Source organism: Populus nigra, chromosome 1 (assembly GCF_951802175.1).
Source record: "Populus nigra chromosome 1, ddPopNigr1.1, whole genome shotgun sequence".
Classification (NCBI taxonomy): Eukaryota; Viridiplantae; Streptophyta; class Magnoliopsida; order Malpighiales; family Salicaceae; genus Populus; species Populus nigra.
Window position 1 is genome coordinate 47,428,990 of NC_084852.1, and position 118,014 is coordinate 47,547,003.

General features: G+C 35.3%; 8 protein-coding genes and 1 pseudogene across 13 annotated transcripts; 5 read left to right on the forward strand and 4 right to left on the reverse strand.

Annotated features, from left to right (window-relative positions):
- Positions 1–3,961: 3,961 nt before the first annotated feature.
- Positions 3,962–4,668, reverse strand: LOC133682505 (uncharacterized). The gene has a single exon (XM_062105867.1). It carries the CDS (start codon positions 4,666–4,668, stop codon positions 4,090–4,092), a length of 579 nt encoding a protein of 192 aa, XP_061961851.1. The 3' UTR covers positions 3,962–4,089.
- A 793-nt stretch (positions 4,669–5,461) lies between these two features.
- On the forward strand, positions 5,462–61,435 carry LOC133704447 (wall-associated receptor kinase-like 8; annotated as a pseudogene).
- Positions 61,436–65,281: 3,846 nt separating this feature from the next.
- On the forward strand, positions 65,282–70,058 carry LOC133703724 (wall-associated receptor kinase-like 22). The gene is made up of 3 exons (XM_062128344.1): positions 65,282–66,414; positions 66,575–66,688; positions 68,710–70,058. Exons 1-3 carry the CDS (start codon positions 65,544–65,546, stop codon positions 69,924–69,926), a joined length of 2,202 nt encoding a protein of 733 aa, XP_061984328.1. The 5' UTR covers positions 65,282–65,543; the 3' UTR covers positions 69,927–70,058.
- A 7,788-nt stretch (positions 70,059–77,846) lies between these two features.
- LOC133703795 (wall-associated receptor kinase-like 8) lies at positions 77,847–78,710 on the forward strand. The gene has a single exon (XM_062128479.1). It carries the CDS (start codon positions 77,847–77,849, stop codon positions 78,708–78,710), a length of 864 nt encoding a protein of 287 aa, XP_061984463.1.
- Positions 78,711–79,596: 886 nt separating this feature from the next.
- LOC133682513 (probable CCR4-associated factor 1 homolog 10) lies at positions 79,597–80,472 on the reverse strand. The gene is made up of 3 exons (XM_062105878.1): positions 80,349–80,472; positions 79,894–80,188; positions 79,597–79,774 (listed from the first exon to the last, which is right to left on the reverse strand). Exons 1-3 carry the CDS (start codon positions 80,470–80,472, stop codon positions 79,597–79,599), a joined length of 597 nt encoding a protein of 198 aa, XP_061961862.1.
- A 1,458-nt stretch (positions 80,473–81,930) lies between these two features.
- Positions 81,931–84,630, reverse strand: LOC133690373 (uncharacterized). Of its 3 annotated transcripts, none has more exons than XM_062110669.1 (2): positions 84,229–84,630; positions 81,931–82,451 (listed from the first exon to the last, which is right to left on the reverse strand). In XM_062110669.1, exon 2 carries the CDS (start codon positions 82,414–82,416, stop codon positions 82,132–82,134), a length of 285 nt encoding a protein of 94 aa, XP_061966653.1. In that variant the 5' UTR covers positions 82,417–82,451; positions 84,229–84,630; the 3' UTR covers positions 81,931–82,131. The 3 variants fall into 3 exon arrangements, with proteins under 3 accessions (XP_061966653.1, XP_061966644.1, XP_061966636.1); XM_062110660.1 differs by having other exon boundaries at positions 81,931–82,456; positions 84,229–84,629; XM_062110652.1 differs by having other exon boundaries at positions 81,931–82,445; positions 84,229–84,618.
- A 1,032-nt stretch (positions 84,631–85,662) lies between these two features.
- LOC133681043 (uncharacterized) lies at positions 85,663–89,332 on the forward strand. Of its 2 annotated transcripts, XM_062104129.1 has the most exons (8): positions 85,663–85,822; positions 85,909–86,107; positions 86,196–86,435; positions 86,993–87,104; positions 87,195–87,369; positions 88,270–88,510; positions 88,812–89,123; positions 89,160–89,332. In XM_062104129.1, exons 2-7 carry the CDS (start codon positions 85,924–85,926, stop codon positions 89,102–89,104), a joined length of 1,245 nt encoding a protein of 414 aa, XP_061960113.1. In that variant the 5' UTR covers positions 85,663–85,822; positions 85,909–85,923; the 3' UTR covers positions 89,105–89,123; positions 89,160–89,332. The 2 variants fall into 2 exon arrangements, with proteins under 2 accessions (XP_061960113.1, XP_061960114.1); XM_062104130.1 differs by lacking the exon at positions 89,160–89,332 and having other exon boundaries at positions 85,664–85,822; positions 85,900–86,107; positions 88,812–89,153.
- A 2,572-nt stretch (positions 89,333–91,904) lies between these two features.
- On the reverse strand, positions 91,905–96,873 carry LOC133690185 (ubiquitin receptor RAD23b-like). Its single transcript, XM_062110407.1, has 12 exons — positions 96,688–96,873; positions 96,438–96,599; positions 95,553–95,588; positions 95,382–95,458; positions 95,249–95,290; positions 93,694–93,871; positions 93,479–93,619; positions 93,321–93,392; positions 92,773–92,820; positions 92,581–92,690; positions 92,275–92,353; positions 91,905–92,162 (listed from the first exon to the last, which is right to left on the reverse strand). Exons 1-12 carry the CDS (start codon positions 96,751–96,753, stop codon positions 92,046–92,048), a joined length of 1,128 nt encoding a protein of 375 aa, XP_061966391.1. The 5' UTR covers positions 96,754–96,873; the 3' UTR covers positions 91,905–92,045.
- A 9,952-nt stretch (positions 96,874–106,825) lies between these two features.
- Positions 106,826–114,861, forward strand: LOC133698539 (serine/threonine-protein kinase BLUS1-like). 3 transcript variants are annotated; one of them, XM_062121503.1, is made up of 21 exons: positions 106,826–107,298; positions 107,761–108,015; positions 108,354–108,478; positions 108,963–109,007; positions 109,095–109,176; positions 109,267–109,335; positions 109,455–109,625; positions 109,730–109,795; positions 110,440–110,508; positions 110,601–110,732; positions 110,840–110,907; positions 111,162–111,308; positions 111,555–111,667; positions 111,924–112,021; positions 112,091–112,147; positions 113,639–113,761; positions 113,849–113,897; positions 113,981–114,042; positions 114,162–114,223; positions 114,329–114,380; positions 114,456–114,861. In XM_062121503.1, the coding sequence occupies exons 1-21, from the start codon at positions 107,140–107,142 to the stop codon at positions 114,459–114,461; spliced, it is 2,010 nt and encodes a 669-aa protein (XP_061977487.1). In that variant the 5' UTR covers positions 106,826–107,139; the 3' UTR covers positions 114,462–114,861. The 3 variants fall into 3 exon arrangements, with proteins under 3 accessions (XP_061977487.1, XP_061977478.1, XP_061977495.1); XM_062121494.1 differs by having other exon boundaries at positions 114,329–114,861; XM_062121511.1 differs by having other exon boundaries at positions 112,091–112,132; positions 114,329–114,861.
- Positions 114,862–118,014: the final 3,153 nt, after the last annotated feature.

Sequence of the window (118,014 nt, forward strand, 5' to 3'; positions counted from 1 at the left end):
ATTAACTACAGAGCGGATATTCTATGAGATAGGGAAATTAAAAGAGGCCTATTGATCGGCTTTGTGCTATGTAACGAAGAAAATGAAATAAGAAGCTATTTTGTGAATTGGTTAGAAGAAAGCACAGGTGCTAAATTAACATGCAATTGGCAGCCCGGGATTGGGAAATTGATTGAGCAATCCAAAACCAGCAGAAAATGTAATAGTTCGACTGTATGACTCGATCAATGTTAAAAGATTCCAACATATCCTCTTTATTTGAGGGTAATTTTTTTTTTCTTCCAAAAATCGGCAGAGTTTCGTTTGCATTTAGGACATCCCAAGTTATCGACTACTATCAGTTTACTCAATCAACCCATCATCACAAGGTCCCTTTATTCCGAATCTTATATCAAACCTCATAATTCCACACCTCATACAATCCACACAATATATATATATATATATATATATATATCCTATGAGTAAGTTCAATATGAACATAGTCCAACACATTATATCATAAAATTTAAAGGAAAAGAAGTACTAACATGCAAAGAAAGTATTTACAAAATAAGAAGTGTTCTTAAATATTTCAAAAGGATTAATTACAAGATAACTAAGATACTACATGCTAAGCTGAACCTTTATAAATACATCAAGGTTTGCACAAAAGTATACTACCTAAACACGTTAATTCCCTTTTGTTTTAAGTTAAATATTTACATAAGTTTCACAAAGTAGAGTCCTATACTAATGATCTTCCTAGATGTTTGATGGACTTGTTACATAAATAAACATACCATTATGTTGATAAAGAATATATGTATGCTCATGTAATGAATACGAATGAAGTATTAGCTTTCTATCGACTCCATGAGAACTCTAACAAAAAACTTATATTTTGCTTGTAAATCTTTTAAACCCAATTAACACTCATTTGTATATTCTTAATTGAATAATCTTATTTACTTGCATAAACTGGGTGACATTGCAAGGTTTAATCCTATAAATCATATTCCGGCAATCCTATCACGGATGCCATTAGCCGAAGCTAATCATGTAAATCATAAATAAACATACCATTATGTTGATAAAGAATATATGTATGCTCATGTAATGAATACGAATGAAGTATTAGCTTTCTATCGACTCCATGAGAACTCTAACAAAAAACTTATATTTTGCTTGTAAATCTTTTAAACCCAATTAACACTCATTTGTATATTCTTAATTGAATAATCTTATTTACTTGCATAAACTGGGTGACATTGCAAGGTTTAATCCTATAAATCATATTCCGGCAATCCTATCACGGATGCCATTAGCCGAAGCTAATCATGTAAATCATAAATAAACATACCATTATGTTGATAAAGAATATATGTATGCTCATGTAATGAATACGAATGAAGTATTAGCTTTCTATCGACTCCATGAGAACTCTAACAAAAAACTTATATTTTGCTTGTAAATCTTTTAAACCCAATTAACACTCATTTGTATATTCTTAATTGAATAATCTTATTTACTTGCATAAACTGGGTGACATTGCAAGGTTTAATCCTATAAATCATATTCCGGCAATCCTATCACGGATGCCATTAGCCGAAGCTAATCATGTAAATCATTTCTCGGCAATCCTATCACAGATACCATTAGCCGAAGCTAATCGTTTAAATCATATCCCAGCAATCCTGTAAATCATATCCCAAAAATCCTATAAATCATATTCCCGGCAATCCTATCACGGATGCCATTAGCCGAAGCTAATCGTGTAAATCATTTCCCGGCAATCCTATCACGGATGCCATTAGCCGAAGCTAATCTTGTAAATCATTTCCCGGCAATCCCATCATGGATGCTATTAGCCGAAGCTAATCTTGTAAATACACTAGGCTTTATTTACATTGATCATGATATTTAATATAATTGCATTCACCAGAAGGATTCTAAATTGTATAAGTGCAAATAGGAGGAAAATCACGCACCTGCTTCGCCTGTCTCGCGACCTCCCCTAACAGAAGATCCAATCCTGGTTGCTCCTCCTGAATCACAAGGAAGTTTTTTTTTTGTTATGATTCTTTCAAGCCGATATTGTAGAGAATTCATATTCATCCATTACTCATATGTTACTTTCTATGCATGTTCATTTCCTCATAATAACATACATACATATATCATGTATATTTTCAGAGTTAATATCTCAATATACAAGTGTTCGTATGACTTAATTCTTTTATATTCTTATTTATAGTATTCACATGAAAGTCTACTGTTACTGTCTAACTTTGAACTGTTACTGTCCAATTTCCAACTGTTACTCTAATTTCCAACTGTTACTGTCTGACTTTAAACTGTTACTGTTTGACTTTTCCTATTGTTACTGTTTGACTTTTCCAACCGTTACTGTCTTGACTTTTCCAACCGTTACTGTCTGACTTTTCCAACCGTTACTGTCTGACTTTTCCAACCGTTACTGTCTGACTTTTCCAACTGTTACTGTGTGACTTTGAACTGTTACTGTTTGAACACTCATCAGATTTTTAACTATATCTAAAGTTCTAAAACTCCATTTTAATTGAGATTGATCTCGTTAGAAAGCTAAGACACGAGGCTACTAGTTCTCTGAGGGAGGAGAACCCAATTTTGCCTCCAGTATAGTCAAAATTGTTCATTTACTAATTAGTCCTACTACCCTATATAATCAGTCACGACTTAGTCTCAGTTGGTAACACATAACTGGAGTTCTACATTTCCAAATTGAGCAAGACCAGTTTCCTTGGTTAGCTAACATTCAAATCTACAATTTATATGGGGAACCCGATCCTAATCCCCTCATCCTCCTACCCGAAATCTCATTGAAAGTTAGGAGACAAGTTTGTCCAGATTCGTCTCCCCCTCCCCTTCACACAATACTTTCATAAACTACATACCACACACATGAATTAACTTAATCTCAACAATAAGTACTTTTTCCCCAATTTAAGTCTAAGAACCCTAACCTATGATTCAATATCAAGGCATCAATTCTTCATCGAATTTAAAAATGATTTTTTTTAAGATCATGTTTACAATACCTTACCCGGTACAAATTAAGATTTGTATCTTCAACCAGTTGAAGATTTTCAACTCCCTCCTTTCTTTTCTTCTTGTTCAATTTCCCTCCTGTCTTTCCTTCTTGTTCAATTTCTTGGTAATCCTTTGCTCTCAAGTTTTTATCCCATCTTTAAGCTCTTAATCTTGGATGGGTTCTTGAAATTTTAGTGTTTCTCTCTTGATTTCTCGAGAATGGGTATAAAACTCCCTATTTTCTCTCCTTATGGTTCCTACCGATTGTCTTGGTGAGGAGAGAGTATGTATACTCTATATTTTCTCTTATTTGCATTTAGACCCCCTTTTTCCTTTAAGTGCATTATTCTCTTCAATTAAATCTAACCATCAACAATACCGGGTTTATTATAATGTCTCGAATTATTTCGCCCGAAAATTTATATTCAAAAATTTCTGAATTTCTGTTTTTATTTAATCATATGCATGAATTCTTTCATTTTTATTTATTTATTATTTTTCCCGGGTTTTACAGAAAAAGGTCTTCCTCTTGGTGTTTCATGGCGTGCCTACCTATTCTTTATCTGTAAGCAAAGAAACTCTGGATGTCATAACTCTGAAATTCCCCTGTTAACAGCATTTCTCAAGCTATTCTTTTCACTGTCAAACACAGAAGGTGGAAAACTGCAATTTGTCAAGCAGCTATTTATCAAGAAAACAGACTTGTTTGCTATCTGTTATAACTGGGAACTAGTCTGAATAGGTGGCTTTCTTTTTGTATAGCTTTGTAGCAGGTCGATCCTGCTTCTCGTTCATTGAATAATGATTTCATTCATCAAATGACTTACAGCACAGATAAACTACATCTAGAAAATGGGAAAACATAATTTAGCCATAAAAGAAATCACCTGTGTAATTGTTATAAAAACAATGAAGAATTATCAGTGGATGTGATTAAAAATTTTAAAGACAAATTCTGGTACATCATCATGTATACAAAGTCACTAAGGAGCTCAAGCATGAGGCAGAGAAAACACTACCAAGAACCGATTGACTGTGTCATCCGTGCAAGAAAAAATTGAGTTTTCCATTGCCTACAAAATCCTTTGCCAACTCCAAACGACATAATGTCTTTTTGGCACCTGTCAGTCCAGAACATGATTCAGTGGCCCCTAGGGTAACAGCGAAGTAGAGATAGATTGTGCATAAGAAAGCCAAGAGAGCCAAGGCTGTTAAGAGGAAATGGTGCCGCTGAAGGAGTGCTGACCAGCTACCCAACTCATCCCGAGGGAATTTCTTCCGGAAAGACGGTGATCTCCGGTGAGGAGAAGTTATCATGCTATCAAGACTTGTCAATGGGATTAGATGATTGCATTTTAATATATGTATAATAAAAATAAAGTTTGCTGAATCGCTGTAAAACACACGTGAGTCTCTGTTTTTCCTTTCCCTTGTTACTATTTTGATGCGGATTAAACATATAAACATGTAATATGCTTTATCATGTCGTTCGATGTCAACTTCTGCTGTAATAAAGAAGGAGACAAAAATATGAGGATTAGGGTCCACACAGAAACACTCAGTCGAATAACTTAAGTTTGAGATTTCACGTTGGAAATTTCGGTTAAGTTTCTCCATGATATAGATTTTCTATAAAAAAATTGATTTAATCAACGTCGGACAAAACTTGAAATATATAAGCTTTAATTTAAGAGTTATAATGGATTATTATTTTTTGTTGAAAAGTAAAACACAAGAAAAAAATTGTAGCTTCCTCTTAGATTATTTAAAATTCTATGATAATAAAATAGTTAAATTATTAAGTAATTGTCCTGTACTTCTTCACTGCAAGTCAAGTCAATTACATCCTAGAATATTTTAAAACAAAACACAAACTTGCATTTGATGGTTCAAATTTTTCTCTCTACTCTCTGTTTTCTTTTTATGGATTTTTCTATCCCTTTTGTAAATGTTCATTACATCCTATAACATTAACTAAACACAATCTTGCAATCTCAATATAACTCCTTTTGAATTACGCTTGCAAGTTGATTGATGATTAATTTCTAAAGATATGTCCATTCTAAGTACTTATCTACTATTTCTAGATATTCCACATTATACTAAGATCTTGGCACTCATAGCATCGTCGTCTACACGCTACCTGTCTTTGAATTGGTTAGACGAAAGTCACCATCATCACTCAATTTGAGAGTCTTAATTTATAGTCTTGTGGAATTTATACATTATTAATTAAAGCTTGGAAGTTGGGAAGAAACATCCTAGCTCTAGATCCTACAGAAACTTGTGGAAATATTAGCATCCCTTTTCCATTTGGAATACTCGAATTAAAAATATGGAAGGCCACCATATTATATATATAGATAGATTGAGAGAGAACTTTTCAATGAATTTGCTTCAAATGATTTGGACAGTTCGTTTACTCTTTTAAGGCAGTCTTCTCTGTCTCAATTGGTATTTTTTCTCTCACAAATATAGGGAACAAAGAAAGATCTTTCCCCCCTCTCTCTCTATCCTTCCATTATTGATCTCCAGCAGCATCTAAATCTGCAATAGAAGGGAAGGCATGATTCCTCGTAGTGTCTCTCTAATTTTTTTCCTGCTATTTCTAGTCCCTGAAATAGCAACTGTATCAGCAATAATTATCGCGAGGACTAATTGTGAAGACACTTGTCGAAACATTAGCATCCCTTTTCCATTTGGAATAGGAACAGGTTGTTACATGAATGACTGGTTCTCAGTTCATTGCAACAAAACAACTGCGGATTCTCCCAGCAAGGCTTTCTTAAGCAGCATCAAAATGGAGGTCTTGGAGATTTCAATAGGGTACGATAATCCTATGGTTCGTGTAAACAGTCCAATAATTTCCTTCGGCTGTGCAGGTAGAGGTGCCAACTTAGCCATTAATATGACTGGAAGTCCTTTCGCCTTCTCTTCCTCAAATTTCTTCACCGCAATGGGCTGCAACAATCGTGCTTTATTGAACGGAATTGAGCCAGAAATTGTTGGGTGCACGTCAACTTGCGGTGCTAATAATTTGACTAGTTCTAGTACTGAAGGGAAAGAAAATAGCTACTGTTCTGGTAACAATTGCTGCCAGACCACAATTCCCTCGAGTCTCCAGGTGTTCAACGCGAGTTTGGGGACCGCAGAGGACCCTATTAATGATCAAGGCAGGAATGAATGCAAGGTAGCTTTTATAGTAGAGGAAGAATGGTTCCGGAACAATATATCAAGTCCCGAGGTGGTGCAAGATATGCAATATGTTCCAGTAATCCTGAGTTGGTTTATGTATTATGGTACTGACATCCCTGAAAGTGTGGAGAATTCTGATGCAATGTATTGCTGGCGCCCTATGAACTTAACTTCTGGTAGGTGGGGTTTGAGAACAGTAACATTGTATTCCAATGCAACTACTTGTAGTTGCAACCCGGGCTATGATGGCAATGCGTATCTTCCTGATGGATGCACTGGTATGATCCGAACACGCTTAATGTGATTTAATCTATTTTTTTTTTCAGAAAAAATAATGGAGTACTGAAGCTTTAGAATAGAGTTGAAGCATAAATTCACCATGCAATATCATTCTACTTTTGGGTGGCTCCAATCACAGGAACATACTCACTCATTGGATTTCCTGAATCAGATATCGATGAGTGCAAAAATCCCAATGGAAATTGGTGTTCGGGGATGACAAAATGTGTGAATGTACCGGGTGGATTTCCTGAATCAGATATCTGTACGATCTCGACAAAGCTAAGATCACTTTCTTGAGTAAGTTCCTGTCTCTTAATTCTTTTCTCCTTCGTAATTTATAGGAACCTGAAACATTGGTTTAGAGGATAAATTGTGTTTGGGAGACAGTAGAAATTATATATTTTCCCTTGTCTGAGAGAATTATACATTAAGAAAAAAAGAAAAAACCATACAAAAAATTTAAAATTTTCTCATATAAGTGGAAAAGCGTAATTATAGATAATTATACATTAAGAAAGAAAATTAATTCTCGTCCATGACTGCCTTTTTTATCTCCCCAAAATGGATAGAATAAGGCAATGACGTTATAGTACTTTCTTAATTATTAATTTACATCTTTACCCTTCTCAAAGTACCCTTGGCTCTCCTGTAAATCATAGCATACTATATAATTCTGTTCTTTTTAATTTCACCTTCTTTTTCTTTTTTTTTTTAATTAATTAAATTCTGTTCTTTTTTTAATTTCACCTTCTTTTTCTTTCTTAATGTATAATTATCTATAATTACGCTTTTCCACTTATATGAGAAAATTTTAAATTTTTTGTATGGTTTTTTCTTTTTTGCGTGTTTGAGGTGTTTGACATTGCTATTGTTGAACAGTGTTTTTATACTAATCGATTCGGTATGTTTGACTTGGAAAGTTCTCCATTTGCACTCAACAAGAAAAAAACTATTTGTAAAAAAAAAATATTGATTTTTTTGTGGGAATAAAAAGAAAAGTGGTATGTTAATTAAAAAAATTAGATTAATTGATTTATTTATCTTTATGTATTGGATTTATTCTTCCATGTTTTATTTTTTAAGAAAATTCATTTTAAGAAATTTTCAGTCTGCACGGATACTATTTTGCTACTGTCTGGATGAAAATGCCCCCAAGACCTCCAACATAAAAATTAAGTCTAAATTTTTTTGAAAACTTAACAAAACATGAAAAACCAATAAAATATATAAAAAATTAAAAACATATTTAAAAAAAAACTAGAATAAAAAAACCTGGAGATCTTTCTATGTTATTTTATTTTATTTTTGTAATTGTTTTAGGCTTTTTAAAATTAAATTTTCTTTGGGAGATGTTGTGGCTTTTTTGTTCAAAATAATGAAAAAAAAATATGAATATACAATAACATATAAGAATTGAAAAAAAATGTATATAAAAAAATATACGCCAGAAGGTTACCTCAACCCAAAAAAAGAGATTTAACCACCTTGTTGACACAGATAGTTGTTCAATAATAATACGTATTATTTTATTTTTCTCTTGCGAGCAATGGCAGTTCTAGGTGCGGCCACTGGATTGTTGTTGCTGCTTGTTGGTATTTGGCGGTTATATAAACTTGTAAAAAAAAGGAAGAACATTGAACTGAAGAAGAAGTTCTTCAAACGAAATGGTGGTTTATTGCTGCAGCAACAATTATCATCAAGCGTTGGAAGCATACAGAAAACAAAAATGTTTACTTCCAAGGAGTTGGAAAAGGCAACCGATCGTTTTAATGATAATAGAATACTTGGTCAAGGTGGCCAAGGAACTGTTTATAAAGGAATGCTAGCAGATGGAATGATCGTTGCTGTTAAAATATCCAAAATGATGGATGAAGAAAAGTTGGAAGAATTTATCAATGAGGTCGTCATCCTTTCACAACTCAATCATAGAAATGTGGTCAAGTTGCTAGGTTGTTGTTTAGAGACGGAGGTTCCTCTGCTAGTCTATGAATTCATTCCCAATGGAAATCTCTTTGAGTATATTCATGACCAGAAGGAGTTTGAGTTTTCATGGGAAATGCGGCTAAGGATTGCTACTGAATTTGCTAGGGCACTTTCTTATCTTCATTCCGTAGCCTCCATTCCGGTTTATCATCGTGATATTAAGTCTACAAATATAATGTTAGATGAGAAGTTCAGAGCAAAAGTATCAGATTTCGGAACTTCAAGATCAATCACCATTGATCAAACTCATCTAACCACTCATGTTCAAGGTGTTAAGCTATGTCAATTGATTAACATGATCTATAATTCTGCAGAAAAAAAGAAGAAACAGAGAGATACAAGCTCCAGAGAATACTTGATAATAGTTCTTATTTTGCATAATTCCATATACCACGAGATAGTTGTGTTTATATATCTGTTTTTAACAAACTAACAGACTTGGGCTAATTAACTAACTATCCACTATATTAAGATTGTGACAAGTGTCACAATCTAAAGCAATGTACTCTAATATACTCTAACATCCCCCCGCAAGATCAAGCGGTGATGAACCAAGCATGAGATTGCAACAATGAGTGTGGAACAGAGGAGCACTCAGCCCTTTTATAAGGATATCAGCAAACTACTCCTGGGAAGACACAAACTGTACTGAGAGTTGTTGACGTGAGACTCTTTCGCAGACAAAATGAACATCCACTTCGATATGCTTAGTCTTTTGATGCTGAACAGGATTGAAAGACAAAGCAATGGCAGACAGATTGTCACAAAATAGAACAGGCACGTCAGGCAACGAAATGTGCAGAAAGGCTAATAATTGTTTTATCCAATCCAACTCAGCTGAGGTGAAGGATAAGGCACGATACTCAGCTTCGGTGGAAGATCGAGAAACAGTTTGTTGCTTCTTAGAGGACCACGAAATGGGATTGTTACCCAAGAAGACCACCAATCCAGTAGTAGATCTCCTGTCATTAGGATCTCCTGCCCAATCAGCATCACTAAATGCCTTTAATTGTAAATCGCCTCGAGTATATGAGAGACCAAACTTAAGAGTGCCTTTTAGGTATCGTAGGATTCTCTTAACAGCAGTAAAGTGAGACATCATAGGGTGCTGCATAAACTGGCAGACCTGATGTACAGAGAAAGCAATATCCGACCTGGTGAAAGTGAGGTATTGCAGAGCTCCTACAAGACTTCTGTATAGCTGAGGATTTGGATAAGGCTCCCCATCGTCTTTGAGGAGTCGATGATAAGGTAGACAAGGAGTTTCACACGGTTTAGCCTCACTCATTTCAGATTTAGCTAACAAGTCCTCAACGTATTTGGTCTGGGACAGAAATAAACCAGCAGCAGTGTGAGTAATTTGGATGCCCAAGAAATAATGGAGGGAGCCTAAATCTGTGAGATCAAATTCAGAAGTAAGAGCACTAATGACTTGCTGAATCACACCAGACGCACTCCCGGTGATAATTGTTGTAACCCATTTTTGGGTCCCCCACAAAATATATATATAAAAATATATATATGGCTAAAGGAGGTTAAGAAAAATAACAGGAGGCAGAAGCGCTCAGAAAATGGTCGGAAAATTGGTCAATGAGGTTAAAAATACAAAGATTGGATTTTTGACAGTATATTCTTGAAGGAGGAGAGCCCTGTTGAGGAGGAAATTTGAAATTGGAGGAGAAAAGCCCAAATTTGGATGATTATGGATTTAATTGGATTTTTAAATGAATTTTATAGGGGATTTGATTGCAAGAAAAATTGATTTTTAAGTCAATTTGGGCTTTAATTAGAAGAAATTTAAGTTCTGGGGCCAAAATATATTTTTTAGGAATTTATTAGGGCAAATCAGGGGCTTAATTGCATAAATATTGAAGTTTAAGGGCCAATTAGGGACTTAATTGAAGAAATCCGAAACCAAGGACCAAATTGAAGAAGGCGCGTAAGTATAGGGGCTGGAATTAATTGATTAAGGGGCCTAATTGAAGAAATTGGAAGTTTATTGATCAATTAAGGGCTCAATTGCATAAATCAGAGACCAAGGACTAAAGTGAAAAACGCGGCCAACAAGAGGGACGGAGACCGAAATTGGCAGGGATGCAATTGAAAAACAAAAAATGATTGAGGATGCTGTTTTGAAACTTAAAAAAAAAAAAAAAAAAAAAAAAAGGGCAGGAATCAGGCGACGCGTCGCCCGGTACTGTTCATTTTCTTCCCCACCAAGCTGCCCGAGTGGCCGACTTCCAGACGTGTTTTCTGCCTCGTTTGGCCCCCAAATCCGACAAAGCATGCACCAACATGTCCACCTGGAACTCCTTTATCCCGGGGAGTGGTCCGGTCGGGTCGAAAAGGTTTGGAACGGCTCGGTTTATTGGGCCAAAACATGCACCTCGGGCAGTCTGCAAATTTGGCAGTTCGAGGTGCACACTTTGAACCGACGGTTTGGATTGCTCGAGTCGAATCAAGGGCTGAGACTTTTTTCCCATTGAAGACAAGATTACCCTCTTTCCAGCCCTATAAATAGAAAGAATTTTCATGGTCAGATGGTTAGAGAAACGGAGCTCAAAGTTGGCACAAAATAAGCTTTTCCTGCGTGTTTTTCCTGCAAACATTTTTCTTTTTCCAGCTTCTTCTCCCTCTGCTCCGCCAGCATCAGCGCCTCTATTTTTCCTTCCATCGACAGACCCTCAGCAGCCGAACAACCCTCACACACATCTCCCCTCCCTCTTCTTCATTTCTAGCCGCCAGCCTTAGAGCCACCCCCCTGTTTTTGATTTTTTTTCTTCTCCCTCAACCTGCCCCATCGTCTCCAGCAGCCCCCCCAAAACACTGTCCCCTCTCCTTCCCATCAACACAAAGCCAGTAGCAGCTCCTCCCTCAGCTGCTCCTTCACCGCAGCTTCAGCAGTCCTCCTTCCTCCAGCGACGCCCAGCAGCAACCGGAGTAGCAGCTCCTTCCTTAGCCACACCAAAGGTTCCAGCCGAGAGCTTTCCTTCTCCTCTGCAGGAATCCGCCCCTCCTTCTTCCAGCCGGGACCAGACTCCACCGCAGCACCACCGGCCTCCCAGCAACGCACCAACTCCTCCGCGCCAGGTAAACTTTCTTTCCTCCTCATTTTATTTGTGTAATCTGTGTTTCCTTCTGCATGCAGAACATTCGTTCTGCATGCAGAAGGATGGGGGGAAAATAATTCCCCCCCCCCGTTGGATTCTTGTGCTGGGCCAGACTTGTTCTGGCCCAGCTGGTTTTGTTGATGGGCCAGGCTAATCCTGGCCCAGCCCTGTCTTCTGGGCCGGGTCTGGCCCAGAAAAGAAATATCAGATTTTTGTTGGGCCGAGATTTCGGCCCGACATATTTTGGGGCTGAGTCCGGCCCAACGAATTGGGCCGGCCCAGCCCAGCCCAATTATATATTATGTACATTATATTGTGTTTTGTATTATTTATATCTAGATACATATAAAAAAAAAATTAATAATTTTCTTCGAAAAATTATTTCCAAAAATATGTGATTTTTCTGTAAGTTTATTACTGTATTTTGATCAATATCGGTTTGTATTTTTATACTGTAAAGATACAAATCCGGTATTAAAATACCCGGTTTTCATCAAAACGTCAAAGATTTTCAAAATAAAAAATGTCTTTTGTTTTCAAAAATTTTCCTAAATATCTTTAAAAATATTGTTGATTTTTCTGCATTTTTGTTAAAGTGGATTAATATTGGGTTGTATTTTTATACCGTAAGGATACCAACCCCGTATTAAAATACCCGATTTGCGTCGAAACATCAAAAAAAAAAATACATAATTAAAAAATGTTTTGTTTTAAAATACGGCCTAGTCTCTCCAATATATATATATAAATATTATAACATCATATTTTCATACAACAAAGAAAGTTTAAAAAAAAAAAAAAACCATATATGTACTAGCATGCATTTTGGCTTTTATAACCAGTTTATTCAAGCCATGAGAACTAGGCCAATATTTCAAAAATTCTAAAAAAATCTTTTTGTCTTCTTTTAGTATGTGGGATTACGAATTTATACGTAAAACGTATTCCTGATTAAATATGTTTTTTACATTGACGTTAGAACGGTTAGGCTTTACCCGATAAGATAAGGATCTCCTTATTGAGGAGGACTTTTCTTGAACCATAGACGGACCAACAACTAGGAAACACAACGAGACCTTGAATCTTATCAGACAGTTAAACAATGCAGCTTACCTTAGGTAGGGCGTATTTGGGGTGCTAATACCTTCCCTTTACGCAACCAGTCCCCGTACCCAATCTCTAAGACCAGTTAGGGTTCCTAGTGACCAAAATACTAGGTGGCGACTCCCATTCCATTTCCTACCAACAAATGACAATATTTTTTGTCTCCCCACATTTGTCAAATAGATACCATACACCTATCCTAGATTTTAAAAGTGGAATATTCGCCGCGACGTCGCGCACCCGCGACAGAATGGCGACTCCACTGGGGACCTTGTGGACTAAGCTTTGTTTTTTGTCTGATTGATTTGTGTTTTCATGTGTTTATTGTTAATTTGCTTTTTTATCTGCTTATATGCTTTAAATATTTTTACGCAATATTGTTCATGCATTTGTATAGAACTGTCACATGCATCACATGCTTTGATTTTGAGAAGCACACACAAGCTTTAAGTTAGGAGGGGGAGTAGCGATCTGCCCTATGACTATTGGTCAGGGTTCAGATGCGTGAAACACCCAACTCATATCTGAGTGTCTGCTTGGTGATGGTGGGTATACTTACCTTAACTGTCCCTTGCAACGCCCCCATACTGTCTTTACGAAGAACGTCACTGGGCAGATATGAGACCCTTCAAGACCAGATAGAAAACCTACCCGTTCTCACTTAACAAATAGAACTTGTCCTTAGGATATCTATCTTACGTTCATTTGCATCATGATTAATAATGTTAAATTCATCAATCCAGGTTTTCGAGCCGAAATCATGACTAAGTACCTATCTTTCCAAGAGTTTGGGCAAGAATCTGAGTGGACTCAAGTAGCTGAAGGAAAATGCCCAAGAATCGATGCTAGTAGGTTGCCTTACATTACCAAGATAAATCACATGGTAAATGACTTGGGGAAGTTAGTGTCTATTATGGAATATATTGATGAGACTATTTTTGAAAGGCAATATGGGAGAATTGCACAACTAATGAGGTTACCCGTACAAGCAACAGCAATCAAAGCCCTACTGAATTTTTGGGATCCTAGTTATCGGAGTTTTACCTTTGGGAACATTGATATGACACCGACTTTGGAGGAATATGATAGGATTTTAGATTTTCCAAACAACAGCCACAGGATCTACCTAAGGCGAAGATTTGAAGACACAGCTTCAGAGGTAGTCAGTTTATTAGGCTTGGGGAAGATTAGCCAATGTAGAGTCGCCGAGGGGGGTTTCAAATGGAAGGTCATTGAAGCTCGAATGAAGAAAAATGCTGAAGAAGGCAAGTTGGGAGAAAGATTGCAACAACAAGCTACCCAAGTTGGAAATGACGCTTCAAAGTACCGAGAATATATGGCGGCCATCACCTGTTTTATTGGGGACTTAGCTAATAGAGGAAATGCCTTTTAGGGGTAGCAATGTATAACGCCCTATTTTGTAATCATTGTATGAACGACTTCTATTTATAAGAAGGCCATGACCTATCTTTCTTTCTAATGTGTTTGGTAAGCTACTATGATAAGAACTTGGCAAACCCTCCTTTACAGTAATCGGGTCAACTCAGAAATCTTGCCTAAAGGATTACGAAAGTCATGAGTCGACTCTAAAATATACATTGCACGAGCATCATATTTTCATCAAGCATTCATTTTTAATACATCATATGCACGCCAGATCGTGAAACATAGGTCCCACATCCAAAATCCACAACACCCGGGCTAGATCGAGGATGGAGAACGAAGAAAGAGCTCACTTAGAGTCCCATTATCAAACCGAGTTGGAGTCCGTGAAAAATGAAGTTTCTCGGCTGACCGATTTACTTGAGCAGCTTCTGAGAGCTAAGAACGGGGAGGGAACATCAGCACAACAACCTGAAGGAGCGCCAGCAGCTCACATCCCTCAAGTATCTCAAAACCAGGGGGCAAACTCGGCCAATGAACAACATTTTGTGCCTATCACCCCTATCCAGCCAACTCATGCTCCAATCACTGTGGACTTAACAACGGAGGGAGTCCCGGATAATAGGTCTCCAAGTATGATGGACCAAGACAAGCTATTTGCTCTAGAAGAAAGATTAAGGGCAATTGAGGGCAATGACTGGTTTGACCCTATGCGAGCAGCCGAAGTATGTTTGGTACCAAACATCATGGTGCCAAAAGATTTTCGAATACCAGAGTTCATTAAGTATACCGGTTTGGAATGCCCAAACACTCACCTTCGATCCTACTGCAACAAAATGGCGGAAGTAATCCGTGATGATAAATTGCTAATCTATTTCTTTCAAGATAGCCTAGCAGGATCCGCTTTAAGCTGGTACATGAGGTTAGATAGTGTCAAGATCAGAAGTTGGAGAGACTTGGGGGAGGCTTTCCTCAAACAGTACAAGTTTAACATGGAAATCGCTCCTGATCGAACAAGTCTAATGGCAATGGAGAAAAAGAGCCAGGAGTCGGTAAGGGCTTATGCGCAAAGATGGAGGGATGAGGCAATGCATGTCCAACCCCCTTTGATAGAAACAGAAATGGTGAGCTTGTTTGCCAATACCTTCAAGGCACCTTATTATGAGCACCTAATGGGTAGCTCCTCTCAACATTTCTATGATGCGGTACGCATAGCTGAAAGAATAGAACAAGGGATCAAAGCTGGGCGAATAGCGATGCCAGTGGAAAAGAAGGGTTTTATTGGAAGAAAGAGAGAAGGCGATATTAACAATTTGGAAGGCGGGTATAAGGGCAAGAAAGTATATTCCCACAATCCACAAGTACCTACCTCTCAATTCTCACACATGAGCTTTAACCAACCTTTTTCCCCTAATCGAACAAATAACCAGTCAAACCACCAAAATCAAAGACCCTATATAAGATACCCTTCAGAACAACTACCGCCACTACCCATGCCTTTGAAGGACTTGTACGCCAAACTATTGAGCATTGGGCACATCGCTCCTATCCCTACACTACCATTACAACCACCATTCCCAGTTTGGTACAAGCCCGAGTTGACTTGTGAGTACCATGCGGGTAATCCCGGGCATGGGATTGAAACCTGTTACGCTTTCAAGAAAAGATTGTTGGAGCTTATTAAGATAGGATGGGTATCATTTGAAGACAAGCCCAACATTAATTCAAACCCGTTGCCTAAACATGCCTCAAGTAGTAGTGGAATAGGCATGATAGATGTTGGAAATCAATGCAAGATGTTGAAGGTGTCTATGGAAAGGATGTACAACATGTTAGTACGATCAGGATTTCTAGAGGCGAATGTGGGAAGCCATCCGGCGGGAGGTGATTATTGTGAGTTCCATGGAAGAGATGGACACCATATTGAAGATTGCATCGAGTTTGGGGAAATAATTGCAAAAATGTTAAAAATGGGGCAATTGAGAATTGAACCCATGGAGAGCAGGGTTGAGGTGAGCATGATGGAAGGTCAAGATGAGATGACAGGAGTATGCAGGATCCAACACACGGCTAATGGGCCCCCAAGGCTAATCTTGGTTAAACCATCCTACACGAAAGGGAATCACAATGCCATGCCTTATAATTACGGTTATACCTCCAACGTTCGAGCTCCTTTGTTCCAGACTGAGATAAGTGGCTTAACCAAGAGTGGTCGTTGCTTTACGCCCGAGGAGATGAGGAAGGCGAAGGGCAAAGAAGTGGTAGATCTGGACCAAGCATTAGAAGTTAATAAGCCGGTAACGGAAGAGGAGTCGAATGAATTCTTGAAGTTGATCAAGCATAGTGAATATTGCATAGTAGATCAACTAAAGAAGACTCCAGCTAGGATCTCCCTTATGTCCTTGATACTCAGCTCTGAGCCGCATCGAAACGCCTTGCAGAAGGTACTGAATGAGGCATACGTACCCCAAGACATTGAACACAAAACCATGGAGCATCTAGTGGGGAGGATCCATGCAACTAATTACCTATACTTCACGGCTGATGAACTTGATGCTGAAGGTACCGGACATAACAAGCCCTTATACATTACGGTTAGATGCAAGGACTGCCTCATAGGAAAAGTACTCATTGATAATGGCTCGGCCCTTAACGTGTTGCCAAAACACATGCTGGAAGAAATGCCGATCGATGAATCCCATATAAAGCCGAGTACTATGATGGCCAGAGCATATGATGGCTCACCTAGGCCAATAATTGGGACTTTGGAAGTGGAGTTGTATGTGGGACCACAAATGTTCCTAGTAACACTTCAGGTTATGGATATCCACCCTTCCTATAGTATGCTGTTAGGAAGACCTTGGATTCATGCAGCGGGGGCAGTAGCTTCGTCATTGCACCAATGCCTGAAGTATATCATGAATGGGATGTTGGTAACTGTCAAAGCCGAGGAGACAGTATCCATGATAAAGAATGTGGCTGTACCTTTTATCGAAGCAAAAGATTGCAAAGATAATAATATCCATGCCTTTGAGATTGTGAACACTGACTGGGTTCCGGAGAACACAGTGCTAAGAAGGCCAAGGATCTCAAAAGCAGCAAGGATGGCAAGTCTATGCTTTTTGGACCGCGGGATCCCATTTCAGTACAACCTTATTATCGGGATACCAGGAGGGTTTAATCCGGCAAGGATGAAAAGTGCTGCTCAAAGATTTGGGTTAGGATATCAACCTAATCAAGAGGATTATCGGTGGGCTGCTGGTCGAAGAAGGGCAAGAAGGATGGCTAGAATTAAAGGAAGAGAGCTTCAAGAAGAAAAGCTAGAAATCCCTCCTCTTAGCGTGTCATTCCCAAAAGCTGCATACATAATGCAACAGGATAAAGAAGCCGAAAGCCTTGGTCAAGAACTGTCAAACATGGGCATAAATACCTTGGGGGAAAACAAGATAGAAGAAGAAGACATGAAGACAGTAGCAAGAAAGGGAGATGAAGCACTCCCACAACTGTCGGTTTACACCATAGAAGACGTCTCCGCCAAGACCTTCGTGCGCAAGTTGGCTCAGGACGAGAAGTTCCAGAACTGGGTAACCCAAGAAGCTCCGGTGATTTTCAAAATGTAAACCAACTTTGTTTGCCTTAGCATGCTTTTGTCATTGCTTATGTTTGTTTTTATTTCCTCTAGTTGACAATCAAGGCTCATGATGTCAGCTAGATTTCATGTTTGTCATGGAGCCCACCTTTTCTTTAAATAAATTGTGAGATCATGCACTTTTCACAAATTGCTTTCTTTGTTATGCATTTACACCAAACACTTCCCGCTTTCAGGAATCCTGAAAGCGGATCTCCTACAACATTACATACATTCAGCATCAAGAATAAATGGCCAAACTTGAATGAACATGTGATAACTATGGAAGAAGAAGAGTGGGATGAAAGCAATATCAGTGAATTCACCAGGCTAGTAGAACGACAGGAACAGACTTGGAAACCTGCCGCAGAGGAACTCGAAACCATCAATGTAGGCAGTGATCAGTTCAAGAAGGAGTTGAAAATAGGTACCCTAATTACTTCGGAACAAAGGATAAAAATGATCACCCTATTACAAGAGTATTCAGATGTTTTTGCTTGGTCCTATGAAGATATGCCTGGTTTGGATACAAATATCGTAGTACACAAGATACCATTGGAGGAAGGTTGTAAGCCAGTCAAGCAGAAGCTGAGGAGGGCCCACCCGGATGTTTGGATGAAGGTCAAGACAGAACTCGAGAAGCAATGGGATGCTGGCTTTCTAGAAGTAGTTAGGTACCCACAATGGGTATCTAACATTGTTGTGGTACCTAAGAAAGAGGGGAAGATTAGAGTGTGCGTGGATTTTCGGAATTTGAATAAAGCTAGTCCCAAGGATGATTTTCCTCTACCACACATAGATGTTTTAGTGGACAACGCTGCCCGGAGTTCTACATATTCCTTTATGGATGGTTTTTCAGGATACAACCAGATAAAAATGGCTTCGGAGGATAAGGCGAAAACAACTTTTGTCACACCTTGGGGGACATTCTGCTACAAGGTCATGCCATTTGGATTGAAGAATGCAGGAGCAACCTATCAAAGAGCAATGGTGACTTTGTTCCACGACATGATGCACAAAGAAATTGAGGTGTATGTAGACGACATGATTGCCAAGTCTAAAAGGGGAGAAGATCATGTTGAAGTTTTGAGGAAGTTGTTTGAGAGGTTGAGGAAATATGAACTAAGGCTTAATCCTGCAAAATGTTCATTCGGAGTTAAATCGGGCAAGCTGTTAGGATTTGTGGTAAGTGATAGAGGTATAGAGGTGGATCCAGATAAAGTGAGGGCCATCCAAGCCATGCCATCCCCCAAGACGGAGAAAGAAGTAAGAGGATTCTTGGGAAGGTTGAACTACATTGCTCGGTTTATAGCTCAGCTAACAACAACATGCGAACCTTTATTCCGACTACTAAGGAAAAAGAATCCGGGAACCTGGAATGAGGAGTGTGAGGAGGCATTCAATAAAATCAAGCAGTACTTACAAAATCCACCTTTACTGGTTCCTCCAATATCGGGAAAACCCCTAGTATTGTATCTAACAGTAACTGAAGTAGCCATGGGATGTGTATTGGGTCAGCATGATGAAACTGGAAGGAAGGAAAGGGCTATCTATTATTTGAGTAAGAAATTCACGGAATGTGAGTCTAGATACACTAAGATAGAAAGGCTCTGTTGTGCGTTAGTATGGGCGGCAAAGAGGTTACGACATTATATGCTTTACTATACCACATGGTTGATTTCAAAGGTGGATCCTCTGAGGTATATTTGTAACAAGCCCTTTCTCTCAAGCCGAATTGCAAGGTGGCAAGTTTTATTAGCAGAATATGACATAGTGTATATGACAAGGAAAGCCGTAAAAGGGAGTGCAATTGCGGACCATCTAGCTGACAATGCTGTTGAAGATTACGAACCTTTGGATTTTGACTTCCCAGATGAAGATATATTGTCAATAGAGAAAGAAGAAGAGAAGACAGATTGGTGGACGATGTTTTTTGACGGGGCAGTGAATGTATATGGTAATGGGGCCGGTGCGGTAATAATCTCTCCTAACAAGAAACAATATCCAGTTTCGGTTAAACTGCATTTCGAGTGCACCAACAACACAGCTGAGTATGAAGCTTGTATCCTCGATTTAGAAGCGGCACTGGAGATGAGGATAAAGAAGATAGATGTATATGGGGATTCAATGTTGATTATCTGCCAGGTTAAAGGGGAATGGCAAACCAAGGAGGAAAAGTTGAGGCCGTATCAGGAATACCTATCCACCCTAGCAAGGGAATTTGAAGAAATTAGATTCACCCATCTAGGAAGGGAGGGGAACCATTTTGCAGATGCATTGGCCACGTTAGCTGCTATGACTACCATTGATCTCAAGTGCAAGGTACAACCGGTACACATTGACATTAGAAATGACCCAGCTCACTGTTGCTTAGTTGAAGGAGAGATAGACGGACAGCCTTGGTATTATGATATCAAGAACCTTGTGCAAAATCATGAATATCCGGTGGGAGCTTCCAAAACGGATAAGAAAACCTTGAGAAGGTTGGCTATAGACTTCTATTTAGATGGAGAGATTTTGTACAAAAGATCATTTGATGGAACCCTACTAAGGTGTTTAAACGAGGCAGATGCTAGAAAGGCGTTACGGGAGGTCCATGAGGGGATTTGCTCAAGCCATGCTAGCGGGCATATGATAGCGAGGAAAATCCAAAGGGCTGGTTATTTCTGGATGACACTAGAGAAAGACTGTATCGACTATGTCAGGAAATGTCATAAATGTCAAGTTTACAGTGACAGGGTCAATATGCCGCCAGCTCCGCTATTTAATCTGATATCGCCTTGGCCATTTGCAATGTGGGGAATTGACGTAATCGGTCCTGTTAACCCAAAAGCTAGCAATGGTCATAGATTCATCCTCGTAGCTATTGACTACTTCACAAAGTGGGTGGAGGCCAGTTCATATGCCCACGTAACACAGAACGTAGTGAAGAGGTTTATAGAGAAGGATTTGATTTGTCGATATGGTCCTCCGGAAAAGATAGTGACAGATAATGCACAGAATTTCAATGGCAAAATGATAGCAGAGTTGTGTATTAAATGGAAAATCAAGCATTCGAATTCTTCACCCTACCGACCAAAGATGAACGGCGCAGTAGAAGCCGCCAACAAGAACATCAAGAAGATTATTCAGAAAATGGTAGTCACATATAGAGATTGGCATGAGATGTTGTCATTCGCCCTTCATGCATACCGCACTACAGTCAGGACCTCGACAGGGACTACCCCATATTCTCTGGTGTACGGTATGGAAGCAGTGATGCCTTTGGAAGTAGAAATCCCATCGTTAAGAGTGTTGATGGATTCCGAATTAGAGGAGGCCGAGTGGGCCAAAGTGAGATATGAGCAACTGAACTTGATCAGCGAAAAGAGGATAGCTGCGATATGTCATCACCAACTCTACCAGAAACGAATGGCCAAGGCATATGATAAAAAGGTTAAACCGCGGTTGTTTCAAGAAGGGGATCTAGTATTGAAGAAAATATTGTCACTGCCTGGAGACGATCAAAGCAAATGGGCACCAAATTACGAGGGTCCTTACGTAGTAAAAAAGGCATTCTCAGGAGGAGCGCTGAAGTTGGCTAGAATGGATGGAGAAGACCTAGCTCGACCTGTGAATTCTGACTCTGTAAAAAGATATTATGCTTGATGTAGGCTCTTAAATCAATAAAGCAAAGTTTGGCCATTGACTTCTTTCTCTTTTGCATTGATCTCACAACAATCATTTTTGCATTAATCCCAACAGTGCATGTCTTGTTGTTATCGCACCTAAAAAGTTTAGCATCGGCTGAACGAATTTCTTCTCTAGACAAAAGCCTAGGCTAGAATCACACCCCTACACTGGGGGCAATAAGAGATGTTTTCATGAATGCGCGGAAGCCTATAGTTTTGAAAACCAAGCTAAAGCATTTGACAAAAGCATGACAAAGGGGCAATGACAAGTCATACATTTTGGGAAAAGGACTACTTGAAGAAAGTCAGAGACAACACGAGAGATGAATCCCGCATACGACGTCAAAAGCAAGCTCATGTTAAGAGGGAGTCCCATGAACTAGAAGAAGAGGATGGGGCCTATGTTTCAAAACCAGGTACGAATGCATGCATGGCATCTAATCATAAATCATTGCATATATGTTTTTTTGGATCATTACAGGAGGAGTTCTTAATACATTCCAACAAGATTGGAGACGAAGAAAGAATCATAGTGGATAGCAAAGAATCACGGTTTTGAACCATAGTTGGATTCTGGAACAACAAGAAGAACAAGGAAAAGAGAGAAAAATGAGAAGTTTTGAGCCCTACCATCAGGAAGAACGACATCGTATTTCAGCTTTGAATAAAAGGAATCGCCAGATGGGATTCCAAGATTAAAGGAGATCGCCAGAAGGGATCTCGTGTTTCGCTATTCGGAGGTCACCAGATGGGACCCCGTTTTACATGTTGAATAAAAGGAATCGCCAGATGGGATTCCAAGATTGAAGGAGATCGCCAGAAGGGATCTCGTGTTTCGCTATTCGGAGGTCGCCAGATGGGACCCCGTATTACATGTTGAATAAAAGGAATCGCCAGATGGGATTCCAAGTCGTTTAAAGGAGATCGCCAGAAGGGATCTCGTGTTTCGCTATTCGGAGGTCGCCAGATGGGACCCCGTATTACATGTTGAATAAAAGGAATCGCCAGATGGGATTCCAAGATTGAAGGAGATCGCCAGAAGGGATCTCGTGTTTCGCTATTCGGAGGTCGCCAGATGGGACCCCGTATTACATGTTGAATAAAAGGAATCGCCAGATGGGATTCCAAGATTGAAGGAGATCGCCAGAAGGGATCTCATGTTTCGCTATTCAGAGGTCGCCAGATGGGACCTTGTATTACATGTTGAATAAAAGAAGGAATCGCCAGATGGGATTCCAAGTTGAATAAAGGAGATCGCCAGAAGGGATCTCGCATTTTCGCTATTTGGAGGTCGCTAGATGGGACCTCGTAAAAAGAAAAAAAAAAGAAAAAAGAAAAAGAGGAATCGCCAGATGGGATTCCAAGTTGATTAAAGGAGATCGCCAGAAGGGATCTCGTATTTCGATATTGGTTAAAGGAGGTCGCCAGACGGGACCTCATATTTCATGTTGGTTAAATGGAATCAACGGATGGGATTCCAAGTTGAGATTGCTATAAAAGACAAGTTTCAGCAGATCAGTTCCGGGAGTTTCCGTTTTGGGTTTATCTTTATAAAACTTACTGTGCAAAAACCTTGCTCCGTAAGCATTATAAAGAGGGGGCATCTGTTGTAACCCATTTTTGGGTCCCCCACAAAATATATATATAAAAATATATATATGGCTAAAGGAGGTTAAGAAAAATAACAGGAGGCAGAAGCGCTCAGAAAATGGTCGGAAAATTGGTCAATGAGGTTAAAAATACAAAGATTGGATTTTTGACAGTATATTCTTGAAGGAGGAGAGCCCTGTTGAGGAGGAAATTTGAAATTGGAGGAGAAAAGCCCAAATTTGGATGATTATGGATTTAATTGGATTTTTAAATGAATTTTATAGGGGATTTGATTGCAAGAAAAATTGATTTTTAAGTCAATTTGGGCTTTAATTAGAAGAAATTTAAGTTCTGGGGCCAAAATATATTTTTTAGGAATTTATTAGGGCAAATCAGGGGCTTAATTGCATAAATATTGAAGTTTAAGGGCCAATTAGGGACTTAATTGAAGAAATCCGAAACCAAGGACCAAATTGAAGAAGGCGCGTAAGTATAGGGGCTGGAATTAATTGATTAAGGGGCCTAATTGAAGAAATTGGAAGTTTATTGATCAATTAAGGGCTCAATTGCATAAATCAGAGACCAAGGACTAAAGTGAAAAACGCGGCCAACAAGAGGGACGGAGACCGAAATTGGCAGGGATGCAATTGAAAAACAAAAAATGATTGAGGATGCTGTTTTGAAACTTAAAAAAAAAAAAAAAAAAAAAAAGGGCAGGAATCAGGCGACGCGTCGCCCGGTACTGTTCATTTTCTTCCCCACCAAGCTGCCCGAGTGGCCGACTTCCAGACGTGTTTTCTGCCTCGTTTGGCCCCCAAATCCGACAAAGCATGCACCAACATGTCCACCTGGAACTCCTTTATCCCGGGGAGTGGTCCGGTCGGGTCGAAAAGGTTTGGAACGGCTCGGTTTATTGGGCCAAAACATGCACCTCGGGCAGTCTGCAAATTTGGCAGTTCGAGGTGCACACTTTGAACCGACGGTTTGGATTGCTCGAGTCGAATCAAGGGCTGAGACTTTTTTCCCATTGAAGACAAGATTACCCTCTTTCCAGCCCTATAAATAGAAAGAATTTTCATGGTCAGATGGTTAGAGAAACGGAGCTCAAAGTTGGCACAAAATAAGCTTTTCCTGCGTGTTTTTCCTGCAAACATTTTTCTTTTTCCAGCTTCTTCTCCCTCTGCTCCGCCAGCATCAGCGCCTCTATTTTTCCTTCCATCGACAGACCCTCAGCAGCCGAACAACCCTCACACACATCTCCCCTCCCTCTTCTTCATTTCTAGCCGCCAGCCTTAGAGCCACCCCCCTGTTTTTGATTTTTTTTCTTCTCCCTCAACCTGCCCCATCGTCTCCAGCAGCCCCCCCAAAACACTGTCCCCTCTCCTTCCCATCAACACAAAGCCAGTAGCAGCTCCTCCCTCAGCTGCTCCTTCACCGCAGCTTCAGCAGTCCTCCTTCCTCCAGCGACGCCCAGCAGCAACCGGAGTAGCAGCTCCTTCCTTAGCCACACCAAAGGTTCCAGCCGAGAGCTTTCCTTCTCCTCTGCAGGAATCCGCCCCTCCTTCTTCCAGCCGGGACCAGACTCCACCGCAGCACCACCGGCCTCCCAGCAACGCACCAACTCCTCCGCGCCAGGTAAACTTTCTTTCCTCCTCATTTTATTTGTGTAATCTGTGTTTCCTTCTGCATGCAGAACATTCGTTCTGCATGCAGAAGGATGGGGGGAAAATAATTCCCCCCCCCGTTGGATTCTTGTGCTGGGCCAGACTTGTTCTGGCCCAGCTGGTTTTGTTGATGGGCCAGGCTAATCCTGGCCCAGCCCTGTCTTCTGGGCCGGGTCTGGCCCAGAAAAGAAATATCAGATTTTTGTTGGGCCGAGATTTCGGCCCGACATATTTTGGGGCTGAGTCCGGCCCAACGAATTGGGCCGGCCCAGCCCAGCCCAATTATATATTATGTACATTATATTGTGTTTTGTATTATTTATATCTAGATACATATAAAAAAAAAATTAATAATTTTCTTCGAAAAATTATTTCCAAAAATATGTGATTTTTCTGTAAGTTTATTACTGTATTTTGATCAATATCGGTTTGTATTTTTATACTGTAAAGATACAAATCCGGTATTAAAATACCCGGTTTTCATCAAAACGTCAAAGATTTTCAAAATAAAAAATGTCTTTTGTTTTCAAAAATTTTCCTAAATATCTTTAAAAATATTGTTGATTTTTCTGCATTTTTGTTAAAGTGGATTAATATTGGGTTGTATTTTTATACCGTAAGGATACCAACCCCGTATTAAAATACCCGATTTGCGTCGAAACATCAAAAAAAAAAATACATAATTAAAAAATGTTTTGTTTTAAAATACGGCCTAGTCTCTCCAATATATATATATAAATATTATAACATCATATTTTCATACAACAAAGAAAGTTTAAAAAAAAAAAAAAACCATATATGTACTAGCATGCATTTTGGCTTTTATAACCAGTTTATTCAAGCCATGAGAACTAGGCCAATATTTCAAAAATTCTAAAAAAATCTTTTTGTCTTCTTTTAGTATGTGGGATTACGAATTTATACGTAAAACGTATTCCTGATTAAATATGTTTTTTACATTGACGTTAGAACGGTTAGGCTTTACCCGATAAGATAAGGATCTCCTTATTGAGGAGGACTTTTCTTGAACCATAGACGGACCAACAACTAGGAAACACAACGAGACCTTGAATCTTATCAGACAGTTAAACAATGCAGCTTACCTTAGGTAGGGCGTATTTGGGGTGCTAATACCTTCCCTTTACGCAACCAGTCCCCGTACCCAATCTCTAAGACCAGTTAGGGTTCCTAGTGACCAAAATACTAGGTGGCGACTCCCATTCCATTTCCTACCAACAAATGACAATATTTTTTGTCTCCCCACATTTGTCAAATAGATACCATACACCTATCCTAGATTTTAAAAGTGGAATATTCGCCGCGACGTCGCGCACCCGCGACAATAATGATATCATCCACGTAGAGAAGCAGCACCACAATCTCATGATCAGCATGTTTGAGAAATAATGAAAAATCATAATAAGTGGTTTCAAAACCCAAAGAAGGATGGAACTGAGTAAACCTATCATTCCAAGCGCGAGGAGCCTGTTTGAGGCCATACAGGGATTTATGTAGTTTACAGACGAGTTGTGGATGATTGAGATCTTCAAAACCAGGAGGTTGAGACATGTAGACTTCCTCTTGGAGAATACCATGCAAAAATGCATTTTTGACATCTAACTATCGTAGAGACTAGTTAAAATGTGCAGCAAGAGCCAAAACTAACCGGACTGTGGTAGGTTTCACCATAGGACTAAACGTCTCTCCATAGTCCAATCCATGTTCCTGACTAAAGCCCTTAGCAACTAACCTTGCTTTGTGCCTGGCAAGAGAACCATCAGAATGTCTCTTGATCTTAAAAATCCACTTACAGCCAACAAGTTTTCTGTTTGCTGGCAATGAAACTAAACTCCAAGTGCATTGAGTATGTAAGGCATCAACTTCTTCTTTCATGGCCTGTAGCCATACAAGAATTTTAAAGGCAGCCTTGTAATTGGTTGGTTTAACCAACTGCATTTCAAGGGTCACAGGATCCTAGATAGTGGCTAAGAGAGCCTACCTTTTTATAATCCCACTCTTGCTTCGAGTCTGCATTGAATGAAGATTAAGTGGAGGAATGGACAACACCACTTGTAGATTATCAGGAATAAAGCCATAAGAATCTAAATCAGATTGCATACTGATAGCAGGTGCCACAGGGAGCAGAGGAGAGGCTGAAAGTGGAGCAGTAATGGATTGTGGACTAACAGAGTCTGTAGATGGGGTAGGTGTATGAGTGGTAGAGGGGTGAGAAGGAGATACTGAGCTGGTGGAGACAATGGAATTTGCTGTATTGACAATAGTCACAGGACAAGAAGACAGCGGACTGGATTGGAGTGTGTTTGAAGGTGTAGACACTAAATCTGAGTATGGGAACTGATGCTCATCAAAGATAACATGCCTAGACACAAACATTCTCATTGTTGGTACATGATAGCATAGATAACCTTTATATTTTGTGGCATATCCAAGAAACACATTTTGTAGTTTTGGCCTGCAATTTGGTGCTATTATAAGGCTTGAGAAGAGGAAAACAAGCACATCCAAAAATTTGAAGGTGTGTAATAGTTGGAAAGGATCCAAATAACATCTCAAATGGTGAGCTATTATGAACAACAACAGTAGGCATACGATTGATTAGATAAGTGGCTATTTGACAGGCATAAGACCAGAATGTGGATGGCAATTTAGCGGTTCGTAATAAGTTGATAGTGGTTTCAATTATGTGTCTATGTTTCCTCTCTGCAACCGCATTTTGTTCAGGAGTATATGGACAAGAAAGGTGATGGGAAATGCCCTTGTTAAGAAGAAAAAGTTTAAATCGATTGCTAGTATACTCACCCCCCCCCCCCCATCAGTTTGAAGTGTTTTAATGGTGGAGGCAAATTGAGTAGAAACAAAGGAATAAAAATCAACAAAGGTAGAAAACAAATCAGATTTATTGATTAAAGGGAAAATCCAGCAATATCTAGTACATTCATCAACAAAGATAGTGTAGTATCTATAACCGTCAATTGAAATAGATGGTGCAGGACCCCACAAATCAGTATGAATAGTATGAAATGGAATTACAGACTTATTGACATGCTGTGGAAAAGGTAGTTTACTAAACTTTCCTTCAAGACATGGATGACACATGAGAGGTGTAGGTGTTTTGGAGACATGCACGTGAGCTTTATTTAATATCAAGGAAACAACATTATTTGTAGGATGACCTAACCTATGATGCCACAAGGTGGACTGAACAACTTGACCAAGATAAGCTGTAGCTTGATAAGGCTGTTGGGAGGTTGCAGGCGAGAAAGAGTGGATAGGATACAATCCATTACTGCACAGCCCTTTGTAAAGGATCCTCCCTATGGCTTTGTCCTGAATCCAAAAATAGAGAGCATCAAATATGAGCCGACAGTTATTATCAAGACAAAGACGGTGTACTGATAGCAGATTCCGAGTAATTTGAGGAACACAAAGCACATAATGCAATTTGATTGGAGAAATGGATGAATGAAGAGTAAAATGACCAATGTGGGATACTGTCAAACCTTCACCATTGGTAGTATGAATGGTTTCAGTGGATGGATATGGGGAGGCCAGCGATAGATTCGCCAAATCAGTCGTCATGATTCGTGGCACCAGAATCGGTGAGCCATACTTGAGAAGATCCTGAGGAACAAGATGCTGGAGAGGCAGAGTGAATCACTGTATGCATAGCTTGCATAGGAAATTGTGGTACTTCCCGGTTCTGTTGCTGCATAGCTTGCATAGGAGATTGTGAGGATGACGCCTGATATGGAGTATATTTCTGCATAACTTGCATAGGAGATTGATGTACTTCCCTGTTCTGTGAAGAGGGAGCCGGATATGAAGGATACTGCAGAGACTGGGGCTACAGAGAAAAGGATGACTGTGGAGAATACGAAGCAATGTAATTTGGACCCTTATCATTATAGAAACAATACCAGGAGGTATGATTGCTTCTACCACAGATGTTGCATCTGGTTCTCTTAGGAGGAGAAACTCCACAGAAGGGAGCAATGTGTCCCTCAGAGTTGCATAGCTGACAGATTGGAACCATGAGTGCAGAAGGATGTCGAAATTGCTGAGTAGGGGATTGACCAAGGAGTCCATAATTTGAGTTGGGAAGCACAGGTGCCATGGAGGAAAAACCTGGTCTAGAAGCAAAGAATCGAGAGCCCTGAGTAAATCGACCTTTACCCCTGTTCTTGTTTCCATTATATGGCTGAAACTGTCTAGTAGGCACCTGAGACTGCCCATGATGTGGAGAGAAACTCCCTTGTGTGTTTGTATCACCTGTACTAGCAACCATAGCTGACAGGAATGGAGAATTAACTGAAGTGTTAATAACCACTTCCTCTGCAAGCAATTGTGAGCGAAAGTCCTGCAATGAGATCACACTTTCTCTTCCCCTTATCACACATCTAAAAGTATTATACTCAGCAGGTAAGCCATTCAAGGCAAGAATCACAATGTATTCATCTGCAAAATATACCCCAGCAGTAGACAAGTAGTCCCTAGCCTCTTTAATTCGATGAAGATACTGTGAAACTGAATCTGAACCCTTTTTAATGGTTTGCATATTGGATTTCATCTGAAAAATACTAGTCCTAGACACAGTGGAAAATTGTTCCTTTAATCTAATCCACAAATCTTTAGAGCTAGTGCTACCAATTGCACAGGACATAGCAATCGGTGATAATGTGGCAGTAATCAATTGCATAATCGCTCTATCATGCATTTTCCATACTATATATTCATCAGATTGAGAGGAAGAAGAGGTGATACCAGATTCAGCTGAGATTGAACAATGTTGAGGTGGACAGGGGAGTAAACCATCAACATACTATATATTTCTCCACTCATGATGATTGAGTGTTTTTAGAAAACAAGGATCAGTATTTGCTCTGATACCAAGTAGAAAACATGAAGCAGAAATTAAGAAGAACAAAATACTGAATTCTCATATGTTATTCTATTGCTAGCGGAAGAATATATACATCAGGAAGGTCTACAATTAAGGAGAAGAATCAGCAACATTAATTGACTCCTTTCATAACACAATTACTGCCTAATTTCTAGAGATTTACAGGTATTGATATGGCAACACAATATTTGAATGTATCTGCAAGATAAACATTATCTTGATAAATACTATCTTGAAGATCAACCATATCTTCAAGATCCCCCCTCAAGGTGGAGCATGAAGATTGTGAATGCCCAACTTGCGAAGAAGAAAATGAAATCGATCACGTCCCAACGCTTTAGTTAAGATATCTGCTAATTGAAAGTGCGTTGAAACATATTGTGTAGCAATGATGCCAAATTGTAAGTGCTCACGAATGAAGTGGCAGTCGATCTCGATGTGTTTAGTGCGCTCATGAAACACGGGATTAGCAGCAATGTGTAAAGCGGACTGATTATCGCAGTGCAAAAACATTGGTTGAGAATGAGGCACAGAAAGATCAGCAAGTAGACTATGTAACCATATTAGTTCACTAGTGGTGGCAGCCATAGAGCGATATTTTGATTCAGCAGAGGAACGGGACACTGTGGGCTGTTTCTTGGACTTCCACGATATAGGAGCATTACCAAGGAAAATGTAATAACCAGTAACTGATCGTCTAGTCACGGGACAACTTGCCCAGTCGGCATCACAATAAGCTTTGATCTGAAAATCACTGTTTGATGGAAAGAAAAGGCCTTGACCAGGAGAACTCTTCAAGTAACGAAGAACATAATAGGCAGCATCAAGATGTGGCTGACACGGTTTTTGCATGAATTGACTGAGAAGTTGAACTGCATAAGTGATAATTGGTCGAGAAATTGTAAGATAAATAAGACGTCCAATCAAGCGACGATATTGACTCGGATCTTGTAAAGGTTCTCCACAGTCTGAAGACAGTCGGTGCTGTTGAGGAATGGGAAAAGCAGCTGGCTTACTGCTAGCCATATCAGTTTCTTTTAATAAATCAAGAGTATATTTGTGTTGGCAGAGAGATATTCCTTGAGGAGAACGAGCCAACTCTAAGCCAAGAAAATACTTAAGTGTGCCGAGGTCCTTGATGGAGAAGCATGTACTGAGATAATGCTTGAGTTTCTGAATCTGTAAAAAATCATTTCCAGCAATAACCATGTCATCTACATAGACAAGGAGAGCAAGGAAAGATGTACCTTTAATCAGAGTAAAAAGTGAATGATCATTGGAGGATTGTGTGAATCCAAATTTTCTTAAGGACAAGGAGAACTTTTTGAACCATTGACGAGGAGCCTGCTTTAGTCCATATAATGATTTATGGAGCTTGCATACCCGATTGTCACCTGATGGCAGATAGCCTGGGGGAGGAATCATATAGACTTTTTCATGTAATTCTCCATGAAGGAATGCATTGTTTACATCTAGTTGATGTAATTCCCAATTCTTAGCAACAGCAACAGCTAACAAACATCTGATAGTGGTCAATTTTGCAACCAGTGCAAAAGTTTCAGTATAATCCAATCCTTCAATTTGTGTATATCCTTGAGCTACTAACCGAGCTTTGTAGCGTTCAATGGAACCATCTGACTTGTATTTCAGTTTGTATATCCAACGAGAACCAACTGGTTTCTTCTTTGAAGGTAATGATACTAAACTCCAAGTTGCATTCTGCTCTAGCACAGAAATTTCTTGTTTCATCGCTTCACACCATTGTCGGTCTGTTACAGCTTGGGAAAAGGTTTTAGGTTCACTCACAACAGAAATATTAGCTAGGAACATTTGATGAGATGGAGCAAAACGAGTATAAGACAAATGACATGCTATGGGATACAGAGTACCTGAAGAAACTGTATAAGATGTGGGCTGTGATGACTTATCTATTCGAGGAAGTTGCCACACATAATCATCAAGATGAGAAGGAACTCGTCGAGGTCTTTAAGATCGTGAAGTGTTCAAGGGAACAACCTGATGATCAAAATTAATGACAGTAGGCAGTGCAGCTTCAGCATCCAGATTATCTGGAGAAGTTTGAATTTGTGGACTATGATTTGGGAACATGGTGTCTAATGTCTCCAAGGAGTCAAAAATAGGCAGAGGAACAACTACATTTGATTCCTTTGAAGGATTATGAGACTGAAAAGGGAATCTGTTTTCATAGAAAACGACATCGCGGGATGTAAACATTTTATGCGATTCCATGTCACATACTTTGTATCCCTTTTTCCCCATAGGATAACCGATGAAAACACAAGTCTTAGATCGGGGAGCAAATTTATCATTAGATCGATTTTTATCATGCACATAACATAAACAGCCAAAAACACGTAAATGTGAGTAAGATGGGGGTTTTGAAAACAGTATCTCATAAGGACTTTTGCCAAACAATTTAGGAGTGGGAGTATAATTTATCAAGTAAGTTGCAGTCAGGACACATGCACCCCAAAATTTGATTGTAAATTGGCTTGGAATCGTAGAGCACGAGCAACCTCTAACAGGTGACGATGCTTCCGCTCTACTATTCCGTTTTGTTGTGGAGTATCAACACAAGATGTTTGGTGTGAAATACCATTTTGAGAGAAGAATTTGAACATATGACCAGCAGTAAATTCCAAACCGTTATCACTCCTAACTATTTTGATACTTCGATTAAATTGAGTATTAACCATAGCATGAAATTGAATAAAGTATTTTTGTGCTTCTGACTTGTGTTTGAGAAAATAAACCCAGGTGCATCTAGAACAATCATCTACAATGGTAAGAAAATAATGAGCACCTGACGTAGATGGTGTTTTATATGGTCCCCAAATGTCACAATGGATCATATCAAAAGGAAAATCAGATTTATTATTGCTTAAGGGAAAAACATTTCGAGTTTGTTTAGCTCGATGACACACATCACAACAATTGTTTGAATTTTTAAAAGACACACTAGATAATTCTAGAATTAAGGATAATCGATCAAATGAGATATGTCCTAACCGCTCATGCCACAAGTTGGAAGAAGAAGGAAGTGATGCTGCTGTGACAAAAGGTAAATGCAGCCCATGAAAGTAGTATAAGCCATCACGTAATTCACCCATTCCAATCAGTTTCTTTGATTTGAGGTCCTGTAAGACACAAAAAGATGGAAAAAATGTGACTAACATTGTAGTGCTTTTGTCAACCTGCTTATTGAAAGAAGATTACATTTGAAAGACGGTATATAAAGAACATGATTTAAAGTCATGTTTGACAATTGGATCTGACCAACAGAATGCACAGGAACTGATGTTCCATTCGGTAGTTTAACAGGCAAATAATGAGAAGGTGTTTTTGTATTAGAGACAACAAGTGCATCACATGTGAGGTGTTTAGAGGCACCACTATCTAGAATCCAATCTGTAGTATCAGATGAGTGAGTGACCTTACCGACAAAGTTTGCTATATTCTGATTAGTAGAGGGAAGTAAGGACATGAGCTGTTCATACTGTTCTTGAGTGAGATTAAAACCTTTACCCGTAGGCTGACTTGACCCTGCAATGGCATTGTTGGATGAAACATGTTCTGGTTCCCTTTTGAATTTTTTGTTCTGTCTCGTAATGAAGTCTTTGCTCTGTTTTGCCAACCTGAAGGATATCCAACAAGCTTAAAACATTTTTCTTTGGAATGCCCAGGTTTATCACAATATGAACATTTGAATTTGCTTGTCTCTCCTCTTTGTTGTTCTCCTGCAAAATCCCTTGCTGGAAATCTGAAAGGTTTGACAGTAAATGCTACTGCCTCTGTCGGCTGATCACGACCAATTGAGGCAATGGCCAGTTGCTTCTCTTCTTTGGTTACAAATGCATAAGCCTTGTTAATTGAAGGAAAGGGTTCTATGTTTAGTATTTGGGACCGAATGATTCCATATTGATCATTCAGTCCCATGAGAAACTGATGAACTTTTTTTGTTTCCCTCTCTGCCCAGATTTCTTTTCCAGCACCACATGAGCATAAAGGGATAGTTGAGTAGGGTGACAACTCATCCCAAAGACCTTTTAGTTTGGTGTAGTAGATTGCTACAGTAAGATCCTTTTGTTGTGCCAGACAAATCTCTCTTTTTAATTCATGAATACGTGGAACATTTCCTTGAGAGAAACGTTCCTGCAATTCTCCCCACATTTCATATGTTGAATCCACATAGGCAACACTGTCATGCAATTCTGAAGCTAAAGCATTAAAAATCCAAGAGATTACCATTGAGTTGCATTTTTCCCAAGCCTGAATTTCTTTGTTATCCTCCTCTGGTTTGAGTAAAGAGCCATCAACAAAGCTCAACTTGTTTTTGGCTCGTAGAGCATTCATCATAGCACGCCTCCATGTTGGATAATTGTCTCCTTTCAGAAGACAAGAAACAAGAACTGCTCCTGGATTATCAGAAGAATTCAAGAAATAAGGTGATGATGAGTTGTGTTCATACATTGTTTTTGATGTTGAACTTTTGAATATGCTGGAGAGAATTTCTCCACTCATGATGATTGAGTGTTTTTAGAAAACAAGGATCAGTATTTGCTCTGATACCATGTAGAAAACATGAAGCAGAAATTAAGAAGAACAAAATACTGAATTCTCATATGTTATTCTATTGCTAGCGGAAGAATATATACATCAGGAAGGTCTACAATTAAGGAGAAGAATCAGCAACATTAGCTGACTCCTTTCATAACACAATTACTGCCTAATTTCTAGAGATTTACAGGTATTGATATGGCAACACAATATTTGAATGTATATGCAAGATAAACATTATCTTGATAAATACTATCTTGAAGATCAACCATATCTTCAAGATCAACCGTATCTTCAAGAGAACTTGAATGGAAGGAAACGACCAACAATGAGAGAAGTCGCGATAGAGTTAGAGCAGATTCGGCTGTCAAAAGGAGCTCTTCATGCACAACAAAGTAGTAAAGAGATTGAAAACATCAGGGATGCAGTTCCCAGCGTATGGGAAATTGCTGGACCTACTACTTCAGTAACAATTGGCGATTTTAGAAATGGCACGGCTCCATCTTTGGATGTCCAGCCACTGATTTCTCACGAAACATGGTGATGAAGGACATCCACGACATTTATGTTCATTTGATTTGCATGAGTTTTAGACAATTTTAAGATTTTCTCGTTGTATTTCCCTTCATGATACGTCCCCTATTTCATGAAACAACTTTTGTGTTTTTATTTTCTTTACTTGTTCATCTGATGTAAGTTAAGTTATTATTTTTAGAGTTTTTTTTTAATAAATTTTGACTGTTAACAAAAAAAAAAGTGTTTCATGGGAAATTTTGAATAATTTTAAAGTTGGTTATAATAACGAAGACTTATTAAACAAATTTCGAGTTCATCTTAATAACAAAAACTTATTGAGTAAATTAAAGTTCATCGTTATGATGGAGACTTTTTATATAATTTTTAAGTGAGTTATAATGACGGAGACTTATTGGATAAATTTAAAGTTTGCTGTTATAATGGAGACTTTAATGATCATGATGATATATAAAGACTAACTGAATAGACTTAAAGTCGGCTACAGGACTTATATGTGATAAGGAAATGATGGAGTTATAGCTTAAAATAAATAATTAAAATGAAATGAAATTATGGTAATTGTGTTTGTACCTAAGTTTTAGTATAGATTGTAAGGGTAAATAATATTCACCTGCTCTTATTCATTAATTGTATTACTATGTATTGCAAGTTCATATTAATTACAGGCCACCACAACATTGATCTTGTTGTTGGGATTGCATAGCTTTTGTTATTAGGTAGAATTTTATAATTATTACTTTATGTCATGTAACTAAACTTGATGCATAGGTTAATAATTAATATTTTCAAGTTGTTACAAGTAAAATAATTAATTAGTAATTATTCTACCTTTTATTGGATAATTGTACGTTTGCACTATGCCGCAGATCGTATCAAATTTTTGTTGAACTTAAAAAAAATATTCAGCTGTTGTTAAAATGTTTTCTAAAAAAAACCATTATGTGGAGGTTAACCCGATGTGACATAGTCAACTTTACAGGTCCAAATACAACTCGAACAACCGGTAAAAAATATAGTATGACTAAAAAAAATCAAGACGATATCTTTTTTAATTTTTTTTTTTAGATGACAACATATTGGATCTACTTGGATTTACTTGAATCGACTTGGATTTACTTGGATCAACTCATATTAATTTGCCAAATCTTCAACCGAAATCATGAGACCTTGATAACCCTATAGAAAGCAAATAAATAAATAAATTATTAAGCTTTATTCTCAATTAATATAATATTGAAGGATGACATTGAAAAAACATCAATTAGAAAAATAAGTTGAGTCAGCCTAGGTTAACCTATTAAACCTGAGTCATGAGACTAAAATAACCACGCAGAAAGAAAATTGAAATAAATTATGAAACTGAATTCCCAATTAACTCGATGTTGAAGGATGAAATTGAAAAGAATCAATTAAAAAAAGGACACGAAAGAGTCAACCCAAACTAACCGACCAAACTCGTTATCCAGATCATGAGACTAAGATAACCTTATAGAAAGCAAACTGAAATAAATTATGCAGTCTAATTCTCAATTAACCTAATATTAAATGATAAAATTGGAAAAAAAAATTAAAAAAGGACAAAAAAAATAGAGGCAACTTGGCTATTGCGTGACCATGTTTATGAGATCATGATAACCCCATAAAAAAACAAAATGAAGTAAAATTCTCAATTAACCCAATGTTAAAGGATTAAATTGTAAAAAAAATGAATAAGAAAACAAACAAAAAAATTCCCGAGTCAACTCGAGTTAACTTGCCAAACTCGAATCATGAGTCCGAGATGAATGCATAGAAATAAAAAAAAAATATAAAGTCAAATTTTCAATCAACACAATGTTGAACGATCAAAATTGAAAAGAAATTCAATTAAAAAATGACAAAAAAACCCGAGCCAATTTGGCTAACCCATAAAACTTGCGACCTAGGTCATGAGGCCATCATACCCCCACAGAAAGTAAATAAAAGAAACATGAAGCTAAATTTTCAATCAACCAAATATTGAAGGATGAAGTTGAGAATCAAATCAATTAAAAAAAAGAATAAAAAAATTACTTGAGTCAACCTAGGTCAAACTTGGATCATAAGACCAGGATATCCTCATAAAATATACATCAAAACAAATTATAAAGTCTAATATCTATTAAACCTAATATTAAAGGATGGAATTGCAAAAAAAAAATCTTTGAGGACCATATTGTAAAAGGCCAAATCATTTCATTGTTAATTGCTACAATGAAATGTCAAGACCTTTTAATATATGTTAATTATGTAAAAACAAAGTAATGATATAAATCTCAAGCAATATTATGAATTCTACTTTACATGAATGTGGAGATTAATTGTGACTGAAGTTATTTTAGTAGTAAGACTAAATTTGCCTAAGCACTGGTTGTGTGCACCAAATGTGGTTTGAGTTGTCTTTATGCATACAAATACTAACATAGGATAAAATTTTAGATAGAGCTCCCGTGTAGGACAAGCTCTACTGGAATTTTGTTAAATTAAATAAATTATTTGTTTGAATGGAAAGTTCCTTGTGTGATTGACATGCATGTGAAATATATATATCTGTGTGTGTGCGTACGCGCGCGCGGACGTGTGTTATGCGAGAAGGAACCTTATAATGTGAAAATTGCGCTTATGTGTTGGGTGGAAGAGTCTCTGCACATAGAAGACTTTGTCCTAGGATATATAAAAAGAATTCCTTATTTTAAACGTACATGATTTATTCAATGTCGAATCATTACATTGAAGATGTTTTTGCTATTTTAATTATTTTTCCTAGTTTATTTAGAATTTTAAATATTTTTCATACTTATCTTTGGATTCTTTGATTTGGTCAGTTTTTGTCTTTATATAAACAATCATTGTGTTATTTTTTCCCATCAAATTATGGAATGTCAGATTTTTTAGAAAAATATCATATTCTTTCCTGCATGTTTCTCTGTAATATAGGGATCGTTGGGGATTCCGGCTCCCTTATACGCGAACCAGTAGTATTCTGATTATTGCCCATTGGAGGCTAATCACACTGAGACACAATATTTAACATGGTTTAGCAAAATTGCCTACATCCACGGGAGAGGTCCATATTATTAGAGATAGAGAAATGATACAAAACAATTACATGAAGGAGGAGGATTACTGCACTCAAACTCAACTCCCAGCTTTCATTGTTGTACTTGCAGCTATTGCCCTTGGCAGCCCCTCACTTTCTCTCTTGGTCTCTCACATTCTGCACTCTCTCTCTCTCGGTGCCTATTTATAGGCAAGAATGGTGCCACCAGCTCCAGCTCTTCTTCAACAATGGTGGTTGCCAAACTTTAACATTTGGGAAGGGCTGCTGCATTTGTCAATGGTTGTTGTCGTCCATTAATGGTTGCTACACATTAATGGCATCCAACCTAACAATCACCCCTTTTGCCATTCATGTAGGGCAACTGTCCGCTTGGTTCTTCAGCACAAGCTTACATCCTGCAGCTCTTCCAAGCTTACCAACCAAGTTTAGAGGTACTTGCCACACCTTTCAATCATTAGAGTCACCAAAGCACACCCTTGCTCACAAAAAAGGATCACTACAACTAGATGGTCTGCCACTTCACATCTGAAGAGTGTTAATGCTTATCTCTAGGACACAACATTCCCCTTCGAGTGTATCAACCATGCTCGATCCGGAATGATTTTTTCAAGCCTTACATCAAGGCTTACAACACCCCCTCAAACGGAAATTTCTATTTTCAAGTGCGACAGTCATTATCTGAGTATCTCAATATGATCACGAGCTCACCACTCTTCCAAGAGTCTACTCATCTAGGAGTTGTGTTTGCCCTCTGTTCCATCCTAGGAACCACGCCTTACTTCTCCGTGAGTTTCTCGCTCTTAGTCCTAAGAGTCCAGGTAGCTCTCCACCTTTAACCATGGGGCAACATATTAAAGGTTGATCCATATATGTCTTGATACTCTAAGTATAACAATGCCTTCACCAAGCTCACCACCTTGACAAGAGTCAACTTGTTCCCGGAACCTGAGCATGCCCTCTTCTCATTCCTAGCAGTCACATCTTAATGCTTCACAAATCATCCACTAATTGTCCAAGGAAAATGTCTTCTAGCTCATTGATCTTTAGCAAGGGGGCAATATCCATGAAAGTCAATCCTGCATTTGTCACCATATCATCATAACCACTTCATTGGTTATACACTTGTCCACTCATATCTAGCCATCACATTGGCTTTGGGGCGTTCTGAACAGGGGCTCCTATCATGGCCCTCACACCTTCTCTAAGGTGTCTTCACCCGTTGTCATGGGGCGGTTTGATCTTAGGCTCATATCATGGCCCTCACACCTTCTCTAAGGTGTCTTCGCCCGTTGTCATGGGGCAGTCTGAACTTGGGCTCATATCATGGCCCTCACACCTTCTCTAAGGTGTCTTCACCGTTCATAGGTGGTCGCATGCTCCTTCAGCAGAGATGCTTCAAAGTGGCTCTAAAATTCTCTACCACTATGTGGACTATAGGAGAGATTACTGTCACTGACTACATAGAAAGAGAAAGTTGCGGTTTACTCCTTGCAATCCTTCACCTCAATTTCTATGTTTAGAGCTTATGCGCCTTTCATCATCGCACTTGACAACTCCACCTACACCAACTCTCTTTGTCTTCGCCTTTCATCAGAGGCGGTCACCTTTTATCACAGGCTTTTGTACCCCCTCAATTAGGTGCCTCTACAACAGCTGTCTTTCCATCCTTGCATGTATTTGAAAGGTCTTCGCCTGTTGTCTTCATCAAGAGCATAAGAGACTTCCTATTGTACAACCTCTAACAGTCTCTGCTCTGAGCTTCATCTGGGAACTCTTCTTCTCCTTGCACATGTTGTCTTATAACAGTACCTTATTGGATCGTACGGGTACTCCTGCACAATCTCCATGTGCCCTCGTGAAATTTCTGTTCTCCAGATTCTCGCTATTCCTTGCTTATATTTGACAGCAGCTCATCTTGTCACAACATCTGTCCAAGTCAAAATAGGGTGCCAATCTTTATCCCCTTGTTGTATTTCTCTTTTATTATTAGGGTCTTCATCAATTCTCCCCTCCAAAAATCACAGTCATCAAATCTAACTTCTTTGGAGAAATCATCACTTTATCAGATCCTTGAACATGTGGAACCCAACTATTCCTTTATGCAGTCATATTGCTAGTCTTCAACCGTTTCATTACAAATTGCTATATATACAAAAATAGTACCGTATGGATAATCCTTCCACTAAGCAAGTTTCTAAGAAAGATTGGAGGGGTCACATCGGTCCCGCTTAAAACCCAATCTCCTAGACAGAACTTCTTAGGCCATATCAATCCATCGTACTGTCTTTCCGTATATACAACCATTTGCTAGCTTTGTTACAGCTTTTCTTTACAAGTAATTTGGAATATACTAGTTTAATACATGATTTCTCAACATCTAACGAGACTACTAGTGCTTAGATTCGTTAAGATTAGTCTTCGTTAATTTTCACTCTACACCTCTAATTGTCCATATGATCGAGTATCTAGAGTGTCCCAATTTTGCCTTCCCTCAAGGCAATTAACATTCCCCCATTAATCAATTCAGCACATATAATTGGGCAAATGTGTGCGACTTCTTTCTTCTTTATCTCCATCGACCACCATCATGACCTTTAAATGCCTCCTCATCGGGCAATCTCTTTCAACAATTCACCACCACCACTTTTGGTCTCAATCTTAATTATCGGACCGTACCATTACATCTGGAATGATCAAATTAGCTGGAAATAAGTCTGAAATCATCCAAATCGCATTTCAGACGGCTAAGATTTGATCAAAACATTTCTGGCTTGATGAACGGCCCAGATTCAATCTTAGATCCGGTTGCACATAGGATCAACTACACTGGATCCTATCCCTCAGCTCGCGGCTTGGCTCCAACTCGGCTCGGCTCAATTGTGCATGCTGACATCATCCTTGGCATGTCTACTGTGCATGCTGACGTCACAGTTACATCATGCTGATGCCATCCTTATCCGGGTCAGTCAAGTGGGTCGGGTCGTCTAGTATTCGGGTCGGGTCAGACCATCCAGATGAAGATGACGTGTGGCGCGCACCTGTGTGCGTGGCCAACCACCTCGCTAACGCTTGACGGCGCGTGCGGTGGTTTTTTACGTCCAATTTCGACACGGTTTTCACCAATGGCTTCATCTCTTCCTCCTCTATATAGTGGTATGGTCAAAACACAATTTTAACAACTTTCATTTTTGAGAAAAAAATCAAACACCACTTTAAACCATAGGCTCTGATACCAATTGTTGGGGATTCCGGATCCCCTATGCACGGACCAGTGGTGTTCTTATAGTTGCCCATTGGAGGCTAATCACACTGAGACACAATATTTAACGTGGTTAGGCAAAATTACCTACATCCAAGGGAGAGGTCCATATTATTAAAGATAGAGAAATGATACAAAACAATTACATGAAGGAGGAGGATCACTTCACTCAACTCAACTCCCAGCTCTCATTGCTGCACTTGCAACTGCTGCAATAACAGCAGGGCTGCTGCCCTTGGCAGCCCCTCACTTTCTCTCTTGGTCTCTCACATTCTGCACTCTCTCTCTCTCAAACTCTGCTCTCTCTCTCGATGCCTATTTATAGGCAAGAATGGTGCCACCAGCTCCAACTCTTCTTCAACAATGGTGGCTGCCAAACTTTGACATTTGGGAAGGGCTGTTGCATTTGTCAATAGTTGTTGCCGTCCATTAATGGTTGCTACACATTAATGGCAACCAACCCAACAGGGTTGTATAACCTAAAAGGGTTTAGTGTTGGATGCTAACAACGTCAGGAAATTGAACTGAATCTTGGTTGATGCTCCATTTAGAAAAATTAAATTAAATTAAATTGAATTAAAAAATATTAAAGCTATTGTGACTGGATTTGAACACTAGACAAGTGTTGAGCTTCTTTTCTTGCAAACATCAAGGACTAAATTGCATAATCATGGAAGAGATTTAGCTCTTTTTGTTTTTTTAGATCCCTTGATTTTTTTTCCTTTTATATGGGATCCCATAATGTTGAGGAAAAGTATTTGATACTCTGTTTTGCGAAAAAAAAAAAACAACAATTTCACTGATGTAAAATTAAAAATTAAGGCTCAAGAGATCATTTTTTTAAAAAAAAAAATCAGGGATCAAAAAAGATGGGCGGGGTAACTTGGCAGCGGTTGCAGGATGAGACCATGGCGCTATATCGATGCATGCGGCCTCTTTCGGCTGCGTTAGAAACGTCACAGCAGATCTTTCTATTTTGTGCAAGTTCTTAACAGAAAGTAGAAGTCTAGCCATGCATTTTATTATGTTGATCGAAGATAATAAACTCTTTGATATTCTTGATGTTAGAGTTAAGGGGTGCTATCAAAACGAAGAAGTTATCTTTGTTGCACATTTTGCAAAAAGATGCTTGAATTTGAATGGGAAAAGTCGACCTTGAATGAGAGAAGTCACATAGAATTGGAGAGGATAATTGGACTGTCTCAAAAAGAGCCAAATATTCAACAAAACTGTAAAATATGAAGGGAAAAAAAACGTCATGAATGATGCAAGCAATGACTGGGATACGGGTGATTTTGAAAGTGGCAGGACTCCATCATCTCATGGTGAACCACTGATAAATATTAAAACATGGTGATTTAAGAAGACATACCAATGGAGTAATGGGATTATTTTTCCTGCTGTTACTGTTATTGTATAATAAAAATAAAGTTTGCTGAATCGCTATAAATTAAACACATGTGTGTCTGTCTCTGTTTTTCCTTTCCCTTGTTACTATTTTGATGCGAATTAAACATATAAACATGTAATATGCTTTATCATGTGGGTGTAAATTATGCTGATTTTGCATGTCAATAGTTTTTAGATTAATTTTGTCAAAGAATAATGTCGTTCGATGTCAACTTCTGCTGTAATAAAGGAGGAGAGAAAAATAGGAGGATTGGAATTTCTATAAAAAAAATTGATTTAATCAACGGACAAAACTTGAAATATATAAGCTTTAATTTAAGAGTTATAATGGATTATTATTTTTTGTTGAAAAGTAAAACAGAAGAAAAAAATTGTAACTTCCTCTTAGATTATTTAAAATTCTATGATAATAAAATAGTTAAATTATTAAGTAATTGTCCTGTACTTCTTCACTGCGACTCGGACTAGAATTTTTTAAAACAAAACACATTCTAATATTATTAAAACAAAATCCTACAATATTCTTATTCGAAAACAAAGGAAAACATTAATAAGGAGAACTTTCATTTGGTGGTATTACTGTTTAGATATCGTTTGTTCAAATTTTTCTCTCTACTCTCTGTTTTTTTTTTTATGGATTTTTCTATCCCTTTTGTATATGTTCATTACATCCTATAACATTAACTAAACACAATCTTGCAATCTCTATATAACTCTTTTTGAATTAGGCTTGCAAGTTGATTGCTGATTAATTTCTAAAGATATGTTCATTCTAAATACTTATCTTCTGGATATTCCACATTATAATAATATCTTGGCACTCTCTAGATTTCAAAATTTTTATCCCTCCTCCTTGCGATTTACAAGTCGCAAACTCTGGAAATAGTAAAGGAAAAATGAGCTTTTGAAGCACATGAAATCTCCTTGGATTTCTATCTTAATCAATTTAGTTTGAATCAAACCTAGAAAAACAGGTGTGATTAAAAAAAAAACAATACCACCATAGCAATTATAAGGCAAACCAAACACCAAGCAGCTTATCTTAGGTAGGGCGTACTAGGGGTGCTAATACCTTCCCTTTATGCAACCAATCCCTTGCCTTAGAATATCTGAAAGACCAGTTAGGTTTCCTAGTAACCATAATACTAGGTGGCGACTCCCTTATTCACAATCAAAACAAAAGACCCCGAAATCAATCGAGGATCGCTGCGACGCCACGCTCCACCGCGAGGGTGCGACAGGATGGCGACTCCGCTGGGGACTTAGGACTAGGCTTGGTAATTTGTTTGTTTATGCTATGTGTTATTGGTTTTTGTTTTCTTATATGAATGATACTTTGTTTAAAAGCTTTAGCATGCATCTTTACATTCTGTCATATATGGTATAGTTATGCATCACTTTATTATTATTATCTTTTTGAGGGCACACACATTTAACTTTAAGTTAAGTGGGGAACTAGCAGCTTGCCTTATGACTTGAGTCAAGGTTTAAGTTTGTGTAAACCCCAACTCTTTGCTGAGTGTTTAGACTGATAGTGATTGGTACATGTGTCATCCCACTATCTGCTGAACCCCCATATTGCCTTCACGAGGGCTATCACTGGGACAACAAGAGACCCTTTTTTAGAGACCAAGTAGTAAACCTACCCTATGTCTCACGTAAAGGAACTAGAACATATCCTTAGGTTGTATGCTTCATAATATCTTTTGCATCAAAACAAGTCTAACCCTAAGGCATTTTGAATTGAAGAACTTGTGAATGAAATGGCTACCATTGCTAAATTTTCCATCATAGAATATGGGAAAAGTTCTAAACTGTCACAATTGACTGAAGGAGACTGCCTTAGAAGCGATGCTAAGAAGCTATCACCAATCAAGAACCTGAATTGCATTATTAATGAGGTGAACAAGTTAACGACTCACTTTCAGAATGTGGATAAGGATGCATTTTTTAGGAAATACGGACGTTTGGTGGAAATTGCAAGGGTAGAAGTTTTAAGCCCAGATATGCTAGCCTTAGTTCATTTTTGGGATCGAGATTACCAGTGTTTTTCTTTTGGAAGCATAGACCTATGTCCCACTATAGAGGAATATGGGATATTGACTGAGTTTCCAAACAATTTGTATCAGATTTATTTGCCTTTGAGATCTGACAAGATCATCCCCGAACTGTCAAAACTGCTCAGAATCTCAAACTTGGAAAAGTTTTTGGAAAAGAATGCTACCGGTCTAAAATGGAGGATGCTAGAAATTGAACTGGAAAAGAAGACAGGATTAGAAAAAAAGAGATTGATTGCCTTGGGCATATTTGGCCTTGTGTTGTTCCCAAGTCAGACGGGTGTAGTGAGTTTGGAGGCCGCTGCTGTTTATGTAGAGTATGAGAATACACAAATCAATTCAGTGGCTGCTATTTTAGCTGAAACCATCTTGACACTTAATCATTGTAGGAGGACTGGAAAAGGAGCAATGAGATGCTGCACATAGTTGTTGTATATCTGGATGGTTAACCATATCAAAACAAAAAAACCTGTCTTCAATAATTTTTGGTGGTTCACCCAAAGACCCTTGAAGTTGGTAAAAGAAGAAGAATGGGGAGATCTAGACAACCAAGGTTGGGTTGACAAATTAGAAGATTTGCCTAATAGTGATTTCAAGTGGAGAGCCTCATGGGTAATGATAGTGAAAGTCCTAATGAGTTTTGGATAGAGACGTTGGGTGCCATTGGTGGGGATTATAGGCTATGTGAGTTATGATGCTGTCCTGGTTGTAAGGTAACTTGGGGGCATGCAGTTTGTTCCAAGGACTATGGGAATTGCTCAATTCTTTGGTTTGTTCAAAGATCTCATTGCACAAGAAGTTTTGGAGATCATCAAAAAAGATTGGAAGCATCTGGTTTTGCTTGAGGTAGAAGGTTTAAAGGATCCAAGTGCAAGTGAAGGATATGCAAGATGGAGAGACTTAACAGCTTCAGCCATGCTTTATGTAGGAGTCAAATCTCCTTAAACTGTAGAAGAGCCTATTAAGAGAAAAAGGGTCAATAATGAAGAGGAGTTAACAAGACAAGTGGAAAAACTTCGGACAGGGTTAAGCAAAAGCAGAAATGACAAGGCAATGTTGGAAGAAATAGTGCTAAAAGAAGATAAAAGGAGAGCATTTCTAGATGAGCAAATACAATCTAGAGATGCGCGAATAACAAAGCTTGAGTTAAAGCTGGGTGAGGAGAAGATTATTAGGGAAAGAAGTGAGAAGGAGTTAAGAGGGATGAGTTTGGATTGGATGCAAAGTTGCTCTAAACTTGAAGCAATGGAGATTGACTTCAACGATTGCCAAGGAAGTGCAGAATATTACCAAGAAAAATTTGCACAAGTCCAGTTCGAACTGATGGATAGGATTTGAAAGTATGAGGATTTGAACAAGCAATATATGGAGTTGGAAAGTCGTTCGATGGAGATTGCAAAAGAAAAAAGTAAAAGGAAAGGTTTTGAGGCTGTTGAAATAGAATTAGCAGTTAAGAAGAATTAGATAAAAGTTATGAGGATAAAACTTGACAAGGAACGTGAAAAGGTGAAGTATTTGGACGAGAAGCTAGCAGCAATGGAAAAACACAAAGATCAAATCAACGCCAACAACGATGCTTTAAACAGAACCAATATGTTGCTCATAGAAAAGATGACCAAGACAGATGAACAAATGGACGAAGCTGCTGCACATGCTTGAATTATTAGAATAAATGCGCGAAATATGGGAGGGGACATCATTCGCTATTGCCGAAGCCTAGCTGAAACCGATGCCTTTCTAGGGAAGATTGAGAACCCTGGCTTTGCCTTTTTACCTTTGGCTAGAGAGTTTGTGAAGGAAAGGGATTAATATATTTTGTATTTCCTTTTTATTTATAAATGTAATAAACTTATCAAGCATTAATGAAAAGGGCGTTGACCCATCTTTTTATGCAAAATCTGTCTCTTGGTGAATATGATTCAAGCAAACGACTTGAAAGGCAGTACTTCTAGCAATGTGACAAGAGAACTTATGTTTATAAAGTGGTGGCTATTATCCGTTCACAAGAAGGTTGCATCCATACCCAATATATAAAGGATTCTCATCACAATCATGCATTTTCTCATACATCTATACACGGATCTGTAGACTAAGAAACATAGGTCCCCCTTTTAGAATCCATAACACTTGACTAAGGAAAATGATGAAAAATGATGAAAAATGAAGAAAGGTCACACCTAGTACCAAAAAGAGCTTGAAGGAATTTGGAATGATGTTGCGCACCTAATCGGTTTGCTCGAGCAAATGTTTTGAGACAAATTTTTCCCTTTAATGAGATTATGCATTTTCAAAAGTTCATCTTGATGTTTTTACACATCACTTTCCATTTTCAAAGTGGATCTTCCAAAACAAACACCTGCACTTTACACTGAGAATGAATGGCCAAACTTTAAAGAATACATAGTAGCTGTAGAAGAGGAAGAATGGGATAAAAATAGGACAACATGAACAAGCTTGGAAGCCCACTAAAGAGGAACTTGAAACCATAAATGTGGGTAATGAAGAAATCAAGAAAGAGCTGAAGATAGGGACTTTGATCACTCCTAAAGAAAGAGAAGAGTTGGTTACTTCGAGATTATATAGATATTTTTGCTTGGTCTTATGAGGATATGTCTGGCTTAGATACGGATATTGTAGTACAACGAGTACTTCTGGTAGAAGGATGCAAATCGGTTAAGGAAAAGTTAAGAAGAATCCATTCGGATGTCTTGATCAAAGTAAAGGTAGAAATTGAAAAGCAGTGAACACTGATTTTCTAGAAGTAGTCAAATATCCACAATGGGTGTCCAACATAGTGTTATTACCCAAAAATGAAGATAAATCAGAGTTTGTCTACCATACATAGATATGGTAGTTGACAATGCAGCACATAGCTCCACATATTCCTTTATGGATGGATTTTCGAGCTACAATCAGATAAAAATGGCGTAAGAGGATAAGAAGAAGACAACATTTGTAACACCATGGGGAACCTTTTGTTATAAGGTCATGTCATTTGGGTTGAAGAATGTCAGGGCCACCTACCAAAGGGCCATGATGACTTTATTTCATGACATGATGCACATACATAGATATGGTAGTTGACAATGCAGCACATAGCTTCACATATTCTTTTATGGATGGATTTTCGAGCTACAATCAGATAAAAATGGCGTAAGAGGATAAGAAGAAGACAACATTTGTAACACCATGGGGAACCTTTTGTTATAAGGTCATGCCATTTGGGTTGAAGAATGTCAGGGCCACCTACCAAAGGGCCATGATGACTTTATTTCATGACATGATGCATAAGAGATTGAGGTATACATGAATGATATGACTGCTAAATCTAAAGAGGAAGAGAGTCATGTCCAAATATTGAAGGAATTATTTGAAAGACTAAGGAAGTATAAGTTGAGGCTTAACCATGCAAAGTGTTCATTCGGTGAAATCTAGGAAGTTGTTGGGATTTATGATGAGTGACAAAAGGATAGAAGTGGACCTTGGTTAAGTAAAGGCTATTCAATCTATGTCAACTCCCAAGGCTGAGAAGGATGAAAGAAAGTTCTTAGAAAGGTTGAATTACATTACTCGATTTATATCCCAATTAACCATGACTTGTGACCCAATCTTCGATTGTTAAGGAAGAAGAATCTCGGAATTTGGAATAAGAGTGTGAAGAAGCTTTCGAGAAAATCAAGCAGTACCTTCTTATAAAGATGTGTTTTCAGTTGAGGAAGGAAAATTAGATTGGTGGACTATGTACTTTGATGGTGCTGTAAACGTATGTGGTAATAGAGTTGATGCAATGATAATCTCTCCTAATAAAAAATAGTATTCGATTTTAGTTAAGTTGCAATTTGGGTGCAATAACAACATAGGAGTATGAAGCTTGCATTCTCGTTTTAAAGGTGGCATTAGAGTTAAATATTAGAAAGATAGATTTGTATGGAGACTCGATTTTGATTATTTGCCAAGTGAAAGGAAAAGGGCAAACCAAGGACGAGAAGTTGAGACCTTACCAAAAATACCTGTCTAAATTGGCTTGAGAATTTGAGGAAATAAAGTTCACCCAGTTAGGAATGGAAGGAAACCACTTTGTTGATGCTTTTGTCATATTAGCTTCTATGGCTAGAATAGACTTTGGGCACAAGGTACAGTCGATACACATTGATATCAGAAATAACCCAGCTCATTGTTGCTCAGTTGAGAGAGAAATACATGGAAACCCTTGGTACTATAATATCAAGAATTTCATCCAAAAATATCTATCTTAATGGGGAAACTTTGTATAAGAAATTATGTGACGGAAGTTTGTTGAGATGTTTGGATGACATGGAGGTAAAAAAGTGGTGAAGAAATTTATGGAAAGAGATTTGATCAGTCTATATGGTCCACTAGAAAAGATTATGACTAATAATGCCCAGAACTTCAATGGCAAGATGATAATAGAACTCTGTCCTAAATGGAAAATCAAGCATTCCAATTCCTCGCCATATAGGCCAAAGATGAATGGTGTGGTAGAAGCTGCTAACGAAAATGTCAAGAACATTATTTAGAAGATGGTAGTCACCTACAAGGATTGGTATGAGATGTTGCCATTTGCCCTTCACACGTACCGCACCACAGTCCGAACCTCAATAGGAGCCACCCTGTATACGTTGGTATATGGAAGGAAGGCGGTGATGTCTTTAGAAGTGGAAATCCCCTTATTGAGAGTATTGATAGACTTTAAGCTAGAAGAGGTAGAATGGGCAAAGGTTAGATATGAACAACTGAATCTGATCAGTGAAAAGAGGATAAATGCAATCTGTCATCATCAACTCTGTCGCACCCGACATCGCGGCAGCCCACAAAATAATCCTTGATTGTGGAAAAAGAACAGATTTCTGGCATCTTGTTCTTTTAGGGGAAAATGTCTTGTTTGAGGAGTCACCACATAGTATTACGGTCACTAGGAACCCTAACTGGTCATCAGAGATTATATGGCTCGGGATTGGTTACGTAAAAGGGAAGATATTATCACCCCTTAAACGTTCTGCCTGAGGCAGACTGCATTGTTGGTTTTGTCTTAAATTGCTAAATGTTTATTACTTTATGCTATGATAATTTGCTTATAACATTCCTGACTCTGGCATTAGTGAATATTCAACTACGAATATCTCCAACTCTAGCGTTGGTAAATATTATTTTGCTAAAAAAAAAATTAGATCAATATTTTTTATTCCCTACTCGAGCGCCAGTGAAAAAATAAATTTATTTTTAAGCATGCACATATTTTTTTTATTTTTCTAGCTAAATAAAATAAAATACAACAAATAAAAATAATATAAATTTAAACCGGTATTTTTATTCCTGACTCTGGCGTCAGTGAATAAACCAATAAATTTATATTATATTTATTCATGCATACTCATTTTTTATTTTTTTATTTTTTCTACCTTTTTTATTTTTCTATTTTTTTATTTTTTCTATTTTTTTGGGGGTTGGGTCACTGGTCTAGACCAGTGACCCGGCTGGGTGGCAGGCGTGCGTTAATGAATTATAATTCACTTGCTACAGTAGCAAGTGAATTATAATTCACTGCCACTGTAGCAGTGAATTAAAATGCAAAAGGGTAGAGATGAGGGACGACTTACCTGGTGCAGCAAGGCGTAGCCGGAGACGATGGCGCACTGTGCTGGACGAACGACGCTGCCTCCTCTTGCTCTTCCTCTCTTCTTCCTTTTCTTCCTCCTTTTCTTCCCCGGTTCGTCCCTGTATTTCTTTCCTGGAGTGCCCTGTTTCTGGTGCAGTGGCTGCTGAAGATGGAGCTCTGGAGTTGCTGCTTCTGGAGGCGACGAAAACGGTTGTGAAGCTTGTGGTGACTCTTTTCTACTGCTTTCCTTGGTCTTCCTTATGTGCTTCCTCTGCTCAGGACATCAACGATGGTGATGAAGATGTTAGGTGCTGTCGGTTGAATGGAAGCTTGCTCCCCTGTTTCTGTTTTTCTGCATGCGTCTTCCCTAGTTTCCCTTTCCTAAGCTGTTGCTTGTGATATTATTAGAAAACGAAGACGCAGACGATGACGATGGTCGATGGTGATGGAGGTCTTCACCCAGGAGATGAGGGTTCTTCCCCTGCGTTTTTCTTATTGTTGTTCGTCTCTGTGTTTTTTTTCTGTTCTCTGTTTTCTTGCTCTCGTTCTCTCTATTTTCCTGCGTTTTTCTTTTCCTTGTCTGCCCATTTCCCCCAGTTTTTCTTCCTCCTGTTCGTGGCCTTTTTTCTTTAGCCTCCTCTGTTTCTTTGAGAAGAAACAGAGGAACGAAAGTCTTTTTTTTTCCTAGTCTCTCCCGGTTCTCTGTGGTTCCTCCCCCCTCGGTTCTGCCCTTTCTTTTTCTCCTTTTATAAGACCCAAAATCAGTGGTAACAGCCGGCCTCATAAATGCCCTGCAACCGATCCTTTAAGCACCTTCAATGATGAAACGTAAACGGTGGCTGCCAACGGGTGAAACGTCTCTGCCATCAATGGCGGAGCCGTTGCTGAGGGAAAAGACAGTGAACAGTCGCTGCGAAACGACTCCATTTTCCAGTTCTAAAGGTTGCTTTCAATTTAATCCTTGTAATTCTTGTAATTTTGCAATCAAGCCCCTGGTTAAAATGTAATCGGATCCTTACATTTCCGCGCATTTTCAAGCTGGTCCTTGGATTTTAATTGTTGCAATTTAGATCCCAATTAAACTCCAAACTTTGATATTTCTTTAATTAAGTCCCTGATTTCATTAATTTAATTAAATCCAAAGTCCAATTAAGTCTAAAACTTATCAATTCTCCAATTAAACCCCTGATTGGATTAATTAAATTAATTCCAAGCTTAATCAAGTCTCAAAACTTATCAATTCTCCAATTAAAACCTTGATTGGATTAATTAAATTAATTCCAAGCTTAATTAAGTCTCAAAACTTATCTATTCTTCAATTAAACCCTTGACTTGATTAATTAAATTAATTCCAAGCTTAATTAGATTAATTCCAAAGTTTAATTAAACCCCAAAACTTCCAATCATGTTGCCCTTAACCCAAATTTTAATTCATTCTTCATTTATTTCATTTTACTTGTTTTTTCATCATTATTATTTTTTTATCATCATTTTTTTATCCTTTTCAATAAATAAAATAATAATAATAATTAAAATAAAAATGGTCAAAAATTGGTTATGACAAACTCTATCAAAGAAGGATGGCCAAATCATATGACAAGAAGATTTGACCTTGAGGATTCCACGAAGGAGATCTTGTATTGAAGAAAATATTGTCTTTTACAAGGAGAAGATCAGAGTAAATGGGCGCCGAACTATGAGGGCGCTTACGTGGTGAAGAAAGCATTCTCGGGAGGAGCTTTGTTGTTATCTAGAATGGATGGAGAAGATCTAGTTAGGCCAGTGACTTCTGACTCTGTAAGGAAATATTACGCTTGATGTATTCCGTAATCTGCCAATCAATAAAATAAGTTTGGCCATGAATTTTCTCTATAAAGCACCTTTCTTCATAAAACGCATGATCTCATAGCATTTGAAATCTTTTACTTAAACAAACTCTTTTTTTACGCATGACTAAGGAGATGACTCCATTAATTGGAGAGAACCAAATCAAATCTAAACTTGACATATTTTTGCACACCACACTGGGGGCAAGAACTGTATGAAGTGCACATAGGGGTCCATAGTGAACCAAAGCCCAAAGCGGTATCATCATAAAAACTTCTAAAAAAGCATCTTTTATGAGAATTGCTAATTGCATTGAAAGTTTCAGTTTTCATGAACAAAACCAAATCTTTTGAGTTTTCCTTTTAAAATAATAATAAAAGACAATACTCAATGGAGCAAGAAAGGGCCTTATAAGGAACCAAAGATCTCTTCACCAAGAGGATAGGAAGTATAACGCGTGGAGCATATTCTGTTTCAAGAGGACGAGTCGGACAAACAAATGGAAACAAGAGCTCAATAAGTCTACAACAGAAAGGGGGACCTATGTTTCAAAAATAGGTAACAAAAAAAGCATGCATGCTATATTGTCATAACACTAACCTAGCAGGAGAAGGTGTGAAGAAGGCTAAAATAGTTCCAAGTTTTTGGGAAAACCGTTAAGGTCCAAAATATCAAGTCAACAAAACTACAGAAAATGATAGGAATTGTGAACCAGCACTGCTTCATCCCTCGAGGTAAGATGATTTCTTTTTAAGTTCAAAACGGGCAGGTCACCTGATATTGAGATCATTTTGTGAAAAAAGAATTGAATTTTTCTAAAAATAGGAAAGGCCATCCGATATTGAGACCATTCATTAGAAAAGCGTGGAGTTTTCTAAAAAAAATTTAAGATGGGCAGGTTACCCGATATTGAGATGATTTCTTAGAAAAGCGTGGAGTTTTCTAAGAATTTTAAAAGGGGCCGGTTGCCTAATATTAAAACCATTTCTTAGAAAAGCATAGAGTTTTCTAAGAATTTTAAGATGGGCCGATCACCTGATATTGAGACCATTCATTAGAAAAGCATGGAGTTTTCTAAAGAATTTTAAGAGGGGTTGGTCACCTGATATTGAAACCGTTTCTTAGAAAAGCGTGCAGTTTTCTAAGAATCTTAAGATGGGCAGGTCACCCAATATAGAGACCGTTTCTTAGAAAAGCGTGGAGTTTTCTAAAAAAATTTAAGAGGGACCGGTTACCTATTATTGAAACCGTTTCTTAGAAAAGCATGGAGTTTTCTAAGAATTTTTAAGATGGGTCGGTCACCTGATATTGAGACCGTTTCTTAGAAAAGCGTGGATTTTTCTAAGAATCTTAAGATGGGCAGGTCACCCGATATTGAGACCATTTCTTAGAAAAGCATGGAGTTTTCTAAAGAATTTTTAAGAGGGGCCGGTGACCTAATATTGAAACTGTTTTTTAGAAAAGCATGGAGTTTTCTAAGAATTTTAAGATGGGGTGGTCACCTGATATTGAGACCGTTTCTTAGAAAAGCGTGGTTTTCTAAGAATCTTAAGATGGGTAGGTCACCCGATATTGAGACCATCGTTTCTTAGAAAAACGTGGAGTTTTCTAAGAATTTTAAGATAGGCCGGTCATCTGATATTGAGACCGTTTCTTAGAAAAGCGTGGAGTTTTCTAAGAATCTTAAGATGGGCAGGTCACCCGATATTGAGACCATTTCTTAGAAAAGCATGGAGTTTTCTAAAGAATTTTAAGAGGGGCTAGTTACTTGATATTGAGACCGCTTCTTAGAAAAGCATGGAGTTTTCTAAGAATTTTAAAATAGGCCGGTCACCCGATATTGAGACCGTTTCTTAGAAAAGCATGGAGTTTTCTAAGAATCTTAAGATAGGCAGGTCACTCGATATTGAGACCGTTTCTTAGAAAAGCATGGAGTTTTCTAAGAATCTTAAGATGGGCAGGTCACCCGATATTGAGACCATTCCTTAGAAAAGCATGGAGTTTTCTAAAGAATTTTAAGAGGGGCCGGTTACTTGATATTGAAACCGTTTCTTAGAAAAGCGTGGAGTTTTCTAAGAATTTTAAGATGGGCCGGTCACCTGATATTGAGACCGTTTCTTAGAAAAGCGTGGAGTTTTCTAAGAATCTTAAGATGGGCAAGTCACCCAATATTGAGACCATTCCTTAGAAAAGCGTGCAGTTTTCTAAAGAATTTTAAGAGGGGCCGGTTACCTGATATTGAAACCGTTTCTTAGAAAAGCGTGGAGTTTTCTAAGAATTTTAAGATGGGTCGGTCACCTGATATTGAGACCATTTCTTAGAAAAGCATGGAGTTTTCTAAGAATCTTAAGATGAGCAAGTCACCCGATATTGAGACCATTCCTTAGAAAAGCGCGGAGTTTTCTAAAGAATTTTAAAAGGGGTCTGTCACCTGATATTGAAACCGTTTCTTAGAAAAGCGTGGATTTTTCTAAGAATATTAAGAGGGGCCCGTCACCCGATATTGAGACCATTTCTTAGTAAAGCGTGGAGTTTTCTAAGAATTTTAGGATGAGCAGGTCCCCCGACCATTTCTAAAAATAAAAAACATTTAGTTTTTCTAGATAAGCAGGTCACCTGATAGGGAAACCATTGTTTAGGAAAAGCACAAAGTTTTAGCATGATCAGACAATTTATCTTTACAACACTTACTACGCGAAGCACTTGACAAGTTTTGCTTCGTAAGCATTGTAAAGAGACGACATCTGTTGTTACTTAATTTTGGACCCCAAGTGCTGGAGATGGTGTATACCCGTTTTGAACCGAGTGTAGGAGTGTAGCTCATGTTTGCTAGAAAATTAACAAAAGCAGAGGAGAAAGAAATATATTTTTTTTTCGAACCCTGTTTGAGCTGTTTTCTGCTCTCTTTATCCTTCCCCTATGCTTCCAAAATGATCAGGTTTTCTTTTAGATTAATCAGGAGTCTTCATAATTCTAAATTTGTTCCATTTTTATCTGGTCTTTAAAGTTGGATAAATCCCTAAGAATTTGCACTAAAAAAAATGGTTCTGTTGCTGTTGCAATTTTTTTTGTTCCAAATTAGGCTCTGATTTTGACATGGTTTCGTACGATATCTGACCATCCTAGCTATGTTCTATCACTCATGACATGTTGAAAAATTAACCTACACCTTTATTGGGTCCTAGGGATCACTGATCTTAGGGCAAACTCTCAGTCAGATTTGGATGCTCGGCATTGTCAGATCAAGAACCTTTTTGACCAACTGGATTACTACCAGATTCTGTTCTTTAAAATGATTTTATCTCAATTTGAATCCTTCATCAAAGTTGTAGTCTGGGACACGTAGATGAATTTGGGCCTTTGAATTGCTTGATTTCGATATCAGAAGCTCAAGATATTCCTGTTTGAATATCTAGTGTGAAAGTAGGGATTCCTGTCGCGAGAAGGATATAACCCAAGTTCGCGGGACTGATTCGAAGGATTTTTTTTTGGACCAAGGACTGAATCGAAAAGTGTTAAAATAAGGGATTGAATTGAAGAAGGATATTGAAAGCTGGAGAGGGGGGCTGGATCATAAAAAATGACAGGATTTTTACCATATCAAATAAGGAAAATAAGACTTTGTCGTTGCACCCTCCATCTGATTTCTTTCTTTCTTTTTTCTCTGCAAATTCCTGTTGTTTTTCCTTTATCATCACGCCTGATTTTTGGAGCTGCAACCACGTTTTTATTGCTCATTTCAAAGGGAGCAGCTGGCCCTATGGAAGGAAAGAAAGAAGCCACACCATCCTCTAAAAAACTAGAAAGAAATCAGACATCAGAATCAAAATATTTAAGTTTCCTTTTTGCGTTTTTTTACTGCAAATCAGTAGGGATTTGCATCCTAGAATTTATGCATTGAATCTTTCCTAAATAGAGATATATTTAGACTATATATAAGCCCTTCTAATGACCTAACGGGGGAAGAAAGAAAGAGCATAAAAAGAAGAGAAAACCAGGGAGAAAAGAGCAAGAAAAAACAACTAAAGAAAGAAAAGAAAAATGTAAGAGAGGCAAGGAGTAAAAAACACAGATAGCAAGGGAACATAAAGGTTTTTTCTTTGATCCTTTGGTCACTGTGAAAGAAAAAAAAAGAGAGGAGAAAAGAGAGGCAGACGACAGTAAAACCAGAAAAGCCAAGAGAACAAAAGAGAAAGTCTTTCTTTGGTTTTTCAAAGGCAAAAGGCAGAAGTTTTTTCCATCAGTTTGTGTCTCATCTTCTGCATTTGAAACGTGCAGGATCTGCAGGTATGAGTCTCAACTTCCTTCATCTTTGACATATTTAAAGCTTTGCTTGGTTTTTGTTTATTTTTTTCAAAAAAATCTGTTTTTGCTTTTGTTTCAAGGACGTTCATTTTCCATCTTAGCAACAAAGTGGCCTGCTCATGTCTTTGAGTTTAGTTTATTATCACTGTTAGAGCTGCGTTTTTGTGTTTTACTCCCTGGTGATGAGAAACTGTGAGCTTTTAAAGTCTCCACCGTCCCTTTCTCTCGTCGCTCAAGCGTTCTCTTGCAATGGAACGCTATATAGAAACAAGTGTTTAGGTGCAGAAGAGAGAGTTTAAAAAACGTGAGGGAGGGTCCCTTTCTTCACTTAAGGATTTTTTTTTTCTGATTCTGGGTTCACACTTTCTTCTTTGTTTTTTTTTGTTTTTTTGAGTTTGCAGGGGGGGTCACGGTTCATGTTGAAATTTGTTTTTAGCTTCAGGACTCTGTTTTTTTATGTTTTGTGTACACTAACTTGTGTTTTAAATTGGGTGCCGAACCTTATTTATTTGAGATGAATTGTTTTAAGCTTCTTGCGAATTTTGGAATAGGTGAATATTTTTTGTGATGTTTGTGTAATCGTGTTATTCATGTTTTGAAAAAAAATGTTTTCTTGTGTGTTGCATACGGCCAATACCCTAACATGTTTTGAACGCTCTTTTTTTTTAAATACAAAAAATATTGGAAGTTTTAAAAATGTGTTTTCACATGGATTTCGTAAACAAAAAAAATTATTTTCTTGCATTTCTGGACTTTACAACATGTTTGTAAAACTCCAAAGGGTATTAGCCAATATTTCAAAAAATATAAAAATCTTATTTTGGGGGGAATTCATCTATTATTCACCGCTAATGTTTGGATAAAGAAATCTTTAAATGATGAATATCCAAAATATTATTGGGAATAATTTGTTATTATTCACTGTTAATATTTGGATAAAGAAACCCTGAGTGGTAAATATCCAAAATAATTTTCTAGGAATAATAAATCCGCACATATCCTTGAAAGAAGCCTTGATTATAATTGAGGACATTTCAATTTTTTACTCCATGATTTACGAGTCGTGAGATTATAAAACACTAAGGCAAAAATAGGCTTTTAAAGCAACCTAGATTTCTAAATTTTTGTCCCTCCTCCTTACGATTTACGAGTTACAAACTCTAAAAATAGTAAGGGAAAAATGAGCTTTTGAAGCACATGGAATCTCCTTGGATTTCTATCTTAATCAATTTAGTTTGAATCAAACCTAGGAAAACAAATGGGATTAAAAAAAAAACAACACACCATAGCAATTATAAGGCAAACCAAACACCAAGCAGCTTACCTTAGGTAGGACGTACTAGGGGTGTTAATACCTTCCCTTTACGCAATTAGTCCCTTGCCTTAAAATCTCTGAAAGACCAGTTAGGTTTCCTAGTAACCATAATACTAGGTGGCGACTCCATTATTCACAATGAAAACAAAAGACCTCGAAATCAATCGAGTATCGTCGCGCTCCGCCGCGAGGGTGCGACAAGGATCACTATCACTCCATCAACCGCATCATATGATTGGTGCCATGTCATGTGCTTAGCAGTCTTTGGTGACATAAATAACCTCTGCAGTGTAGGTGTGATTGGGAAGTATCTAAGTTTTTTATATGCCACGAGAGTCTTTCCCCTGCTAGTTCTGGGTTTGTAACGGGAATGCCCACATGTCGTGCACTCGATTAGCTCACCATTTTCAAGGTAGTATAACAAGCAGAAGTTAGGGCACATGTCAATTTTCTGGTATCCTAAACGGAGGGGTTTCATCATTCACTTTGCAGCATAGAAGTTCCTTTTCAACTTGTTCCCTTCAGGTAAAATGTTTCTCGCCCATTCGATAATTTTATCATAACCGGCTTTACTCAACCCATGATCTGACTTGATGGTGAACACTTGTGCCACGACCGATAATTTACTGTGATTCATGCAGCCATCCCATAATAGTTCGTCAGAATCTTTCAACAGATCAAAAAACCTAGTTGCATCTATATTAGTTTCTTCTTCTATGATTGGATATTGACTGACATTACCTTAATTCATTCTCATTACATCCATAACCATATTCATGTAAGGATTACTGTTGTAATTTGCAACTCCCTGCACGTTTCTAGCACTAGAAGTTGACCCAACCACCCTTTCTCCTATGCTCTTATTACAAACAAATACTTCTCTGTGTGCATACCAACATAGGTAATTCTTCATGAACCCTTTGTGTAGAAGATGCATCATTACAACATCTAGATACAGATACTTTTTATTTTCACACTTCCTGCATGAACACCTAATACCGCCTCCAGTAAAATTTATGGGAATAGATGTTGTGAAATTAATAAAACCCTAAACCCCGTTACAATAATCCATCCTCCGCAATCCTTGGAGCGAATCTCGATACATCCATGAACGATCATCCATGACTTCTATTGAACCTCTATAAAATTACAATGACAACATGTATTAATTAACTATGTTAGGTAAATAAATTTGCAAAAATATTGGTTTACTTCGAGATTATCCAACAAGCTAATTACAACTTCTCATAAATATTCATTATCAATTATCAACGTCCATACAAATTTATACATATAAATTTATGGAAATTACAACTTCGTAATAGCATTGATAAAAATTAAAACGGACCCATTAAACAAGCTATTAATTATTTCACCACAACACATGTAATTCAGTAATTCAACAAAGTTTCAACAATTTACAACCAAATACAATTTTACAAAATCTAAAACAAACCATAACAAGTACAAAATTATACATTCATACTACAAGTTTGTTCGAGAAATAACAATAAGCATGTACATACACTAACAAAATACATATATTAAAAAAACAATTAAATTGACATTTAAATGTTAAAATTAAAAAAAAATATTTACTTACAGAAAATGATAAAATCCACAATAAATCAGAATATGGATACTGTGACCACAAAACTTAAAGAAATATTACTTGTGTTGAGAAGAGGGGTTTTTTTTGGGGGGGTGGTTGTTTGCAGTTTGGGAGGGGAGGAGAGAGTTGGGATGAGGAAGAAGAAGAAAAGGGTCGGCAAAGTGGTGATATATTCACTTTTACCGAATGAATCACCGACGGACTCATTATATCGATGATTCCGTCGGCACTTTTGACGGTGAATTGGTCACGTCGTTGTACGGAGATCCGGGTTTGAATTGATTGAGAAAATGATTGGTATAAAAAATTGATTGAGAAAATGAGGGTTTGAGAGGTTGGGAGCATAGAAAAAAAAAATAGAGAGAGAGAGAGAGAGATTCTTGGGATGTCTTGCAAAGTGCTTAATAAATTGGGTTAATTGATTGTGGTAAGATGTTTTTATTATTCTAAATGCACTTTCTTTTGTTAATTTTTATGAAAATCCCCAAATTTAGAAATTTAGGGTTTTGGTGTGTTTGTGTTTAGTTATTGGTTATTTTTGGGTTAGATAACATAGTTAATGATTAAATTAAAGATATTAAAAACTAAATTTTTGAAATTTGGGACCCTAAGTGGCGGGCCATGGTAGGGATTCTAGGAGAATGTAAAAACTTGATTAAATTATGTGATTTTGATATTTTAAAATGATACTGGGAATGCTTGGGTCGATATGGAATGTTGTGATGGGGATTGCTAGGCAGTTAGTTATTGCTGCAATATATTGGAACGGTGTAAATGTGGAATTTTGGCTAAATTGTGTGTGGTTTTGAGGATATAACGATGATGTGATGCAATAGTATGATGATGAAATTATATTTAATCATGATTATGATTCTTGATTAATTAAATTTTCATGGAAGTAAGGAATTGGAAAAAGTAATTGTGTAAATATTGGTGTTTTAATGATGTAATTAAGTTTAGAAATTGATTGAGAGTTTGCAATTTAAAAGATTATGTATAATACAAGTTAGTAATGGAAAATATAAAATTGTAATTTGAGTTACGATTAGTACTACGAAAAAAATGATGTGATTGAATAAGTATAAATAATGAGTTAAAATAAGAGATGTTTCCTTGAAAATTCTAACAAACATTTGATACTCTGTTTTGCGAAAAAAAAAAATATTGGATTGGAAAAGATGAGCATGCATGATGAGGCCGTGACACTATCGGTGCATGCGGCCTCTTTCGGTTGCATTAGAAACATCACAGCAAGATCTTTCTATTTTCTGCAAATCTACCAGAAAGTAGAAGTTTAGCCATTCATTTTATTACGTTGATGAAAGATATTAATAAACTCTTTGATATTCTTGATGTTAGAGTTAAGGAGGGCTATCAAAACGAAGAAGTTATCTTTGTTGCAATATTACAAAAAGATGCTTGAATTTGAAAGGGAAAATTCGACCTTGAATGGGAGATTTCACATCAGAGTTGGAGAGGATAACTGGACTGTCTCAAAAAGAGCCAAATATTCAACAAAACTGGAAAATATGTAGAAAAAAAACCCTCATGGATGATGCAAGCAATGACTGGGATGCAGCTTCGACATCAATTACGGGTGATTTTGACCACTCTCGTGCAAGGTACCTGATTTATCACAGTGACATCAGTCTACAAACATACTGCTAGATGAGAAATATAGAGCAAAAGTATCTGATTTTGGATCTTCAAGATCAATATCCATCGATCAAATTCACTTGACCACTCTCGTGCAAGGTACCTTTGGCTACTTAGATCCCGAGTACTTCCAGTCTAGTCAATTTACAGAAAAGAGTGATGTTTATAGCTTTGGAGTGTTGAGCTCATAAGTGGACAAAAACGGATATTTTCTGTAAGCTAGACAGAAACTAGAAGTTTAGCCACACATTTTATTATGTTGATGGAAGATAATAGACTGTCTGATATTCTTGATGCTAGAGTTAAGGAGGGCTGTCAGAATTAAGAAGTTATCTTTGTTGCTAATCTTGCGAATAGAAGCTTGAATTTGAATGGGAAAAATCGACCTACAATGCGAGAAGTCACATCAGAGTTGGAGAGGATAATTGGATTGTCTCAAAAAGAGCTAAATATTCAGGAGAACTGTAAAATATCAAAAAACACCATGGATGATGCAAGCAATGACTGGGATGCAGCTTCGAAATCAATTACGGGTGATTTTAACAGTGGCAGGACTCCATCATCTCATGGTGTACCACTAATAAATATTAAAACATGGTGATTTAGATGATTGGGTTTTTCCCGTTGTTATTGTATAATAAAAATAATGTTTTCTGAATCGCTGTAAAACACGTGTGTCTCTGTTTTTCATGGGAGAATAGCATAAATAATATATTCTGAATACAAAATGGTTGAGCAATTACAAGTGCAGAAGGCTATATTTGAGCTGAGATTTATATCCACATGAAAGTTCTTGTTTGTTTGTTTTCTATACGAAAGTAGATCCAATGAAATTTATACAAAGATGCTGAACTACATGAACAAAGACTTGACCATAAATTTTAAAGATGCACTATTTCTTCTCAATCACTTTCCGATTGGACCCAATAAATGCAGGGTAAGCTATCAGCTTTTGGCCTTCATACTGATGCTTTAGCTTTTATTAATCTTTCTCTGCTCGACAATGCAAAAGATCGACATAATGGAAACAAAAGATGCTGAACTACATGAACAAAGACTTGACCATAAATTTTAAAGATGCATTATTTCTTCTCAATGTTCACTTTCTGATAGGACCCAAGAAATGTAGGGTAAGCTATCAGCTTTTGGCCTTCATACTGATGCCTTAGCTTTTATTAAATGCAAAAGATTAACAAAAGATGCTGAAACTACATGAACAAAGACTTGACCATAAATTTTAAAGATTCCATGGGTTCAATCATACACATTATTATTTTTCTGATAACGTTACAAAATCAATTCATTTCATGATGTATCAAATCTTTTTTTTTATTGAGAAGTTAGTAATGAAAAATATAAAATTGTAATTTGAGATACCATTAGTACTATGAGATACCATTAGTATAAACAATGAGTTAAAATGATTTGGGATACTAACTTGAAATTAAATCAAGAGAGATGTCCAACGTTGATCTAGCAGTTGAGGGGAGCTCACAATAATGGAATGCCGGGTAGGTGCCACCACTATACTTCTTTAACTGCAGTATTGTTATTTCAATGCATCAAGTTTAATTACATAAAATAAATCTAACATATTTTATGGGAAATTTTGAATAATTTTAAAGTCAGCCATAAGGGCAAAGACTTATATATTGAATAAATTTACAGTTCATCGTAATGACAGAAACTTATTAAGTAAATTAAAGTTGACTGTTATGATGAAGACTCTTTATATAATTCTTAAGTAGGTTGAAATGCCGAAGATTTGTTGGATATATTCAAAGTTGATTGTTATAACGGAGACTTAATGATTCAATTCATAGTCGACCATGATGATAAATACTAACTAAATAGACTTAAAGTCGGCTACAATGACGAGGACTTATACCTGATAGTGAAATGATGGAGTTATAGTTGAAAATAAATAATTAAAATGAAATGAAAGTATGGTAACTATGTTTGTACCTAAGTTTTAGGGTAAAGAATATTCAACTGCTCTTATTCATTGTTTGTATTACTATGGATTGCAAGTTCTTCTTACCCGCCACCATAACATTGATCTTGTTGTTGGGATTGCATAGCTTTCGTTATTAGATAGAATTTTGTAATTACTACTTTATGTCATGTAATTAAATTTGATGCATAGGTTAATCATTAATACTTTCAAGTTGTAACAACTAAAAGAATAAATTAGTAATTATTCTAGTGTTTTTGGATAATTGTCTGCGCTACGTTGCGGATCGTATCAAATTTTTATTGAACATAAAAAAATATTCAGGTGTTGTCAACATGTTTTCTAGAAAAAAAATGTTAGGTGAAGGTTGACCCAATGTGACATAGTCAACTTTACAGGTCCAAATACAACTCGAACAACCGGTAAAAAATATAGTTTGACTAAAAAAATCAAGACGATATCTTTTTTTAAATATTGAGACGACAACATATTGGATTTACCTGAATTTACTCGAATCGACTCTAATTTACTCAGATCAAATCATATTAATCTACCAAATCTTCAACCTAAATTATGAGACCTTAATGACCTTATAGAAAGCAAATAAAAAAATTATCAAACTCAATTCTCAACCAAACTCATATTGAAAGATGAAATTGAAAAAAAATCAATTGAAACAAATTATGATGTTCAATTCTCAATCAACTCAATATTGAAGGACAAAATTAAAAGAAAATCAATTAAAAAAGGACACGAAAAAACCACATGAGTCAACCCAACTTAACAAACCAAACTCGTGACCCAAGTCATGAGACCGAGATAACCTTATAAAAAACAAACCGAAATATATTATAAAGCATAATTCTCAATTAACCTAATATTGAAGGATGAAATTGAAGAAGAAAAAAATTAAAAAAGAACAAAAAAAATCAAGGCAATTCAGCTATTCCATGACTTGGGTCATGAGACTATGATAACCCCATAAAAAGAAAATTATGAAGTAAAATTCTCAATCAACCCAATATTGAATGATTAAATTAAAAAAAATCAATAAAAAAAACAAAAAAATATTTCTAGTCAACCTGTGCTAACTTGCCATACTCAAATAATAAGACTTGGATAAATTTATAAAAAAGGAAAAATCAAAGCTTAATCAACTCAATGTTAAAGGATTAAAATTAAAAAAATAAATTCGAAAAAAACCTGGACAAGGGGATGTTACCAATCTCATGCAATATTATGAATTCTGCTTTAAATTAAATTAAAATTAAAATACGGTTTGCGTTCTTGTCATTGTGTATACAGGTACTGGTGTAGAATAAAATTTTGGATAGAGATCCTGTACAGGCAGACTCTGCTAGAATTTTGTTAAATTAGATAAATTATTTGTTTGAATGGAAAGTCCTTGCGTGATTGATATGCATGCAAAATATACAAGTGTGCGTGTGTTATGCGTTGATTGAGAAGGAAACTTATAATGTGCAAATTGCACTTTTGTGTTGGTTGGAAGAGACTCCGTATAGAGAAGACTTCTTACAAAGATATATAGAAAGAATTCCTCATTTTACAAGTCCTTGCGTGATTGATGATGTTTTTGCTATTTTATTTATTTTTCCTAGTTTATTTAGAATTTTAATTACTTTTTCTACTTAGTTTGGATTCTTCGGTTTGGTCAGTTTTTGCCTTTATATAAACAATCATTGTGTTATTGTTTTCCATCAAATTATTGAATATCAGATTGTTTAGAAAAATATCATATTCTTCCCAACATGTTTCTCTATAATTTGATGGACCGTGAAAGAAAAGCAAGGACCGGGAAAGATGGGCCCGTGACGCTCTAGCGATGCATGTGGCCTCTTTCGGCCGCATTAGAAACGTCAGTACTTCAGCAAGTCCTTAACAGAAAGTAGAAGTCTAGCCATGCATTTGATTATGTTGATGGAAGATAATAAACGCTCTGATATTCTTGATGTTAGAGTTAAGGAGTGCTATCAAAACGAAGAAGTTATCTTTGTTGCTGATATTGCAAAAAGATGCTTGAATTTGAATGGGAAAAGTCGACCTTGAATGGGAGTAAATTATGCTGAATTAAACATATAAACATGTAATATGCTTTATCATGTGGGTGTAAATTATGCTGATTTTGCATGTCAATAGTTTTTAAATTAATTTGTCACAGAATAATGTCGTTCCAGGTCAACTTCTGCTGTAACAAAGGAGGAGAGAAAAATATGAGGATTAGGGTCTCCACACAGAAACACTCGGTCCCATAACTTTAGTTTGAGATTTCACGTTGGAAACACTCGGTCCCCTGTTTTATTCATATCATCGTCGTCTACACGCTATTTTCTTTAGTTTTAGACTACTCGTCTTTGAATTGGTTGGACGAAAGTCACCATCAGTCAATTTGAGAATCTTAATTTATAGTCTTGTGGAATTTATACATTATTAATCGAAGCTTGGAAGTTGGAAAGAAACATCCTCACTCCAAATCCTACGAATACTCGAATTAAAAATATGGAAGGCCACCATATTATATATATAGATAGATTGAGAGAGAACTTTTCATTCAATTTGCTTCAAATGATTTGAGAACTTTCCATTGTGTTTACTCTTTTAAGGCAGTCTTCTCTGTCTCAATTGGTATTTTTTTTCTCACAAATATAGGGAGCAACGAAAGATCTTTCCCCCCGCTCTCTCTCTCCTTCCATTATTGATCTCCAGCAGCATCTAAATCTGCAATAGAAGGGAAGGCATGATTCCTCGTAGTGTCTCTCTAAATTTTTTCCTGCTATTTCTAGTCCGTGAAATAGCAACTGTATCAGCACTAATTATGGCGAAGCCTAATTGTAAAGACACTTGTGGAAACATTATCATCCCTTTTCCATTTGGAATAGGAACAGGTTGTTACATGAATGACTGGTTCTCAGTTGATTGCAACGAAACAACTGCGGGTTCTCCCAGCAGGGCTTTCTTAAGCAGAATCAACATGGAGGTCTTGGGGATTTCATTAGAGGACCGTGTGGTTCGAGTAAACAGTCCAATAATTTCCTCCGGCTGTGCTGGTAGAGGTGCCAACGTAGCCATTAATATGACTGGAAGTCCTTTCGCCTTCTCTTCCTCAAACAGGTTCGCCGCAATGGGCTGCAACAATCATGCTTTATTGACCGAAATTCAGCCAGAAATTGTCGGGTGCACGACAACTTGCGGTGCTAATAATTTGACTAGTTTTAGTACAGAAGGTAATGAACATTGTTACTGTTCTGGTAACAATTGCTGCCAGACCTCAATTCCCTCGAATCTCCAGGTGTTCAACGCGAGTTTGGGGCCCACAGAGGACCATCAATGCAAGTTAGCTTTTATAGTAGACGGAGAATGGTCCCTGGACAACATAAAAAGTCCCAAGGCTGTGCAAGATATGCAGCATGTCCCAGTAATCCTGGATTGGTTTGTGTATGGTCATGACATCCCTGTGGAGAACTCTGATGCAAAGTATTGCAGCCCCCCTGTAAAATTAGTTTCTTGCAGGTGGGGTTTGAGGACAGTAACATTGTATTCCAATTCAATTACTTGTAGGTGCAACCAGGGCTATGATGGCAATCCGTATCTTCCTGATGGATGCACTGGTATGATTCGAACACGCTTAATGTGATTTTTAATAATAAAAAATAATAATAATGGAGTACTGAAGCTTAAACAGTAGTCAAAAGCTCGACTTTTGAATGGCTCCAATCACAAGGCAATCACATGAATATACTCACTAGCTCATTGGATTTCCTGAATCAGATATCGATGAGTGCAAAATTCCCAAGGGAAATTGGTGTTCGGGGATGACAAAATGTGTGAATGTACCGGGATGGCACAAGTGCGAGCTCGACAAAGCTAAGATCACTTTCTTGAGTAAGTTCCTGTCTCTGAATTCTTTTTTCCTTCGTAATTTATAGGAACCTGAAACATTGGTTTAGAGGATAAATTGTGTTTGGGAGAGTATAAATTATTTTCCCCTGTCTGGGAGAATGGAAAGGGAGCTAGGAGAAAATTCTCGTCCATGGCTGACTTGTTTTATCTCCCCAAAATGGATAGAACGAGGCAATGATGATATAGTGCTTTCTTAATTATTAATTTACATCGTTTCCCTTCTCTAACCCTTGGTTATCCTGTAAATCAAAGCATACGATATAATTTTGCTCTTTTTAATTTCACTCTCCTTTTCTTTTTCAATTAATTAAATATAGACAAGAACTGGATACTTAATGTATAATTATTTATAATTACGCTTTTCCACTTATATCATGGAAGAATGTTTTTGAAGTGTTTAACATCGCTATTGTTGAACGAGTGTTTTTTATACTAATCGATTCGGTATGTTTGACTTGGAAAGTTCTCCATTTGCACTTCAAGAAGAAAAAAACCATTTGTAAAAAAGAAATTGATTTTTTTGTGGGAATAAAAAGAAAAGTGGTAAGTTAATTAAAAAAATTAGGTTAATTGATTTATTTATCTTTATGTATTGGATTTATTCTTCCATGTGTTATTTTAAGAAATTTTCACTCTTCTTATGCACGGTATATATATATATATGTGTGTGTGTGTGTGTGTGTGTTCTCTTATATACTCTTTTTTGCTATTGTGTGGATAAAAATACCCCTAAGACCTCCAACATAAAAATTAAGTCTTAAAATATATCAAAGTTTTTTTTTTTTTTTTTGAAAACTTAACTAAACATGAAAAATCCATAAAATAGAAAAAAACTAAATTAAAAAAAATATTTTTTAAAAAATAAAACCTAAAAATGAAAAAACCTAGAGTATTATAGAATGTATCTATATAGAAAATATTATAGGTATACTATATAGGAAATATTATAGCCATACTTTTATGTTGTAACCTCTACCATTACTATTATATATTGCCCTACACATATATATAGAAAATGTTGGCTAACTGATAGATTAAGCCTCCAAATTATTTTCAACTTGATATCAGAGTCTTCTGTCGTCAGAACTTTTCTCTCCCTCTCCCCCCTGTAGCCAGCCTCCTCTCTCACTCTTCTAAATGGACTCTACTGCTACTACCGCCTTCTCTCCCCACCAAACCGGTGGTGTAGCCCAGCCGGCCAGCCACTCAGAAACTGTTGTCGCTGGTTCTTTTTTCCACCAGTAGCAGCCCCAACCTGCAGAGCCGAACCATGGTTCCTTCTCCCATGTTTCTGTCGCACCTCTTCACATCATGGGGACAACAACTCGCTCTATCGTTGTGTTGTCCAACACTCATCAAGTGATCTCTTTGAAGCTTACGACCAACCAACTATCTTTATTGGAAAATGCAGATGAAGTCATATCGTCTTGGTTAAAGTGTTTTTCACTTTGTCGATGACTCAATGTCGTGCTCCCTCTCATGTTTCAGACATTTTAAATAGATCATAGATATTTGAAAAGAAAAATCGGTAGCTAATAAAAAATTTGAAAAATCCATAACCTGTGAAACTTATTGTGTTGCCATAGATATAATATCTAGTTGTGAGGCTTTGTTGACATGAATTTTTTTATTTTTTTCTATTATTCAAGTAAGTTTTTTTTTGTTCACTTTTCAATTTTTTTTGAATGTTTGGTGGGTTTTTCCTACTTTTTTTTATATTTTTTTTGTAATTGTTTTAGTCTTTTCAAAATTAGATTTTCTTTTGGAGGTTGTTGTGGCTTTTTTGTTCAAAATAGTGAAAAGATATATAAGGAAAAAAAATGTGAATATACAATAACATATAAGAATTTTTTAAAAAAATTATATAAAAAAATATACGGCAGAAGGTTAACTCAACCCAAAAAAGATTTAGCCACCTTGTTGACATAGATTGTTGTTCAATAATAATACGTATGTATGTATCTAACAATTTTTATTTTTTTTTCTCTGGCGAGCAATGGCAGTTCTAGGTGCAGCCACTGGATTGTTGTTGCTGCTTGTTGGTATTTGGCAGTTATATAAACTTGTAAAAAAAAGGAAGAACATTGAACTGAAGAAGAAGTTCTTCAAACAAAATGGTGGTTTATTGCTGCAGCAACAATTATCCTCAAGTGATGGAAGCATTCAGAAAACAAAAATATTTACTTCCAAGGAGCTGGAAAAGGCAACCGATCGTTTTAATGATAATAGAATACTTGGTCAAGGTGGCCAAGGAACTGTTTATAAAGGAATGCTAGCAGATGGAATGATCGTTGCTGTTAAAAAATCCAAAATGGTGGATGAAGAAAAGTTGGAAGAATTTATCAATGAGGTCGTCATCCTTTCACAAGTCAATCATAGAAATGTGGTCAAGTTGCTAGGTTGCTGTTTAGAGACAGAGGTTCCTCTACTAGTCTATGAATTCATTCCCAATGGAAATCTCTTTGAGTATATTCATGACCAGAAGGAGGAGTTCCAGTTTTCATGGGAAATGCGACTAAGGATTGCTACTGAAGTTGCTAGGGCACTTTCTTACCTTCATTCCGCAGCATCCATTCCGATTTATCATCGTGATATTAAGTCTACAAATATACTGTTAGATGAGAAGTTCAAAGCAAAAGTATCAGATTTCGGAACTTCAAGATCGATCACCATTGATCAAACTCATCTAACCACTCATGTTCAAGGCACTTTTGGATACTTGGACCCAGAGTACTTCCAGTCTAGCCAATTTACCGGAAAAAGTGACGTCTACAGTTTTGGTGTTGTTCTTGCAGAGCTCTTGACTGGGCAAAAACCAATTTCTTATGAAAGGCCGGAAGAGAGGAGAGGTTTAGCCACTCATTTTATTCTTTTGATGGAAGAGAACAAGATATTTGATATTCTTGATGAACGACTTATGGAGCCGGACCGTGAAGAAGAAGTTATCGCAGTCGCTAATCTTGCAAGAAGATGCTTGAACTTGAATGGAAGGAAACGACCATCAATGAGAGAAGTCGCGATAGAGTTGGAGCAGATTCGGCTGTCAAAAGGAGCTCTTCATGCACAACAAAGTAGTAAAGAACTTGAAAACATCTGGGAGGAAGTTCCCAACATATGGGAAATTGCTGGGCCTCCTACTTCAGTAACGATTGGCGAATTTAGAAATGGCACGGCTCCATCTTTGGATGTCCAAACATTGATTTCTCACGAAACATGGTGAATAAGTACATCCATGACATTTATGTTCATTTGATTTGCATGAGTTTTAGACAATTTTAAGATTTTCTCATTGTATTTCCCTTCATCAGACGTTCCGAAACTAATAAAACAACATGTATAATAATTAGATTTTTGTGCCTTGTGGTAGTACTATTTATGATCTCTCCGTGTGATTTTATCACTCCTTTGATTTTCTCTATCTCACCCCACTCCCAACAAAAGATACTCTAAATCCGAAAGTTGAAAGATTATATTTTAGTTTCAATAATAGTTATTAAATTTAATTGGTCTAATTTGGCTCAGCTTTTAATTTAAATAAAAAAAATTAATCATGTCATAATTAATCTATCTCAGCAAGATGAACCAAGTATTTAAAAAAAAAAACAAAGAATGAAATCATATCATTTATAAAAAAAAATAATTCATCCAATGATCCAATAATATGCACCCTTTTTTAAATTAGATGATTTTGTTTTAGTCCCTCTTCTTTTCTTCTTTTTTTTATTGCACCTTTATAGGCTCAAATTGATGACCAATTATAGTACATTTATTAAGGTAGGCAAGATTAAAAAATAGAAGACTAAAATGAAAAACACAACAAAAAAATATGGTTTTGCTAGAATTGTGGCTAGACATATACTTTAGTCCCCTAACTTTTAAGATTATATATAAGCTTTTAGTCCTTAACAATTTATGAAATTCAATTTCGATTCTAAACTTCATTTTTCTTATTTTTTGATCCCTGGTTTGAGAAAGTGACTAAATTCTCATGGCAGATAGAGAAAGTTTCGGTTAAGACCAATTCTGACTGTGAAAATAGGTGATTTTGATTTTAATGGGTTCCTTTTGATGAGTAAAGTTTAGACAAAGTGTTGTTTTCCCTTTAAACTTGTATGAAATGGTGGATGTGAACCCGAAAAGAATCTTGGTTTCGGGTTGATTGTCAATTTTAAAGATAATTTTTGGGTTGTTGGAGGTTATAGATATGTTTTACAAGGTGTTTTATGGTTTTTTCTGGTTAAAAATAGGTTTTTCTTGGTCTGAAATAGACCGGATTGATTTTCCAGGGACCTTTGGTTCTTGAAATCTAGGTAGTAAAGCGACGTGTTATCTACCTCAACGACGCAAGCGATGCGTTACCTCTATTTTTCTCAAATCATTAAAGGGCATATGACCTGTTATGTGCACCTTAAGAAAATAAAATAAAAAAAGGCCCAAGGGCCTAGGCTGGCCCAGGCCCGCACGCCTAGGCCTTTTTGTGGAGGCCTTTGGTCGATTATTATTTGAGCAATACAATTTGTATCAATTTGATTTTCTTTCCAATGACTTTGATATTTTATTGATTCTTAATTTTATAGGTGTTTTATTTTAGATAAAAAAAAATTGTTGAGCTCAATTAAGTTCATGACTTTGGTTATGAGTTTGACCAGTTTACTTTAGTTGGGTAGGGATTGGGCTTGATAATATTTTTTGTATAAATATTTCTCAATTTATTAAACTAGATATATGCATGAACCTTTTGAATTCCACTTGGGATTCTTTTATGTACACAAACACGTCCTAAAAATTTGCATATACACTTTTAAAAACATATTCAACATACAACAAAACTAAGTCAAGTAGCTAGTAAAAAGTATTATTCGTCACTTAATTTGGTAACCTAATAGGCCACTTAGCAAAGCAGTCTGCACAGACAATAAGACCATGTTTGTTAGATGTATTTTTTAAAAAAAGTGGATTCCTGAAAAGTGAATTTTTTTTCCGATGTTTAGTAGTGTTATGAAAAATGATTGAAAGGTTATGAAATTGAAGAAAAAAAATCTAATTCATAAATTATTTCAAATAAGATAAATAACAAGTAAAATAATAGAGATTAAATCTGACAAATAAAAAAGTTGAAAGATGATGAAATTAGAAAAAAATCACAATTTCATAAATTATTTCAAATGAAATAAATAGCAATCAAAATAATAGGGACCAAATCTGATAGGTAAGAAATTTCAATTAAGAAAATGATAAGAGAAAAGCAAATAACAATCAAAAGAATATGGACCAAATTTGATAGATAAAAAATTCAATTAAAAAAAGAATAAGAGAAAAGCAAACAATCAAAAGAATGAGGATTATATAAGTTTGATATAAAAATCAAATTTTAAATGATAAAATTAAAAACAAATCTAAAATAAAATATATAGAAATCAAAAGATCGAGGGCTAAATTTGATATAATCAATAAATAATATGATATTTTAATTTTTTCGCAACTTCTGAAAAATGATTTTCGTTTAAAATAAAAGAAAAACACTTTCATGAAAAACTAAACTAAATTTTTTTTAATTAAAAAATATTTTTTATTAACTAATTTTTCTAATAATAAACAAACATGTATAAATTTAGATTTTTAGAAAACTACTTTGAATGAAACAATCTTCGCCTTAAGTCAGCCCTTGCTTTCTTTACTCTTCCTGTCATGTCGCCATAATATCATGAGTTTAACTGCTTAAGAGGACCTTTCAAAGCTACAAGGGACTGTTTAGAAACAGAAATTAACATCTACAAAGATCTTTCCTAGCATTAGCGTTATAGGAACCATATACAAAGGTAGCATGGCATACATAATTCCCCAAATACTCTACTTCACCAGAAATTAAAGTGCACAAGGAAGCTTAGAAGCAAGATTCACCTCCACACTACTCTTTCGCATATGACTAAGCCCCACGGCGTCTTTAACTCAACAGGAGCATCCCCACATCTTCACCCATCTTTCATCAGATTCCGATTTGTTTCAAATTAGGCTCCCATTGCCTAAGAAACAGTCGAACATTATGAATGTGCCCTAGAAGTATGGAGATACGTACCCCGCTTTGTCTGAAAGCAAGAAAGTCTTGGCATCTTGAGTCATTCGCTCAAATACAATATTTAAAAATCTTGAGGTTTGTCATCATTCACATTAGAATATTGCCAAGGCAATATTCATCAACCTTGGGTCACAAGTACGTAGATCATGAGTTTTTTCGTTGACTATATCAGCTTATTAAGATCACTTGGCACACTAGCATAGAAACTTTTTTTTCTTTTACTTGCTTAGAGTCGTTCGATATCATTTCTGTTTCTATTTTCATTTTTTATTTAGAAAATGTACTTGGAGTTATTGGAACTCATCCCTAAACTCCCTAGACTTCGGTGCCACTAACCTTGATCCAGCATCTTAAAGCTATATATGTATGCTGTCTTGACTCAATTTCTGAGGCTTTGAACTCGACATTTAGACTTGTGACTTTTGAAAACCACTTTTTTTTCAGAAGTTTTTAAGTAAAATTAAAAGATAAAAACAAAAAAACAAAAACAAAAACAATATCAAACAGGCTTTTGAAAGCTAATTTGCGATAACTTGCTGCTCTTTATATGTGAGCTATCACTTGCCTATACTTAATTACTTTTTTATTTTATTTTTTATTTCCAAAAGTCTAATGTATACGATTGCATTAATTGCCATTTCTTTCCGCTAGATTGACTTGGTAATTATATATATATATAATTACCAAGTCAATCTAGTGGAGTGTTTGATCCTTACTTTATTTGATATATAAGAACTTATTGCACTACAGAATTTTAGATTTATCGATAGAATTTTTTGTCGGTATGCATACTCATGGTCCATCAACGTCAATCTTGTTGACATGATCACAGACAAAAATAATTTATCAGAAAAATTGTCGTTAGTGATTTATAATATGTCGATGAGTCTGTCGGTAATAATTTTATAGATGGATGCCAAAAAAAAAGTCTCCCGCTTCATTTGGTACTTTCATATCGTTGAATAGAACATATCACTGACAAAAAAATTATATGTCATTCCATCAGTGATTTTGTTCGTCCGCTGATAAACTTGACATGTAACTGTCAAACAAATTGTCTATTATTTTGTTGGTGAGTAAATAGTGGTAGTGTCATTTGCAATAATTATTTTCTAGCTCCCTAGAATATGCTAACGAACATAGTCCATCGGTAACCCCATCAATAATAATTTAAAAATATATTTTTAAAAAAATCTATTAAACAGAAACACAAAATAATTAAAATAAATAAATTAATATAAAATTCAAATATTTATTACAAATTTAAACATTTATAAGTTAAAATCCAATTAATCTAGAATATAGGCACTAGAGGAGGAGGAGGAGGAGACGGGTCTTTGCCTAGCACGCGGGGCGAATAAGAGGAGCGAGCACATATACCACCCATATGTGATCTCATCTCCAATACCAATCGGCAAAGTTCAACCAACTCAGTACTAAATCTTTTATAATCAGCAGCAAGATGGGTCGTCCGATCTTTAATTTGCTAGTTTAAAATCACCTCAAACTCCAGAGTTTGAGTACTCATAACCGATTATGAGCATCCAATGGTTGAAACACTGCGGGTTGTCCATAAGAACTCGGTTATAATGTTAGAGATACCATACATCTGATGTTTATCGGGTCCACTAGACAATCCTGCCTCCAACCACAAATCCAGATTGAGATCTGGATGGGTCGAAAGATCATCATTGTATCTCTCCTTCAACCCGGTGTTATATGTATTCCGGATAAAAAAGTTAGCAAATTAAAAAAAATGATAACTTAAGAAAAAAATGGTTGAAAATAACATACCACAAAGTGTTGAGCTTGGCTATCCACAAGTTATAACACCCCTTTTTGGCGGTCATCAGTTCGCACATGTGTTTCCACAAAAAGCTCCATCAGGCTTGATTCGCATCCAAGAATCGTAGCATGCAAGAGAAAATTGTTGTTAGTTAAATATATTTATAAAAAAGACAACAAATAAAAAAATAGATATAATTAAAAAAGAATCTTACCATCTGTTTCACATGCGAAATGAACAGAATGAAGTCGCCAATATGCATGGTAATGAAAACGTGAACACGCTAGTTACGGTTCTCGGCACCGGAGAGTGATCGTCACACAAAATGATTAGGCGTCACGTGTTGGCCTCTGAGATGTACGGAGGTCTGAAATCCTTTCAAACCGCTACCATGAATGATTATCCATTACTTATGTCAAACCTATATAAAATATTGATGACAACATGTATTAATTAATTAATTACGCCAACTAAGTAAATAACATAACGTTGTTATAACTCAAACTTATTCAAACTATTTTAATAGTACAACTAGTTCATTATCAATTATCTATATAAATTCAATTTTCTATACATTTACTAAAAAATTCAATTCAACAATAAAATTGGTAAAATATAAAATAGACTCGTTAAATAAGTCATTATTTATTTCATCACAAAACATATAAGTTACAAATTCAAATTAAATTTCATCAATTTACAAACAAACATAATTTTATAAAATCACAAACAACCTCTAACATGTACAAATCATGCATTCGTACAACAAATTTTTATAGGAAAAAGCTATAAAACAAGTAAACACCCAAATAAAATGCATATACTACAAAAATATACAATAAAGATTAACATTTTAAAATTAAGTTCAAATAAAAAATGGATAGTTTTGCTTACTTAAAGTGGAGAATCCTCAACAAAATTTGAATCAGAACAAAGATGTTGACAAACTGAGTGTTGGGGGTGACTGGATTTGTAGTGGGAGGTTGATTTGTGATAAAATTTGGGGGGGTTGTGGTGTTTTTTTGGTACAAAAATGGAGGAGGGGAAGAATAAATTAATGGGAAAGGGAGAGAGAAGGGTCACTCATCAGGTCATAAATTAAATATTACTGATGAATTTAATCAACCGATTTAAATTCGTCAATAATTATGTCTATAAAAATGACATGTCATCATATTTTTTGGTTTTTTTTCACTTTCTTTTTTCACTGTAATTCTTTCGGTATTTACTAAGGGAATATTTTCTTCGATGTTTCCCGATGACTACTGTGATGGCATATTCGGTCGGAAAAGGCTATGGGATAAAGCTATAAAATAAGTAGACACCCAAACAAAATGTATATACTACAAAAATATATAATAAATATTAACATTTTAAAATTGAGTTCAAATAAAAATTGATATTTTTTATTATTTAAAGTGGAGAATCCTCAATAAAATTTGAATCAGATCAGGAATGTTGACAAACTTAGTGTTGGGGTGGTTGGATTTATAGTTGGAAGTTGATTTGTGATGAAAACTAGCGGGGTTGTGGTGTTTGTTGCAGAGAAAAATAAAGGAAGAAGAAGAAGAAAGTAATGAGGGAGGGGGAGAGGAGGATCACTAATTGGGTCATAAATTAAATATTACAGGCGGATTTATCAAAGAATTTAATAAATGGATTTAAATATGTTGGTAATTCTGTCTATAAAAATGACATGTCATTGTACTTTTTGGCTTTTTATGCTAACTATATCATCTCTCTCTTTTTGTCCTGAAATAATACTAAACACTATCTTAGCAACGTGTTAATTAATTAAATTTTTTTTATTATTATTTTTCTCTTTTTAAAATTTCAGAACTATAAAAAAAAAGTACTAAACTAGAGAGAACAAATTAAACAGATACTTAGGCTAGGCTTTAGCTGCTTAATTTTACATAAAACACACAAATTCAAGATTTATTATTAGACTTTTTAAGTCATCATTATCAATTTGTCAAGAATATCTTTAATTGAGTTTCCATTAGTTTAGCAAAAAAATGTTTAAAGAAATATCAAAAATCAATTCAATCCAATAACTTAAGTTGTTAGATGAGGTCTAAGTATATGATTTATATTATTTTCTAACATATCTTTTCAAGTGAAAGCCTTTTGAACTTGAAACTTACATAGGCTTACACTACATTGTGCTTAATTTTTATCAAATAAATAGGGGTAGTGAGATTCGAACTCGTGACCGCTTGGTTTTCAAGGCTCTGATACCATATCAAAGAATCAATTCAATCTAATAACTTAAACTATTATATGAGATTACATGATATGATTTATATTATTCTTTAACAAGAAATTATTTTATTTTTAAATAATGTTGTATCATCGTTATGAATTGGTCATCAGTTGATTCGGTAGTATAGAAAACTGCTTTCCTCGAACATCAAAATTAAATAATTTGTTCCTTGACTCTAATCTGCAAAATATTGATCCAAGTAATTGCGGGAGATTTAAAGATTTTTTCCATGCCAAAAATAGATTAATTTATTGATGGAATGATAAGACTGAATAATTATTAACTAAAAAGGTTATTACCATGCATATCACATACATAGAGAAGAGTCAAACTGCATATTTGTCTCTTCAGTGACAAATTCAGCGCAAAAGTTATCACTGCCAGAAGCTGCTTGGAAAGTTGTCTATTTATTATAATTCGATGCTTTCTTTCTTTGCTAATCTAATTTCTAATGGACAAATTTGTTTTTGAAATGGTTAATATCAAATTAAAAATGGAATTCACTCACATTTTGAATTAATATTTTGTTTGATAATGTTCTCTATTTTAACATAAAAAATTAATATAACTAAAATCAATTATAAATATATAAAAGATTAATTCTGAAAAATCTTTGGTTGATAAAGTTTTTATTTTACATTGAAAGATTACAAGTATATATAGTGGTGTTTTAGAAAAGTAAAATTATAAACTCTATAACACATGTAACATTTTAAAATCTTCCTTACTACTGAAAGAATATTTTAAAATTATTAAATGTATTTTGGATACAAATATTTCTTAATTAATATTTTTAATCTTTCACCAATCCTTTACCAAACTGTTAATTTTAATCTTTCAACTTCATTTTCCAATTAATATGTGCTAGATTAAACTAGTACCCATGTAAATTTTCTAATCCAGACAACTGAACCACTTGTCCCCCCTGCTAGATTAAACTAGTGATCCAAGAACATGCCTATAAAGTCTTGAACAAACTCAACTGTGTTAAACTCCGAAACAATACGAGAAAATGGAAATGGCCTCCAAGTATTTCTTGTCTCCAATCATTCTCCTACTGTTGCCCACCTTGTTTCAGCTAGCAATAGCAGTTGCACCTATAGCAAAGCCTGGTTGTCAAGATCACTGTGGAAACATCAGCACTCCATACCCTTTTGGAACGACAAAAGATTGCTACCTGGATGAATCGTTTGAGATTGTTTGCGACGAAGCAGCCAGCCCTCCTAGGGTTTTCATAAGAAAAACCAATATGGAGGTTCTGAATATTGAAGATGGTGCTGCCATTGTCAAAGGTCCAATTATGTCCTCGAATTGTTCCGGTAGGCGATCCGGTCCACCTGTGAACTTGGAGGGAAGTCCTTTCTTTTTCTCCTTCGGTAATCTGTTCATTGCAGTCGGCTGCAACATCCGTGCTCTATTGACAGAGATTGGGCCCCAAGTCAGTGGATGCGACTCAACATGCGTTCCTTACTATAATCAAACAACTATTATTTATGGGCAAGAAATTAATAGTCTCTGTTCTGGGAAGCACTGCTGCGTAGCCAGAGCTCCTTATAGGATGCAGGTTTTTTATCCAAGTCTAGAAACTAAAAATGAGAGTCAAGACAGCAGTGGATGCAAGCTTACTTTCCTAGCGGACCAAAAATGGGTTGCGTTCTCCGATATAAACAATCCGCAAGTGTTTCAGGATCGGGAATATGTTCCGGTGGTGCTGGCTTGGGTGATGGATTACAAGCTTTGGAAATATGACCCCAAGACCATGAGTTGCAAATATTTCCTTCTTGAGCACTCTTTGACTTTAGCATACGAATGTTCTTGCCGGAAAGGTTATGAGGGCAACCCTTACCTTGGGTGCGTAGGTAAAGTTAATGTTTAAGAAAAGACTTTATGTTGCTGTTTGGCTGTACACCAGCTTCGCCTTTAGCTCTTGAAATAATACTTCGATACCGTTTGTTTACATGGCATGCCGCGTTTCAAACCACAGTTCAAATGAAAAGCAGCCAAAACGATGCTTTTGATTTTGAACCACCATTTGTTTATGCGGCATTTGCCCAGTAGACAAACGGGTTTAGGCCTCTTCCGAATAATCATAATAATAATTTCTGCAAAGATTGTTCTGGTTTATCAGGAAAAAAATGTACATTAGCATATCTCATTTCTATTTATCGATCATCTTCCTGAGTTATAATTTCCTTACTGTATGTTAAGACTGTTGAGATTTGTTTTTTTTATAGTAATCGAGAATATTATAAATAAAGCATCCGCATTAAGAAGATGAGGGCTGCAAGATAAGAAAGATCACAGGGGAAATCCGAAAAAATAAAGAAAGCGAGGCAACGATAGCCCCAACTGTATGTTAAGACTGTTGAGATTTGTTGCGCCTGCTTATTTGGTCAATTTCATATCACCTCTGCTGCTGGTGATAATCAATGCAGTATGAACATCTACGTTACCACAATTAATTATACATTTTTCTGCCTGTAGGTATATCTAAGCCAAGTTATTGTAGCTCAAGTCCCTAGCTAGTTGCTAGGACTATTGCTGTTATAGGCTTTCTCATTACTCTTTCTGACAAATCAACGCGAGTTCTGGCTTTAAGGCAAACTTGAATTAATGCAAAACAAATCAGAATATATAGCTAATCAAGGGAAAAAATATAAGCATAAAATCAAGGAACTTGGATTAAAAAGTTCAAGCGAAAAAAAAGAGATGACACTGAAAATATTTTATAGACCTGAGAGTACAACTCCATTGATATTCCTTCAAACTAGAGTTCCCATGAATGTATCAGGTGCGTAAGTGAACCCTAACCAGCCTTCACAGAGTCCAAACATCATTCCCTCATAGCCATTCAATTTCTCGAGATCAATTTTAGCACACGACTCCTTAAATCTCACGAATGTTTGAAGACTTGACAAGCTATCAGATCCTGCCTGGTGCCTGCTTCCCATTATTCGTTCAACACCAAGTAACATAGCCACCCTCTCCAATCCACCGTGCAAGCCACTAATGCATCCCATCATGAATTTTGTATCATAAACTCGAACCCAAAGAAAAACCTCATCATCCCCAAAAAAGACCGCATATCACTTGGCAACTCTCGTTTAGTTAAAATCTTGATCAAGAATCCAACATCATAAGCGCCATGAAAAGTAATCCAAGTTATTGAAGAATTATTGGAAACAAGTCCAGAACTCAAAATCAGCCTTCCAAAATCTGAGAAATCAATACCCTTCTCTCTGTTCTTCTTCAAATCAATACCTTGGCGTTCAAGTAACCCAATACACTCTTCATTGTGATGATCGTGCTTGATATTGAAATCCCGGAAATTAAACTGCCACGCATAGTGGAATTCTGTTCCGAAACTTGGAAGATTTCCATGTGAATCAGAAAGAGTCATCCCAAGTTGAATTATTTTCAAGAGATCAACATTCCACTTCATGAGACAGTAGTTTTCATAGGGAGTGGCATGAGACAGCCCAACTCTTGTCACGATTTAATTGAAAGATAGTACCAGGGAATTCTGTGTCCAAAGCAACCAAGGGGAAGCCAGAGATCGCTTCCTTGATTAGAAAAAACTCATATACGAGGTTGTCTGCCCAGACTTCGCGCAGATGTGCTGGTTTGCTGCTCTTCATCGTTGACGCTGTACGTTGTGATTTGAAGATCTAATGCAAGTTGAGCTATTTCAATGGCTTAGGTTGTCTATCTATAGCCAAGATCAGAAGGGGTGGTCCGAAGTTGATGAGGAGTGTATGGAATCCTTGTTTCTTCTGGTTTCCCATCTCAAAATTAAAAAAGGAGATCATTCCTAGGTTTCCTGCCGTGAGAAGGATTGTCCTAATGGAATGCTACTTTCAGTGTCTTAAATTAGTTCGGTATATAATTACAACCTCTTAATATAATCAAGGAGTCCTTAACGAATAAGACACTTAATTGCCTACCTAATATCCAATCAGGGAGGGATTAAAAAAACAAATTGCATGTATTGTTGAATCCCTGCCAGCAAATAGATGAGCCGCCAAATCAAGAAAAATTGTTACTCCATCTGTTTCAAAGATATTATTTCATTTAACTTTTCAGCAATTATTTACGTCTCTTATTTCAAATTATTTTATTCATCATTTGAAAGTAAAGAAGAGAGAATCTTGAGTGGAAGAATTAAAACAAATTATAATTAGAGGTATAATAGTAAAATCAAGTAATTAATTGTTTAATTTTTTTTTAATAATGGATTATAATTTTAGGACATCCAAAATGAAAGGTGAACAATATCTTTGAAATAGAGGGAGCGGTTTTCTGTGACAAATGATGATTTTGCTAAATCAAGAAGACAAATTGTCGGTCTAAATTGTTATTGGATTGAGTTTTAAATTAAATTGAGTGGAACATCCTAATAAGTCAATCTATGATATAATTAATTTGGATAAAACTCTATTTAAATTTTTTAAAAAATGAAACAATATTATTTAAAAAAAAATTCTTAAAACAACCTTATTTTGAAATTAATCCACATAACTGAAGATCAGTTGTTGTTTTCTAAATTATGTCTTCAGTTGTTTGAGCATCAATTAACTACAGAGCGGATATTCTATGAAGATAGGGAAATTAAAAGAGGCCTATTGATCGGCTTTGTGCTATGTTACGAAGAAAATGAAATAAGAAGCTATTTTGTGAATTGGTTAGAAGAAAGCACAGGTGCTAAATTAACATGCAATTGGCAGCCCGGGATTGGGAAATTGATTGAGCAATCCAGAACCAGCAGAAAAGGTCTTCCTCTTGGTGTTTCATGGCGTGCCTGCCTATTCTTTATCTGTAAGCAAAGAAACTCTGGATGTCATAACTCTGAAATTCCCCTGCTAACAGCATTTCTCAAGCTGTTCTTTTCACTGTCAAACACAAATGGTGGAAAACTGCAATTTGTCAAGCAGCTATTTTTCAAGAAAACAGACTTGTTTGCTATCTGTTGTAACTGGGAACTAGTCTGAATAGGTGGCTTTCTTTTTGTAGAGCTTTGTAGCAGGTCGATCCTGCTTCTCGTTCATTGAATAATGATTTCATTCATCAAAAAACTTACAGCACAGATAAACTATATCTAGAAAATGGGAAAACATAATTTAGCCATAAAAGAAATCACCTGTGTAATTGTTATAAAAACAATGAAGAATTATCAGTGGATGTGATTAAAAATTTTAAAGACAAATTCTGGTACATCATCATGTATACAAAGTCACTAAGGAGCTCAAGCATGAGGCAGAGAAAACACTACCAAGAACCGATTGACTGTGTCATCCGTGCTAGAAAAATTTGAGTTTTCCATTGCCTACAGAATCCTTTGCCAGCTCCAAACGACATAATGTCTTTTTGGCACCTGTCAATCCAGAACATGATTCAGTTGCCCCTAGGGTAACGGCGAAGTAGAGATAGATTGTGCATAAGAAAGCCAAGAGAGCCAAGGCTGTTAAGAGGAAACGGTGTCGCTGAAGGAGTGTTGACCAGCTACCCAACTCATCCCGTGGGAATTGCTTCCGGAAAGATGGTGATCTCCGGTGAGGAGAAGTTATCATGCTATCAAGAACCATACCTTATATTCTGAGCTTCCTTCGACAACCTGAAACTATCCTAATTTGAGTTCATGGTGGAGGGTAAGGAAACATAATAGAATCAAAATTTCATTAAAAAAAAAAAACAAATACCAAGAGGAAATTATTCTGAGCATTACTGTCATCATCTAATAAAATTTAGGAAAGCAGGGTTTATTACAACGTTTGAGTGGCTTTAAATTTGGTTGAACAATATCTTGCTTGGAGAATGAGGGGAGCACACAAACACCTCTAATTCATCTCCTTCGCTTGCTAGATTCTCTCTCACATACACACACAATAGACAACACATAATTCCAGATAATTAGGGGAACTATAACCTATCTTCACTTTTTGCTATTTAAGTCCCGCATCATTATAGGCTTTTGGGTGAGCATCAATATAGCAAGAACTGCTAAGCTAAAGCATGTTAGAAAAAAAATTGAGGTATTAGGATACTGTAAAGACATAACCAGATGTGCAAGAGAAAAAACCACTATGCAGCATCAGCAAAGTAATCAAACCACTATGCAGCATCAGCAAAGTAATCAATCTTGCACTAGAAAGGAAACAACGTGAAAATCAAGGCTGTTTCATCGTCCATACACTTGAGTTCGATTAAGCAACAAAACATCCAAATTACAATGAAGGTAAATAAAATCATCTAAAACGATGATTATTTGCAACTATTCTCAAGTCCATTATGACATAGAACAAAGGTATCTAGCCCATACACCATTTGGCAAATCCATCCGTACAGCTGCTATATAAACAGAATCATTTTGCTGGAATCCCTGAGCAAGTATCTACAGGATCCAAATCTCCAGAGCAGTGAAAAGAGCAAAACACAAATGACACCTCCCACAAGTTTTATCTTCATATTCGGTCGATCGATAATCACTCACAAAAAAGATCGTGAAACTACAAGAGAAACCAGTCCGGCCAAAAATACCCTGCCTAAGCACTTCAACAAACAAAGAGCTTAAGCAGTGAATTGTTCACACAATATCCAATTGAAAGATTCAACTGGGCCAAAAAGAAATGACATTTATAACGACTTATTAAAGACAGTCAACAATGCCCGCATATCAATGAACTTGTGTTCTATCTAGTAATAACGAGAACACCGGCGAGGGAGCTGTGTGTAGAGCAATGACTGTGGATTAGTGCTGATTTCACAAGCAATCACGCACTGACATGAGTCATAAGACAGCGTGAAAACAGGAAACGTATGCAATGGCACATAATGCATGACTATAGATCCAATACCAATCTATCATTAATCCAGAGCAAGCAACAACAATCAGCACTTGAGAAACTCCAAAATACATGTCAAAATCAGCATCCATAAAAAGCAGATCTTTTTCTTATAACCAGTCAGTAAAGCAGACAAGATTAAGAATCGAAGTCATATTTTTGCACATAGATGGGCCATCTGAGCACTGCCCATCCCAATTGATTTGAATAAATTTCACATTGACAGCTAGCTATGGTTCAAATTCTCTAAGATTTATCACATTTCAGCTGAGCCCTTTTGGCACTCTTTCCCCTCCTTTCACAAATACAACATTAATAAAGGAGAAAAATATACAAAAACAGACGTCCAACCAAATAGCAAAACACCCACATTGCAAAAATCAAAGATAAAGCCCCCAGATTTCACATTCATTAAAAAAAACAAAAAAAAATCTGGGAAACACCAATCAGATCTGAAGAAAGGAATCGGAAACTTGCGGTTCAAAGAAGATCAACAAAATCAGGTAAGAGAAGCTATAGCTTTTATCTTTCTAGAAAAAGCTTGTATCGTTTTACCTTGTAACAACGATAATGTCTTATTTCTTCTCCGTTTCTCTCGGCAAAAAAAGAGAGTGAAAAAGAGAGATGGCTTGGATGAACGTCTATGCTATTCCCTCCCCTTCCATTCACTGCCCTCAAATACGAGAGGAAAAAAAAAGAATCGTTTTTTATATAGGAAAAAAGGGACGACTCCTACGTGAAAAGTTAGTGAGAGACTGGCAGATTGGGCGTCGAAGGCCTTGCTTTGTGTACGATCGATGTTGGTTTGGTTTAATGAAGGGTATAAGTTGGGCCATCAGAGCATAATGCTATGCTTCTTTTGGGTAGGTTGGCGTTTGGAAATTTCAAGCGACGGATTAGGACTTGTTCCACATCAAAACAAAGACAAGAGAGGCTCTCCTCCATATACCATCATTGATTAGTACTCCCACCTGGACAGACAATGATTGTTTAAAACTAACTATGACTGAGTTCAATAAAGTCCCACCTTGGGTTTTTTTTAGTATAGAAAATGGCTGTACAATAAATACATGCTGCATGAAACATGGTATCTTTTATTCCCAGTATATTTGAAAGAATTCTCGTCGGGTTGTGTTTAGTTAACATCCTAAATAAATTGAATATATACACAAAAATGATAGAAACGTACTTGATTAGAGAAATAAAAATAAAGATATAAAATAAATTTGTTTTTATAATATTTTTTTTAGTGAGTTTCTATCCTTTTAAAATACAAAATACAAGAAGGACATGCATATTCTATTTCTATTATCTTTATTTTTTATATCTCAAGATTATAATTAAATATTTTTAAAAATAAAATTAATCTAGCGAGATGCGTTATCTCTCTCAAGATTAAAAAAAGGCTTTTAACTAAAAACTTAAATGGAATAAATTTTCTCTTTCTTGTTTAAATCAATTATTAGAAACTTTTAGATAAATAGTTAGAAATAAGTGGAATTTGTAGAAGATGAAGGTCAAGGGCTTCAAATTCATGTGAAAGCCTAGACATGTTGGTTTATTATATTTTTAGTATTTATGGTGGTTTAAATATTTATTACAATCATAAATTGTTGTATTTTTTGTAAGAAAAAAAAATCTATCCCCAGTTAATAATTCATTGATGCAAGGAGAATTGTAAAGATAAAACAATTGAAGTTGATATTTTATTTATAGAATTAAGATATTTAAATGGTAGCAATTGGTGTTCTTGTGATTTGGTGATCTAAAAATCCTAAGTCCTTTCCAATTCCATTAGGATGAAACATCCAAGAGAAAAATTCAAACGAAACTAGATGAATGGACTAAAACTACCCAGATTTTATTATACATCATAAGGGTTCGATTGCACAGTTGATAGTACAGGGCTTAATGTGTAAGGATCTTTAAAGTACAGGGACTAAAAAGGTTATAAGAAACTATAATCCCTACCGTACATAAACTGCGACTCCACCCGCACAACCACATAATCCAACGGCAAGCATAACGAACTTTCTCGGAAAAGCAGAGAACCACGCCGTAGAGGCCAAAAGCACCAGTCTTTCTTGAGCGAGAAAACAAAAATTCGTAATCAGAGCATTAAGAACACCTCTTCCTCCAATTCTCTCAGGTACCCACAATCTAGTTTCTCCTTCTCAAATTAGGGTTTTAATTTTTTTCAATAAAGTTTTGATTTTTTTGAAATACTTTGCTTAGACTGTTGAAAACAAGATGTGGGCAGCTTCTTGCCTGGCGTCATGCTGCGCTGCCTGCGCGTGTAATGCGTGTACGACTGTAGTATCTGGGATTAGCAGACGATCCGCCAGGATCGCCTACTGCGGTCTCTTTGCTTTGTCTTTAATCGTTTCCTGGATTCTCCGAGAAGTTGCGGCACCTCTCATGGAACAAATCCCTTGTAAGCCCTTTAATTCCCGTTGTTTTTTACCAATTTAATTGTGATGATGATGATGGTGTTAATAATTTTTGTTGGTTTTGAATGGCAGGGATTAATCATTTTCATAAGACGCCGGATAGGGAATGGTTTGAGACAGACGCGGTTTTGCGTGTTAGTTTGGGGAATTTTCTTTTTTTCACTATATTGGCTATTATGATGGTTGGTGTGAAGAATCAGAAGGACCCACGTGATAGTTTGCACCATGGCGGATGGATGGCGAAAGTTGTTTGTTGGTGTCTTTTGGTGATCTTCATGTTTTTTCTTCCGAATGAGATTGTCAGCTTCTACGGTAATTGGTTGTGACTTGCTGGGATGCTGTTTATGTATTTAACTGTGGTTTTGTTTAGTAGCTTTGTTGTTTCAAAGTCTGTTGGCTTGTCATTTTTCAAGAGTGTTTGTTTTTCGGTTTGCTATGCAATTTGGCGAGGACTTGTTAAGACTTAAGTATACTGAATGTCAATGGCAAAAAGGTTTCTGTTTACGTACTCACATAAAGGGTGATATATTTGCAGGTCAACGACCTACTACTTTGAGGAAAAAAGTATTAGCCGATTTGAGTAGGAGTGAAAGAAATGAACTTATTTTAGGGCTTGAATATCCTATATTGTGTCTGTTAGGTGGTTCATATTACTTACCAGATTCTGTTTAGGGTCATTGATAGATATTAATTTGCATTATTGATATGATGTTTGCTAAGGCGATGCCTAATCTGAAATTCTTAACTTGTGCTAACTGATGACATGCTATGGCAGATTGATTGTCTGCTTTTGATGTTCCTGTGTCTTTCTTTTCCTGTCCAACATTTTTTTGTCTGACAAACTGACAAGTTAAATTTTTTATTTGCAGAGTCAATTTCCAAATTTGGCTCTGGATTGTTTCTTCTTGTTCAAGTTGTGCTTTTGTTGGATTTCGTTCATGGATGGAATGACAAATGGGTTGGATATGATGAACAGTTCTGGTTAGTTTTGCTTTTTCTTTCTTTTCTGTCTTCTTGTTTCCATTCCACAACCAGATTAACCAATTCTATTTTGCAATTTTATTTGTATAGGTACGCCGCTTTATTTGCTGTGTCGTTTGTCTGTTATGTGGGAACATTTGCCTTCTCAGGACTTCTCTTTCATTGGTTCACTGCATCTGGACAGGACTGTGGATTAAACACTTTCTTTATTGTTATGACCCTGATCTTCGCATTTGTTTTTGCTATCATTGCACTACACCCTGCAGTAAGTTTAATTCTTTTTGTGTTCCAACTTCCAATAAATCCAACCATTATGACGATTCATTTTACCTTGTCACAGATGTTGGTGAAACTGATACATTGTAAGAGGGATGTGATTGATGCCACAATTGTTTTCTTTATATATGTTGTATTCTAATGTAGTTTGAACAGGGTAACCCTTCAAAATTGGTTCATAAGGAGAATAATACTTTTGGTTATGCAATTATAAAAAAAAAATGGCTAATCATCTCTCATCCAAAACATCAAGAATTGCAGTTGAACATGTATTCTCCAATAATAATAATAATAATAATGTAATTGGTCCAGGAATGATACAAAAATGAGAGCAGGATTTGGCTTGATCAATTAGACCACTGGTCCTATGACCAATGTCATGAGATTTTAAGCTTTTAGTAGTTGTAAGTTACATTAACCTATTATGGTTATAGGATGTTTTAGTGGCCAGTCCATTTTTATTTCATAAAAAGGCTCTCTTCAATGTGTTAATAAACTTTGGAGTACTGAACTCTTTGCATATGTAAATGCAAGATGTATCTAATATTGTCTCTGCATCGAGAGACTTTATGTTTTCCACGAATGATAATGTAAATGTTGGAACTTATATTGATTTCCCAGATGCAACTGAATTCCTCATGGTCTTCAGGTATAAAGAAACTGCTGTGTCATGCTCATGTTATGTGTTCTTTGTCAAAGAAAATCCTGTTTTGAGTTCTCCCATGAGGATTTCCTATAGTTGTTCTATTTGCATGTTTGATAATTTCAAATTATTGTTTGTTATGTTAGTTTTGATTGATGCCTAGAGTGCATAGCTTCACTTGCTTCTTTCCTGGTAATAGAACTCTTGGTTTGTCATCTCATAGGCTGTCACTTTCTTGGAACACAGGTAAATGGAAGTGTTTTGCCTGCTTCAGTTATATCCTTGTATTGCATGTACCTATGCTATAGCGGACTTTCCAGCGAACCAAGGGAATATGAGTGCAATGGTCTTCACAGGCATTCAAAAGCTGTTTCTACCAGTACTCTTACCATTGGTCTGCTTACAACTGTTCTATCTGTAGTCTATTCTGCTGTCCGTGCTGGATCCTCTACCACCCTGCTCTCCCCACCAAGTTCACCCCGCGCTGGTAAATCTTTAGCAAACATTTCAGACTTTTGATATGTAGTGTCCATATGATATCTCAAGAATCTGTTCAGAAATCTTTTGAATAAAAATGTTTCTTCACCTGAAAGTTTCCAAAACTTAATCTATTATGTCCGTTACTGATATGAGGTAATTGAGACTGCCTACTTTTCTGCACATGTTTTTTTTTTCTCTTGGTTAGGACCGCATGTTAAATGTGCTTTCATGAGAATTTGTTATCACTTCCCCTATCCCACTGATATGACAATTTTTGCTTGGAATCTGACATTTGGCTTCTGGGTTAGGTGCCGACAAACCTTTGCTTCCACTGGACAACAAGCCAAGTGAGAAAGAAGAAAAGGAGAAGGCTAAGCCAGTCACATATTCTTATTCCTTCTTCCACATCATCTTCTCTCTTGCGAGTATGTACTCTGCAATGCTTTTGACTGGATGGTCAATCTCGGTTGGGGAGAGTGGAAAGCTGGTAGATGTGGGGTGGCCCTCTGTATGGGTTCGTATTTTGACTGGGTGGGCAACTGCAGGTCTCTACATCTGGTCTCTGGTTGCTCCTATTCTGTTCCCAGACAGGGAGTTCTGAGTCTCCTACTCTCCTTGGTTATATATATATATATATATATATATATATATATATATATATATATATATATATATATATATTAATGAATGTTGCAAATTGGTGTATATGTAACGCAACTTTTGACTTGTTTCTCAACAGAGAATTCCACAGGTTGTACTTTTGATGATATGTAAACGTGATTTCCATGTATGACTAACCTTTGGTTACTGAAATCTGGTTTCTTCTGTCTCTACCTGTCCTCAATATTAAAGAACTTGCTTGTAGAGCTCTGAGTGTTACAAGGGAAAAAGTAAAGGACTGATTGTTGAGGGAATGAAGGAACAGGAAAAAATAAATAAGTTGTGTTTTCTATGATTTGAATGAGACGTCAACAAAGCACTGTTAATTTTCACTGTTTGGGAACGATGGAGCATAAGTAAATTTATTTCCTAACCTTTTTCAAAAGGAATGGAGATATCTTAGATTTTCCCTACCAAACAATCTTATAAAAAACATTAGAAGAAAAGGTTGGAGCACGATTTCCTTTATTAGGTGATTCTTCTTCTCAGTAAACTATTATAAATTGGTTTTGTAAAATTGATGTTTAGTGGTATCTATAATCATGAACATGCAAGGTAAAATAAGATAGGAAAAATATTATATATAAAGAAAAATGGTAATGTAACATAGGAGAAAGAAAAATACATAGGTTGCACTAATACCCAAAATGTTTTTTAAAAAGAATTTATCATTTAATTTTTTTTTAATTTTCTATTTAATTATTTCACTTGGTTGCTTTGAATTGCGTGGTTGGCTTTACAGGAGAGGCTCTCATAGTATTAAAAATAAATTTTGGTATTGAATTAATGCTTGACATTTTAAATCTACAGCATAAAAATTAAAATTAAAATAACCAGATAAATTAATATTTTAAAACTTGATCTGACCTAACCTAGCAGTTTGACTCATGACCTAAGTGATCTGGGACCTAGGTTACATTGGATTTCAATTAAAATAAGAGGATAATTGATTCGATATGATTCGGTTAAAATCTCGGGTTGACCCACAACCCGATTAGCTATAGAAAAACCTAGTCAAAACACGTTGACCTTTTTCTTTCTTTCTTTTTTTTAAATAATGTCATTTTTATATTTTTATAAAATAAAAAAATGGGTTGACTAGCAACTAACCCGAGTTAACTTGAAGCAACCCACTTAACTCATGACCTCGAACTTGCCTTAGGTCGACTCCCATGTCGGGTTTGAAAACTATGTAATAGATAACTTTTAAAACCCATAACACTGGTCATTGGAACAAATCATTATACATAGAAAAACTAAGAAGTTCATTCCTTAATAAATCAAATATTAATGGATAAAATTGACAAAAAAATTAATAATACAAAAGGATCTAAAATAAAAAAAATAACAATTAAAAGAATAAGAGTGAAAATAGAAATAAAAAAAATAAATTAGAAGGAAAAAACAATTCTATAATTAGATTATTAAATTGAAAAAAAAAATTTAACATAAGAACAAAAAATTTAAAAAGAATGAGAATCAAATTATAACTTGGATCGAGTTGAATAAATCAGTTTTATTTCAAGGAGACATTAAAAAAATTGGCAATGATAGTAAATGAATAATTTTTTTTAAGAAAAATGACCACAATAACCTAGAAAAACAAATACCTGGAAGTATATAATGGGATAAAAAAAACTCGGCTTGAGTAAACAGGAGGTTGCATGACAAATATATAACCGAGATAATAAGAAGCGAATCAAATTAGGTTAACTATCAAAACCTGTGGATCGGGATAACATGATGGATCACTTTTTTAAAACTTGACCTGACTTGATAATTTAACCTATGACCTGGGTGATTCAGGGTGGAAGTCAGGTCGAATTCCAATAAAAATAGAAGAAAAATTAACCTAGTATGATATGATCAAACAACTTTATTGATTAAAAAATTAACCCTTCATATTTATGAGATTAACAATAAAACCTATTTGAAAAGGGCTAAAAGGCCTTGGGTTCATGGTTCATTTTTCTTTCATTGTAAGGCAAAGTTGACTTTTAACTATATTTTTAAAGAAGAAAAAAACTAAATACCCTTGGTCAATAACTTTATTTTTAAAAAATTAAAAGTAATTAAGTTACTTAATTATTTAAAAAGTTATGAAAAAGATATTTATATCTAGTACAATTATTAAATGCCTAACGGACCATATAAGAAGACCAAGATATACCCTAAACTAGGGCTTATGATTTTCCTGGGAAGGGCAAAAACATCAGTGGTGAATAGAAAAATGTATTTATGACTATAGGAAATTTGCCTTCCGATTTAATTGTTTTTTATGTGTGGTTATGTGCATAATTATTAAAAAATATTTATCGTACTGACAAATCAAGTATTTAAATTATTAAAAAAAAGAACTTAGTTAAATTCCTCATGAATTTTCACGAATGAACCAAACACAATAAATTGACATCTGAAATTTTAAGGAACGCAGTCTCAATAGAGAGCACTTTTGATCCCACAGGTTTCTCCCTTCCAAGTTCTAATCACTCTTGAGCACACCGGAATATATAGTGGACACACAGATTATAATTGCCTGTGTTGTGGTGGAGAAGGAGGTGATAATGGCAGCGGCAGCCGCAACGGAATATTGGTAGCAACGCTCACCTAATCAAGGTGCTTTGATTCCTTATAAGTGCATGATCTATCTAAACCATTGATTGTGAGATGTAATTCATTCGCTATCATATTTCAGCTAGACATTAGAGAGTACAAGAGATGAAGAGAGAATTGAAGGCAGCTTTTATCAAACGCCATTCCAAAACCCATTATCAAAATTAATTTTCAGGATTCATAGTTAGAAACTATAAAGTAAACCAAACACTACCAAACTAAAGTTTATCACAAGGACAAGGACCCTTATATAAAATCAAAACTACAAATCAATCTTCAAAATCTGCACCATTTTCCAGTAGATAGTTGGCTGCCAGCTCCTCGTTGCGATCACAAGCCAAAAATGCCTCAATGACAAGGGCTCTATCGAATCCCATTGCCACAAGCTATAACAGGGGATGAATAAGTGTTAGTAAACACAGAAAAACAGGAAAAGTGTCAGAACAGAAACCAAACAAACAAAACAAGTCAGAAACGGAGTAAACAAAGGAGGCATACCCGTTCAATAGCCTCTTGTTCAGCTGGGGTCACATTGATAGCATGAGGCATATCTTGGTCAGGTTGATCGAATATATCCCTGAGAAAAACGGATCATGCCATATTGTGGCATCAGTATTCTATCATAGAAATTTTGGGAAAAAGATTTATGTAGCAAATATGAAATATATCAATAACTACCAAACACCAATGATGATGAAGAGCTAATTAACCACCATCAGCTAGATCCCTTTATCTTTTATGAACCAAGATACTTGCTTAGAAGACTTTTCAGATTTCACCATATACACCAATAAAGTTACTCACCCTTCAGAACCATCAAGAGGTTCATTTATTAACTGAAGAAACTCTGCATTATGCTCTTGAATCATTCTTAAAAGCTGGGGGTTTTGCTTTCCAAGCTCCTGGAGCATGGGCTGTAACAGAAGTAGCTGATTTAACTTTGAGACAACAAATGTCACCATAAAAAAAATAATAATAAGAGAAATGAAAAGGTACCTGCAAGATTTGTGGATTTGCTTGAACCATTGAACGCAATGCTTGAAACTAAAATGCAACAAAGATGGAAAAAACAAGACGTCAGTGTACAAACGTGATAATCACTGGAAATCCTAAATCAAGTAGTGTCTCTGGTTATTTGGCAATAGGCAGTAAATGAAACATAGAAACTTTGATAAACATGAGAGATCCTAAATAAAGCAATATCAATGGGTAATTTGGCAATTGGCATTAAATGAAATTTAGCATCCACCCCAAAACCCATCTAAGCATATCAAGCAAAACAGTTGTACACTTAGTTCTAAATCCATACCTACATATTTCCCTCCTTTATTCATGATTTTCTCACAATTTATTACACTATTTTTTGAACCAATACCATGAAAGAGCAAGAGAAGTAACTTTTTTTAATAAGAGAGAAATGGCCCAAGCACATGCACATGCACATGAAGATTGGTGTGAGATGTGAAGACCAATGGGTTTAGCATTTAAATGCATTGCATTTAAAATCCAATACAAGAATAACAACAAGGTGTAAGGAACCATACTTGTTGATTGTTTCTAAGGAAATCAAGAGAGCCAAGTACGAGGCCAGCGTCGCCTCCACCACCAGAAAGTGTCTGCCGGACGGGTTTCAAATCAATAACAGTAACAAACACTATACAGCTAATACATGATAAAAACCCACTAAAATCTGAAGCTTTACCTCAGGAAACATATTCAATGGAGAAGAATTAGGTCCTCCTGGTGCAAGTGCAGGTGCTGCCGGAGCTGCACCTGTTTCAATGCCCTGATCTGCGGGAAACCGAGCCACTGGGACAGCAACTTCTGCTGTTTCTGGAATGCCCTGAGACAGAATACTGGTGTCAATGCTAATATAAGCAACGATTGCTACAGGCTACACACAGGATTTAGACTTACAGAGTACAAGTAGTCCACTGCCCGCTCTGGGTTATTATAGGCAGCTCGAAGTGCACGAGTAACTGTTTCTTTGTCCCAGTTTCCACCACCTATATCCATTATTTGCTGAATAGTCTGCTCCAAACTACTGCCAGCAACTAAATTGGAAGCAGCTTGACCATAGGTATCACTCTGTGCACTGCAGCAATTACACAGTATTATCACCATTAGAATAGGCAAGAACAAAAGCTGTGGATTGTAGATAACATGTTTCTTAAAAAAGGGTAAATATTATAAAATCACCCTCAACAAGATCAGATTGTTAGCCCTCAATTGTACACAAAGCAAGAATTACATCAAACTGAGCTGGATCAGGCATTTACAGCATGCACACACTAGTAGGTTTTAGTTAATATCGAGAACCAAAAAATCATCATTTTCTTCAGGAAATGCTAATGGCTACATTAAGAGAATAAAAAGAAAATGTATACTATGAAATTGTTAGAATAAGATTTCCTTAAAATATCAGACACATGGACTTAAAATCCATGTGTAAGGAGGGTAACACGCATCTGACCACTCTAATCAATTTTAGTACTGACAGATATGGTCTCTCCTTGACCGCATTATCCAAGAACTAAAAGATGGTTGAACTTAGACCAGCTGCAAGTTACCACAAAAAAAATCATGCCCTCTACAATGTCTATCTGGTTTTTTACAGAAAATTTACATGGGCCTCGGATTTATGCTTTAAATGAACTTTAGCTTCTTATATTCAGGACAGCTCACTCTGACAAGTGATGGAACTATCCATAATAAGCCCTTTGAATCAATTGGATTGCTGGTAATCCTCTCTGAAACATGCAAGGTTGTATGGAAAATGTGTCATGCCATCCCTAATAGCAAAGAGTAACTTTGTTATGTAATTTCAAAAGGGAGTTTCCAACTCTGGTTAGAAGTTTGAGGACATATCTTAAAATAACAAGAATATAAGAGCAGAACAAAATCTCATCCTCTTAACGAATCAAATCCTGTCTTCAAGTTTCTTGCCATGTAATTTTAAAGATCTCATATATGTTCCAACTTTGGCTTGAGATGGTGAGATTAAAGGGGAAAACTTATAAGCAAAGCAGACCACTTGAGGTTGTTGCTAAATTTCCATGGCAAGTACAGAATTCTTCTTCAATACAAAAACATATAAACCAGTAGCACCAGTGTACCCCACAGCAAAAAGTCACCAGGAACTAAGTTACACCTACTAGATCGGTATAATGCATTTACTAACAAATATTATGGCTTCAGTTGGATGGAAGAAAAGGGAGAATTGCACTATAAGCAATGCAACCCACTTGAGGTTGTTGCTAAATTTCCATGGCAAAGTACATGATTCTTCCTCAATACAAAACATATAAACCAGTAGCACTGGTGGTCCACAAGACAAGATAGGCCGAGAAATTAACCAAGAACCAAGTTTCATATACTAGATCAATATCGTGTATTTATTAACAAATATTATGGCCATATTGTCTTAAAATAACCAAAATATATATAATGCAACTCAAGATAAAGCATGTACTTGGCTGTTGCTGTGTCAGAAGCAGATGCACTCTTTGAGGCCCTGCAATGACAGATTTATTATATAAGAAAGATAAATTCAGTTATTTCAGAATAGTTAAAAACAAAAGGTATTTGTGGTATATATAGCTTACGGTGCTTGAGCATCAGGTGCGGGAGCATCAGGAGTCGAATTTGAAGTTGGTGTGGTGGTAGGTGGTGTAGAAACAGGCTGGTGTACATAAACATAAGAAAGGGATTAATTAAAAAGTATACAAGAACAAGACACTACCAGGAGAAAGGTAAAAAATAAGGATGAAAAATACTTGGGTGGATGAAGTCCCAGCTGCGGCTGTTTTACTCTGTAACGATAGCAGATTGATGGAAGTAAATGTTAAAGTTCGAGCAAAAAACAGGAGCATTAAAGCATGAAGTCCAAAACTGCTCATGCAGTTCATGAACAAAACACATAAAAATGATGTTGACAACAAATGTGGATAAACACAAGCCAATGCACTTGCAAACGCTTCATGCAGTTTCTACAAAATTGTAATTGGAAAAGGCTAACAGGGCCCCTTAGGGAACTCTTTAAGTGATTAGCAGTTAAAAGTGGTTAAGTGTTGTAATAATTAGACAACTTTGATTTCAAATTTTTATCTAACCACCATTACCTACCCGTCAATTACAGGTTAACAGCCACAGATTTCATTTCCAAATTTGTAACGCTGTTGGATGAAACGCTCGAAATTCAACTGGTCTAATTATTAAAACATTTAAAGACCGTAAGCTACGACAAATAATTCGGATACTATCAAGAGATCAGTTATCGGTAGTTATTAATTTTACACCGGATTTACTCACAAAGAAACTACAAAATCTTTCAGCTCCACATAAGAGTCTTTACCTGAATATATTGTTCACCAAAACAATCAAAATACACCAGTAATGCAATACATGATTGCACACTAAAAGCCACGAACAAAAACATTCAAAATTTCATACAAAAAAATCCCGAAACACCAAATACAAGCCCCGAAGAAATTCACATTGACGTCATCAAAATCATCAACATAAGCATAAATATAGTATGGATTAAACATTAACAAAAAAAACTACCAAAATAATCAATTAAACATTAAAACCACAGCATAGGATTAACAAATTAAAGGCTGGACAAAAAGAAAACAAAAGTAGAACCAAAAAAAAATTACCTTGCTAAGCATGACAACAAGAAAACCATCTTCGGTAACCTTATTATCAACTAAAGTAGTCTCATCTTTCAAGACTTTCCCATTATGAATCAACAATTGTTGTCCACATGGGTAATTGTCTTTTCCTTGCACGTCTTCGATATTCTTCTTTACACCCATTACCTTCACATTTTTTAAAAAATATCATTGCTTAAAAAAATAAAAAGAAAAATGCAGTGCTAAGAATTATAATTAAGGTTTAATTACTTACAGTGTCGGTGGGTTGAACCTTAATTTCGAAATGGCTGCCTTTCAGTGTCTTGACGGTGAGCTTCATTGTGGCGGAGAGATGCAAAACCGACAGCGTTGTTGGGAGGAAAGAAACCCTAGAGAGGATCAGAGTGGGCTGGCTGTGGCAGGTGCAGCAATTTATAAAGAGCTACCAAATTAAAAGAAAGAAAGAGCTGAATGCGCGTGTGGATTTTTGGGTTTAATTTGCTGCCTGAAGCTGCACGCCTTGGTCACGTGACTTCAGCCATTTAAAAAAAAAAAGATATTGGTCATGTCTTTAAAATTTTATTTAATTTTTTTTGTAAGTAAAAAATGTTTTGAAAAATAATATATATATATATATATATATATATAGTATTCAACCTTGCAATTGTATAAATAATCATTATTTTTTTCTTATAAAATTCAAGATATAATTTTATTTTATTTAGCATAGGATAAACATATTTGAATATACCTTTTTAATTAAAAGAATATTTTTAGTGTTACGGTTTTTTAAATTTTTTATATTAATATATCAAAATCATAAAAAAACTACTAAAAAATATTAATATTTTTAAAACATAATCATACTCAAAACACTTTAAAATTCTCGATATATAGTATATTAAAAGACAATTATGATATCAAACGTTTCTTATAATATATTAATTTTGTTTATATATTAGCAGTGGAACTATTACACGTGTGGGATTCGAACTTAAGATATCACTCCTTTTATCTTTGCATGGGTATTATTGAGCATATAATTAATTAAGCAATATTCTAATACACTTTCACTTACTTATATTAATTAATTAATATTAATATAAGATTAAATATTTACAACAATAATTATACAGAAGCCGTGCATTAGGATTGGAGAGGCGGGTAATTAAGAGATAATTCAATGGAAACTTGTTATGGTTTGGATAAGGATATCTTACAAGGAATATCTTTAACATTTTTTTTTAACCATTTATAGCTTAAAATTATTTCCTTGACAGGAAAAGGACTTGTATTCTCCAACCCATCAAAATCTTCAAATTCTATGTACAGTGTTAATTAGATGGCAAGTTTCTCGCACAATATCTTGATTTTCATTATGTCTGTTTAAGAGTGTGATTGAGGTTGCTTTTCAAAGTGTTTTTCATGCTGAAATGCATTAAAATGATATCTTTTTATTTTTAAAAAATTATTTTTAATATCAATACATCAAAACTATCAAAAAAAAAATACAAAAAAAAATTAATAAAAAAAATTATTTTTTTTTAAAATACCGTTTGTATCACATTTTCAAGTGATGACCATTGGTTGCGGAGATTTTGTCGAGAAATTGTTTTAGAAATATTTATCAATATGTAATTCATAAAATGTCATTATCTTTCATAATCTATCTATTTGTATTTATTTCAGAGCACTCTAAAAATTTTCTATTTGGATCTCGTTTAGAGTATTTTTGACACTACGCTGTAGGTCACGTGACTGACCAAAATTCATTTTTTGTATTTCTCTGTTTAAAGATTCCCTTCTTTCAAATCTGTGATTAGACTTGTTCGCGGGCTAAAAGCCCATCAGCCACGCCCAAGCTTAAGAGATATTGATAAGGTCTGGGCAAGGATTTTTAAACTCGAGGCTCCGCCCAATACAGTAAGAAATAGAGCTTGCTCATTTATTAATCATAAAAAATAATAATCAAGAATTAGAACCAATATTAGATAGAAAATTAAATTAAATTAAATATTAAGAGATAAAAATAATAAAATAAAAATAATAAAATAATAAGAATATAACAATCAAAGAATAAGGACTAAACTCAAACTTCAAAAAGATTCAAAAACCAAATAAATAGTAATTAAAAGAAGAAAAACTAAAATTGATAAGATTACAAGCCGGACGACACAATTGCTTTTTTGAAAGTTTAGGTGTGATTTTCTATGGAATGAGAGAGAAAAAAAAAGAAGAAGTAAAAACTTCTAATACAGCCCAACTAAACCCCTTTCGTGAGCACGTATCACACTGTTAAAAATACAACAATGCGCCACTCCTAGCGTCGAGACGAGAACATGATTTTAGTTGTTGTACGGTCTCTCATGCGCCACTTGAATGGCGTGGTAGCCATCACACGCTGACACGTGCCAACGCGACAATAATTTTTTTTAATGATATTCTTAAATTTAAAATTACCAAGATATCCTTGTCAAAATCCAAGAATAAAAAAAAATCTAAAAATATCAAAACACCCTCATAATTAGCTTTTTATTTTTCAAATTCCAAGGATAATTTTGCCATTTAAATATTTGAAAAAAAAAGGATAAATAAACCGCTCGATGCATGTATATTTCCCCCCCTCCCAAGAGTATGATTGTACTCATATTGTTCCTTTTTTATTTAAAAAGACAAAAGAATCCCTCATTTAAGGATTAATTTTTTGTGCTTCTAATTAAGAGGAAAATAATATTTATATTGTAGCAAAAAGAAATTCCCATATAATTTTGCTTCCAGTCAAATTAATATATAATATCAAATGTATCTCATAAAAAAATATTTACTATCCTAATTACATGTTTAATCAGTTTTATTACTTCAATTCACAGTAATTTGTGGTGTGGTGTAGGGTGAAAGATTGATGACTTTTGATTTTTGATTTTGTAATTCTAGTGCCTTCTTAACATGCATGTTATTGAATGGTTGGAATACCCTAGGCGGTAGCCATGAGAGAGGGAGAGAGAGAGAGGATCTTAAATCAATAATCGTACCTCCACTAACATCCGCCTGAGTTTGTCACACACTCTTTCACCACCAATTGAGATATTCCCATTAATACCGCCATGTATAGCAACATAGTCGAGCTGGATTATCCACGATCGGCATAGTTACCGAATCACGATTATACTGTGGAAGTAGACACAGATCAGAGTAAAGTTTTGAGCATTCACCTGGCTAACAAGTGAGTGTTCACCTCGATTAATTAAGACCCAAGACTCCTGTGAGCCTACCTCCTTTTTGATCCACGTTATCAACTTCTTGGGAACATCCGGTCAAGCATGACTGCGCTGGTCAACGTCGATGACTTATCAGAAGCTAGCCACTTCACCTCTGGTGTAATGTCCACACGCCCAAGTCAATATCTCACAGGCACAGGAATAATCACTGTTGCGACAAATAAATTTCCCTTCTTTGCAGAAGGGATCATCGCATCTAATAAAACGATGGGGAGATGAATTACTGGGATCTTACATGGGAAAACTCTCGATCTTAATACAATCTTTTGCATGGATTGCATTGCCGCCAAGTGAGTTCATCAGAACCCGTGTCGACCAATAAGAGGGGTGCCTGCAGCTTGAAATACTGCTACAGAGGCTCTATCTTTATCATACAAAAAACTAAAATAAGGAATGTAGGTACGCACTAATCTTGAAGCTCAAAATGAGAGGCTCTAATTTTCTTGTTATGTCGTTGTGTATACGAGCTTGAACAAGAGATTCATGGTTCTCGAACTTGGATTTGGTAAATAACTCTTAATTTGTTGTATGTTATAAAATATAAATGCAACTACATTTAACTATATATATATATTTCAAAATATTTTATAATAAATTCTTGTTGTAGCTAAAAGTCGGTTGAAGTGACTTGCATCTATGAGTTTCTGGGCCACTCAATCCTGCATGTTTGGGTCCATTTCTATTGGCCTTTTGAATTTTTTTGGTCTTTTACATGTATAATTCATCCTTTAATGTGAGAACTTTTTCCCCGGACGCTTGGGTTTTTTTTTGTGACTTTTTTTTTAATTGGCTATTTAGGTTTTTTTATTTTTTTTAATTCTATCAATTTTTATAAAAGAAATTTATCATTTAATATTAAAATTAATGGTAAATTACTTTTATATTTTTCAATATTAAATTGACAATAAATCAGTTTTATATATTTACTTATTATATGATAAATTTCTTTTTAAAATTTTTAAAAAAACATTTTGAAATATAAAAATAAATTATATATATATATAAAAAAAGGATCCCCCCCTAGTCTTGAAAGTTGAAACTTGAAACAGACCCAGCCAGGATAGGCGACTCATGAGGGAATGTTTGGGAACGTTGTGGCGGCTGTGTTTTTAAAAATTTTAATTTTTTTTTGTTAAAATTTAATATGGTTTGTATGTTTTGGATCGTTTTGATGTGCTGATATCAAAAATAATTTTTAAAAAATAAAAAAAATATTATTAACATATATTTTAATACAAAAAGTTATTTAAAAAGCACCCGCAACCACACAAATACGTTATGCATGCTAGGAACGAACTCAAGTTACTGTTATCGATCGTAACTTGAAACAAGTGTCAAACCCCGGTCAACTCCTCGAGAACATCCAAAAACCGTACGGTCAAGCATGACTGTGCGGGTTACTGTTGTTAACTTATCAGAAGTTCAGAACCCACTTCACCTCTCTGATGATTTATCTGATAGATACAAGAAAAATCTCTCATTTGTGCAAATGGGATCATCACAATTAATAAAATCTTTTATAAGCGAAAATATTTATTTTTACATGAGACTAATGCAGGAGTTTTTTAAAAATAAATATTTTTTAATTAATTTTTTTCTATTTTTTTTTATTTTTATTTTTTATTATGTATTATTATACTTAGGTGTAGTTTGTAAGGCTTCTCTGTTACTTTGCTTAATTTCTAATTAATACAGTGGTGATGAAACAAGATTTTATCTAAATATTTTTATCACAAAATATTGGATAAAAAAAATATATAAGTATGATTTTTTTAAATCCTCAGGTGTATCGGGCTGGCACATACCAGCACCAAACACGTTTCAATGAAGGCGTGCTGGGTCTAGCCAAAGATATACCTGTTGGGTCTGGTGCTAGCTAGACCCAGCCATGGCCAAGCCCAGATGCTCTGACCAGATCCAAGAGATGATTGTGTTTAAACACCGTCAATTCTATAAATTTTTACATAAAATTTTAAAGGTTTTATTTCTCAATAAATAAGCTCAATTAAATAAGTCTACACTTTGTCAATACCATTAGGTGTATTAAAGTTTTTCATAACCCATCATATCTTTATCTTTTAGCTGGATAAAATGTGTGGAATACAGTTTACAATACAACTCAAAATATCATAAAAGTAAAATATACAGTTCAGTCACTCCTCCCCGCAAAATAACAAGACTTGTGGGCTATAAATACACCATGAGACCTTCAAAACAAAGGTTCACAATCTTTATTCTCTAATGTATATATATTTTAAGAGAATCTCTCTCTAAATATTATTGTATTTTCTCTTTATAAAAAAAATACTTATTTAAGCATTGGAAAGTTCCCTCATCCACAAAAAAAACCCCTTTAATTTGTAGATATTAATTAGTCAAAAGTCACATTAGTCCACCAAGTACCAAGTATAACTTATCAACCACCTTGACTAGTGATAATAAAATATATTGTAACCATCTAGTAGATGGTCTAGTGGTAAGAGTTTGGGACAAAGAAGTTTGCTCACCCTGTGATCTCAGGTTCGAACCTCGTGGTTGCTAATATGATGGTCACTGAAGATTGTATGGTCGTTAACTTCAGAACCCGTTAAATTAGTCGAGGTGCACGCAAGCTGTTCTAGATACCCACATTAATCAAAACAAAAAAAAAATTGCTAAGACTAATTGATTAATCGATTATCCAATTTGTTAATATTCTTGTAATACTTGGATTTTTGAGATTTCATCCATAGTTATTAGTTATTTGTTGCTTTTAAAAAGGCAAGGATTTTGAGATTTGAGGAGCACGCAAGCAATGTAAAAAACACTTAATATTCTTATCGTATGCTCTGATCTCTATCTTTCAATGGGAGAATTCTGCGGTCGCAGATTGAAAGTCAGTGAAAGAACTACTAGTTTGTTCATGTGCAGTGTTGAATTGATATATATTAGCTCAACAGATTGAAAGTTAATGAAATAACTACATAAGAATTTAAGATGATATATAGAACATCATTAAAGGCTCGTTATTATGATTTTTTTTTTAAGAGATTTAATTAAGAGATATTCTTTGCATTTAATTCTCCTCTTCTTTCTATTTTTATATGCTTGATTGTGATTTCTCTCTGTTGTTTTTTCCCTTCTTATTTCCAAGAGCGTGCGTGCTTCGTTAATTTATTGTGATCCTTTTGCTACCTCTGAATAGACGATAAACTAATCGTTTCAGAATTATTTATCTCAATAAATACAATAAATAAATAAATTATTAATTAATAAATTGTTTAATTGATGATGAACAAATTAAAGAATTTAAGATGGAAAGTCACTAAATTTGCAATTATTATAAAATATTTATAAAAGAAAAATTAGTTAAGGGAGAATATTCTTTGCAATTATTTTTTATCTTTTACTATGTTTATATATTTGCTTGATTGTATTTGTTTCTTGTTTTGTTCTTATTTGCTTGTTCTAATTATATTTACATTTAATGGTAGGATCCACTGCATCCATGGGTCTTATATATACCTTCTAAATTGTAGCCTTAATTATTATTAATTCACATATCTTTTTCTCTCCCACTATGCTAAAAACAATCAATTAAATCCCCTTCTAGTTTCAGTTTTTGGTGGGATCACGTAAGGAATATTACACATATAATTAATAATTCTATTAATTGTATCAATTAAAAAGATAAAAATTCTTTGATGGTACAATTGATATAAAAAAAATTGATATTACATTAAATATTATTAATGTTGATAAACTATATAAAGAACTAACTTATAAATTGTTATTAATTTTTTAAGTAAATGAGTTGTCGAATTTGGATCTGAGAATATATAATAATTTGATCAAATATATGAAAGGAGTGAGTAACGCATGCATTAGAATGTAGATTTTACGTGATTTATTTGTTTGCAAGTAAATACTATATTGGTAGCACTTGCTTGTTGAATATTGTAAAACTCTCATCTTTTTTTAATTATTATATTTATTTTGAAAGTAGATTATTGATAAGTGAAATTACATTCTTTTATATTCGAGATAAATAAAAAAAATAAATTATCCATATATAAATTATGTTTTTTCTTAAATTAAGGGGTAGAAAAAGCATTAAATAAAATATAATAATAATTGCTTGGATATTATGGATTAACCCATTAAACTTGCAACCCGACTCATGAACTTATTTGGGTTCAATAGTTTTTTTTTAATTAATTATTAAGCCTAAATATAAAATAGAAAAAAACAATAAGCCCGAACATGCGAGTCCAACTTTATTTTAAAAAAAAAAGTTCTTAAAGGGGTCATTTGTTCTTTTTTTTTATATATATATAAAAACAACAATTAACACATTTATTTTCTATAGATTCCAGTGATGAGAGATCAGAAAAATAGGATGTTATTTTTTTTTGTTTAAAAACTTATTTTAACCTATTTTTAACTTAAAACTTTTAAAAATATCCTAAACATCTTTTATAAATCTATCAATGACTTAAAAAATCTAGAAAACAACTTAAAAAATTGAAATCAATCTAAGTGCAAAAACATTCCTCCACAGTCAAATATGTCTTTTTGGGGCAAGAAGAAAAAAAGAAATAGTTAGGTGAAACTACAATAATTAAATGAAATCAATTAATATCAATTTCAACTATTCCATTTTGAATAGTAAAAATACTAGTGGATTAGTATCTTTTAACACACACGTACATGAAGTTCTCATGAGTGTTAGGTGCATCAATATTAATATAGCCACACGTGCAATGCATCTAACTAGTAATATTTTGATATCTCTCTTTATAAGAGTGTTTGGAAACACGGGTTTTTTAAAAATTTTATTTTTTGGTTAATTTTTTTTATATTTTAAATTTTTTTAATATGTTGATTTAAAAAAAAAATTTAAAAAATTTAAAAATATCATTTTAATACATTTCAAAATAAAAAATGTTTTGAAAAGTAACCGTAACCATACTCTCAAACAGACCCTTAAATTAATTATGTTTTATTACAAAACAAAAAATAAAATGACTAAAATATCATACACACCACCATGACGAAGTGTGGTATGTGTATAAATTTTTTTGTTAAAAGGCCTATTTAGATTGGTTGCTATAATTAAAACTAAGTATTTTATATTAATGTAAGTATATTAAAAATAATTTATTTATAAATGTTGATTCTAAAATCCAAAATTAAAGAAAAAACATTTTTTTATTTAATTCTTTATATCTAACCCAAAACTAAAAATATCTCCACTTAAAAAGATCTTCATATAATCCAAGATAAAATTATATGAAGATTATAGTTTGAAATTGTTTTCTAAACAATATTAAAAAAAATTTGCTTTATAATTACCACAATAACCTTTAACTACCATTTCATTAAAAATAAAAAAAAATAACTACTAATAACTAACCCTTTAACAAATGCTTGAATATCATTCATACGCCAGAATCTTGTATTTTTGACTATACAAAATTTTAAACTAGGAATATATAACGATTGATTGATGGAAATTAAAGGGCATGGTATACGAAAAAATAAATTTAAAAAACTATTTTTAGGCCATTCTTTGAGGAGTACTAATGAGAGTGCGATTGTTTTGCAAACTTAGGAAATAGTTATTTTTTAAAGAAAATTATTATCTAAAAATCAAGTTGTTTTTCATTATTTGATTAAGCAAAAAAAAAAAAGAATCTATTTTAGGAAAATAATTATCATTAATATTTCTTATTAATTAAAAAAACTAATTAAATTACTGGAAAGCAAAGCTCAGCTAGCGGATAACTGAGAATCAGCAAAGGTCTGGCCATAACCGACGGAGGAGGAGCCGGAGCCGGAGCTGGAGCTGTCAGTGGTGGATCTTAAACTAAGGGTATATGGAAGGAATTTTTTCTTCCCTAACTTACTGACTTCTTTTCTTGGAGTTGATATTCGAAAAAATTTCTTCTTTTTAATATAAAAGATGGATGTGAAGGTGCATTTTGAAATTCTTAAAAAATAAATTTTCTAGTAAATTGAATGATACTGTTTCCCGTTAAATAAAAATAATATCCGTAATTATTATGTGATCTGTGAGTGTTTATTTTAACACTACAATATGATTATTATTATTTTTTAAATGAGAAAAAATTAAATTTATATTTTTAAGTGTTTTTTTATAATATTAATATGCTAAAATTAAAAATAAATAAATAAAATATGTAAAAATATTATTTTAATATATTTTTAATTAAAAAAATATACTTCTAAAAATACCAAACACATTAGGCTATTTCTATTAGGGGTGATCATTTTCGGTTCGATTCAGTTTTTATATAAAAAAAAATAACTAGATCGATTTAAAAAAAAACCAAAACCGGTTCAAACCGACTGGTTTTAGTTCGGTTCAATTCGGTTTTTTTGGATAAAAACCTGTTCAAACTGGTTTGACTCGGTTTTTTTGGGTTGGCTTTGGTTTTTCTGGTTTGGCTCGGTTTTTCCGGTTTGGCTTGGTTTTTTTTCGGTTTGGGTTCGGTTTTTTCGGTTTCAGGCTTATAAAACCAAACCAAACCGGTCGGTTTTTTTAAAATTTTAATCGGTTTTTTTCACGGTTCAGTTTTTTTTTCCAGTTTTCTTGGTTTAATCAGTTTTTTGATTTTTTTGCTCAACCCTATTTTTTATAACTAAATAACTCCGAAATACTCCGCAGCTTGAATAACATTGACAAGCAATCCAAATTAAACCCTAGATAATTTCCTTAACATAGATTTTATTTAATCGAAAATAGTAGTTTTCAAAACTTCCTATCTTAAAATGAGTGATTGAATGAGATTTTCAGTTGGTAAATCGAAAAAGAAAATAAGATAAGATTAGCATTCGTATTCCTATTGCCATTTTAAACTAAGAAAATAAATCAATCCTTTGCTAATTATCTTAATTAACCACCTTAATTATTCGATGTCATTTAATCTTCACACGATACCTTTACTCAAATTCAAAGTTTAATAATGAATCCCTCTCCTTTAAGAAAAAGAAACCTAAAAAATAAAAAAATAAAAAATCGTAACCGACCATAAAAAATAAGAAAAAAAAATCAGGTGGCCGGAGCAAATCCATAACACAAGAACAACAACAACATATATATATAAAACCTACGTAAAATAACGTTAAATAAAAAAAAAAAAAACATAGTACCAGTTTGAGCGGCGATCCGTTAGCCTCGCCTTTCTCTCAATCTCACGAGAAAGAGAAATCTTAGAAGTCAACAACCTCGTCATTAATGCACGATCCTCTTCCCTTTCTTTTCACTCCTCGTCGTCACCTCCACCACCATGTGAATATCTAGCAATATCTCTGCTTCTTAGAAACGTTATTATTGTCATGGATCCTCTTCTTCAAATTACGAGCTTATTTAACGTGTGAAAGAGCTTCTTCGGTGTGATTTTTTGTAGAGTGAAAAAGAAAATAATAAAGGGTTTTGTAAGACAATGGAGAAGAAGAAGTATCCCATTGGATCCGAGAATTATCTTCTTTACGAAGAGGTTGGTCAAGGTGTTAGTGCTTCTGTTCATCGTGCCTTGTGTGTTCCTTTTGATGAGATTGTCGCCATCAAGATTCTTGACTTTGAACGCGATAACGCTGATCTGGTAAAGATTTTTTTTTTCCTTTCTTTCTTTTGTTCTTGAATATTGTTTTCTCGTGATCATATTGTATTTTTTTTTTGTTAGTTGTAATTGATTAAGATTGGATTTTTACATTCAAATTTCGTTGTCAATATCATAGCTAGACTGAAATCTTGTGTGTGTGTGTGTGTGTGTCTTGTTCTGCAGATACCTAAAAGTTTGCAAATATTAAAAATAAAAAAATGATGCACTCGAAAATCGTGGGCTATCGCATTATGGGATCATTAGAACAAGGAATAAAATTTAATTTTTTCATGTTGGATTTTAATTGCACAGCATGATTTTGTAGATTTTTTTTTTTAAAAGTATGATTCCATTTTTGTTTTGAAGTTTAATACTTGCAACAAGGTAATAGTGTGTTTTAGATCATTTTTCCTTGTGTTTTTTAAAGTTAATTTTGGCTTATATGTACTGCTGTTCTGACAGAGTAATATTTCACGGGAAGTGCAAACAATGATCTTGGTGGACCATCCTAATGTTCTGAAATCACACTGCTCCTTTGTCAGTGATCATAATTTGTGGGTTGTCATGCCATTTATGGCTGGGGGTTCTTGTCTTCACATATTGAAGGCTGCTTATCCTGATGGTTTTGAGGAGTTGGTGATAGCAACAATACTACGTGAGGTATTGAAGGGAATAGAGTATCTTCATCAACAGGGCCACATACATCGCGATGTTAAAGTAGGTAATCCTGTCTTTAGACTTCTTAGTCCTTCTGATCGAACTTTCATTAGCTCTAAACGATCTTTATATATCGCCTAATTATATATCTAATTACCTTAAGAAATGGGACTTATTTGTATGTGTTATTGTTTCAATTTCGAATGTTTATAGAATCTGTGTTATCGTGGCACTATCTTACATGCTTGTATGCTTTGTTATTTTATGCTGTACCAAATAATCATTCAACTCCCTAGTTAGAAACCTGTTTTGGTTTCTGGAATTAATGTTAGTTTCTTACACAGCTATAAGTCATTTCTTTTAGTTCTCTGATTGAGATTATGTTATGTTTTTTGAAGGCTGGTAATATTCTCGTTGATGGACGTGGCGCAGTCAAGTTGGGAGATTTTGGTGTTTCTGCTTGCCTTTTTGATTCAGGAGACAGGCAACGGATGAGGAATACATTTGTTGGGACGCCTTGCTGGTATGATTTTAAGAATTCTAATATATATTTTAAATTCTTGATTTTGTTTTCGACCCCCTTATTGTATGTTACCGTAAATAAAAGCTAGCCTTAATATTCATATAATTATCAAGGCTTAATGTATGTTTAATGGAGTCTACTGTAGAAATATTTCACTATGTCAGGAACCTTTTTAAATGATATCGAGAAATTTCATAGAATTCAAACTGTTGGACGAAATGATAAAGGAATACTCCACAACATATCTACAAAAGTTTTGTATTGGATTGATCACGATTCACAATGAAGATCATACCTATACGATTTGGACAAATACAATCCATTTTGTTATCTTAGAAAAATATTTATGTATTTATTAGAGGGCCTATCTTGAAATGAATAAAATGAAGTCTTCAGGTGACAGATAATTGCAAGGAGATAAGAAACAACGGTGTGAATACGGCAATAGTACTTGTGCCTTATACCCCTGTCTTTTGTTTTTCAGGATGGCACCTGAGGTCATGGAGCAGCTTCATGGATATGATTTCAAGTAAGTCCAGTCTCTTTTCAAGAGTTTCTCCTCCTCATAAGGTTTCGATATCATGGAATTGATGTATTGCTGAAAATTTTCCCACAGGGCTGACATCTGGTCCTTTGGGATAACTGCTTTGGAGCTTGCGCATGGGCACGCTCCTTTCTCAAAATATCCTCCAATGAAGGTGCCTAGACTGTACTAGAATTATAAGTAACATAATTTGTAAAACACCATGAATTTTATCTCAGTCTGAATTAAATTTTCTCTTGTAAAGGTGCTGCTTATGACCTTGCAAAATGCACCCCCAGGCCTGGATTTAGAAAGGGATAAGAAGTTCTCTAAGGTATGCTTTTAACAAACTAACTAGCAGAGTTTCATACTAAAAAAGGAATGAAAACTAGCAGAGTAATACCGTTTGGTTCAAGCTAGTTGCCTGATATGTCTTTTGTTCAATCTCCCCAGTCTTTTAAGCAGATGATTGCTAGTTGTTTGGTAAAAGATCCTTTGAAACGACCTTCTGCAAATAAGTTGTTAAAGCATTCCTTTTTCAAGCAAGCAAGGTCGAATGACTATATCGTACGGATATTATTGGACGGATTGCCCGATCTTGGTGATCGTATCAAGGCTTTGAAGGTTAGTGAGTTAAGTTTTAAGGACATTACTGCAACAATAAACAGCCTCATTTTCTATTCTGACTTGCATTGTGAACTTAAAAATTGCCTTAATTTGAAATGCAGAGAAAGGAAGAAGACATGCTTGCTCAAAAGAAGATGCCCGATGGGGAAATGGAGGAACTATCACAGGTTTGAATGTTTTGTTGTCTAAAGCAGATGTTAATTTGATTTCTAGTAAAACTACAATATTTTTCTATCTGATTTTTTTCCCTTCTAAATTGTATGTTGATTTATTATGCTTCTTTGAAATTGTAGCAGTGTATTTCTTACATTTCAAGTGTAGATTTCCTTTTGCATATTTTTCCAATATTCAAATGCATTTTTGTGTTCCATTATCAATCATCACAATTTTCTAATAACATAAACTGAAAGGATGGCTATCCTATAAAGTAATGGAGCTTTCCAAGTTCTCGACCATCTTGAGTACTCTCAGAGTTTTCTTCAGCTTTTCATGTTTAAGATTTGTTAAGTTAGTTTTTTTTTTGTTTTTATCAAATAACATGATATTGGGTGTGGCTGTTGATTTCTGTCATGTATTTAGATTTCGCATGCCTATTAATTACTATTTGTTTACTGTATCAGTTTTGTGGTGTTAAGTTGTAGTCTGTCATTAGTGTTTTGGCTGCAAGCTGATCTTAACGAGTCTATAATAGTTTTGTTCATGGATAGTATAATCTACATCCAAGGATGTATTTGTTTCACTTATATACTGCTCTTTTATTTGCAGATATCTCATTATACTTTAGTAATATCTTGCTTGTAATCCTATGTAGAATGAATACAAACGGGGAATTAGCGGTTGGAACTTCAACCTTGAAGATGTGAAGGCTCAGGCTTCCTTGGTACCGCAATGGCTGATACCGTCTCAGTTAAAATCAACTTGGTAACAGTGGTTAGGATTCCCTGTCTCACGCCCTCTTCTTTTTGGCTTCAGATACCAGATGCTGAGGACCATACGACTGATAGTAATCCGGGAGGAAGCTCGAATTCTTTGTCTACACTTGATGCAGTTGAAAAGCAATCAGAACCTCGGAATTCTTCCCTAGGACAAGTCACAGAAATGATGGTATTTTGATATCTGGTTCTTGCACATCTTGTAGAGAGATAGGTGCTTCAATTTTCATCTTCTCATTTACTTGGTTTCTTTGGTTCTAATGCTCATAAATTTGACAGGAGGATAAAGACGTGCAAAATCGAGCTGCACCGCTTCCATCAGTCAACTCCGCAATAAATATTACGAAGTGTGTCCCTAACCTATGCTTTTATCTTTATTTATTTGTTTAGCCACTTATAAGAAGTAATCAGTGAGCAGCAGTGCTTCTGCATGGAAAAGCTAATGCTTAGCATTGTCTTTAAATAAAACTGAACCCAATACCAAAGTGCTTGTGTTTATATTTCTCTGTGAATGCTGTAAAATTTATATCTTTAATTGTCAGAGAATTCGTTAGCTATACATTGACTGAACTCTAATAAGAATCTTATGATTTGTTTTCAGAGTTAGAAGTGTAAAATCCGATGATGACTCAATCAATGCAAGTCCATGCCATGAACAGCATGTTTCGCAAAATTCTTCACCTTTTTCGGATCGTGTTGAAGGCAATGCAACTGAAAGGCCAGCTTCTGGTATCAACGGAAAACCTAGGTTTGACAGTTGATCCTGTGTATTAATTCGAACTTGGAATAGTTTAATTCTTAGAACATATAAACTGTCTACCATCCTAATAGTTATACTGTCTTGTTTCATTTTATCATTGAGTGTATTCTACATTCTTGGCATCCCATATAAGTGATATACTCTAATATGTGACTGAATATTCTTTTTCTCATATGAAAATTTATTTTAACATCCTTTGGCATGTTCTTACCATGATTTTCGGAATCCATACAGTGACAAGTTGCAAAATCAACCACCAAATCATTCAAATATCAACGGAGCAATAATTAATCAAGATGGAGATGATGTACCTTCTGAAAATCCTTCAAAGCCATTTAAGTCATCAGGCAAGTGCTTAAATTCTCGTCATTGTTGTAGCATTTCTGTTTCATGTGCATAGAATTCCCAGTTTCTCTTTGATTGGTACATGATGGCTTTGCTGTCTTATATTTTCTTCTTTCTTCTTGCATTTTCTTCTAATAGGGAAACAAGTTCCCAATTTTGCATTAATTACTGTATCATACCTTCTCTCTCTCTCTCTCTCTCTCTCTCTCTCTTCTGAGGAGATTTCACTTACCCGCATATTCAAAGAGCTGTTTGCAGGGGCAAGCAGTGAGGAACTAGATGAAAAGGCAAAGCCTCCAGTTGTTCAGCAAAGAGGACGATTCAAAGTTACTTCAGAGAATGTTGATATAGAAAAGGTGACTAAATTTCAGTATTGATGTCCCTTCTTTTATTCAGATGGGATATAACTCGACTTTCCTTTTCAGGCAGTCTCACCTCTGGTTCTGCAGAAGAGTCACAGCATGCAGGTTCGTAATTTTGAGGTCAGCACATTTGTGCCATTGTACATCTTATTATCCTTTGATCTTTTCTAGTTTACGTTTTATTGTTTTCCTACAATTTTTTTTTTTAAATAGCATGTGAATAAGCTAAAAATCAATGGAGATAAATTAACTTCTACGAAGATTGATTATGGTAAACTTAGTAGAAAGGTGATAAGTAGAACCATAACTCCCAAAGGCCGCTTTAAATTAACTCTCAAAAATTTAAGAAACGGTAGATCAATTCTACAGAATCTCAAGCAAATTGTTAGAGAATAGCTTTTATATATGATCTTTTGACATGGTATTCTCTGAGACTAGACACCACCTTTTTATTCATACTCAGAAGTCGAAGCCTAAGTCAAAACCATTTAGGTTTTCTACTTCTACATGTACTTACAAAATAGTCAGACATGTCATTGCGTATTTATGATTTTTTGAAGAGTTTTGGAGAGTCAGGTATGTGAAATATGTGTTGTGCACAACTGATACAACGTAGTATTCCTTCAACAGGGCTTGTTCGATAACAATTGTAGGAGCAGAATGTTGCACACTTCTAATGTTTTTTCAGTTTATTACTGGGATAGAGCAAAGCCATGGCCTAAAACAATTCTCAGGTCTTAAGTTAGATGATCTTGACTAAAGATGTAAGACAATTTATCCATTCAGATGAAATAAAATCCCAATTTGATTAGATATCACCTAAATTTTTAGCTTCTCAACAAGTATTAGTTTAAGCATTTAGTGGTCCTTTTTCATTTTTTCTTCACAGTTTTTGGGATGAACTAGTTAACTGTCCTTCAGACTTTTTTTGTAGCACAAAGTGTTTATTCATCACATATCAAAATATTATATTATAGTTGCAGTTTAATGTCACGGGTTTAATTTTCTTTTTCAATATTTAACATTAAAGCACATATGTGATTTTTTTTAATATAATTATGATTGTGTTGGATTTTTAACTTATGGAGTGATACGTAATTCTTATGAAAAAATAAGAACAATCCATAACTTTAATAGTGATTCCTTCAGGTACTCATAGAAAAGGTCACAAACAGAGGCTTTGAGGGGCACTGGACTTAGTGCACTCTTACTAAGCTAGTTGCAAAGAAATTTAGTTCCTTTCAGGTTTTTTTTTTTATCTGGTTAGGCCGAGAGGGAACAAAGTTTCTTTCTAACTTTTTGATAATTAGTACTCGTTTCCCCATCAATTTTGAGTTTTATGTGTCAAAATCTTCTTTTATACATTGTCTAGTCTTCCAGCTATTGACTGTCAGCTTTTTCTGAAGATTGATTCCCATATATTGAAATGCTGAACTGGAGCCTTTTATATCACGGTTAATTTACGAGGAAAATTCTCCCCAGAGGGCGGTTTTTAGCCAGTTAGTGCATATGGAATCTCTGAATAGAATATAGTTCCTGTTACTCAGGTTTCTTATGATCGAAGCTGTATAGTACCTTCCCATTCTCATGAAAATGTTATGGGTTCTGTAGGTGCTCACCCAACATCCAGGAACGCCTTCGCCATCACCATCAGAAACCATACCATCAACTGTTTTGGATCATTCTGTGTTTCCACTATTGCTTTCTGTTCTACAGACAAATATTACTCAAAGGGTATGTATTGTAGAGTATAGTTTCATATTTTTCCATCGTATGTAATCAAAATTTCTGCATTTGTTGACTCTTTTCCCCTCTCGACAGGATGGTATTCTGCATCTAATGAGGCAACTTTATGGAGGTGACACTGCAGGTGCAGCAATTACTTGCCTTTGGAATAAGCTATTTTTCTTTAATCTGTACGGTTATCTTACTTGAATGTTTTTGTTTTCTTAGGCAACCGCACAACTGATGGGGGATGGGCAACGGCGCAAGGTGGATCTACAGAGAAATCTTTGGTATGTAACTCTAGTGTTGATTACTTTCAAAGGCCAGGGATATTTTCAGTTACATTAATTTTGTGAACTAGATTGTATTTTATTCCTGAAGCTAAGGAATATTTGTGTGGAATTTGCAGATAGAAGCAGCTCATGATAGGGAGAAGGAATTGCTTCATGAAATAACCGAGTTGCAATGGAGGTAATTGTAATGCCATGCAGATGAATTTACATCATGTAGTTTATCTTCACATATGTATAAAAAATAACATCAAGTATTCGTTAAAATCTTCTTCTGTAAATATAGGCTTATACGAACACAAGAAGAGCTCCAAAAGTATAAAACAGAAAATGCTCAGGTTGGCATTTGATATCCCTTGACCACCCTTAGTTGGCCTTTTTGGTCATGGAATAGGCTAACAAAAGGATTTCAGGTATGATTTCTTTATCCAAATGGGAGCTTGATGGATGCAGAACAAATTCGAAAAACCTTACTAGCTACACCGGCGAAGCTCACAGAGGAGACAGTCCCTAGATTGATCATATTTTGACACAGAAGAGAACTAATTGTTGGCAGCTCGTTATTATTTTTGGATTACAGATTTGTTTCAGCATGTAATATTTTACCCCACATGTGCAGATTCACCATTGATGGAATCTCAAATGTAAACAAGAAAAGGTTTCTATTTATAATCAACTTGCTAGTGTAAATACACCTTTTACAGCTTAGTAGTTGGTGCTGTACATTCACCTATGTGACCGAATGTATTTCTTTGCCAAATCTGAATTGAGCTTTCCAATTTTGGATAGTATGATTTTAATGTACGCAATTTTTTTGCATTTTTGTGTTATAGTTCTGCTTTCTTTGAACTTTTGAAGAGAAATCGACAGAATTAAGAGCTTCTCAAATGCTTTTGTATTGTGCTCGTATGAACCTTTCTTTGACACCCTTTCCAAAATCTTAAATGAGGCTGCTTTGGTGATGAACATACATGGAAGTTCATTGGAGAAATTACATGGTTATATGTCTAAACAAAATATATTTCACAAGTAAGCGACTCGGTGTGGCGGGTTAATCTGATCAATCTACCACTTGCTCTAAGCAAGTATAATAAGCCTGTCAAAACCCATGTTAACATGAAAAAAAATTAAAATAATATGGTTTTGATTTTTTTTAAAAAAAATAATTGGTTAGGTTAACCAAACAACTCGCAACTCCTTCTTTACACCGTTTTTACCTCATATTACACCAATCATCTGAAATTTGCTTGAGGTTATAAATTCATTTTTTTCCACTGATCAAGTTACACTAAGAACCAAATATTTTGTTCTTAGTTTTTATCCTATTAGCTAGAATAGATTGATGTATTAATATCAAATTTTTAAGTTTGTGTTTCATTAATATTTTTTTTAAAAAAAACAGAGACAACAAACATAGAGAAAATGTCTTTTTATATTTTCTGTTATACAAACTATACTCCAAAACTGTTATATATATGTGTGTGTGTGTTTATCTTTAATAAAAAATATTTATGTATTTCTTTCTTCTTAAAATACTAACCAATTATAACCTTACATACCAAAGTTTGGTTCTAAAAAGTCACTTGCTTTACAAAATACATTAAATAATTTATATATATAAAAAACATAGATATCACTAAAAACATAGTCACTTAATCTTTGAGTCTATATTTTATTAAAACTAATCAATTAATCCCTTTTTTATATAAAACATAACTAAGTGGCCCTTAACTAGTATTGATCATCCTCAATTTAGTAGTTTCTTTTATGTTAATTCTCTAATATCTTCTCTTCTGTTTTTATTTTTTTTATTTCTATTTCTTAAAAATTAATTATAAACAAAACAAGTTCAAAATAAAAAAGATATAAAATTGACAAAAAAAAAACTGAAGATAAAATAGATAAAGAATATAAGGATTAAATATATGACTTCTGAAACACGAGAATTAATAAATCAGTTTTATTAAACTATAGGGACTAGAAAATAATTAACCATACTTTTTAAGTAAGCAAAGCATAGGATTCATGACTTCGAGCTTATTTATTTTTGTGTTTTAAAAATATTTTTTTTTGTATTTTCAGATTATTTTGATGTAGTGATGTCAAAAATAAATTTTAAAAAATAAAAAAATATTTTTTAAATGTATTTCTAAGCGAAAAAACATTTTGAAAAGCAAATAACTAGCATACCAAACAAGCGTCGAACCTGTTTATTTTTGCGTTTCAAAAATATTTTTGAAAAAATCTTAACCTTTTTCATTTTTCTTTTGTGCTTCAAATTATTGTTTTTTATATTTTTAGATAATTTTGACATGCTAAAGTCGAAAATAATTTTTTTAAAAAAAATAAATAATTTTTTTAATATATTTTCGAGTAAAAAACAATCCTACCACAATATCAAACAAGCTCTTCAAAGTAGCAGCAATAGCGCCATTCAGAACTCATCATACACATTACATAGATAAAACTTTATTATGCCAAGAAGCAAGGTGATGAATCAAGATTTCAATAGTATATTTTTATCAAAAAATTCTGGATCAAGAAAAACTTATGAGTATAATTTTTTTAAAACACAAACATACCTTAGTGAAGGTCTATTGGGTCTAATGCTAGCTAAATCCAGTCATGATTGAACTTGGCAATGTGTTAAGCTCTGTGTTGGGTCTAGAGCTAGCCAGACCTAACCTTGGGCTTGATAGTGTGCTAAACCCCGGGCATTAGGTTTTGTGCTAGCCAGACCCAACCACAGATGAGCTTGATAGTGTGCTAAACCCTGGGTATTAGGTTCTGTGCTAGCCAGACCCAGCCACAGATGGGCTTTTTATTGTGCTTAGCCTAGGCATGTTAGGTTTGACGCTAACTCACAAAAGAATTATTTCTCAACAAATAAGCTTAATTAAATAAGTCTATACTTCACCAAAATCATTAGATGTATTAAAGTCTTTAATGGTCAGCCATGCCACTATCTTTTAATTTGATAAAATGAGTAGAATACAACTTACAATACAACTTAAAGTATCACAAATGTAAAATTACACTTCAGTCTCTTCTCTCAACGAAAAAACAAGACTCATAAACTATAAATATATCATGAGACTTTCATAACAAAAATTCATAATCTTCATTCTCTACTGTATATATATATATATATATATATATATATATATATATATATATATATATATATATATATTGAAAGCATCTTTTTAAAAAATATTATTATACTTTCTCTCTAAAAAGATATTTATTTGAATATCATAAAATCTTCATTTCATTAAAAGAGATTTTTTTGTAGGTATTAGCTATGAGCTATATTAACCTACCAAACACTAATTACAAGCTTTCAACTACATTAATTAAATATATATATATATATATATATAGATATATATAATTACTATAATCAATTAGTTTCTACTATATTAATTAAAAAAATATATAAAATTACTATAATCAATTAATTTCAACTACATTAATTTAATATATATATATATATACACACACACACTATAATTAATTAATTAACCGACTATTCAACTCGATAGTTTCTTCCTGGTCTCCGGTGGGTTCCAAGCTTCCAACCCTTGAAGCTTGACATTCAAGTTGTTGTATTTATCAACACGGTACAAGAATTTGATGGGAATGATTCTGGAGCTCATCCTGACGAGGCTGTGTCAAGGGGGAAAATACGAAGTTCTGCTAAAACTGTTAAGGTATGGTTTGATCTCCCCTAATTCATCCTTTGTTTGTTCCATTTCAGGTTTTTTGATCAACACCACTTGCAGATCCCACAATTAGCCACGAGCATCATAGTTCTGTGTCTTATTTCCATGTGTTCAGAATTTTGAGATACTGTTGCAGTTTTTTTTTGTCTAATAATGTTCTTTTGTCAGTGCAATGATAATTCATCTGCCTCTTTGTTGCATTTGACCAGTTCCATTGTGATGCAACTATCGCTTTCCCTCTCCTAGT

Excerpts from the sequence above, each read along its gene's own strand:
- LOC133682505 (XM_062105867.1), bottom strand. The coding sequence starts at position 4,668 with ATGGAGAAACTTAACCGAAATTTCCAACGTGAAATCTCAAACTTAAGT.
- LOC133703724 (XM_062128344.1), top strand. The coding sequence starts at position 65,544 with ATGATTCCTCGTAGTGTCTCTCTAAATTTTTTCCTGCTATTTCTAGTC. Across the intron at positions 66,415-66,574 it reads TCTTCCTGATGGATGCACTG|ATATCGATGAGTGCAAAATT; the intron begins GTATGATTCGAA and ends TTCCTGAATCAG. Across the intron at positions 66,689-68,709 it reads AGCTAAGATCACTTTCTTGA|TTCTAGGTGCAGCCACTGGA; the intron begins GTAAGTTCCTGT and ends GAGCAATGGCAG.
- LOC133703795 (XM_062128479.1), top strand. The coding sequence starts at position 77,847 with ATGGAAATGGCCTCCAAGTATTTCTTGTCTCCAATCATTCTCCTACTG.
- LOC133682513 (XM_062105878.1), bottom strand. The coding sequence starts at position 80,472 with ATGAAGAGCAGCAAACCAGCACATCTGCGCGAAGTCTGGGCAGACAAC. Across the intron at positions 80,189-80,348 it reads TTTGGACACAGAATTCCCTG|AATTCCACTATGCGTGGCAG; the intron begins GTACTATCTTTC and ends GTTTCGGAACAG. Across the intron at positions 79,775-79,893 it reads TCTTTTTTGGGGATGATGAG|GCACCAGGCAGGATCTGATA; the intron begins GTTTTTCTTTGG and ends AATGGGAAGCAG.
- LOC133690373 (XM_062110669.1), bottom strand. The coding sequence starts at position 82,416 with ATGGTTCTTGATAGCATGATAACTTCTCCTCACCGGAGATCACCATCT.
- LOC133681043 (XM_062104129.1), top strand. The coding sequence starts at position 85,924 with ATGTGGGCAGCTTCTTGCCTGGCGTCATGCTGCGCTGCCTGCGCGTGT. Across the intron at positions 86,108-86,195 it reads TCTCATGGAACAAATCCCTT|GGATTAATCATTTTCATAAG; the intron begins GTAAGCCCTTTA and ends TTTGAATGGCAG. Across the intron at positions 87,370-88,269 it reads TCATTGCACTACACCCTGCA|GTAAATGGAAGTGTTTTGCC; the intron begins GTAAGTTTAATT and ends CTTGGAACACAG.
- LOC133690185 (XM_062110407.1), bottom strand. The coding sequence starts at position 96,753 with ATGAAGCTCACCGTCAAGACACTGAAAGGCAGCCATTTCGAAATTAAG. Across the intron at positions 93,872-95,248 it reads TCTGACACAGCAACAGCCAA|TGCACAGAGTGATACCTATG; the intron begins GTACATGCTTTA and ends TAATTGCTGCAG. Across the intron at positions 93,393-93,478 it reads CATTGAATATGTTTCCTGAG|ACACTTTCTGGTGGTGGAGG; the intron begins GTAAAGCTTCAG and ends CCCGTCCGGCAG.
- LOC133698539 (XM_062121494.1), top strand. The coding sequence starts at position 107,140 with ATGGAGAAGAAGAAGTATCCCATTGGATCCGAGAATTATCTTCTTTAC. Across the intron at positions 107,299-107,760 it reads AACGCGATAACGCTGATCTG|AGTAATATTTCACGGGAAGT; the intron begins GTAAAGATTTTT and ends CTGTTCTGACAG. Across the intron at positions 109,796-110,439 it reads AAATGGAGGAACTATCACAG|AATGAATACAAACGGGGAAT; the intron begins GTTTGAATGTTT and ends AATCCTATGTAG.